Here is a 144,179-nt window from a genome sequence, read left to right on the forward strand (position 1 = left end):
GGTGGCAGTCGTGCAAACTGAAATAACTGATAACAGGCAGATGCAAGGTTGTGGACGGCTACACCTGCGACACCACAGAGAGCGTGTGTCGTATTGCAAGGTCAGCCTTAAAGTCTACACCGCGAGCCTCCATGAATTAATGAAAGGTTTCCCATCCAGTATTGTACATTCCTGCAGCTTTTGAAGGCAGCAGTACACGTGCTGATAAAGCTACTGTGCAGCCAGATGTGGCGTGCCAGAGTCTTGAGCAATGACAGAAGTCTGGTCCACAACAACCACACACAGCTCTGCAAGCGTCAGACCAGGCATTACCCGAGCATATTAATTCTGTGTGGCCTAACCCTTCTTCTTCCTTTGTTGTTTGGTTCTGAGCGGTTTATCGTTCAATCTTCATATACTTTGAAACGCATGACCAAAACATGAGAAATGTCACATATGAACACCAGAACATCCCTACCTCCCCCATACAGCTGGGGGAGGTACAGAGGCACAGAGAAGCTCATGTTTGCCTTTAATCTTGAACTGTCAACTTTATTTTCGAAATGCAAACTTAAAAAAACAAACAAAAAAAAACAACTTCCTAGTACTCTGTCATAGTTCAATGCATGTCAGTCAGACATATGTGTGATGCATTTCTACATTTATTAATAGCATACTTATATGCTATGTTGTGCGAAAGGCAGTGCTGTGCCTGTACACCACAGCAGGACTGTGAAGTATGCACAATGACAGTTGTAGGGATGGGTTAGCATTAAGTCACTGATTTTGATATTTAGTTTGTCTTTATATCCTGTGTACCAATGCAAACATGTTTGATGCAACAGTGTCAAATGCACCAAAAAGGAAATAAAAAAAAAACAAACAAAAAAAAAACATAATTTTACTAAAAATAGTAGAATATCATTTTTTTAAATTAAAATGCATTTTTATTAGTAATTACACGAGTGGATAGCAGTGGACAAAAGAACAGAATGATGCGTCGGCTACTTGTGTAGACGTGAAAGAGAAATGTCCAACAGCTCATTCACAGAAAAGTGGGCTGATTCATCCTGACAGTCTGAAACAGAGCCAGTATTGTTCGGAAGAAAGTTTAGTCATGTGCAAGTGAATGCAATCTAAGCAGATTATAGTTTGAAAGGTTGTTCCCCAGCTCAAGAGGTCAAACATGCACACCAAAATGATGAAACTGCACAAAGATCCACTGATTGACTATCGGGTCTTTTCGGTATTTATAGAACTCCCACAAAATAACCTCAGCACATTTCTAAAGTAAAGTTGTGTGTGCGGTAAGATTACCTAGATAGACTTAAAAAGTAAAGGTCAAAACATTTTATATATGAAAGATCATCAGTCTCCATCTTCACCTGTGTGTGTTCCTGATTAGTGAGTTAAAATTAGGCAAGGATGTGGTGACAGTCAACATGGAGCTGGAACCCTTCACAACTGTGAATGTCATTGTGGATTCATCCCCTATCCCACAGAGTTACAGGCACACGGGGAAGATGTAGCAGAATGAGCAAATCAAGGCGATGACCTCAAATGTCAAAGAGCATAGAGTCTGCTCTAGTAAGTTTGTAGGAGGACGGTTGAGAAGTGGGCCGATGATATCAAACAGTGTTCAAGTGAGATAAGATAAGCAGAGAAACTGAAATGAATCACAGAATCACTTCCTGACAGCAAATAGCACACACACACACACAAAAATTCTAGTGAAGTGACAGCCAATCGTTGGCTGCAAAGAAGCAGACCTTGTTACTGCACTGTGCTCATAATACTCACCTGCCCACGTGTGTGTTCACGTCTCTGCTACACCAGTGCAAAATTAATCAAACTCACAAAATGCCCCAGACAGTAGAGCAATAAGGTTTACAGCGTGTTGCACTGTACAATCTATTGTTAAAGGATCAGTGCATGTCACCAACTTTCAAGCAGCCGGCAATTCAGGTGGCAGAAGTCAGAAGTGTTTTCTCAGTGTGGTCAAACTCTAAAAAGACCATTACTTATAAATCACCTGCATGTCTAATACACAATTACCTCAAATAATCGACTGACCTTTTCTTCAACCATGGCCTACATATTCACATTAAAGCCCTGACCCGCTCTCTTAGAGTATCTAAATAGGAGTGTACACTGCTGCCTAAATTTGAGAGCAGAAATCCAGACAAATTAAATCCTGTCAGACTAGTAAAACCTCGGAAACACAGGGGGAGGAAAGCTCTCAGTCTGCTGTGTGTGTAAACATGTCGCTGTATATGCTGCTGTATATTGAGGAGAGGGAGAGATGGCAGCTTGCCACAGTAAACTCGCTGACCGGGCCCCCCCCCCCCCCCCCCGCCCCCGCCCCCAGATCTACGAGCAGGGCTGAGGCCAACTTTGGGATGAGAGCCAGCAGCAGCAGCACAGTGAGGCTCGGGCTCAGCTCGGCCCGGCCAACTGGAACACAGTTGCTATGTAGATTTCTGGGATCTTTCACAGTGTATCAGATTACAGTGAGCCCTGTCCTCTCTGTCGCCTTGCTGGAGCATCTTCTGCTCCTGCTGCCATGCCAAGGCCTTTTGTGGAGCCGTGTTTCAGTGCAAGGCAATGCCTTGGCAGTAAACAACACACGGTCATAGGTTGAAAGAGGGCACCCACTGGACAACACATGCAGCTTTTGACTGAATACAAGCTAAATGGTTTGTTTTCATCATTCCCTTGGAATTAAACCGATTACTTGGATGGTTAGGTGTGTGTGGTTTTGGAAACTGTGTGAAATTGCTGCCATCTACAGGACGTCCTGTACAGGCATCAGTAATTATAAACAAATGTTCTTTGTATCCTTGAATACAAATACCTTTTTAGATAACATATGATCCTTTTTTTAAAAACGGTGTTGCCATTTTGTTTATCTGTCAGACACGAGCCAAACTGCATCTCTGTGCGTTTGCATTCATGGCGTTACATTTTCAACACATTATATAAATCATAGATTTTTGTCAAAGTATTTTTATTGAAACAAATCAATTTCAGTCCCAGTCCCTTATGGTTTTCAAAAAGCGTGCTTTGGGTTTTAGCAACAACATTTCATGACTCTTCTCCAAAGCCCTCTTTGCTTATACAGCAGCATGTGTAGACTCGGACAAAAGAAAAAAAAACAAAAAAAAAAACCTATACAACAGGTCATTTTGGCACTCATACAGTGGTACTCCTGTGCTGGCATATCATCACTCTCCATCGGAACAAAAGGCGTTTACTTTATCAACTCCTGCACAATGGATTTTGACCGTAATGTGACCAGAGAAGTAATACAGTAATCATGTCAGAACAAGATACAGTTCAAAAAAAAAAAAAAAAAAAATAATAATAATAATAATAATTTGTGGAAAGTGTCTTTCTTGTTTGTCATCGTCCAGTACTGCAACAAGTGTTGATTCTGGCAACAAAACATTCACATCAGCTCCTGCTCAGACATCATCCAGCGTCAGTTTCTACCCTGCAGCACTGTTGTGATGAGTCTCAGAGCACAGGGCGTAGTGTTTGCATTAGGAGAGAGATTCAATGTGAAACCTGACATTGCAGTGAAACACGTGAGCTCAGTCATGCAAAGGAAGGACCCTCCTCTGACTTCTCACAAGAAAACACTGAGACAGATTCCACTGGATTATAAAGTATAAAGGACAACAGAAATGATACCAGGAAGTAGAGAATACTGACATGTTTCTTTGCCAACATTTGGTACAGCGATTTGTTTCATCCAACTTGGTAAGCACTTTGGTATACGTACATGCTGGTCAGAGCCATGTCTAATTGATTAATTAATAATACACTTGGACTAGGCCTTTGCTTCGATTTTGATATCCTTGGGCAGTTTCTTTTTAAGTAAAGATACAAAGACTGCTCATTGTAACACATCCAGAAAACATGCACTCTGATGGACAAAGAGAAAAGTGTCATTTGGACAAAACCCTCAGGTAACAGCAAGATCAGGAGGAAAAAGTGCTCATTATTCATTTTCACATAAAAAGATACAAGAAATGCGTTTGCTGACTAAACCCGACTTCCGATACAGCATTTCTAATTAATTTTTAATTAGACTTCGGATAAGTTGAGTGGATCTGTCTTGATGCAACACATCTCAGAGGACAGAGTTGATCCAGGAAACTAAGTTTTGGGTCATCTTCCACTGAATATCTGACATCACATCTGAAAAGGCAAAAAGTGGTTACGTGAGCATTCCTTCTCTGAGCAGGAAGTCCACGAGGCTCCTCTCGGAACGATAATCAAGAATGGCTTCATCTTAATGGTCGTCTCAAACAGACTACCACGTGGGCTGATGAGCGGACAAAACAAAAAACTTGATCTACTTATAAACTCTGTAAACACTTGTTTCAACATAACTAAAATGTGACGTGAAGTATTGTAACTTAGTATATATCAGATCTGTAGATCCGCCTAATTTTCAAAACATTTTAAAGAGGAAATCATCGTACAATTAGAGGATCTTCCATAGTTTAATGAGGAGTCAAGCTGGCGATGGACTCTTCAGACAAGTCACATAATTCATTCTCTACAGAAGCCATCAACATCGTCATCATCAATACTGGAAAGAAAACCAATTAACTATCTAATATAGTTTTAAGTGACAGTATATGATGGACCATAACTAAGGAACACTGCTGTAACCAATGAACAAACAGCTTGTAATAGCTGAGTGAGGACACTGAAAATCTTTAGTTCTAGAGGGAAACATTCATGTCCCCAATTAAGACATCTTAACAGAGTTTGAGAAAAGAAAAGCCAAGCGCACCAACCTACGTCTGACTGTGTGCATTTAGAAGCACTTTCATTTTTAGTTAGTTTTCATTTAATCAATAGTTATATCTCCATCTCTTTAAAAAGAGAAAAACAATAAAACGCCAACAGACGGACATTCGATGGGCAAGGCAGCTTCTGGATTAAAATGCTGGATGACATTCAAGATGTGATGATAGAAAATAAGAGAGACAGCTTTTAAGTACTGATACTGAGGAGTGTAAAACAGACTCGCCCTCCTTCCTCCATTTAAGAGTCAAAAATAAATAAAAAGAAAGACATAAGTAATTTCCACAATCATGCCCATTTGCTTCAGTATATGGGGAAACCATAGTCTCATTCAATACATTTTTCTTTAATCAAAAACAAATTAGTTGCATTTAGTTTTTATCTCAGCGTCCCCCTCATCCAGTTTCAAATCCAGGACCTCTTTCAGACCTCTGTGCACACAAGTAGGGTGGGCTGTTGAGAAAAAACAAAGCCACAAAGAATCTTTCTTTCTGGATGCATTGTAACTACACAGATGGACCTGGCCACACAGCCAGACCCCCCCCACCAAAAAAACAAAAAACAAAAAAACAAAACAAAAACAAAACAAAACAAAACAAAACAATATGCGTCCTGCTTAGTCCTCACCAGAGCCTTTAGCCCCAAGTGAGGGGAATACTCCCTTCATGGCATTTTTCATGAGAAAATATTTTAGCACAAGCGGAATCCAGAGTTTTCCTTTATCTGCTTGGTTTCCAGAGATAATAGGGAAACAATGTTTAATAACTACTTTTAAAGTTGTTGTTGATCGTACTCAGCAATAAGTCTCTTTATATGTGCCAGTTTGTTGTGTAGATATTCACAGCGGTTCTTCTCTTGGCTATAGTTGGGATTAGTCTGCAAAAGACAGAAGGAGAAGAACAGTCACAGTCTGAAATTTTCTCAAATACTTTCTGTCAATGAAATCAGCATGTGAAAACGTACCTTTTTTATTTTATGATACTCTTGAAGTATCTGATTGTGGATTGTCTGAAGTGAGAAATAAGAGAGATGTGATTTACTCAAACAGTTTTTAAGTTGTTCAAAATGCTTTAACAAAAATTGCAGATTTTTTTGTGTCCTTTAAGGAATATACCTTGTATTTGTCTGTGCCTTGTTGGAGCTGTTTGAGCTCATTGTCAAGCACAGTGAACTGTCTAGTGATGCCTTCTATCCGAGCGTGCAGACCTCGGTACTCACTGTACTCAGCGTTGAAATCGTTTTTATACCTCTGACGCTGCTCTGGAGAGCTGATTACTGTGTACTTCCTAGGAGGGAAAAATATGTTACAAAAGATTTTAAGAGAGAAGTCTTAGTGTAAGAGTGTTTATATAATAGTCTATTCAGTAACCTTGGTGAGGTTTATTAAAGGGAAGCTCAATAAGAGGTGTCCACTACAAACCAATTACATTTAAATTTCTTTTTTTATGATTTCCAAGCTTTCCTACCTCAGACAACAACACATGCTCAATAACTATTTGTCCAACCCTGTGTGTAAGCTGCTGTGCACTTCAACGTAAACGTATGTTTATGTCCACAATTTCGGCAGCATTAAAAATTACATTAACATTTAGTCACTTTAATCTTTCTTCTTAATTTATTTTAGTTGACTTAAAAGGGTATAAGGAATAAAGGAATTAGGTATTAGCAGATTCTGTGCTGACAGCTATCATTGATCTTGAAGAAAAAACTACTCAGAAGTACAGTATTTGATAAGGGGCAGTAACCAATTAAAGGTTTGTAAATGTCTCTCTAAGCTATTTGATAAAGGAACAACTGACAAAATAACTACACCTGCATTGTTTTAGAACACTGGTCTCTACCTGTCCTTTTTCACATCCCCCAGTGTCTCTGCCACACATCTCTTCCTCCAGGGCCCAGCTCTGTTATGCTTTTTTATGAATTTAAGGAGAATTCAGACCTCTTTTAGCTAGTGCCAAGGCTGAAAGATATATTGAGAAATACACTTGGTAAATACTCACAATAAATAGTCTGCCACCTCAGGTGATGATGCAGGGATACTGGTATTGTTGCACATTCCATTCAGATCTAAAGGTGACAGTTAGAAAATAGCATTAATCTAAACAGCTTATATTTGCTGTATCGCTGCATAAAACCCGCTGTCATTAACTGCAAAGGCAACACTACATAGAATAGCTCTGAAGATGCTGTCTGCCACTTGGATTCACAGGTGTCTATTTGAGGTTACTGAAGGCATAAAGCTGAACAGCAGGGGTCTCTGTTTAATCAGTGACACACACTGGTCACATGACACATCACCTACTCACAGAGATGACTAACTGGTGCCCATCCACATATGAAGTACTAGGCTTATTCAGAATTCTCTTATCTGATGCAAGCACTGTGAAACTGAATGTAGGAAATAAGACCTTTTGTGCAGAAGAAAAAGATGATCTCAGTGTGTGCTGCAGTCACCTGTGCTTTTGTGTGGAATACTGCTGCTTTCGAGGTTTCCTGTGCTAATCTCACAGGCTTTATTAGGCTCAGACACACGCTCCTCGTGACTCTTCCTCCCCTTCTCCTTTTCTCTTGCTCTCTCCTTATCTTTACTTTTCTCCTTATCTTTATGTTTTTTTGACTTTTTTCTGGACTTGTTAAAGGATGAAGTACTCTTGTCCCGAGCTCCCTCCACGAATGTTTGTCCAGGAGATGACGTGGTTACGCTAGACACACTAAGTATCGTTGATCCCGAGAAAAGGGAAGGAGGTTGGCTGAGCCGCTCAGACACTGCTATTTCTTGAGAGTCACAATCTCTCCCATTGTGGCTAGAGTCATTGCTGACGTCCGACAGTGCTTCGAAAGGACGAGGGATATCAAGCACTGGAAGCTGCTGGGAGCTTGATGTCATGCCACTGTCTGACATAGAACCTGCTACTCCTGCCTGGGTTGTTCCTGCCTCTCCTCTTCCGTTGGAGGAGCTGAGCTTGCCATTAACTGGGGCTGTTGCAGCCTTGCTGGTGAGGTGTGATATCCTGGGCTTTTTGTTGGTGAGAGGGTCAATGAAGTCAGAAGCAGGTCGTTTCTGGCAAAACAGAAAGTGTCTTTTTAGTTGAAGACCTCAAAATAAAATTTAACATGAATCGATTCACCACAGAATAAAATTAAAACTACTATCCAACTACTATTAGTGCAAACAAAAAATAATATGGTCTGCGGACGTCAAGGGGGTGTTCAGGGGTGAGAACCTAGTATAAGCAGATAGATGGAGAAAGCTACAAACAAATATAACAGTAAAAAAATTAGACACACTGAGGTTATCCTGGCTGTTACATTTTCACAATACCAGGTATTACCTTACAGACAAGCCCTGTTTGACCCAGACTGCACTAATATCTTTGGGAGTGGCTGACAAAATCACTTAGTGCTACTGTCCCAAAAGGAAGGCTTTACTTTCTGAAACAACAGCAAGAAGCAGACTAAAAGTTTCTTCATACATTTTTCACAATAAGCCGTCACTGGTTTATAGTTTCCTTCAGATCAACAGTCCCCTTCAGAAGAAGTAAGTACAGAGAAAGTCAGCTGTAAGAATTTTCTTTTTTGCCCAAACAGAAGTTGAAGAGGAAGGGATCTGCCCTTTTGTTTTTGCACTTCATCATTCAAAATAACTGGAAATTAAGTGCTAACTGGGACAGGTCATTTTAAAATTTTCCATCTTAGTGAAAACATGGTCTCACCCTGTTTGCTATGCACCTCCACCCAATTATTTATACATAGCTTTGCCTGTTGTTTTTTTTATATCACTAAGCCTAAAAAGAGTCTGCTACTGTTTGCTTGTTTGTGTACTGTGTTAACTTAGGGTGGGAGTGGAAAAAAGGGGCATAGAGTAGGTGTCTAAAGTGAGAAGAACCTTAGAGGAGGAACCTCTTAATATAGCAGAAGAGCTATATTAAGAGCAAAGAGCTCCTCCCTCTTCCTAATGGAAGTGTAAACAATAGGTAAACTAACCTGACCTATAAACAGAAGGGCAAGAAATATTACGTTACCAATCTTATCTCAATGTTATCTCTTAAGCTTTTTTTAAATAGCACATAATTATTAGTATATACCACCAGTCAACTGGAATAATTTCAGAGAACATATACAGAAACTCAATTTTACTGAGAGACAGGGAGGAAATTACACGTCAGATTTGAGGGAAACAGGAAAAAACAAAAAACAAAAAAAACAAACAAACAAAAAAATAAAAAAAAACACCCTGGGAAATACCAGAAACCACCAGACAGCAGGGACAATTCATTAAGCAGGCGGTAGGGTTTGGTAATGTTATAGATAAGTTTGAAAAACTGGATACACATCAATAGATCATCTAGAATGACTGAAGGTAAGCAGGTTCTGGTTAAAGATTAGTTGTGCAAAGTGTTTTACAATATCACACCAAATTCAAAAGAAAACATTATACAAATGAATAAAATTAACCAGCGGATCACAAAAGTTACAGGGTTCTTATACATGTAACCAGAAAATACCAGAAAAATGTATATAATGTGCTGTAAATGTTTGCAGTTCTGACCTATCATCACTAACCAACCATATGATCCATGACACATTAAGGTAGTAAATCTGAAGTGTGTGGAAGTGAGATACAGGTAGAAGGATAAACAAGAAGCTCACCTGAGATGGAGAGCTGCTGGCTGGCTCTTTAGGTGGGCTCGCTGGTGCAGGCGCAGAATTGTTCGGAGCCTGGCACTGTTTTCTAAAACGGCACACACACACACACACACACACACACACACACACACACACACACACACACACACACACACACACACACACACACACACACACACACACACACACACACACACACACACACACACACACACACACACACACACACACAGAGAAAGAGAGAGAGAAAAAGCTTCATATAATTTTTGCAGCATTTAATCTTACAAACCAGCATGTCTCTACTCTGCTAATGTCACAACATTATTTCCATCAGCACCGACATACCAATAAAAGAGACTTTAGTTATCCGATTGTTCTTCCTATGCAAGTAAAACTTGTTTGACCAGGCACAAACTCATCCCAGACTATAGAACGTATGGAATCTGCTTTTGGCAGTGATGAATACAAATTCTCAGATATTTTTCTAAAGCAAAAAGGTCCCAATTATACAGCTGCCATTTCTTTAGTGATAAGCTAATTCAACCAATGTATGAGGAATTAAAAAAATAAATAAATTATAACAGTCTCTTTGTGAAGCTGAGTAACTATGACAACTGATTAAAGGAGGAGCTACTTGACATTAACTGTAACACACACAAAACAAAACTCAATTTCTATTATTAAATCTGTACAAAGCTTCATTTGTCAGTTTAATAATGTTCAGAGTGTTTGGAACATTTAATGTAAAATTCTGTGCTGACAGTGCTGCATGTCAACTGCGACAAGACAACAGACAGTGGCATGACAGCGAGAGAAAGGGAGGGAGAAAAAAAAATAAGGTACTGCAGCTCTGTTTGGGTATAAATGTTGGGCATGTATGGAATATGCACAATACAATATTGAATAAATCAGTGACATACTTCATTTGTCTTCTTGCCACTATATCCCAGAGAACATCCACAAGAGGCTGAATAACTGTATTATGTACTGTACTTTGACCCGTCCACTTGATCACATTAGCCAAGAGCCAATCCAAGTGTGAACAGAGCTTTAAATTTATTATGATACACAATACTCTGACCCCAGTATGTACTAGATTAGTTTGTCATGCAGCAGAATTATCAAAACAAAAGAGCTGCGTCAATATTCAGCTATTCAACCAAGGTTAACAGCACAACACCAACACAACCAAACATAACGACAATTCTAAGTATAACAGCAAAAGTTGTGGTTTTAATTTCTTGAACATAACATAAATTAACTAGCAGTTAAGAAAATTATGGAAGCAAAGTTTTAGTCCCTTGCTTGAAAATACAGTTCTAGCTCTATTTTAAAAGATCATCAATGCAAGTAAATACAGCCGCAAACATGACACTTAAGTCTGAAATGTATAGGAGCACTTTGCATGCACAGATGCTGCTATAGCTGATGACATTATCAGTAGGGGGCAGTTGGGTACACCAAGTCTTGTCAATGCCCCACCCTGCTTCAAACAGGGTATGTGTGTTTGTGTCTCTAGTGTAGGATAGACAGGCATGAGCTACAAGTGAGACTGTAGGCTGACCAATACGTCTGAACCTTGGACCTCTGCCACCTCACACACAGATCAGCGTGTGCTGGAACACTGTTGCATCATGTGCGTTCCAGTCATGTTGGTGCACTACTCCAGCGTGACTGACTGCACTAGCTCAAATCTCTGGAGAACCTGGGGAGGGGGAGTTAGTATTAGGTGGGAGGCTACGATTCATAGTTAGCTGATAAACTCACAGAGCTCAAAGTACAGTAAAAACACAGGCACACACAAACAAGCTCCAGATATGTGCAGATGTACATGCACATAGAAAATCTACTGAAACGACCACAAAAACTAAAAAAAAAAAAAAAAAAAAAAAATTGTGTACACTCTGGCTAAAATGGTTCCTCAAGAAACTGAAATAACTCTACTGCTAAAACTCCTTGATGCAAATTCTTTGCCTCGAAGCAAAGAACAACTCTGTACAGAGCATTTATTTTTAACAGAACTAGCCTGCCTCAAAAACAGTACGTGAAGCTTTATGACCTCAGTAGAACGCAACCACAGAGTGAACCCAACACATGGTAAGGGACGCTACCATTTCACATAAAAAAAGGTGTACTCTCAGGAATAACTTTCATAACTTCGTCGTTTTTGTTCAAGCGCAACAAAGAAACACAGTAACAGTTTGATCTTGTCCAAAGTTTTGCATGGGCAGCTTTGCAAAATTGGACCCATTCAAGACTCTGGTCCGAGTTGCTCCAACATTCCTGTCCACTTGTTTTCGTCTCCTACAAATGACATAAAGCCTCCAAGTAGACAGTAAAGGCTGACGTTATGATAGAGCTGTAGTTAGGTTGAAACTTGTAGGCCTGAAAGTAAAGTTGCACAACTCAAACGCGTTATTTATGTATTCTTAGAAGTGGCAGTACTAGTAGTAGTTTAGTTTAGTAGTTAAATTGCATTTTAGAAAATAATTTAACACTCAGGATGTAATATGGCCTTAAATGCAACAGATGGGTTTAGTTTTGCCATAATATTTTCGTCTGCAATTTAAGCAATATAATATTGATTTTTATAACATGAAAAACAGTTGTTCATTTTAAGAGACTTTCCCCCCCCCTTTCTTTTTTTATATTTGCTGCTGCTTTTACATTAAAGTAATTTCTATCTTATCAGATTACTCAGTTAATCGATGAAACAATAAACAGAATACTCACTAAAATAATCAATAGCTGCAGCCCCAGTGTACGTAGATGCAAAAATTCGATCTACCCTAAAGCTACAAAAGCTAGAAAAAAATTCAAACCCAGCACAAAATGTACATTTCTATGTTACATGCTTATTGCATCATATTGCATTCTCACACCCAAGTGCGTCTTTTCTTCTGGTTACTCAATGTTAGCATTAGCTTAGAGTGGGTTTGCACCACAGGTACATTAGAGCTTATCACTAAGAATAGGAGCTATTCTTGAGCTCACCACATAAACACAAAGTGGACACTAAGCACTGCTGTCTGGCTGCTTAGTTCTATAGCTGGGTGGGAAAACTTGCTTTTCTGTAATGTCCAAGGTCCTGTATTAAAAAGGGGCTTTACAGCAAATGTGCACATCTATACTTAGAATTACATCATTCATGATAGTGGGGAAAATGCACAGACTGCAACCCTACATACCCTTATATATCCTAATCATGTATATGTGATTCTTCTACATTGGAACATTTGTCTACTATGAAAGATAGCTCTACAGTTCCTACATACCAGAGCTATCATACCAAAGTCACACCACAAAGTCAACACAAACAACAAAATAAGGGGCTTTACAGTGTCACAAATCCTCAGTCCATAACACACTGAATTAAAGTTTGAAAAGGCCTATCCATTTAAAGTAAGTATAGTTAAAGTATGTCACACATTCCTTTCCTAGGTTACATAAAAATAATCTCTTATTTTAGAAATGCAATGTACTTATACAATATCCGCTATTGTTACTCACAAGCTGAGGGACTTAGTTCTGTTCCATCTGAAAAAATGACATGGGCCAGTAGGCTGATATCAAAATGGCTAAACAAAAAATGTATATTACACCAATTTAAGTATGTAAAAGTATGTTTGTAAATTTACATGCTTTTACCTGCAAAATGATGTCAGTGTGTAACTTACATATGCAAGGTGGCGTGTGGGTTTCAAGTGAGAGCTCAAATCTTCAACTTACCTAAACAGGATTCTCTTGAGAAGCTGCTGGTCTCCCTCTGTGTAGCCTGGCCAATCCTTCTGAATTTCCTTATACAAAAAGTCCTTCAGTGTGAAGGTGTTGTCTCTCCCATTAAGGTCTGCCACCTAGGTAATGAAAAAGGTGAGTCTACTAGCTTCTGCAGTTGCAGATGATCAAGAGGGATAATTTGCCTCTGACTTACTGAATGTATACATAATATGTAAAGAGAGGGAGAGCGAGTGTATGTGTGTGACTAACCTGTTGCAGATGGCTGTCCAGGGAGTCTTTGTCTAACTGTGAGAGGCCATCTTTCTGCAACCTCAGGATCAGCTCAGGCTTCTTGTAAGGCTTGAGGGCCAGCAGATGTGTGAGGCGATCTCGGATTGGCCTATGCTGAGTTGTGGCTTTCTTTAGTGTACTGCTAGAGATGATGACGGGTCGAGAAGTCCTCCGTAATGGGGCAACGTCTGACAGGCCAGGTGCCGGTTTCCGAATCTGAACCTTCTTACCTAAGGAGTTAATAAAAGTGACTTAATGGATAAGGAAGAAACACTGCCTGCCAAAAAAAGTCATCATCTGGATTTAACTAAGCAAATGGGTAAGAGCCTCCCATTGGATAATTACTGCATGAATGATTGTTTTTCGCCTGGCAACAAGTTATTTAACCCTAACTCTTGCAGTGAGTAGCTTCTCATTTCTTAAACATGTCGGAAGACTCATCCCGTGGTAGTGGAAAAGATGTTAATCTGTTTCAGAAGGCTCTAATTATTGGCAGGAATCAAACAAAAAAAAACAGCTAAGGGGATTGATGAATCTACTAAAACTGGGTTTAGAACTTTCTAATAGAGGAACATCAGGTGGTCTGATGAGTTCAGATTTACCCTGTTCCAGAGTGATGGGCACATCAGGGTAAAAAGAGAGGCAGGTAAAGTGATGCACCCATCATGCCTAGTGCCTACCGTACAAGCCTGTGGGGGCAGTGCTATGATCTGGGGTTGCTGCAGTTGGTCAGGTCTAGCTTCAGCAAATTTATGTGCCCAAAAAATGAGGTCAGCTGACTACCTGAATATACTGAACGACCAGGTTATTCCATCAATGGATTTTTTCTTCCCTGAAGGCACTGGCATATTCCAAGATGACAATACCAGGATTCACCGGCATCAAATTGTGAAAGAGAGGTTCAGGGAGCATGATCATTTTCACACATGGATTGGCCACCACAGAGTCCAAACCTTAACCTTATTGAGAATCTTTGGGATTGCTTGACTTTTTTTGAACAAATAGATTTACTGTAGATTTTTAATGGAATCTATGTTAAAATAAAATAAATTAAATATTGGCATCACAGCAATGACACCGAAATGTATGTTCTATTTGATATTTGTACTTTCACTTATTTTACCAGCTTTTTAGGGCTGCATTTAGTGTGCCGTTTGAGCACTTTTTCAGAAAAAAATTCAGAAACAAAAACATCTCTAACTGGGATTCTATTTTTATAATCTAAGTATAATACAAAAAGTGGAAAAACCAGTGAGAAGAGACAATAACAATTTTTATAGTATTTCTTATTTAGTTCATTTATGAGTTCTAATTTCAATGTATGAGCATTTTAATTATTGGAAGAGTTTTTAAACTGTCCCACAACCTCCAACTAAAACAAAAAGCATGGGCAGAATGGATGGATAACAGCAAGGACTTGCTTGTTTTCTTAATAAAAGAAAACACTATAGCCCCGCCATTAAATGCATTCATTTCTATCAACATGTTTTAACTCAGAGGCTGTTAATGGCTGTGAGAGCTTGCAGGTGACTAGGCAAAAGATGAATCCACATACACTAAAACTCATCTTCCATTGATGATATCGAATTCAGATAAATCTTGTGTTGCCTCTTACTGTGAGGTAAATGTACTGCTCTTTCTACAGTTCACAAGGACTAAACATTTTCTGACTCACTGCTAAACATTAAATGGGTTTACAATGGATTTCTTTCTTTGCAGGCAATGAGGCAGATGCTGTGGTTTCCTACTGCAACTATATCCCGATGTGTCTACAGTGCAAGTGAGAGACCAAAACAAAAAGTCATGAAGTTGATGTGATATGCCTAGAAAGATTTCTGCCTCTTTGTGTTTATAGTACACTCACGGGGTTAGGGAAGAAGAGAATCTGTGTGTATCTGAGTGACCATTAAAGAACCAACCAACATAAAACTAAATACAGTCCTAGTTAGAAATGAGGCATGCTGGCAGTGTGCTGGATCTCTGCCATTTAGGCGCAGACCCTAAACAAACTGCCTGATCCAATGTGAACCCACTCGCCAGCAAAGAAAAGAAAGACCAGACAAACACATGGTCCATTTGGATTTTTTCAGGGTACAAAAACTTCCACTCTGTGACTGAGAGCCCTACTGATCCACAGTATTCACGTGTTGGTATGAAAGGTCCTCACCTACGTATCTTCCTCCAGGCTTGATGACGATGGCACTCCTACTGCGAGTCTCCTCCTCAACCTGGGCCATGCTTTCCCTGGCCTTTTGGAAGGAGTCATCTGTGGCACATACTGTAATCTTGTCCTGGATCCCACCCAAACAATCCAGCTGAATGCTCCCTTCACTGCCAAAACAAAAAAGAGGCATTGAGCTGCTACTAAGTTTGAAGGTGCTGCATGATTAACTTGGCAGTCATTTGAAACTGACAGTAAACAAACTAATATTTTATATTTTAGAGGATTGCTGCATTGCTGCTTTACACTAATTACTAACACTACAAGTTAATTCTCAGCATGAACCATGAAATATATATAAATATTTCCAATCCATTCACTCTTTACTCCTATCCAGATAAGATCTATTTAACACCATGAGTGCACAACTATTATTTTTTCAATTTTCATTCAACTGTGAGTTCCCACAGCACAACTCACTGCTGCATCAAATCCTATTTCTTCCTGAGTTTACAGCTTTCTTTGATTCCCCTCCATTTTAATGAAGATTGCCAGAAAATAAGGTGTGGTGTAGTCAGTCAAGGCTAAGCACTGTCATTGGGATCCAGTGAGAGATGCAGATAAACTCTACCTGACCCACTTGTTAAAAATATTTTCGCAGTAATAGGGTCAGAAAATTAAGTAGCAGAGAGAAGATTCTTGTTCCTTATTCTCTTTCCTTCCTTCTGCCTCAACGCAGACATCTGGTCCTATTCATATGATTCAGTCACCATTTACTGCATGTTGGGCTATAGAAAATTTGCTAAATGGTGTTAATGGGCTTGAGACATGGAAGGGCCTCGACCCAGATCAGAGCTTGTGTGGTTGCAGCTGCTACAAAAAGTACTTACAGTAGAAGCAAGTGCTACAAATTTAAAGTTAAAATGTATTTAAAGTACAGTAATATTTTAATATATACATACTTAAAAAAAAAATCCAAACATTTCTCAAATACTAAATCCATGCACAAATTCTATTTTTAACAACTCAATTCTTGCAACTTGTATAATCAAAAATCATTCTTTAGTTAATTAGTAAATTAATTTTAGAAAAATGTAGCAGGAATAATGGACAAACAACAACAAAAACTAAAAAAATAAAACTTGGTTTTGATTGAATTTTGACTGAACTTGACTTTTAACTTGCTGGTATGACCTTTTCAAATTAGTTTTTTTTTTTTTAAATATATAGGACAAATACCTATTACCAGTACTATACAGTGGCAAAAAAAAGTATGTGAACCTTTTGAAATTTCATGGTTTTCTGCATTCATTTTGTTATAAAATGTGATCTGATCTTCATCTAAGTCAAGGGTATACAAATATAATGTGCCTAAAATAATAACAAAACAAATTCTGATCTTTTATATTTTCATTGAGGTTTTTATAGTTTTTCTCATAGTGCATTATCATACCTGGAAGAAAATTATTTTAGGGGTGTGAGGAGCTTTGACTAAAGCCCCTCAGACATTTAGAAGAATACACTTATGTGAGTCATGCTTCACCAAAAGAGCTTTTAGAGGATCTACAATCAAGAATTGTTAATTTACTAAAAGCTGGAAAGCATTACAAAGTGATGTCAAAGACTTTAGAAATTCACCAGTCTACAGTTACAAACAATCTCCAAATGAAGACACTTTGGGACTGTGGCTACTCTACCAAGAAGTGGGCGGCCAGTCAAAATTACCCCAGAAGCTCAACAAAAACTCATCAATGAGGTAAATAAACAACCCTGAGAGACAGCCAAAGATTTGAAGGCATCACTGGAACTGGCTAACATCTGTGTTCATGAGTCTACAGTAGGTAAAACATTGAGCAGCAGGCTGTCTATGGCAGAAGACCACAAAGGAAGCTCCTGCTTACTAACAAGAACATTGCTGAGCGCCTGAAGTTTGCCAAAGAGCACATTGACACGCTACAGCAGTATTGGAAAAATGCTTTTTGGACTAACGTTAAACTAATGTTAAACTATTTGGAAAAAACTGCACTACAGCTGGCATAAAAAAGGCACAGCATATCATCATGATATGGGCCTGCTTTGCTGCATCAGGGCCTGGCCAGCTTGCAGTGTTTGAGGGGGAAGATGAATTCCTTCTTCAGGATAATGTGAGAATGTCTGGATGTCAGCTAAAACTTAGCTGAAAAGTTGCAGAAGTTGAGTGATGCTACAGGACAATGACCCAAAACAAGTCCATAACAGAATGGCTTCAGGAAAAACAAATTCAAATTAAACAAAATTTAAGTTATGGTTGTCCTTAATAAAGACATGAAAGGACAGCATTTTTTGTGGTAATATTTTAAGCACGTTATATTTGTTAGTACTCTTGACTTAGATGGGGATCAGATCAAATTTGTGACAAATTAATGCAGAAAACCATGAAATTTCAAAGGGTTCACATACTTTTTCTTGCAACTGTGTGTACTGTACATAAAACTCAGAGTCCTTGTTGTGTTCATCAACAGTGCCTGTTAAGCATCTGCTGAGAATCTGGATGATTCACCTGTGATCCCAACTATGTTGAACAAGCAGACTGTCTGCCTGGAAACACTCCAAGGTTAACTGAAGTCCAAAGACCGTTGATTATTAACACACACACACCACTGAAATGCTTGTGCATGACTGATATAAATTTGATATTACTGTTAGTGATTGTGTTGCTGAATAAGAAGAGTTAGTTGTACGCTTCATTAATAAGAAAAGAATGAAAGTGAGATTCAGTGTTTGCTTTCACCTGGTGATGTACTGCTGGATGCAGTCGAAGCTGCCCTGGGGGTTATCTTTGCCCACATTTGACAAGTAGAAAGTAAACGTTTGCAGGTCACTGGAATTTTCTGACCACGGTATTGAAATTTTCTGTAGAAAACATAAAAAGAACAACACGAATATATAAACACTACATGAAATATCCCTGTTCTAAACCATTTCCTTTCAAAACAACACTACCTCTGCAGAAATTCCAAAGCACAAAAATCTGGATAGTTACATTTAAGACTGTTTCTCGAAGGTTGTCATAATCGTGTTTCTTTTTACACTTTTATGTTTATTATTAACATACTTTAGGTAGTTTCCAGCCATACACAGATAGTGCACTGCATTCCACAACCCTGTAAATGGAAACACATTTTGTTCTGCCTGATGTATTGACCCCAATAAACAAATACAAGTACACCTCTGACTATGTAAAGCCTGACTATGTAAAGCTATGAATCAGCTGGGTGCATTTTCTTGCTAACATCAACACCGAAACCCTCATAAATACAGCTATTATTGCCTTTCCTGTCCCTCAGAGCACTCAAGAGTGTTTCTAATTGTGTTTTGAATGTGTAAGTGGAGCAACCACATTGTTAAATTACTGTACAGTCTCTGGTCGTCAAAGGTTACACACATCCTCATCCACTCCCATAATTATCTTCCTCCCACACTACAGGTGTTGCCTTTATACAATGGATAAAGTTTAGTTAAATCACTGTCAACTAGCTGCTAACCAAAGCAAACCCCTAAATATCAGCAAGCTACTGGACACTGGAGGAAATCATCTGCATTTTAAAAATATTGTACTACTACAGTTAGGTATTGGGTAAAAACATTTAAATGAAGCATATGTATAATCTACTTAGAAATGTGAAATAGGGAGCATAGAAAGTAACTGGTAACACTGAAAACTTGCCTCCTTTGAATCTCCTTATTCCAATTTTAAACGGGCTTTAACACCCCATCATTAGAATATGAATTCAATACTTTAATAATTTGACAGGTGTTGAAGAGCAAAACACATTTTTTTTAGGACACAGTTTTAAGCCAGGCAAAGGGTTCAGTTTCAGGATGATGTGGCAGTCTTACCTCCACTCTGCTATTGTGGAAGTGTCATAGCTAGGGACTGTACATAATACAGAGCCAAGCTTCTTGATCAGTGCAGTGACTGACATGAGCTCAGGCTTTTGGAGGCTTAGCTCTGTTTACCAAATGTTTTAACACATGTACGGGCTGCAGGTGGTAACATATAAATATGTTTTTTGTGGGGGACGCCACTGCAAATCACAGTGTGCATATTTATTTGACACAGGTTTTAGGCTGAATGCCCTTCTTTCCACAGCCCTCTCCAATTTCCACCAGCCCGAGTGCACCAAGCCCACTGGTTTGTGTTGTGCACTGCTAAACCTAAGGTCAATGGGCAAACACTATCAACTGTTCCACTGCTAACTATAAATAAGTATGTCCCTTTAAAATGGCTTTTATTTGCCCTTTTGGAAAATCTGTGTTCTAATATCCATAATGCTCCACTTACATACTGCATCAAATACTGAGAATTTGGTGCTACTTCATCTAATAAAGATGAATCATTAACCGATAAATCTGAAAATATAACTTTGTTATTGTCCTATGCTACAAAGTGCACTGGACACTATAGTATAACCTAAGAACACTCATGTGGTGAGCTGATTTTTCTTAATGCAACAAGAGAAACATTACTGAATGTTCTTGTCCTTTATTTTTACTGTTGCCAGCAGGCATGACACCTAAACAGTTCTGTTCACCACATTAGCTACCAACACGGCTAATAACAGGAAAACAGTTGATAGCCCAGTTACAACAATGCTATTAATACATACACTTTCATTTCTGCTTTAAAAGTAGCTTAAATGAGAAAAAGCAATGATTTTGTGTTTTTCCCCTCACAATCATTTAGCATCTTCCAAGATAGTGAGAGTTCAGAGTGAGAGATCTAAATGTACAGCAGGAACAACTTTAAACTTGAACATAGTCATGTCATGTTTATGTGAAAACACAGGGGAAAAGATGAGGTAGGTTGAGTGCCTAAATCCAGAGATGATTAAGAAGCAGAGGAACTGACTGAAAGGCAAGACAGAGAGCCGTGACTCAGTTCATTCATTGACTCACATTGCAGAGGATTAAAGAGTGAGAAAAAAAGATTCCTCCACACCAAATGTCTCAAGCTCCAGTTAGTGAGTGTTGAAACCACGATGTGCATACGTCCACTTAGTCATCCATGGAAGAAAACAATTTCTAGCTTTCATCATAAGATGAAAGCTGATACTTACTGCTGTTAGTGGAGCCTTTATACAGTTGTCTTTATTGTGAATCTGGTCTATACAACGTTGGCCTTGAGCACATTGAGTGGGGTATACATGTGAATTATGGGCACACCAATTATTGCGATATGACACGTGCAATTTTGGTATGTAAAATGTTATATTTATAAAATGGACCCAGGTCCATTTATGCATGGATCTGCTCACTATTATATTCAGAGACTGAGGAGGAACTTGCTTGAAATATGGAAAAATATAAACAAACTATAAGTTAGTAACAATACTTTGGTCAAGGTGTAACACCAAGTACCAATTCTGTACCAAGTGTTCAACTCTAAAACACAAAATAATATATAATATTGCTCTCTGCTCTTAGAAACTAGAAATTACTAAAAAGCCCAATTTTAAAATTTATTTAAGTGGCAAATTAAAACCTTTCATGTTTAACCATGCCATTACCACAGAACCAAGACAAAATAGCAAGGGTAAAATAAGATCACACATTAAAGAGCATAGAGAGATTACTTAATCGCTAAAGTGTAGGGGGACAACGAAACACGCCATCTCTAGTAAAAATAAAAGTATGTAATGAAAAATATAAAAGTAAAAACTGGCCCCATGTGGACTTTCCTGGTATCTGGGACCAAGATGTCAGCAGTAGCTCAGTTGGTAGAGCAGTCATCTACGAGGCTAGTCATCTAGCCTGTTTCCTCCTGGCTTTTTGTCGAGGTGTCCTTGGACAATGCACCGAAACCATGTAGTAGCGCCAATATGTACCGTCTGGCAGCAGTCTAACCACAATTCCCCCAATCAGTAAACTACCCAATTGCTTCCTGAGCATCAGTGAGCCTTGGACAACCATGACCCTGTCACTGGTTCACTGGTTGTCCTTTCACTTTTGGTACGTACTGACCAATACACACCCCACAAGACCTGACATTTTGAAGGCACTATAAATCAATCACCTATAGTAGCCATCACAATTTGTTCCTTGTCAAAGTTGAACATGATTATTTGCTTGCTGCCTAACATATCCCACCCTCATAACTTGTCGGAATAAGATAATCAATGTTACTGTTTTCACCTGGTTTACATGGCATAACATGTTGTAGTTGATTTGTGTATTTTCCATGAGGATTTTAGTTAGGCTGTCAACCACCCCCTCCTTGTTCTCCCTGCAGCCAGACTCATCTTTTTATTCTGCATAGCAAACAATGGCTCTTTTCAGGTTGGGGTCACTGAGGAGGATCAACCCCCACGCACTTCATCTAGTACTCTCTAAAGAGACAGAATCCTGAGACAGCACATCAACATCAAAGATTTTGTATCAGTATTATTTTGTTTGGTCCTAAAAACCTCAGAGACATGTCTAATCATATTCTTACCCTAGGTGACATAACGTTGTCCTTAATTAACACTGATGAATCTCTGAGTTATCTTTGACCAGGATATCCCCTTTGCATCATACGTAACATAAATCTCTAGAATTGTCTTCTTTGTTAGCTTCTCTCCATTAGCTCCCTGTAAAATCCAGAACTGAATTTAAAATTCTTCTCCTCACATATAATAGCATTTAATAATCAAGCTTTATCTCATCTTAAAAGACCTCATAGTTCCATATTTCCCCAAGCAGGACACTTTGTTCTCAGAGTGCAGAACTACTTATGGTTCCTAGAGTTTCCAAATGTAGAATGGGAGGCAGAGCCTTTAGCTATCAAGCTCCTCTCCTGTTGAACCAGCTCCCAGTTCAGGTTTGGGAGGCAGACACCCTCTCTACATTTAAGACTAGACTTACTTACTTTTTTATATAGCCCATAGTTAGAGATGGCTCAGGTGATTCTGAACCATTTCTTAGTTATGCTGCTTTAGATTAGTCTGCTTTGGGACCTCTACTTACACACAGAGTTACTCTTCTATCCTTTCCTTTCATCTGTCCATTCAAATGCTACCACTGCATGTCATTAACTTTGTGTCTTCTCTTTCCTGTAGTTGTGCTTCATCCTCTCTGTCTCCCTCTCTCTGTTCTCTTCTGCAGGCATCATCGGCCCTGGAGCTGTATATCTTCCGAATGCAGTTACTGGCCCTACCAACATGCCCAGTGTTTCTGCTACTTGTTGTCATTTTTTGTTGCTGGCTGTTCTTTTCTCTCTCCCCTTTCCACTCACCCCAACTGGTCAACACAGATGCCCACACACCCTGAGCCTGGTTCTGCTGGAGGTTCCTTCCTCTAAAGAGAGTTTTTCCCTTTCCACTGTTGGCTAGTGCTTGCTCAAGTGGGGTTGTTGGGTTTTCACCTTGAGATGACTTCTGTTGTGATTTGGTGCCATACAAATAAAACTGAATTGAACTATTCAAATTTTTTGCCTCCTATCACCTCATGTAGACATGTAGTCTTTACTGGTGAACATACTGCAAAGACAACAGCTAAAAATCAGGTGACCATTGACATGGTGCTCGCTTCTGCATGAGAGGAAAAAACTAACACTGTTGTATCTTCAATTCCAAAAATGTGGAAAAAACAACAAAATGTTCACACCACTGTAAATCAGCTGGTTAAATTATGTAGCTAGCAGTAAAAGGTTTTTGTTTTCACTGCTAGACTAAAAAACAAGAGGAAGCCTAACTACTAACTAAATCTATCTCACAAAAGCCCAATTTATCACGTTCATAAGGGTTGAGTACAGATTGACTGCAACATTCAGTCATGTACACTCAAAGAATGCAAGTCAAAGAAAAACAATAATTCAAAGACTGACAAGGTGGATGTAGGCAAGATTAAGAGAGAGAACAACAAGTAGGCTACATCTCCATACATTCATTGCCACAGTCCAACTATGCAGCATTAATGAGCAAAAAGCATGTGCCTGCTCACTAATATATAAACTGTGCAAAATAAATGCTTCAAAGTGATATCAGCCAAAACAAATCGTGCAGAAGACCCAACATCAGAGGTTGAATACAGACTTTGTGTTGTTTATGGCATGAGATTTCTTCATACAAGTTTAATGGACATGCACATTTTCTTAGGCCACTAAAAATCTGGACCAAAGCTTGTGAGGAAACAAACGTTTTTAGCCCTTGAATTTATCCAGATGAATGAAATATAAGTCAATGAAGAAGAACTCTTAAAGTGACAGCCAGACCATCTGCTCTGTAACTTGGCAAATTTCACACTGACTAGCATTCTGATCACAACATTAACAGTTTTTCCCTCCAGAGTGAGCCTATTGCCTCTATAAGATGCATTACTTTACCGTTGCAACAGCCTGAAAATATGACATGATCAACATCAGGTTTACCATCTGAATTGTTAAGCTGAAAAACATGACTACACAACCATATGCATGTAGAGTGCCTATAAAAAGTATTCAACCCCCTTAGAAATATTTGCGTTTTGTTTTTTTGTTTTTTTAAACAACATTGATTACAACAAGGTTCCCCGTCAACATACTGTAAAAAAGACAATTACATGTCAAAGTGAAAAATAGACAAAACAATGCTCCAAGCAACTAAAAGGTTATTGAACAGCCTAAGAGCAGCATCTAAGATCTTTTTGACATGTACCACAACAGCTACACAGAACCGTAACATGGGGCTTCACCCAGATTTCTTCTGTGTGCTGCTGCAGAGTGGTCCACAGCGCCCAGTCTGCAAAACAGCGACAGTAACAATGCAAATAAAAAGGCATGGACACTGGTTGTTGCGGATGGTGCACCCTCCGCCTCAGAAGAGTTTGTATGGTTTATTTGCTAGGTTCTCCACAATCTCGTTTCACTTTGACATGAAGGAGTAATTTTATGTTGATCAGTCTTTTAAAGAAAAAAAGCCAAATCAAACCAGGAGTTGAACAACTAACCCTTGGTTCATAGACATCTGTTCTACCAACTCATCAACTGTCGTGTATGGGGATCAAACCTTCAGGCTTGGCATTGTTAGCAACAAGGCATAACAAAAAAAAAAAAAAAAGAAAATACACAGACCTCAGACCTGATCAACAACCTAATGAACATTAAATTTGATAGGCTTCTGTCTGAAGTACATTTATGAAAGCTTAGAGTGCATTCAGTGGATTACCTGACCAATACGTCTAGCTAAAATAAGTTTCAGTGCATCCAGAAAGTATTCATGCGTGCATAATATTTTCCACATTTGGTATGTTATAGCTCTATTCCAAAATTGATTAAATTCATTATTTTCCTCAAAATTCTACAAACAATACCCCACAATAACAATGTGAAAGAAATGTGTGTAATGCCTTAGCAAATGTACTTACACAAAAAAAACAAACAAAAAACAAACAAAAAGTTTCTCCCATTCTTTTTTGTAGTATCTCTCAAGCTCCACCAGGTTGGATGGAGAGGGACTTCACACTGTCAGTATGGGGTATAGTTTGCAGAATTTTGAGTAAAATAATCAATTTAATCCATGTTGGAATAAGGTTGTAACATAAAAAATGTGGATAAAGTGCTTGTGACAAATAAAAAGATTCAAATACAAACCTACTGGATGGGAAACAGAACCGAGAGTTTATTGTTCAGAAGACTGGGCATGCTCACACGTGCAAATTTTGTGTTTTTCCCACGCAGGGAGTGGTTGCTTATGCAGAGAATGCTTAGGAGTATTGGGAACTTTATTGCCTTCATGTAGGAAATAAAATGCTCATGTAGGAGTACTGGTGCCCATGTGTGAGTTTTGTCATGATCTAAAACAACAGGTACTAGTTGCGGAAAGATTCACAGTTGCTTGGATTCTAGCATATAAAATTATTCACCACACGTTTAATTAACATAATTCACAAGTCAAGATTAGCTTTAGTTTTTTCACTTCAGCTACCTTGTGCTTTTACTCCAGTAGCTTGACTATATTGCAGCAAGGAGGCAAGCAGAAGTAACTTCAGCTCTGATGTGGTGGAGAATATTAGCAGCTACAAACACCTGCAGTTTTCAGTCAGCTATCTTAGGGGAGAGAGATTTGCCTAACTGTTTTGATTACTTGCATTATGACTAGTGCTACGATCAGGTATATAGATGAGGTTAAATTCTGGTCCTACTGAATATTTGAAAAGGATGAATTGATCACATACCAGAGTTATACTATCTGAAGGAACACTCAAACAATATTTAATGAAGGTCTCAGAGGGACAGAAACATTAAGCTCAGATCTCATCCTCAACCAGTGTTCCCGCTATGTACAGAGATCTTTTCTATTGACAAAAACAAACATCTTGTATCTATAATACATCTGACATAGCAAAGGTTCCTGGGTGAGTAAAATAAAAGTTAAAAGTAGAAGGAAAAGGCAGTGAATGTAACATTACATTATTTTGTATTTATATTGCCAAGAAAGCAATCTTGCAGGGTGCAGTTAGTTTGGCACGTTTAGAAACCAAAGCAAAATAAGTCGCATATTGAGAGCCTGGGGTCTCAGTGGCAGCAGAGCATTAAGATTAAGCAATGTCACAGAGCATGATGCATAGCGTATGACCCATCATTACATTTACACCAGTGTTGGCATACATCACTTGTGTTTCTATCAGTGGCATTTGAAAAAAAATGAATGTTTAAATATCTTTTAGCAAATAACCATAATGTTTCAGCAGCACAACTGTTATAATGATAAAAACCCTGTGGAATATTAGCACTTTCTATTACTTTCATTTTTTATAGTAAAATTATACTGTGCATGTGCTGGACTGGAGGAGACAATGCGAGAAAGATGTTCTTACCCCTTGGTTTCCATTAAATCTGATCAATGGCTGTGATGACAGGACCTACAAAAGACAAACAGCAGCATTATTAAACAATTTTTATGGTAAACATATTAAAAGATTTATTGCAGGCACGTTTCCAAACAAGATTCTAGAGGTTCTTTGTGTAACAAACTACTTATGTAAGAGCTTTAAAAAGATTAATAAGAGACAATGCACTGTAGAAGTAGAAATAATTGCCTGGAAGTGTCATATTATAAAGGTATATGCCAAGTGCTCTAACGTAAATTATTAGATCAAACCAGCCATAATTTATGAAGATTCTACTTTTCTTTAAGTTGGGCTATCAAAAATAAGGCCAAATACTTTCTGAAACTGCACGCTCCCAACATAAAATCAGTTTAATGCAGACTAGGAAAAATGTATATAAAAATCTTTATTAGACAAAACAGACAGCCAAATATCCATTATTATATCATAACTATTTCCTTGTTTTAGTACTGTGTATATGCCATTTGTGAAGGCTGAGTACTACCAAGAACTATTTGCCTTCTCATTTATCAAAATCCAAAGAAGAAGTTGGAGTTATGGTTTCTATAGCAATTTACACACATACTATACATAGTTTATCAGCACATATGCATCTACAAATCTAAGGAATGCAATGCAGAGCCATTACCTTAAGTCAACGCAGACAGAATGCTTCATTGCATATTGTCTGACAGAAGGAGGGGTGGCAGGAAAAGTGTGACAGAAATGGTTGTGTATTGTGTTTGTTGTTGTCCAGTCATTAAACATTAATGATTAAAATTCTTTAGATATAGTCACAAAATATTTTGATAGTTCATCACTGGCAGATGATTATCATTAGTTGCAGCCCAGGTTTGCAGGGATTTGTTTTAAATGCAGTGGCTGTTGTTTTTGACTAATGTCTAAAAATTATTAATCCAATGTTGCTGAACAGCAAAGACTTTACATATCACCAACAGTGAATTTGCAAGTTAAAATTGACATTTTAATATAATAAATTTAAGTGTGCAGAATAATGACCTCAAATTCTGTCCATTTTGGAGACACAGGAAAGGAAGAACTGAACATGGTTTCCACTTCGCTTTTCAGCTGTTTCAGTAACAGCTCACTGTCCAAGGGTCACTCTATAAAAATAGCTTTGTCATTGAACTTCTTATAACTGTACATTTAGATCATTTTCACAATGCAAATCAACAACCACCACTTTCATTACCCTAAGAGAGAAATTCTACAGAAAGGCAAGCGAAACACCAGGATGTTTTTGCATGGTTGATTCGAATTTAGGAAGGCAGAATAAAGGGAAGGGTTAAGAGTGGTCCAATTCTGGCAAACTGGATGTGAAAGGTAACACAAAGAATCTACAGTGAGCCACAGTATGAGCACACATAAATGATGAAGCCTAAACAATCCTTCAAAAAGTCAGTCTTAACCATATCTTCAAGAAAACCTGTAACACACAGCAAAATCAGTGTAGTATGCAGCTATCTATCACAGAGTTGGCTTACTGACAATGTGACAAGTAATAAAGACTTGTTACAGACCAGTTGCATCATTTTACAGTTCCAGGCTTCCCATATGTCACTCAGGTTTAAAATACAGCTTCCAATAAATGGTGGGAGAGTTTATACATATAGCACTTATTTAGTGTGATGATAACAACAACAACAACTACTACTACTACTACTACTACTACTACTACTACTAGTGTTGCTAAACTCATAATTAGTAATACAACTAAACTCTTTGATCTGAAAGGCAGACTGGATTTTTTTTCTTGCTAGGTTAAAACTTCACACTGCTCATCCAAGTAGCTTCTCCAATCTGAGAAAAGTTGGTAGGAGACCTTAAATGTATGCGTGGTTAAACCTCTAACCTTGAGGATGTTAAACTCATTGTGTTGAATATAATTTATTGGACTGACAGGCAGAAAAGTGATTAACTTTTAGATGAATAATTGTGGCACTGCATTGAAGGTAGGAACTAAAACTTCCCGTTCATGTGAGGGCAGGCCTATTAAAGCTACAACATGCTTTACATTTCTACACTTATGCTACATCACATTTATTTACTTCAAAGTTTGCCGTCACTTACACCCAGAAAAAAGAAGGTGGTTGGCACGAAGGTACAAGCTGTGCATGCTCTTTACATAAGCCTCCACTCACCAATTTTTAGTTTTTATGGTTATCAAAAATACATATACAATATGTACAAAATGTATAAAATCTTGTACACTAAGGCAGACAGTTCTGAGTGAGCAAAGTTAGACAATTATATTTAAGCAGCACTAACTTGCTGTAGTACTGATACCAATACAAGCAGAGAATTTAAGCAGGTGATGACACTGTACCAGAAAAAACAAAAATAAAAACAAAAACACATTGACTGTTTAAAGTGACATACTGGGAGGAATTATGGGAACACATGACTTACTTACTACTATATGATGTGCATCAGAGTATACACCAGAGATTAGAGATAGCTGTATTATATTTATCAGAAATGGAAGAGACAGCTGATTCTGTGAAAGCTATTCATATTTCCTAACCTATCTGTCACAGGCAAATATATTCTAAAATCAGATAAAACTGTTTCAGCTGTTTTGACAACAGCAACAGTTTCCCTTGGTCCTGAGCTCTGAACACTCTGAGCCTATCCAAGAACACCAGCCCTTTCATGGAGCCATGCTCCCTAGCCTACCCCTGTAGTGTTTAAACACAGCACCAGTTTTAGCACTCCCACTCTGTGCCCTTCCCCCATCCCAGTACCGCTAACGTAGTGCTACCCTCAGCCTGTTCATTTGAATGGGCTGCTGACATGTCACTATTCTCTGGGACCTGAGCCCAGAATGTTCCACAGAGCTAACCTTAGGGACAGAGTACGGCTCCTGACCATGGATCGTTGTCAAGGCTGTGGATGTTCTAATATACTGCTAACCAACAGAACGACAAACAGCTGGACATAGCTTGAATCACACGATAAACCTAAACTGATGTCAATGTTGCTCAAGAGTTTCCTACAACATAGAAATTTGCCATTTTACAATTTTATTTGCTATTTAACAAATAAAATAGAATTCAAACTACACAAACATTGATCTTAACAATATTTTACTATCAAAGCTTTCTAAGGTGCGTCAGTTGTGTTAAATAGATTTACTGGGTGTAACGTTTGCCAATTAGGCCACAATCTGCATGAAACTTTACCGAAAACAAGCACAGAGCTCTCAACTAGATCATCAACAATAAATTGTGAGATCTTAAATTGCAACAATAGCATTCAGTGGCAAAAGAAGTATGGGAACCCTTTGGAATTTTATGGTTTTCTGCATTCATTTGTCATAAAATATTATCTGATCTTTATCCAAGTCAAGAGTATTAGCAAATACAATGTGCCTAAAATAATACACCAAACCTTTCTGTTAGGCAGAACTGCTTTAGCTCTATCATCTTCTTTAAACATCTCATGTGTGTGGCTCTCTTCAAGTCGTTCTGGTCAGGCTTTGATGCATCAAAGCAGGCTAAAATCATGATGTTTCCTCCACCATATTTAAGGGTTGGGACGATGTTCTCAAGATGATATGCAGTGCCTTTTTTTCAGCCAGATGTAGTGTTTTGTGGGTTGACGAAACTAAGACTGAACTATTTGTAAAGAACACAAAATATTTTGCCAATACTACTGTGCAGTGTCAAGGTGCTCTTTCGCAAACGTCAGGCTTGCAGCAATTTTCTTATTAGTAAGCAGCAGCTTCCCTTGTGGTGTCCGGCCATAGACAACCTGCTTGTTTAATGTTTTACCTACTCCAGACTCATAAACATAGATGTTAGCCAGTTCCAATGATGCCTTTAAATATTTGGCTGACACTCAGGGTTTTTTCTTTACCTCATTAATGAGTGTTTGTCCTGCTTTTGGTGTCATTTTGACTGGCTACCCACTTCTTGGTAGAGTAGCCCAATGTGAGTCCATTTGTAGATCGTTTCCTAATTTTAGACTTTCTAATTTCTAAAGTCTCTAAATCACTTTGTAACACTTCTGAGCTTTATGTAAATCAACAATTCTTGATCGTAGATCCTCTGAAAGCTCCTTTTGGTGGGGCATGGCTTCTTGTGCAGAGCAAACTCAAAAAGTTTGTGGTTTTTGTCAGTCAAAGTGGCTCTAGATTAGACATACATTTTTTTATGTTATTATTTGAGGCACATTATATTTGTTGATACCCTTGACTTAAATAAAGATCAGAAAGATTCACATACTTTTTCTTGCCACTGTATGTGTTGGAGTTTGAAAGTCCTTTGTAATTGCAAAAAATACAAGTCAAGTTGTTTATATGATAAACTGGTTGAATTTCGTTGAAATCTTAATACAGACCTCTTACGCCGAGGTTAATTTACATCCTCAAATACAGACGTGTAACTTACTACTCTGTCCCTCATGTTACACTGCCAAAGGTGTTCTTTGTTTTGCACAAAAAGCAAACAGGAATAGCCATTTTTAAATTCCCGTGGGTATAGTTTTGGCATCCAAATTGTCAGGTGTTTAGTTGCATAACTGTCACAGATTAAATGTTCCACCTGTCTAGAATTTCAGAGATGGAAAGAGCACTTTGTACTGTGCACTGCAACGATGAAATGGTACTGGGTGTCCCTACTTTTAACACTCAGTGTACGTCTTTGCTGAATTTGTTCTGTGTGTGCAGCTAGGTGTAATAGTCTAGTCCTTTAATATATATGTTACACAAGTGTGTCAGATTAAGTAACACATTTGTAAATAGGCCTATTGGAGCAACATGCAGGTGTATTTAGTATTAATTACTTGAAAGAAACGCTTTGAAGCTCTTAGTGTAGTATGCTGAGCTATATTTGATCTTATGCCTAAAAAGGCAACACAAATTTCTCTAGTCTTACAGTTTCATCTACAACACTAAACCATTTCTTTAAATAGTCTCCAGCCACAAACCTGACTCAAAACTGAACCAAATTCTCAAAACACTCTTCAACAACACTGCCCACTTCCCGTCATCAATTTAAACCTCCCTGTGATGATACTTTATTTTCTGTGCCAATATACAATTTAATATAAAATTGTGATACTGTACTGTACTTGCACTGAGAGCCATAAATTAAAAGTCCTCCATTTATGCTTCCACAGACATCTTGCAACATAGACATAAATACACATGAGGAAAGCTGGATGTGTGGCTACACAGAGAAGCGGCATTAGAAAGTTTCGCTTCTTCACATTTCTGCTAAACAACACTTGAGCATGTTATTGAAGGCATAGATTGTTATTTCCGTAAAAGCTTTGTCCAAACTGCAACATTAGACCTTTGTTTTGTCACCACTGAACAGTTTATCATTAGCTCAGCAACAGCACAAAAAAAAAAAAAAAAAGAAAAACTCAAAATTAGTCCACTGGATCAGTGAGGCATTGGTGTACACATCCTCACTAAAATGACATTTAGCATAAAACCAAAGTGAGTCCCTTTCAACTAAGCAAACAAAACTCTTCTTGGTTTTTAGTAAAAGTTCTTCAAAACTGTTTACTTCTGGTAATCTGAGGCATTTACAGAAGTGATGTGAAAGTCATGACACAGCAGACATTCATAGCAGCTTGCTAATGCTGTTTAGATAGATGTATCTGAGATTACGACAGGCTTCTAAAAAGAAATATAATTGCTCTGATCTGAACTAAACTAAACTAAACTAAACTAAACATGATCTTGGTACTGCTACTCTCAGCTCTGCTACTGCTAGAGTCTTTATATTATCTCATTAAAAGTGATTTTGTCTGTCATTTGCCTATTTTTCTGACAATGGTACATAGAAAAGAGTTCGGCAGGACAGACCTTTTTCTGCACATAATACAACAGCGTGGCTTCATAAACACAGAGTGCGTGTGCTTAACTGGCCTACATGCAATCCAAAACTTCCTGTTGAGAATGTATGGCACGTCAAGAAGAGGAGAACCAGACAAGAGGCTACTGACTGATGAGTCTTGCATCCAGCAAGAATCACAAAATATTCGATTTGCAAAACTGTATTTTTTTTTTTTTTTTTTGTGTTTGCAACTTTTATGGAAATAGGGCTTGTGCTACATATGGTATATGTTGTCTCAGATCTAAAAATCTGGTGGTTAATTTAGTTTTTCTTTGAAGCTTTCACAGGTACAGTTACAAAGGCTGTGCCAACAACAGCTGCCCATTGATTGTCATTAGAAAGCTCTGTGTGTGTGCTACGCTGTGATAAATAGTAAACAAAAAATATCTTTTTCTTGACATGAAATGGGAAATAATCAAACTATTGCACACAACTTTTTGTATATATAACCAAATGTAGAATATTTGTTGACAGGCCTACTGTATGATATCCTTGTGTGTGTTCTTCTAGCTACAGTGTGCAACTTTACAACTGTACCCTTTTAAGCATCATTGTTCTCCAGTACTGGTCAAAAACCACATGAACAAAACTTTTTGCAGACTAATGGCTAATGAACCATGACCTATGCAGTGACTGATGTCTTGAAAAAGACAGGGCAGGTCAATGAGTCTGCTCTCTGTGCAGTGACATCAGGATGACATGGTCACAGGACAGAAGCACACCATGACATTTAGAGTCATATTTGACCTGAAGTGGTTATGGTCATCTCTTGCAGCAGGCCGTGATCTGCTAAAACCAGGGGAGTCAGCATTCCTTAAATAACCATAGCACTGGCACAAGCTGACCAGCGTCATGCAACAAAACCCCCACAGAGTCTCGATTACTTCCCATACCATTCACATAGGGGTTGAAGCAGGGTAGGCTGAAGCCAAGCACAAAACTGATGTGGTGTAGACCAACATATTATAAATTATTATTTAAAATGAGGAATGTTTTCATATAATGGAAACGGCAGGAGTTTAGAATGATGCATCTATGAAAACAATTACAGTAATTAAAAATGTTTATCTGGTGAAGAAACCAAAGTGTAAGCAGAGTGGATGGAAGCACTGTGCTTATCATGAAATCAGTCACCTTACACTTAAGACAAGGTGAAAAGCTTATTCAACAATAGCCAAGCTATCCTGCATGTAGAAACTCAAGAGCAAACAACAGAAACAGAAAAGTTCTACAGAAAACATCAAAATGATTTCACACTTTGGAGCAACTCAATTCGTCCTTCTGGCATAGTCACATCATAATTGGGCATGTATGTTTAGTTGGGCTGCAAACGTTCTTTAGCTGTGACTGGCATCACAGTCATAACATACAACAACCAAGTATCATGTCTGTCACCAAACCATCAACTTTATTTTAACATTTTGTTGCGGAAAAAAAAAAGAACCGGATTAAAAAACTGCAACTCCAATCACAAGATGGGTGTCACTATTGTGATGCATGTTTCAAAGAATGTAAACTTCATACTCTTGCTTAGATCCACCAATCCATTAGCTCACTACATGACAAAACAACGTGACTCTGGCCAACAAAGGTTTTAACATTCAAACTGGAGGACTCATCTGAAACCAGTTTAATATTGTTACTTCATACGCAAGTTGAATCAATATTTTTTTATATACTGTGTTTTCAATTACTGTAACAATTATCATGCAGACACGTACTGCACATATAATTAGAAACCTTTATCTGTACTCTCCATAACCTTCCTCTTGATGACACTCTAGTATTACTTACTCATTTCCTTGCTTAGGTCACAGCCAGTAAAAAAACAAAAAAAGTGAGTCTCTGGCCTGCCAGCCCGACAGCAGGAGCTCCAGTTCGCTATGTCCTCAGATGTACCAACAGGCAAACCAGCTGACAGCAACATCTTATACAGGAAACTGTCAATATACCAAAGTATTGCTACTTAGTAACTGCTGTTGCACAATGGACTTGCAATAAGGTGTATACATGTAATTGTACATAAGATGTCATATTATAATGGGTTTGTGGACAATTAGCAAGCAGTATCTACAGTTTATCTAACTTGCTGTGCTGTGTAAAACACTGATCTGGAACAGTGTGGATTTGACATGAAGTGTACAATGGTGCACAAAAAAAAAAAAAAAAAAAAAAAAAAAAATTAAAAACAAACTAACAAACAAAACAGCAAGCCTTGTCCAATTAACACGTCACAACTTTTACATTGGAAGGTATGTGTAATTCTGTAGCTCTCTTCCTCTTCCTTTACGAGTTCCCAGCTCAACCCTGCTGTTGGGTGACTGCCAGCGTTGAATTATGAGGAAACTGTAGGGCCTCAGCTCCCGTTCAAGAAAGCTGAATCTCATTTTAACTAAAATAAAGCTTGTGTGTGATAAAGAGACAATTTCTTGACCTAATATGCAAAAAGGTAAAAATACTAAACGCAAGAAAATCTAATAAGAAGCCTGTATTAGTGTCAATTCAACATGTAAATAATGTGATAAACATCTGACCACTTTTATCTTATCGTAAACTAACCAAGATGTATAGAATTTCACATTCGCACAAATGTGACCTGTCATTTTTGAGACTTTATATATTTGCATTGCTCTCTGTCCATATTGTTGGTCTTCAGTTGTTGCCTCTGAATTTCAATACACTCCTTTTAAATATGCATGGCTCAGAGTATTTTTGTCTGTGCAGCTGACTAAGGGTGCTAGAGCTACTGTGTGTACCCTATCATGATGTTATGCATACAAACATATACTAGTTGGCTTATTCAGACAAGTGGTACACCTGTATGTCTATGTGCAATTACTGTGTGAGATGGGTGGTTTAATGTAAAAGACAGCCTCTCATGTAAAAGCCAAAAACTGTTCCTTAAATTCATGTGGCCCATCCTTGGACCCCCCTACAGGTCTGAACCATCATAACAAACCAAGCACCTTGGATCTTATCAAACTATGACTAAGGGTTTTAACTCAAACAACAACAAGGAAAATAAAGAACCTCATCTTACCTGACATTTGCCCAGACAACTGATGGACTGCTGTTGGGAATTTCACACTACCATGACCCTTTACACGTGAAATATCCAATGCAAAGCCACATAGGACAGACAGGGCACAACTTTTAATATAGGCCAAATGTGGGGTAACAGTGAAAAAGTAACATTTTTTAACATTTAAATTCAGTAGTATGCACACGACTACCTGTCTCAATGTTGTTGTCCTGGCTTATCAGCTGCAGTGCTGTACACAGCCACTGAAGCTAAAGATAAGGCCCTTTCCTTCTGGCCTGCCAGGTTTTCCCTGTCAAATATTTATAGAAGCTGAAACGTTAGATGGCCATCACCAGAATTCAAGCTCTCTAAACAAGAAGGCAAACAGCAAGCAGGGGCAGCAGCAGAGCTATTTCAGAGATCAGACGCTGAATTTCACCTTTTATTTAAGAGTCAGTACTGACAGGAAAATGTGTTAAATCTGTCTTAATAGCTTTGACGCATTTCCAAAGCTGTAAAGTGAACATGAGCCTTTAGTGGCAGTGAGGGGGTTGGGAAAAGTGATGGCCATATTTCGCATGAATACTGGGGACTTTTCCAAATCATTCATCGTGTTGTCATTAGCTTATCAATCGAGGCAACGCTTTCCTTGAGTTAACAAGCGGAAAAATACATATACTTAGCTTATTAATCCAACGTTAGCTGTTACCTTTGTGTGTTGGCAGTTGACGGCTAGTTAGCTAGCAAGGTTCGCAAAGGTTTTTTGACAGCCTAAACTTTCTGGAAACATCTGTACACAAAACAGAAGTTGCTTCGTGCTTTCATTTAAAAGTGTTACGTGTAATTATGGACATTCAGGATGGGTAAGCCATCAACAACACCAAGGTAAAAACCGATGCGCCAACTAAAACAAACACCCTTATACAATGAAATAAGTCCTGGGGCTCAGTAACCAGTAGCACCGAGCATGTTAAAGGACCGAGTGGTGTTCAACAGTCTGGGTGTAGCTACCAAACGATGAGCAGCTAGCCAACATTCAGCACCAGTCAGCCCGGTCAGTCGAGAGCTGGTGGCCGCTTGACTAGATACTTATCAAGCCAAACTAACCAGCCTCAACTAACCTGCCGCGGCGTGAGGGCAGCAGCAGACGGAGCGGAGACCGACCTCCTCTCTGCCTGTCACAACCGCCCGAGCAGATTTCAAACGCAAGCCGAGATGTCACGACACCGAAAAGCCACATTTACCTTGCTGCTCTGATAGCCTTCGAAAGCTCTCAGTGCGCTGTCAGTGAGTTTAACGTGAAAGACGGAGACATTGCTACCGTTGCTCACTCTTCCACAGGACAGCCCGTAGCACTGCTCCTCCTTCAGCGCCGCCATCTTGCTACCGTTCCCACCACGCGCACGGACGCACTGTGTGGCACAGCGAGAACTCCCGTCGCTTTTCAATGAATATTCAACGAGCGCTCACTGATGAGGAAGTCACCGAGCGATGGAGCCCCACACAACCACGTCTCATTAAAAAAGAATGATCACAACATGGATCTGTTTAGCTGGGCACTCTGTAACATTCAGCACAGGCTTTTAGGAAATGTACAAATATATTTAAATGCATACAAATCTGAAAAGTCATCGTTCATTATCGTATGCTGATTAAATTCTACATCGCAGGTTTTAAAAGGTAACAGAATATACATCCCTCACAGGAGTTAGAAATTAACACTGCACATCAGTAATGCGTAGGAAGAGGGAAATGATAGGTCATCTGATTGCGTCAGCGAAACGTCAGTGTCTCACAAAAAAACAACCAAAAAAAAAAAAAAAAACCCCAACAGCTTGGGAATATCCAGAAACTTGGGAAGGTCCAGCTGTAAACAAATCAAACAAGAGAAATGTATGTGCTGAATATTTAAGACACATTTATAATATTTAAGATTGCTTTAAGTCAGTCGCCAGACAAACGACAGGGCAGGTCAATGAGTCCAACAATGGTTGGATTTTTAAAGGAAGACACTGTACGTCTGTCTATTATAAGTAATGTTTTTTATCAAATCTCATAGCACATTTAATGAGGCATAAATGCCGGGAGTACACAGAAATAACCAGCGGGCCATGGGAACTACATCAAATCAATCCAAATTAACCTGGTAAAAACTGAATGATTGTTTGCAAAGCATATTGTGTGAGATATAAAAAAAAAAGACAAAGAAACAGTGGTTTTATAACGTACATTTTATTGTGATGAATATAAAATTAACATGTGCAGGGAATGCCAACAAGGAACTTTTATGATAACTTCTAATGGAACATTTGGCTCAGTAGGACTACCAGCTACTCAGAAGAAGCCACAGATTCAGTAGTGACTTTTTTTAGTGTATGTAAAAAAGCAAAGATCAAAACTGGATTTATAAATAAATACCTAAAACTACACAGGCAAAAGGGTCTAAATAGACATCACTGTACGTGCAGAGTCATCCTTCAATATTTGGTCTTAATCATCAAAATCTAGGTATAATTAACGGAGATCACATAATAAAAATACATTCCTTCAGCCGTATTCAAAGCCACATCACTGAGAAGCTCAATGTACCATTCTCTCTCCTTCTTTAGGAGGCAATACCTGCACCTCCATTGCCATAAAATGAATTAAAGTAAGAAATGCTGAACAGAAAGCTAAGTGTATCTGTTTTAGCTGATGATAATGTGTACATGGGTACAAGAAATCAGAGACAGCCTCAGCACTGAACTGTACTCCAATACAGCAGTTATGTATATCTATATACCACCTTTGCATGTTTCGTGTTGCAGACACTGTGTGATGCAGGTGTTGATTTAATTCCACTGTAGTTTTTGAGACCATCATTTGTTGTGTATCATTTAACTACATTATGTTATCAGGTATTTCTACATCACCTCTGTATGTTAATGAAATGGATACAATGCCTGTCGATAGAACACAAAAATTATCCTATATGTTCACAGACCTGTCTCAACACGCAACTAGAGAAACAATGTCAACAAAAACATGCACTGTATTGTAAAGGCATATAGAGTATCTTTTCATTGTGAAAAGCTCAAATAACAGAGCATCTGCATTACACTGTACCATAACTGAAATAAAGTGAAATCACATGTTCTCTCTTGAATAGGAAGTGATTATTTTACTTTACAATCTGATGCTTAAAAATACAGCATACCATAGGACCATATCAGAACAGCTATTCTAATGGGAAAAATATTTTTAAATGCCTCCTATCTGAATCAAGTGTAAATTATTCATAATTACTAAAATAATTGATTTCCAACATCAACAGAAGACAAAAAAAACAATGGCAGCAAAAGAAAACGTCATCTGGCAATGTGACAGTTATGCCTACACATTTATAAGAATGGAAATATATTTTTCATCTGCAAATATTGACATTTTATTATTTGTCACCGATACTTCTCAAACATAGCAGAGAAACGAGAGTGACAGTGAAGAGGCAACTGACCGACTGACATTTCCACCCACCTCTGACCAGAGGTCAGGAGGTACTGCCAGATGTGCCAGAGTGTCTAGGCTCTCATATTGCAGGGGTTGGTCAGGTCATAACAACAGGCTTGGTTCAATTTCTAGCAGCTATCACAACAGATAATGCTACACCGCCAATGGCTACTGCAGTGGCACCGAAAAGCCATTTCCAGCTAAGACCCTGAGGACATAAAGGAACAAACGAGTAGAGAAGACGTTAAAACAGTAGGTAAACAGAGTCATAAAGAGTAGAGAATACATGTTAACATAGAAGGTCACAACATAATGAAACAGGGAAAGGCTCAGAAGATTTTATCTGATTTAATATATTCCTTACTGATTCAATCTGTTTATTAGCTGATTATTTTCTTGAGGATAACATATGTATAATATTAAAATAACTAATGACAGTCATGAGTCATGAGTAATGATGGCCAGAGATGAATTATTATGTTAAATACAAATGTTATCTGAGGAAATTAAGGTCTCACCCATGAAGACTTGGCCTGGTGCTTCTGTGCGATGCCGCTGCTGCTAGTGGGGTTACCCAGCATCTTCTTATACATGGCCTGCTCAGCTCCTCTCTGTTCAGAGTGCTTCTTCACCAGCTTGGAGAGCTCTGCGTGGATAGTCTAGACAGGAGATAACATAAACAAGTTCTGCAAGCTCCAGTCCAACACCCAAATCCTGCCCTACTCTATCAACTGAGTCACCCTGATCTGTGGGAAATAAAGTCCTGTATACAATCCAAACCTTAGTTCCTTGTAAATCGGAATGTGTCAAGACGACAATACATTACATTAATAGAAACTAGTCATAACAGAGTGGTAGGAAAAAAAAAAAAATTTCACGGTTTGTTAAAAAACAACTTTTTTGTTGCAAACATTGTGAACAGGTGTACTATAGAGTAAACATATAAGTAAACACTAGAATAAATGTTTCTGCCGTTCTGTGTTGTCAGAACGGCAGTAATGACAGGTTTGCATCCCAAAATCTGATTGCCATTTAGCTGGCATGTCCACACAATTATTCCAGGATATGGGTTCAGTCATTGTTCATATCTGAGTCACTTCACTTCTCTTAAAACTGGTTAGTGACTAAGCAAACCACTGCTTTCAGAGACAGCCAAAATGTTTATGCTTGAGAAATGCACTTCAAACTGATGGAGTGTTATTACATAGAGTTCACAGCAATGCTGACTTGAAAGACATTTTATATTCGAATTATCTTTAAAGATGTGCAAGTAGTAGAGTCAGTGTGAGACCCTGCAAGTCTGTACCCTGAGGATTTCTGTCTATTGCTGAATTAGCTGGTACATCTACAATACACTGTTTGAGCAGGACTAGTTGGGACTTCTATTGTGCAATTGTTTAGCCACTAAAATGACATAAATGACACAACACTGACTTGTCCCCAGGGCAGGCAGGACAGGGTAGGCCAAACAAACATTTAACATCTAATCTAACATCTGTGTGTCTAAACACTGTGCTAAGGTGGTCTGAGGGCGTCTATACTGGAACTGTTACGTCTGTATGTCATGTTAGAAAGTAAACAGTTTCAGTTAGTTTAGTTTTTAATGCTCAGGTCCCCCCCCCCCCCCCCCCCCCCCCAATTTTCCCTATGGCACCCAATACACCGATGCACACACACACTGTAGATATGTCCTGTCTTTTTGTCTTATGTACTGTTTTCAGTTGTTAATAAAAAAAATAATGGCAGTAATAAAAAAAGAAGTAAACAAACCACAGTCAAAAAATGTCTTATCTATTTAACTTGAAGATAGAGGGCGTAAATAACTGACATCAGTGTAAGAAAACTGTTTACAGCACGTCTGTCAATTCTTGCAGAAAAGACACATCGCGTCATCTTGTCACTGCATGACGCCTGTGCCTCTTTAAGACCGCCTCATTGATTATAATGGAAGCGTTCTTGTATTGTCTCTCAAGTACACCCACTGTACTTGCTGTTAGAACATGGGGTTATTTAGGGAGTCTTCATTATTATAGTGCTAAGAGGAGACTCAATTTTAACATTAAAATAACAAATCCGGCACCAAATAAGAAATGGGATGACACACAGACATCGTTGCAAACTACACAATAATCACAGTTATGAAATGACACAACTCTGCATACCAATTGCAATATGCACATTTGTCCTTCAGATATGCAAAAGATTCCCAATTACACACAGGTCCATTAACTCAGCAATCCACTTAATATAATGTAATTATTAAAATGTAACACTAAATGATATTTATACTTCATGTGTTGGATAGAAAGCAGTGGCCAGGCCATGTGCTGTTTGACAGATTGGTGTAGGACTGAAGTGGGGGATTCTGGGCATTAGTACCATGCTGCAGAATCTCACAGCTGATCCAAGATGCCCACGCACTGAGCTGAGTTCTGTCAAATGGCCTTGTGTAAAGAACCACATATACTCGACTGTATAAGCAAGAAGAGTAGCTGGGCATTAGATATGCCTGGGTTGCAAGGCAAACCTATTTACAGCAGCAACATGAAACAGATCCTCTGAAATGATGAATCAGCAGTCCACCGACCTTGCACTACAAACTAAGTGATGTGATATTTTACTTTATGCCACCATCTACTGGCCATAAGGCAAAACTGCCATTCTCCATACAAAAAGCTGTGTTCTATCAGACATTAATATGAAAAGTCCAAAAGTACCTTGTTACTTGGTTCCAACTTCAGAGCCTTCCTCAAAGTTTGAATGGCTTCTGTGTATTTGCCTTGCAAGGCCAATACCTTAAGCAAGAACACATAATTGTTGAGAAAAGAATGTACCAGAGACTGACATAGAGAAAGTGAAATAACAAGAGCAACCTGTACCTTGCCCATGCGGAAAAGTGCTTTAATGTTGTCTGGCTGGTGCGACAGTGCTGCGACACAAGATTTAAGAGCAGCATCATAGTGGTCCAGTTTGAGCTGAGAAGCAGCCATGTTGTTTAAACACTTCACTTTAACGTCCAACAGCTCATTCTCCTCCTCTGGACTAATGTCAACTGCATTCAAACACACAACATATATTAAAAGACAAAAGGCAGTAAGAGGTTCACAGATTGACAGAAGTTTAAACTTTAATTATTATACTGACAATCGGGTCATTATAAAAAATGATTTAACATTAGGTAAATCTAGGGGATTTTCCTCGCCTAGGATAATTTCAGGAAGACCACCATTGAGATTTTATTCTACTATACTGACAGATGCGGACATCCCCATGTAGTGTTTTCCTATTTCCAGTTATTGTCTTGTAACTTGCAGTCACTAGTCACTAGACCTGAAACCCCCATATCGAACATGGATTTTGCTTAAAAAAGAGGATCTTTGGTGCAAAGTTACATTCAGCATTAATTGTCTTAGTGTTACCACACTATTAGTGTGTTTCAGCAGGATATTAGGGAGAAGTTTATACTGTGACAACAAGTGCTGACTCTTAATTTGCCAGTATGATGCAGTTGGTTAATAATGTTGTTAGTTATTATTATTTGGTGTTATCTGAAACCATCAATAAACAAGGTAAGTTTTGGTTAACGGTCTGGAAACTGATTTAGAAAATAATTAGAAACCAGCTTAGTATAGTCTACTATGCAAATGATGATAAATATTTATCAATTATGTAATTTAGAATTATCTTTAAAAAATAGCACATTATACATGTTTTTTTGTGCCAGGTCCTGACTTCCTGGTCTATATCTCACCTTTTGAACTTGATTCTGTTATCTGCAGGGCGATGCTATATGAGTTGACAGCAAAGGCATAGTCCCCATGCTGATAATGGATATTCCCCCTTTCTCTCTTGCGGCTTGCCAAGGAAATCTTTTCTGCAGGGGGCAGCAACTCCAGGTCTGGTGCATCAGTAGCTTCTAGCAGTATGACTTCTAGAGACAGCTTGGCATTGGGGGGGACCTCAGGTTCAAGACTGGCAAGAAGTGTGAACAAGTTCAGAAGTTTAAAGATAGAGATAGAAAATAGAAGAGACTTCAAAAAATATTATTTAAATTTCTTCATGAATTAAAAGTCAAATTCTAATCAAGTAAAGATGCTTTTTTGGTACACTAAAAACTGGTTAGATTACAACATACCTCCCACGAGTCCCATAAGCATATTTAGCATCAGTGTGGATAAGAGCCTTTTCTCCCATTTCCATGAGCATAACCGAGAGATCTAGAGCCTGAAAAAAGGAAACTCTCAATACAACAAGATACTGACATGCAACAAAACAATATCTTGTAGTCAGCATTAAGCATGTTATGCATTAGCTATAAAAAAAACAGTAAAAACTATCTACATGTTATGTACACCTTTAAAAGAGAAACATTTCTTATAACAGAGCTTTTACCTGGATAACATCACCATCTCCCAGAGTGAATGAGAGGTCAGACTGCTCCTCTACAAGTGTCCCGTCCATCAGGTAAGTTTTAAGATGAATCTTGACATTTTTTCCTTTCTGTGGCCGACTGTCTCGCCCTTCCCCAGCCTCTAGAACTTTTTTCTGCAGTTGTTCATTACCTTGCAACAGACACAATCCTATTAATTTTAGGCTGTTACGACACCAACCTTCATAGTGTACCGTATCTTGAAGTGAGAGGTGATATATATGTGATAGATATATTTGAAGCACAGTTACACAGGATATATTCCCATCATCAATATTTGCTTCAAACCTTCTGCATCACCATGTAACCTGCTACAATGTTGTCATCATGCTTTTAATGCATACCTAAAACATCCAGCCACTCATCCACCTGACATTTTGGCTCTGGATCAGTGTCTGAACTTTTCTTTTCGGTCCCATCTGTGTTCTTCCCCTTTCCACCACCGGCATCTTCCAGAGGAGGGGGATCGTCGTCAATATCTTCTTTATCTAAAACCTCGAAATCCTCCCCGCTGTCCAGCAGCGAGGTTCGTCCACTCTTCTTCAGTGATGGTGCTTCTCCTTGGGTGTCAGACACGTCCATAGTCTCCCAGTTTTCAGTAAGTAGTGAGTAAAACACTGAGGGGAAAAAAATCAATTTAAAAGAATATTGTAAACAATCTCTCCGTGTGCTTTAACAGGTTGTCCTAACAAACTGAGTGTTGCTTAAAATACAATTCACTGTTTAAAGATCTCATTAATATAGCGTTAGCTAATCTACATTAGCTTATTTTACCTTGTCAACACTTTAATTAAAGCGACTCTCATCCAGAATTGCGTCGATTATTATTAGCAACTAATAGCATGAATGCAGCTACAACTCACCTGTTCACTAACGTTGCAGCAACGACTATGTTAGCCACGCGTTTCCAGAAGTTTCTGACAAGTTTACCTGCTGCTGCCTCTTCGAGCGGTTAGCAGGCTAATGTTAATGCTAACAGACGTTAGCCGACAGCGTGCTAGCATTAGCTGTAATCTCGCTAGCTATCTAGCTTACTTAGCTAATATTGACCGCTACCTGCCTTATGGTGTCTTGCAACGAACCGCTGCTTGTATAGATTTTACGCAGAGTGATTTAGTTAGCATGCCACATGTAACAAACATGTCTATTTTCTTACCTTTAATTTCAAGGCTCCAAACACGGGCTTGTTTTGGTCCTGTGCAACCTCCCCCCCAGGTTACAGTGGTGAAGTCTGTTTGCTGTTGGAGAGCAAAAGCGAAGGCGACCCGTGTGTGTTGCTGAATGCACAACGTCAAACTGACTTCGTTTCTGTCTCCACCTCATCACAACAAACTGCTTCCTGTTAACCTTGAGCTCCTGACCTGCACATCTGATGGATCATTTCATGCATATTAGTGTTTGACCTCACAGGGACTGAGGTTTTAGGTTTTATTAAGGAAAATTAGTCCACTCCTTACCTTCTGTATAAAGTGAATCTACATAAAGTGTCTTGCAAAAGTTGTCACTTTGCACACACAAACATAAATGCATTTAATTGGGATTTTATGTGATAGACCAATACAAAGTGGTACATAATTGTGCAGTGAAAGGAAAATGATAAATCAACATTTTTGCAAGGTATTGTATAACGAAAAATGCCTGATTGAGAATATATCCATCTCATATCAGTTGTTGCTTGTATCAAGAATGGAAAGGAAGAGGAGTACAGAGGACTGATAAAATCCTTCAGTAACTGGAGTCACAAAAACTGCATCCTACTGAAAACCTCTAAAACCAAGATGGTAGTGGATTTTCGAAAGTCTAAACCCCTATCTCCTCCAGTCAGCATTTGTGGAGCTGACATTGAAGTGGTGCCAGCTTACAAATATCTAGGTGTGCACCTGGACAGTAAGTTGGACTGGTTACTTCACACAGATGTGCAATATAAAAAAGGCTAGAGACGTCTTTTCCTCCTAAGGCGGCTTAGGTTTTTAGACATCTGCAGGAAGATGCTACAAACGTTTTACCAAACTACAAGAACATGTGAGCTGCTAGGGAGGCAACAAAACAGAATGATGCAAGGCGGCTGGACAAACTGGTGAAAAAGGCTTGTTTGGTGACTGGAATGAGGTTGGACTCACTGGAGGATGTGGTGAAGAAACGCATTCTATGACAAACCATGTTTATCATAGATTTGTTAGAACTTAAACAGACATGCTGAAGTTAAATAATTGTAAAGGACTATGGTGTTAACTCATAGTCTCTATGTATTTGCCACCTGTCACCATAAATATCACAGATGTTTGTTATTTTATAGAGCAGCAGTAATTTATTTATCATACATTAACTGACAACTTTATTACGTATACCAGCACAATGTAATGCAATCTAATACAGCAGTTATACCATGAATTCTACTTTTGCAAAATTACGTCTCAGTTTTTGTTTAAACTGCCAGAAAGGCGATAATTCTACAAAATCTTTATCTCTGCGGTCATACTGAAGTAAATAATATTAAGAGGCCCGTGTAATGTTTTTGCCCAATTATTTAAGTGTATATGGCCAATAGTAACATAACAATTTGTCTAATATTCCTAAACAATTATTCTTTCCCACAGTATGCAGTATTGTCTTGAGTGTGTTGCATGAGATGGTGGTTGAAAGCTAAGTTAGAACTCGGAGGAAGAGATTCAAACAACAAGGAAAAATCAAATGACATTTATTATTGATGCATTGTTTCTTTTTTCATAAGCAAATTATCTGTTTTTCTTTCAGTCTAAAGAAACTTTACAATATAAAGAAACATACAAAGAACATCTTTATTACCTACACAAGACACCTAAGTCCCTAAGACAAGATTCTGAACTACCCTACCATGAAATACAAAGCAAACCCAAGAGACAGACTGCTTCATATTGAATACTGCCTTGTCATCAGAAAGGACCATGAACGGTACAGGAGAATCATTTATATCCCCTTCCCTTGAATCCCCACCCCTCCCCAACTCAACATAACCACCCCACCCAACCAGCAAATCTTCCTAATGGTACAGTATTATACATCACAATAGAAGTACAGAGATGGCCAACAATCGATATACACAGAGGACTGAGAGAGGATCGGTGAGAGAGCTTCAATCTATACAATGCTATTACTGGAGCGAATAGCAAAGGACACAGTTTTTAACCATAACTATTACTTTTTGATTTATTCTTAATTTAAAACGAGGTTCTCTTAAGTATTTTTCCTTTTTAAAAGTTTTCTTAAATCGATAAAAATCCTTCATATTAAAAACTGCAATATGAGGTCACATATTTTTTTGTGAAAAGATGCCCTTTGGAAAAATTATTCAAACGCTGATTATTCACAGCCAATAGCGACATTCAACTGAAACATTAGGAGACAAGGGCAGAGTGAGGACGCCACAGCTCATTTGCTTCTCTCTGTCCTGTCCTCTCTCTGTCCTATCCTCCCCACCATACAAGTCTTTAGCTTACAGTCTGCATTTATTGTTACTGCATTCTATACATTTTAATGGAAATTTAGCCACATGAGCCAAATAGTCGGCGCATCCTTTCTCTATGAAAAACATGGACAGTTTTATTTATAATTTACTTTCAGCTGTATTCATTGGTAGTGACTGACATATCAAAACATGTCAATGATATCAAAATGCATTATACAGTATTTACAAAAAAAGGAAATTAAAGGGGAAACAGGAGAGGATCGGGGACTGGAGGAAAGAAGGGAGGTGTGTATCACTACATTGAAGGAACACTGCAGAGAGTGTTCCCCAGGCCACTGAGAGCCCAAATCCTGGAGATGTCCCTGTTGAACTATGGGTACAATCTATACTCATATCAGAAAATTGATAAGTACATTACCATCACCCATAGAGGCTACAATGGTTGTTTTTGTTGGTTTGAACACAGCCATAACATAAGTGCTGCAGTGATGTCATGAGAGATAATTTAGAGTTAATCAGGTTAAGAGTACATAACATACAGAAAGAAACAAATTAAATATGTAACTATGCTTTTCTTTGTGTGCAGATTCTATGGGCTTTTTTTTTCCTCAGTTGAATATAATTAAAAAATAAAAACAATCCAGAGACAACAATCCACAATAAAGGAAATATATCCATTGCAAATGTATTGTATTATTGCCCCTTGTCTGTTACCCCCTAGGTGCATCACTGTGCTCCAGTCATCAGAGCTGCTACAGCTGCCCAGTTCTCTGGATCCATTATCCTGTACATAAGTGATGATCGCTGAGGGAACAGTTCGATGGGAGCTCAGAAGAGAGAGTTATTTAGCCCATCATTTCTGGGTTAAGAAAGTGGATCATTCAGGATCTGCAAGTTCAACCCAAGCTCAAAACAAGAAAGCAGGCTTCGTGAGTGTATCTGAGGTCCCACAGTGTCCCCAGTCCAAATGGAAATGCTGGTGAGAGACCAAAATGAGTCCCTGGAGTCCACAGTGAAGTTAAAATCAAATAAACTGATGAAAGAGAGGGAACCACTTTTTAGGATTCACAGACACCTTGTAAATAACAAATAATAAAACAACCACAGTACAAGCTAAATATGTTGTATATACAGACAAGACCAAATCCATAGTAGAGATGAGAGGGCCCACAGCCATTTTTAACAGTAAAACAGAATGAAAAGGGATGCTAATTAAAAAACAAACAAAAAAAAACAAACATAGCTAGTCATGTGATAATTCAGGTGCATCAGCAGACACACACTGTACCAAAACCAACGCTCTGAGAAGGCCTCTGTTTTTATTTATGGATAGCTTTAGCTGAGAAACTAACACCTCAGGGAACGGTAATCAATCATTCTAATCACGAAGCAAACATTTAGGAGGCGAACACACAAGCCACAAATTCAGAAGACGTTTTAAGAAGAGGTATGTTTAGTAAAACCGACTGTGACAAAAAAAACTAAACTAAAATTAAACAAACAACAGATATCCTAAAATCATGTAAACAGAAAATCATTGTGCATTTTTTGAGCGTGTGCTTATTCTGCCGTTGTCGATGTTGCTGCTGAAATAAAATGTGCCCTTTACAGGAAATCATAACTACATTAGTAGAGTATCAGATGTGAAAATTATAACAATAATATTAGCATCAACAACAACAAAAAAAACAAAAAACAAACATTTAATGAAAACCATTCTTGTCCAATAATAACATCAGTTCTTTTTTTTTTTTTTTCTTTCATTCCTGTCACAGAAGCAGAGTGTTTGAATGAGTCAGTCAACCAATGGCTGTCCCCGCAAGTTATGATCAGCACGATAAAATGGAGTAGTGGTAGATGCAGAGGGGCATCTTGATTGGGCTCAAATGCCACCCATCAGGGCAGGTTTTGGGAGACACAAGCGTGGAGCAGGTTGGGGCTCTCACTGTCCTATGACCCTTGATGGGGCCCGGCAGGCTAGGAGAAGCACAAAGGAGACCCTTCCTGTTGATGGGAGGCCATTTCATGTTCTCATACCCATTTGACAAGCTTTGGGATGGGAGCCTTGAGTGGACTGCTGCTTTCCAGGGGCATTCCCAGGGGCTGTGTGGCACAGCACACCGTCCACGAGGAAGGGGAGGTAGGGAGAGAGGAGGGTAATGCATTGGGACCAATGCAACAGGGAGATTGGGGAAAGGGATGAAAAGGAAATCTAATTAAATAAAAGATAAAATAAAATAAAATAAAAAAAATCACACACTCATCGTCATGTTGGGTGAATACTGTAAAGAGAGAAAAAAGAGAGGGGGAGAGAAAAGATAAGCCAATAATATATTAAACTGATTTTACTACTCAGTTCAAGATGAAGCAAAACACCTAACTGCACTGTAAATGCCACGTCCACAATACATAACTAGAAAAACCTTTCTAACTGATTTTCAGTCAGTGTCAGAGAGCCAGCAGCAGGCAGAGCGGAGTCTAGCCCAAGGAGAAAGTGTTAGGGAGTTTCAGATTACAGTGAAGATACTGTAGCAACATGTACTGACAATTTCACATTAGTCACTATATGAAGTTCTCTTCACATCCCAGAAATAGCAGACTGTCATCCATGCTTGTGTTTGTGAGCATGCTGTCTTTTTGTGTTTGAGTTAGTTAAAGCTGGGAACACAGAGCACATCCAGTATAAACTGATAATAAGCTTATTTTAGCCATGTGGGTTTAATTTCAAAACCGTGGACATTTTGTGGCAGTGTGTGCAAAATTATCTGGTTAAAAAATAGCTAAACATGGCCTGATATGTGGCAATGTCTAGCAATGTTGTGTGGTAAGTGGTGAGAAATAATATATAATACTTATACAATAAATCCTTTGTTTAAATTTTACAGTAAAATATCTCTGTAATGATATTTGGCATTTCAGAAGTTAAAGAAAACAGTTTGATCAGGTTACTGGGGGGAGATGTGTACACATGTGACTGTGCAGAAAGAAGTAATTCAATATTTTATGTGTAAATAACATATATCACAGTGGGATAGCATCTTTTAATGCACTGTCTCCTTTTGTACTCACACTTTCACTTTGGAATGGGTTTAAAAAGTTGCCTGCCATCTCGCCGTCGTCCCGTGGAGTACCAGGGGGATTGTTCATGCCTGCCATGTTGTTAGGAGAATTCTACAGCACAGAGGAAACAAAACAATATGAATATACAGAAACAAACAATCCAACAGTGAGATAGATGGAAAAATAGTCAACCTTACCTTTGGCAACCCATCCATGTCAGCAGAACCTTTAATCACAAAATGGAAAAAAGAGAAACCTGAATCATTACAAGCCAAGAGTTAGCTGATGCTCAGCATCCTGCTACTAATTTAACATCAGTTCAGGATATCCAGTGCAAGTAGAAAAAGCCTGTCCTCTCGCAGGTAATAGCCTTTAATTAAGCTATTTGTTTCAGATACAGATGAGCACCAACTCCACGGGCTTCACTGATCACGTCTCACCCATCTACATGATCAATTGGCTTGCTCACTGCCTCACTAATCTGTTTCAGCTTTGATCAATACTAGCAGGAGGGAGAACACTTCCTTTACCAGCCATAAGGGGGCAGAGTCCTACTTCTAAATGTTCATATGAAGTCATGTGTTTTGTTGGATATACTCAGGCGCTTATTAAGGGCACTTGCTTCATCCAATGCAAACTGTCTTCAGCTGCTCACCTAGCGATCCATTCATATGATGCTGCTCCATAGCACCCATTCCACCCATCGGTCCGTCAGGACCCGGTCCCATTGGGAACTTAAGGAGAACAACACGAAAATGAACAGGTTCACAAGGTTAATTTTTCATGCCTGTAAAGGATGGCAGGAGAATGGATGATCCATTATGATTTTGATATTACTGAATACATCTTAGATTAAAAGAAGAAAGACTGACACTAATTACTGTAATTTAAAAATAAACAATGTTACTCACATTAGGTCTATTTCCACCTGGGCCGATAGGGTTCATCATTGTGTAAATGTTTTCACTTGAGTTTGTTGAATCTGGGAAGAAAAAAATAGTTTGATGTCCAGACTACTGTAAAACAGTCTGTTCCTCTTGGCCTATTACACACACACACGTAGATCTCTGGGATTTACATCTGTACACAGCTGAAAATGTCAAAAATAACATGGATTTGGGGCATGGAGTGGGGTAATGAATGGCAAGTAGCCAGCTGCTCCAGTCAAGAGTGACTGGAGTGGTAGTGTCTTTCTCTGTATTTGACACTATTTCAGGACAATTCATCGAGTTTCAGCCCAGACAGGAGAAAGAGCATTTACATGTCACTTTAGTGCCAGTGCACTATGACAGTCAGTCTATCTGCCTGTTAATCAAGCGCCACACTACTCCCTGCAATGCAAAATAAAAGAAAGTCACTGTCTCCTAGTCCTACAAATAGGAGGTTTAGACCTAGTTATTTTATGGAAAGCCTGGCAACTTAGCAACAACAAGCACATGCTGTGTCGTTCCTCATGTGTCTGTCTGTCCTGAAAAGATTTCGAAGGATGAGGTGACCTTGATCTAACATGGCAGGCACAAAGTTGTGAGAGGAAAACTAAGAAAAGCAGGTAAAAAAATAAGAACAAATAACACTGAGAAAGAGAAGGATACTGCATCTGCAAAGTGGAGGAGATACAGTATCTTGTCTGTTAGTGTCCCTGACTCTAGCTTGTGTTGTCGTGACTGGAGGAGGGGGGCAATACTGAGTGGGCTGTGTGCATTTGTGTGAAAGGTTTGTGCGGATGTGAGTGTGCATGCACACATTTTTGGCGACTGCAGTGGAAATATGTTTTCCCTCCCAGTGTACGTGTGAGCAGAGGTGTTTTGTGCAAAAGGTTGCCCCGGCAACGTATCACAATAGAGGTATGTATATAAATAATAAATAGTGGACACAAAAAGAATCTCTCCACAGGCCAACAGAAAACAGAACATTACAGGATATCAACCCTCAGAGTTTGCTCTCAGCTTCTTCTCCACAGAGCGATCGGATTGGGTCAAAGCTGAGATGATTTGACTAGTTTCCTTTGGTAAACATATTACTGTGTGGACTGAGAAAACTTGACGAGCAACACCACAATGTGTTTAAAGTGGAAAATAGATATCCAACCAAAATGTTCATGTATGTCAAAAAGAATGATCGAGTATAAGGAATAGTTTGCCATTTTTCAGTGTTTTCCACTGACAAAAACATTTCTAAAGGCTAAATTCCTTAAGCACTTAGAGCCCCATCTTTGCCTGTTTCCCAAAGAGAGATGAATGTCTGACAGAGAACAGATCTGATGTTTCTTAGACGAAGCCCTCCTTCGTTTCACACTGGATTAAAGTAGAAATCAGATGGGAAACTGAAGTGTATAACTCACCTCCGGGGCTAGGCATGATGGGAGTTCCTGGTGGGCCGCCTCCCCCTGGAGGGCCCTAAGGGGTAAAGAAACAAGAGAAGAAGAGAAATGAGTGCTGAGTGCATCTAGGCAGCAGCGTGCCTGTTAGATATCACTGCATGACAGGTAATTTATGGCCCGTGGTCGAACACGAGTCCATGACGGGACACTTACCACATAGTTGCCTGGGGATGAAGATGAATAAGCTATCTGTGGAGAGAATAGAGCAGAGGTGAAACAAAACATGAGACACACTTATTGTAAACACACTCAGTCGTGTAGGCGATAAAGATGCGAGAGAACGTGACTCACTGAGTTAGTGTTGGGGTTCGGCCATGGACCTCGTCCACCAGGACCCCTGGAAATGCAAACAGAGCGAGCAATGAGAAACAGAACAACAAAATTACAAACATATTATTTTCAATGAACGGATTAATGTACATTATTAATTAATACATTTAATGTATATTTTAAATGTTACTCTACTTTAACTGTCTGACACACATGCACACTTTGTTGAGTTATTAAACCAGGAAGAGTATTGGAAAATAATTTTGCCTTTTGATGAATTACAATTTAATCTTTCACCCACCAACCAGTTATATATTATATATGTAATAATATATATTTATTTTAAGACAAAAGAGTCCCACATGGCAGAAACATGAGCAACAACATTGACAACAAAGGCAAAAACAACAGACGTTTACTGCAACTCTCAGATTTTACAGATTAATTTTGCAATATCACCAGATCTAAGTAGCTGACCTGGTGAAGAACACATTATCATAACTAATACTACAAAAATAAAACCACTGTTTCAAAATAAGCAGAGGATTCCTGGAAATTAGTCTCTCATCTGAAACTTTTTTTCACTTTACTAACATGTTCATGCCCGGCATCCCTGGCCCCATGGAGTTTGGAGGAGGTCTCATCCCTCCACCGTAGTTCTACACAAAGAGAGAAACACACAGTCAGCACAGCTAAAGGTTTAATTCTTAATGAAGGTCAGAGATGATTACTGCTCCCACTAACTGGTTTTTAATTATGTGTGTGCATGGGCTATGTGTGAACTGTGTGTGTTTGTGTACGTCTGTAAGAGTTGTGTATCTCTATGTATGTGTCTCTATGTGTCCACGCTCCCCTCTGTGCATTTGCATGCATGTTTTCATGGCTAATCAGCAGGCGGGTTTGGCTGGCACTATATGCTTGTAATGGAGTATGTATGTGTGTGACTTAGAGAAATAGAGAGAGCGAGAGAGAGAGAGAGAGACGGGGAGAGAGTAGGGGCCCAGGCCAGAGAGCTGCTCCACTCAGAGGAAGAGTTTTGTTCAGCAGACGATTACACTTGTCGAGCAGATGCCACACCAGCTGCTGGTGCGCTCACTGCCAAAGTCACAGAGCCAGGGTGGCACAGACAGGGGCCGAGGGGCACAGGGAGAGTGTGTGTATGTCTTTTTGTGTGGTGATGTTGGAGCGGGAGGTGGCTTGGTGCAAAATGAAGCAGCTGTCTGGTAATGGTAATTCAAAAGGACACTGAAGTTTAAGCATCTTGTGTATTACACTGAATCACATCAACAAAAATTAAGTCGATAAAAGGAAACCAGCAGTGCCAAAATTGGCACAATTTTTTGGCCAAAATGTGCTGGTGGCGGCTGGCTCAGAGCAGTCTGAGTACCTCCTACTGTTTGTCTCCCTAGGTGGGAGTCGGCAAGTAGGAATTAACACGTAGAACTGGCGTTGGCTGTGGGGGAGTCAGCTCTGAGCCAAGCAAATCATCAGAGCGCTTCTTACATTTAAAGTTACAAGACTTGCAGAACTATTATCTGCATGCACTTTGGTATTAAAGCTATTTTTATTGGTAGCTCTAAATGAAGTGTAACCAAACGTTGGGTTAGTTCATGAACTGACACTCTAAGCACCAAATCTGGCTGCGTGGCAGCTGCCGAGTGGGAGTGTAGTGGGTTGGTGGTGATGGAGGACAACATTCACTGTCATGAGTTGCTTATTAACACAGCCTTTTGATATATTATGTTTGGCTGAGTAATATAAATGGTGTCTACCTGTGGGCCCATGCCTCCCATGCCTCTTGGGGGATTCATTCTCATTGGACCTCCCATGTTTGGATGTCCTGTGGTGACACAGTAAAGTGTTAGCATGGCAGCACAAAAAGCACTGTTGCTGATGCTCAATGTAAAGTTATTACTAAACTACTAGCATCTCTGAAATAACACCACATTTAGCCTTACCTTGAGGTCTGGTGGGGTCCAAACTGTTTGGCAGGAGAGGCTGTGACCCGGGGATGCTCCCAGGAGGTTGATTTGGCATACGAAGGGAGGGTCTGGGGCCACCTGGGTACCGTGGAGACATGAATGGCTGCAGGAGAGACACAGAAAGGATGAACATTACTTTATTTCAGCACGATCACATGTGGAGTACTTGCTGTAATTTATGACAGATATGCTTCAAAACATCACAGATTTTGCAGGTTTGCTTGTGACCTTGTTTATATCAAATCAATTTTTAACTCTTTAAGCTATGAACACAAAAATCTAATGCAACCGTGCACTGGCGGCCAGTTTGGACCAGGAGGTAGGGCACATGTATACCAATCGGGGGATTGGGGTGGTTCGATTCCCAGCTCCTCCTGTTCTAAGGCAAGATGCTGAACCCCAAGGTTAGCTGCAAGGCAGTTCTACCGTTGGTGCGAGAGTGTGTGTGTGAATTGGTGAATGAGAAGCAGTGTGAAAACGCTTTGAGAGCCAGTTAGGTAGAAAAGTGCTATATGACTATTTACCACTTTAGTTTCAACTCAATTAGCATGAAATGTAGCACTTACATTATGAGGGCCTATGAATTCTTTAAAAGAAATCGCAATGTCAGGATTTCCCCTAAAGATATTTAGATATTGTATTCTACAACAACTCATGAGCATTAGAAAGATAAACTCATTAGGTTATAGTGACAATATTTTACAAAGGTTTGTAAAATTAATACAGCAGTAAAGGTCATTAGTATAGATGAAACAAACAATGCATGAATAATAAAATACACAAACCACCATAGAGTATCGTCATTATCAGCTCAGTGAATGTCACCATCAGCTTCAGTTTTAATAACTTCATATCACTAAACATTTTTATTTGCTTGTTTTAAGATGTGAAACTTGTCTTTTTACTCCTCTCTTTTGTTAAGAGGCTGTCCTTTCTGCCCTTTTCTTATTAAATGTAGTATCTGTAATCTGTATTCAGTAGAACGTCAATAATACTAATATTAATATTATTATTATTATTATCACAATCTACAAGTATCAATATATCTACAATAAAAAAAGGAATTTCCTTCAACTGAGAGTCGAACTGTTTATCTGGATAAATGACTTATATCTGTAAGCAGTACAACAAGACACAAATAGCTCAGAGAAGTAGTCTCTCTCTATCTAACTGGTCCACATTAGATGTGTTAACTTTGAACAACAGCAGGGGGAGCAGTTGTGCCAAAGAATGATTCATTGTTTTTGCGTTATTATGTCCTTAGAAGGAGGGGCCTGTCTTTAAGTTTTGAAAAGTAAGACCTGAGGTGATAAAATCCATTAGGATAAAGGTAAAGGAGGATAGATAAGCGAAGGAGCAAGAGAACAATCGCTGGATGGAAACTGTGGGAGAGAGAGAGGTGGAGCAGAAAATGGCAGGAAACATGGCATAGTTGGGTTGGAGGATGGAGCGGCAATGTTCTACACCTCGAAGCTTTTTCTGTTTTCATTTTTTTCTCCACGTCTGCAAAAATGCACGAAAATAGTGTGAGCCTTCAAAGAAACTGAATACACTGTTTCCGCAGTGAGGGGACAACAACGGGCTGTGCACAACTAGTGAATAATGTAAAGCACCGTAGACAGATGGTTTTCAGAATTGCCTATGAGAGTATACTGCTGCAACCACAAACACCCACATACAGTGAGCCATATTTCAGATGATAAGAATTAATTCCAAAATCAATCCAACTATTTTAATATCAAGGGGAAACATGCTGATTTGAATACCGATTGAGTAAGAGCTGTTTGTTTTGGTTACAGAGCATGAACAGCAGAATAATGTTCATATCGTCATCTTCACGCAGAGATAAGCACAACACAAATACAACAGGAGACTAGCTTTCAACGGTAATTATAATGTGTGTGTGTGTGTGTGTGTGTGTGTGTGTGTGGTGCAAGCAGAGGACAAGTTATATAATACCAATACCAGCACCTTGAGGCAAAAACTGTCTTACTACTGTTTTCTTTTTAAACCCTCTTCCCTACTCCTCTCCTCTCCTCTCCTCTCCTCTCCTCTCCTCTCCTCTCCTCTCCTCTCCTCTCCTCGTGTTGTGGGTTTGTGTACAAAGAGCTGCATCGTGTCAGGCTGTCCTGCAATATTAATGGTCTATTGATGGACTATGGGATGGTGAGTGCTGGGCTGAGGGAGAGATGAGGCCCTCCAGATGCACCTCCGCTCCTTACAGCTGGGCCAACACAGCTAAATTATTCATCCAACCCACCATCGTAGATGCTGCCTGTCCTGTCTGTTAGCACAACACGAGGGCTGTGTGCTGTTTGTACACTTTTGCTGTGTGACGGAGGGAGTGAGGAGAGTGAGAGAGTGTGAGAAAGAGTGGGAAAGAGAAGGAACCACAACCCAACAGTTGACGGGAAAAAAACGACTGAGTAAACGCTTCTAACTCACCTGTCCGTGAGGTCCCATCATGGGATTACTGGGGTTGTGTGGAGGAGGCTGCGTGTGAGGGGAAGGCTGAGATCCTGGTGGACCCTGGTGAAAAAAAGGAAACATAGAAAGATCTCAATACAGTGCTATAATAACGTATTTGGTGATATTGAAGGCTGCTTGGGAAAAATGATTAAACTCTGAGAGAGCACTGGAATTTTAATTGAAAGGACGATGTGAGCTGGTTCAGCCGAATTCCAAAAACATTGTCTTACTTTCCTCTAGTGTTATTAGTGAATAGAAAGCGAATGGGATTTTCTTTTCTTTTTTTAGGAACAGCTTTCATAGCGACCATTTCTTCGGTAAAATGTAATACAAGTAGATGTAAGAATATTTTTTGGGGAAATTGGGAAACGATTTGAAGTTGAATTGGTGATGAAATATTCTCACCAATAGTTCTCATTTTGTGCATGTCATGTTATGCATTTGGAAATATTTCTGACATTATTACAGGAAAGAATGAGTCACTGACTGTAATGTTAAAATGCTTGAAAATAGTCTTGCCAATCCCACTGAGAATCAATACCAGACTGCAATATAGAAAAAAAAAAGAAACACAGCACTTACACATGGTAACAGACAGCTAAGATAACTGATTAATGTGACATGGAGGAGAGACGTACACCTAAATAAGTGGCTGCTAAGAAAGACACAAGATTTATCCTAGGAGCTGTTGGAGCAAAACCAGAGCTATAGGGCCAGTCCTGACATGTTGCAAGAAACCAGACTCAAATGAGATCACAATGCTTCTCTGTGTCTGCCGAGTGTGAGTGAGTGGATAATAATGAGTAAAGTTTAGTTACCAAGACTTGGAAGGAGGCTGAGGTAACTGGTTAAGGTTAGAGTACAGATGATGTGAAGTTAACCAGGGTGAAGTCATATTTATCAATATTCTTTAGTGCAGCTTTAATTTAATAATTTCATTAAAAGAAAAATACAGCATGTGTAATTATAGTACAAGTATCATTTTGGTTCCATCAACAAGGAATCGAGTGCTAAGATTTGTCGCTGACATGAGCAGAGGGCCGCATTGATTTTCATTTGCGGGAACTGTTAATTGCCAGGTTGAGGTCAGATCAATTCAGGGGCTGAATGTTAACCAATGTTAAATTATAACCATGTTGTTTTGCCAATGGATTGTTCAAAGTACAGTATTTCCAAATGCGGACAAAATGGCCACAAAATTGCCACAATTTAGATTTTTTAGGAGAGGGGAATCTGGGAACACCAGCTCACGCTACGTAGAACTGCCAAATATTCAACCCCATCAAACATCATTATGGCAAAACAAAATTAATAAATAAATAACAGCCTCAAGTGGAAAATAACTCTAGATATTCTGTAACTTAAATCCACTCTGGATAGAAGGCGCAGTCCCTCAAATGAGAAACTGTTGAGCTCTTTAAGATCTAGCACAGTATAAAGTGTCCATCCCTAACAGCTGGTATATAAACTGCAGTTTCAGTTTGGATTTGTAGAGCGAATGACTCAATATTTCAGGACACCCACTGTGGTAAATACGTTCAACTGAATACAGTATCAGAGGACTGCGTGAACTTTGACCTCTGTCTCTTTCTACAGTTACCTCATGTGACTCAAACAGCAGTCGCTCCAGCAGAGATCTGTTACTACCTGAACATTAATACTGAGGACCACCCACTGCCAGACCAGGCTTATCTACTAGTCTGCCAGAGCCTCCGTCAAGCACACTGCTATCAGGTAGCATTAGAGGACACGTGTGTGAGTTGCGCAACGGAGCAGTGATGAGTGTGAATATGTGACATCTACCTCTTTTATCATAGGCGAAGAAAGGATGTTTTCTCAGGTGTGGAGTGTAGCTGGTTTGAATTAGTTTGCATGTGCAATATGTGTATTGAAAGAGGCCACTGAGGGCTGCAGATGGGTGCTACTTCAACAGGTATGTATCTACCATCATGGATTAGGGGATTACCAGAGTAAAACATTACCTGACACACACATATGTCTACACTCTGGTAGACAGGTTTGCATAATTTTGCTCATGTTGAACTTGATGTATGCACACATACGTACAAACTAAATGGCAATTCCTCTTTCTACAATATAGTAATATATACAATATATATTTACATTAAGATATTTGTACATCTATTCACCGAAGTACTAAACATGCAAAAAAAAAAAAAAAGCTACAATCACAAGCCATTCTTGCTCTTTTTTAGATGAAATTACAGCATCTTTAACATTTTTCTCTTGGTGTAAGTTTGAAAGAAAAGTCAGATAGTCCTGGTGAAAACTGGTGCAAGTGATGTGCTGCACTCAGCATATTTATCATTGTGTCCTCGTGCAGGATAGATCAGTGTGCGCTGCTGTTGGCAATAGCGTTTTTTGATACAAGCACAGGGGTACGAAAGTGATTTTGAAATTCTACACATAGCTGTTTGAAACAATTGGATCAATTATCATCATTATTGTCAATTTGTTGATGTAATTTTCTGTTGATTAACACCGACTCACTAATCATTTCAGCACGAACACACAACAGCACACATTAACAGTCTAGACTTGTGCACTTCTTCACCTGTGTGCATCAGTTTTCATACAGACGGCAGCTGCACAGATACCTGCATCTCTCATCCTCCACACAAACACTCACACACATACGCTCTTCCAATCCCCTCGCTTTCCCCACCCTTTCCCACTGCACCGCCCTCCCTGTGTGAGTGCTCTGTTGGCTTGGCTGGATGGTGGAGCGCCGACAGAGCTGAGCACCGGGAACCTGTAGGCGCTGCTACAGTGGGAAAATAAACATGCCTGACTGACAGCTTGAAACAAGTGCATTCCCACAGGCAGAGATACGGCGCTGCCAGGCTTGCCTTACAAGAGCACACATTCTGGCAGAAGAGATGAGCTTTTACTTACACGTAAAAAACAATACTGCTCATAAGCAAAAACACTTATTCACTGACTTGCTACCCTTTTCTAAAAAGCCCAAGTGTTGAGCTCAGCAGCAGCAGCAGCAGCAGCAGCAACAAGACTCTCTAGACAGGTGCTTCTTATTGTTACAAGACATGGCAGTTGACTCTTTTTGCTGTTCTGATTGTATCCGGCTCACTGTCACGAGAACGGCTCATCTAAGAAGCAGCGTTCACTGGAGCCACGCACATTAACCAGCCACACAACATGTAGCTGGTCAATAATCTATTTAACAGTCAGGAAATGTTTATTTCGTTGTACATACAATGCTCTCTGATGGTGTTGGCACAGTTATGCCGTTTGTACCCGTGCCACTGTGGTTGTTCTGCCACTCCGCGTGTGTGTATGTTTTGGGTTGTTAACACCAGCTGTACTGGCTCGCTCTGTCTCTCAGCAGGTTCACACTGGGGCTAATGCTGCACTAGCTCTGTCTGACCTCAGAGGTTGTTGTTGCCGAGCCAGTCTGTGTGTGTGTGTGTGTGTCTAACAAGGCACCCCCATGGGTCTGGCTGCACTGACCCAGCTGCAACAGTCTACGCAGACTTAGGAGGACACTGCATTCACTTTCTGGAGCCTCACCCCAACTGTAATGGTAACTACAACATGCCTTACCACAATTTAACTAAAACCCAAGTCTTAACCCAAGAATGTATCAGTGTAACTTGTCAGAGTTGAATTAAAGGTAGCTCTGTGAACAGATTCTTCCCTGCAATGTAGGCAATACACAATCTGTCACACACACACTGTGCTCCTCTCTTATTCTTCTATATAATGTGCCATAATGGGGCATAGCTACTCTGGCTGGGCCTCCCTGGGCCTTCCTGCTATTACATCTGAATGGGCCAGCATATGGCCTTTATGGCCACACTGTTTTCTCTACAGGTCCCTGCAGAGAGAGGGAGAGAGAGAGAACATTTCAACTGTCACAGAGGTGTATGCAGGGTGTACGTGTGTGTTTGCGTGATGTTGTTTGTGTATTAGTGTGGGTGAGGGGAAGAAGGAGGGGGACGGGGGAGCGTTAAATGAAGCAATTAATAAAATCATTTTCTACCCGGCTAAGGAGATAACAGCTTGGCACAGTACCACAAACCCATCAACACAAGCCCCTCGCCTCCCCACCACTCATTTCAGCTTAAGGAAGACCCACACTGCTGCCCCTGATGGACCACTAACACAAACAGAGAGAGAGAGAGAGAGAGAGAGAGAGAGAGAGAGAGATAGGAATAAAAAGAACGAGATGGAAGAGTACCAGTCATCTGAGTTTTCCTCTGATGTTTACAGCTGCTAACACTAGAGGGCAGTGTGTAACTGCTGTCAAACTACTGGACACACACACACACACACACACACACACACACACACAAACAGAGAGCGAGAACACAAAGCAGCCTGCATCACTGAACACAACAAACAAAGCCAGGAGGAACAGCACCACACACACACACACACACACACACACACACACACACACACACATTCATTGTCATTCCTTAGTAACATTCCACGGAGAGCGGCGGAGGCAGCAGTAGGTCTCCTGCTAGCTCATGGTATATAGCATGGCAACATGTCAGCTCAGAGATGGGAATATGCTATCAGGGGTGTTTTCTCTGTGTGGACGGCTGCGAAATGCTGACACGAATTTAAACATCTCGGGAAGACACCAAATGATTTATATAGCCTACGTCTGTGATCCCCTTACCTCAGAGGAAGGTTCGGAGCTCACAGCTGAAGTTTCATCCACATACAGGGGACCGTGTGTGTGACTGTTCAGAGAGAGTTCCCACATGAGCCAATAAATAAAACAGAGCGTTTTGAAAAGGTGCTGCTGATAGACTTAAGGTATGGCCCAGGCTACATTCAAATCACTCCTTAACAGTAGTGTTATCAGCGTGTTTGAACTGAGTGACAGAGGCTCCAGGCAGATAATGGACAGAGAAAACATTTCCGTCTCATTTTAAAGTGTCTGTCATTCAAGGAGAACTATTAGGTGACAATGAGGGACAAAGACGATTCCTCTCCTCGATGGCTTCAGTTCAGGCAGCAGTGAAATGTTTTGCCTGCATGCTCTCATCTTGGTCCTTAAGTTTCTGCGTCTTTAAATCTTCTATTCATGTTGCAGGTAGAAATTAAAATGTTTAACAGCTTTTTTTTGGCTATTTTCTTTTTAATATTAAAATCATTTCATCATTTATTATAAATCTTGGCGTCTTTTGTGCAGTGGTCATAAAAGTCAACATACGTCTCTTGTTGTTGGATTTCTGCTACTTGGGCAGCTACCTTGTAATTAACTGTCTGTCCTTCGCTTAACCTGGAACTGAAACCGAGGTCTAAATCCTCCACTGAAGTACCAAAACTGACTGTGAGCTAACACCAGGATATGACATTTGACCCTTACAGGTAATAAATAATACCTTAGCCATCATTCCTCAAACATCTCAGCCTGATTTTCAGCCTCCTGTTCATTCCTAAAGGACTTCACCTTATTTATCTGCGTCTTTGTAATAGCACTGACCCAAATGAACCCTGAGATCAGTCTCACCTTTGATAAATAAATGACTCAGAGCAGATGTCTCCCTAATTCAACATTTGCCTGCCACGTGTCGGCTTTGAATAGGTTCTTAAATTGCCTTTGATGCCCGGGTTGCTTGTTCTTAAATGCGTAATCATACCTGATCCTCTTGTTGTGCATTTTGGTGTTGTCCCTGAAGAGCTGAATTTACCTGCAGTAAAACACGCAGCCCTTGACTTTGGATCCCTTTTTTTGACAAGAGGACTCATTCCAGTTTAGCAGAAAGAGGCGGCCCGACCCTAACTGGTTTACAGGCTTAATGGGGCGTATTAAGTTTTTTGAGTGCCTGGCATACCACGTGTAGATCAGAGAATAAGGTCAACAAAGAGGGATTTTTGGGGCATTATTTGACAGATGGACCTTATAAATCTCCAAAGGACACATTTTATCTAATTTGCTTTTCCCTGGACAAAGGCCTAAGCCTTATTTATGGTACTTTCTTCCAGATTCTGTCTCCTTTTCCTCATTATTCAGTCCTGTTGTCTATACATCTGCTGTTTTACTGTATAGAAGAACTTTGCATCTTCCTGGTACAGTATGTCATTTCTGTCTAATCAGCAGATGGGACCAATCAACTGTCCACTATTGTCATCAGCTGTCATTTTTGTGATCGGACAATAAAAACACATTTGTCTTTCCTCACGTCTCAGTGTCCTGTCCTCTCCTCCAGTCTCTTTCTTTTCCTTATCCTCTCTGTCATTAACTCAGTCTCTCCTCACAGCCTCTCCTGCCTCTCTCACTCCCTCCCTGTCATCTCCCCCCTTTGCTTGTCCTCCCCAGAGGGCCATGATGCAGCAGCTATGGACTTTCGCTGAGTGGAGGAGGATTATATACCAAATGTGTACAGTATAGACACCATAGCGGATGCCCTCCACCTCCATTTTGCTCCTATGTCCCTATTTTGCCCCTCATCCCTCTCTCCCAGGACTGTAGCCAATAACAGTGTTGGGGTCACCTATGTTAATTACTTTGCTAGTACTACTGGGAAAAAATCTGCAACACACACACACACACACACACACACACACACACACACACACACACACACACACACACACACACACACACAGACACACCCAAAACACATGTGAACAGCTCACACTCAACAGAGCTGGTGAGGCATGCGTCACTGGAGCCGTGTGTGTGAGAGCAAAAATAAATAAATAAATAAAAAGTTTAAAGACAAGAGAAATGGAGAGAGTGAAGAAATGTTATGGAGAAGGATGCTAGACATAAAGGGGGGATGTGGTGAGAGAAAGCTGAACCAGAGTTTAGATGAGAAATGACTAAAGCATGCAGAAAATCCATTCACAACTTTACAGAAAAAACATTGTTCGCTTTACTAAAAATGTCCAGGTTTGACTCTACCACTCTCTAAACTAAGAACATGGAAATTTCACACTATCAATCGACCAACTAGTGAGATAAGAATATGAGTGAAGTCTCAAAAAACGTGTAGGAGGGATTTCTAAAATAAAAAAGACTCCTTCCCCTGAATGAATAAATGAAGTGCAGGAAAGTCAGTAGCCTGCATTTTCACTGTGGACCGCAACCATTAGTTCACCAGGGAGTGAATGTCATGTACCTAGGAGAGCAGAGTGTGAGATTTTAGCTCTTGCTTAAGTTCAAAAATGCCAAATGATCATGCCATGGGACATTAAAATATGCTACAACACGTCAGCTTCATTTAGAGAATTCTGACGTTGAGTCTGAATTGGTGCAGAACACGTTTTGTTCATTTTTTTTTTTTTGTTTTGTTGTTGTTGTTGTTTGCACTATGCATGCTCTGCGTTCAGGCTTTTATTTTTTTGTGTTCTTCACCTTTTGCTTGCTCTGCTTCTCAGATTAGCTGAGCTAAGCAGAAGAGAAGAGAAGAGAAGAGAAGAGAAGAGAAGAGAAGAGAAGAGAAGAGAAGAGAAGAGAAGAGGAGAGAAGAGAAGAGAAGAGAAGCCATCTCTCCCATTTTTCTTCTCCTTGTCTCCCTTTTTTGAACCCTGCCTGTCTATCTATCTGTCTGTCTGCCATGCGTACAGGATCTATTTATGGAAAGCAATGTCACTCACGCAACACCACCAGATAGCTTTCTCCCTGCCCAGCTCACTGCTCATACATCATTAACATTCTCCACGACCCCAGCACGTACATAGACACACGAGCACAGCACATGACATGCTGCCAATCAACCAGCGAGACAACACGGCAAATGGCTGTACAGTTCCGAACCGCATGCACATACATTACACATCGATCATACTAAACCTCCAATGCAAGCAAACATGCAAAATGGTTCATAATATGTAGAGCATCCTGGCACAATAACAAAATATACAGATTTAACAACCTGTCTTTTTTTTTTTTTTGAATTAATAGTTGACTTGGCGTAGATGAAAATTGTTCACATATTCACACATTGATTGCTGGTTTTCTTGAGAAAAGCAGCAAAAGGAGCAAAAACCTCTCATATTTGTGATGTGGAACTAATAAATGTTCGCTGCTTTCGCCTGAAAATTTGTAAGCAATTCATTTTCTGTTGATAAATTAATCATTTCAGCACGAACAATTACAGCTCTTATTCAACACTAAGGATAGCAATATTTTTCACGTAACGTTTAAATGGTAGCATTTTGGGAAAAGTGCTTATTTGCTTTCTTGCTGCAAGTTAGATGGAAAGATTAACAACACTCTTGTGCATCTACTGTATGGGCAAAATGAAGCTACAGCCGGCAGCGGGTTAGCATAGCTAAATGTAAAAATGTGCACAAATCACAAGTGGTGCTTTCCATTTGTGTTTTGTGGAGATGAAACAAATTAGACGCAGCATGGAGAGAGGTGCTTCTCAGGACAACGCTAGACTTTTCCCCCCATTTTGAGTGTTTGTGCTAAGCTAAGCTAACTGGCGGTTGTATTGGCATACAAGTGTGAGAATGGAGTCAATCTCCTCATCTGAAGACACAGTCTCATTCAAAATACATTGCATCTGTCACATCCATTAAAAAGGCAAAGAGTGTTTTATTCCTTTTCTGATATAAAATAAAATTCCAAATTCAGGATTGGTAATGGTATGAAGTGTCAAATAAATATTTCCAGGTAGCTTTCAAGTTCAGCTGCTTTTTAACTTTTCCACAACAATAGTGATACTAAGAATTAGACTTTTATATGTACTTAAAGTAGTACGATAGTTTAAAGTGAATGTTATTTTTCAGTTCTCTTTTCACATTCTGCAACGCTTTGAACACTTGGGGTGAGGATATTTTAAAACCTCGATTTTTAAAAGTGTTACTAGTTTAATGTGTGTCAAAGTGTCGGATCAGGCTTGTGTGTGTGTTTGCAAATGAAGGAGAAAGGAGAGAGTGATGGAAACACAACGACAGAGTGTGTGTGACCTCGTCAGCCTCTTAGACACAGAGCACTGATGACAGGAGGAATTAGTGAAGCAACACAAACCCCAGAAAACTGTCTCCTCTCCTCTCCTCTTCCTTAATAACCAATACTAGCACACCATTTTACATTTGAGTATGAGAAACAACTCTTCAGTGCGTCTACAGCATCAAGCAGAGCACCAGGAGTTAACAACCCAAGCTTGGCCATATGGGATGGAGGCAGAGAGACAGAGAAGGGAACATCTGGACAGGGATTAGGACAGCTAAAGGGGCTAAAAAAGGAGGAGGAGACAGAAGGACAGGCTTAGCGATGGATATGGGATGGGTGGAGAGGGTGCCAGGGGTGTGTGATGGGTGAAGGTGGGAGTGGGGTGAAGTTAGAAAGTTCCTTTTCTTACTTGAAAGAAGCCCGGGGGCATAGGTCCTCCTGGCATGCCATCGTTGGGTGGCATGTTGCCCATCACTGGGCTGGGGGCAGCGGCCGCACTCTGGAAAAAAAAAGGAAAACAACCAAAAAAATGATTTTGCTGGAGTCACAGGACAAAACAGCAATCAGCAAGGTGTTACAAGAATCCCGTGTTTGCTGAAAATAATGAACGAGCGATATGCTGTTCGGAAAATATTTGCCACAAAACTTTCAAGCCTGATTACACTCACTGAATTCTTCTGAACACAAATGGAGCAATTACCCACAACTGATAAGATATCATTATTTGGTTGGAGAGATACATTATTTGATGAAGGAAACAAAACTATCTTGTCAGGATGCGGCGTTGGGAGGAACATTACGGCTTCGGCTTTCAGTGAACTAGCTTGTCCAATACACTGACCACAACAGACAGCGAGCTCGTTCACTCTTTCAGAACCAGCTGGAAACATCTCTCCACTTTCTTTTTTTTTTTTGCCCACTTAATACAACACGCCTAAACATACAATTTCCTTTTGACTTCAGATCACACAGTTTCAAATCATGAACAGGACTTCCTGCACTTCTCCGTGCTATAAACACTTCATATTGATGCATAACATCGAAAACGTAAATCACTATTATGATGTTTGATTTATATATCTTCTTTTATTCCTGCATTCAACCCCCCTGTGTGAATATGTGCTCCTCCTCTGGCAGTATTTCCTTCATCTTCACTCTCAATTATAATAATTTTCAACAATGGGGAGAAGACAGACGAGACACTCTGCTGCTCTGGTTTTCTTTTGAGGCAGTGAGACTGACAGTCAATGTTTGGTCATAGCTGCTCTGTCGGAGCTCAACATTCACACGTGGTCAGATTGGTATGAGAAGGTATCAGGAAAGTTACAGTGAGGCCAGTTGCTGCAGGATGTGGAGGGATTGTAAAGACTCGAGCAGCCCTCCTCCGTAGTGACACACCGTCCTCTAGAGGAAAAATAACACTGTTGATTGGATGTTCAAACACTTAGAGCAACCTGCCTTAAAACTGTTATATTACGACACCACACACTATAGTTTGTGTCCCATCTTATGCAACAGTCAACGTTGGTTTCTTTTCTACACGGCAACGGTGTTTCCATCAGCCTATCTGAGTAGTTTGGTTGCCTGAGTGTAACCAATCTTAACCATAAAGTGATGAAATCCTTTTGGTGATTATGCTAAATGACTCATTGCACAATCACAGAGGAACTATGCGATATGGTGTTAATATCTCTGTTTCATGAAATTTATTCTCAGCTGAACAATCCCAGACTCAAACACACGCCCACGCAGCGTCCTCCTCCCATCCCTCCACCACTGCAACTAGAGCTTCACTCCCTCGCTCAGCTGACCAGCATGGCCCAGACACTAACAGGCCCCGGGGCCATGAGGCAGGACAAACAAACACACACACACACACACACACACACACACACACACACACACACACACACACACACACACACACACACACACACACACACACACACACACTAGTAAGAGGGTGTGAATGTGGGGATCTGAACACAACATAAGAGACTCGCGAAGTGTGGACACGGACGTCCACAGGAGTTAGACGCAAGCAGGAAGTGGAGAGTTAGACGAAGAGACAGAGCGAGAGGGAGACATTTAAACAGAATGAGCTGGCAAACAAAGAGATGGAGAGAGAGAGAGAGAGAGAGAGAGAGAGAGAGAGAGAGAGAGAGATTTCAAAGTGTAATGAGAGGTCAGTTAACAACCGTCTGCCGTGTGTATCTGTGTGTCAGTTCCTCTGAGCCTAAACAGTGTACGACCACGCCACAGAAGACGTCAAGACAAAACTAACCCAGAAACCTGCAGGGAAAGTGTGTTTTCTGAGTGTGAACTGTGCAGTAAGTGCAGAGAAACAAATGTTCTCCCAGTCTTTTAGTTGTCATGGGTTTGAACTGTGCGTGAAATTAGTTTGATGAATGAAGCAACTTTGCATCATCGTGAGTAAAAACACAGAGGCATGTAAACCACTTTACATGACCTTAACTGGACCCCATAATACGTATCATTTGTGAGCTGTTATCCAACAATGGGGCAGCCAAAAAACAATAGGCTTAACGCTTCATGCATGCACACAAATGCAAACACATACACAAGCAGAGTTAACCGGCTCTGGTGTATTGGAGAGCATTAAGGAATCAGCAGAGAGAACGCGAGGGAGAAAAAGAGAAAAGGAGTATGGAAATGAAAATGAGAAAAAAAAAAAGAAGAGAGAAGACGAGAGATGGCAGGATGAACGGCAGGGCACCTCGAAGAGAGAGGGAAGAGTGAATGGGAAGTGGGGCTGGTGTGTGTGTGTGTGTGTGTGTGTGTGGATAGAGAGTGTGTGTGGATAGAGAGTGTGTGTGTGTGCTGCCTCAGTCAGCCAACGAGGCTCCACAGTACTCAGGTGAAGCAGCAGCAAAAGGCCCCTTCTCCTAGTTGCCATGACAACCCCGACCTCAGCTTCTGCTCTCCAGTGCCCATTAAAACCCTCAGGCCGTCAATCATCAGCATGGCCAGGGAGCAGAGAGAGGGAGAGCGACAGAGAGTGAGAGAGAAGTAGTGAGAGAAAGAGAAGAAAATGAGAACAGGAAAGAGAAAAAAAAAGAAAGAGAGATGGAGTTTAAAGGAGCCTGTGGCTTTTGATAGCTGCCCTGTTTGCCACTACTATCTCCTTCTTTTTGTCTCCCTGCACACAAAGCTGATCCACAATGCATGCACAATGTTAACTCATCACACTCCTCTCTCTCTCTCTCTCTCCCTCTCTCTCTTACCGCCTTTGTAAAACATGACTAAAAATTAGGAGCATCAGTTCACTCATTTTAAACCTATTTGTAATATATCTTCACCTCCACATTGGAAAAAAAAAGTGTTTTTCAAAAGTTGCTGCTGAAAGGCGATGTGTCTAAAGGAACAGTAGATATTTTGGGAACTACACTGACTTTGTTTTGGCAGCAGTTAGATGAGAAGATTGATTCCACTCTCATGTCTTATGGTAAGGATGAAGCTACAGTCAGAAAGACTAAAAATGAGGAAATGGCCGGGCTCTGTTCAAACGTGACAACATCTACCTTCCAGTACAGAACAAAACGACGAGTCAATAGGCGTAAAATATTTACGTGTGGGACTACTTCTTGGCTAGAAGTAATGTTTTCACTTCCGATTTAGTGCAGATTAAAGAGATTAGTGAGTTTTAGAGGTACAGTTTCTGCTAAACTAAGCCAGCCAATGGTTAACAAGGATCTTCTTGTCTAACTGCCATTTCTTAATAGTCTTGATCTAAAATCTCATTTTCCAAAATAAGAGAGACTGTTATCTTCTATCTTCTTTATATAAACAGGTGTCATGTATGCTCAGGGCAAAGACTAAATAATTAGATGACAGTGAATTCCATTGGTTTGATTCAGTGATGATACATTAAAGTATTTCAAGATAAGTTGAGCTAATCTCACACGTCACCATTCTGCAAATTCAAAGTGTCTAAACAGTGAAATCCCTCCCTCGTAGTCATCATCTGTAATATTAATTTGATCAATTCCAAACAGCTCTCCTTTGGCCTCTGTTTGTGATCGTGTTTAGCGGCACAGTGGAGGCTGGATGGACACAGGCAGTGAGTGAGCGGTTCTATCTGTCTGGTGATCAGACCTCAGCTTCCAGGGGGTAATGGATCTGCTGTTATCTCGGTCCAGACAAGCAGACCAACACACTGCTACCTGCTGACCACAACAACACTGATACAGACCTGTTAGTGGGTGTGTGAGTGTGTCTTTGAAAATGTGTACACATGCGTGTGTGTGTGTTCGTGTGTGTGTGTGTGGAAGCATTTTTTCAGATCGTAAAGACTCAGTCTGACCTACCAGGCCAGGTGCAACTCCCTCACTGTCTCCGTATCTCAAACATACACAGAAACACATAAAAATGCTTTAAGTCCACACTGGCACCCCAAGGCTCTGAACAAAAGTTCACACATGCAGACACACACACACACACACACACACACACAGAGTTCAGTCCAACTCTTCTATGAGCTTACATTATTCACACAAGGGCTCTCTGTGTCTCTCTCTCTTACTCTTCTGTTCCCTCTTTCGTTTTTTTTTTTTTTTTGTCTGCCCCACAGTTACACAAAAAAGCACATACTGTGAATACTGCTGAAAACGCAGATGGATTATATGGGCGTTAATGTAAAGAACTTGTCCTTGGTGCGTGAGCGCAGCAAGAAAGGGTGAGGTTTAATCAGATAAAAACGACTGATACTTCAGTTAAAACTGACATCTGTGCAGGGATATGTATGTACGTGTTCATGCATGAATGCTCCAATACTCCATTGTGTGTCTATATATGTAGCTACTGTGGCTTGAGGAGTGATTTGCAGAAAGACTGCAGGTCTCATTTGGCCCTCTACGTCTCTGTAATTTCCTTAACCAAACCAGGAATTCCTTTCCACACAACTCCTGGCTGTCACCATCACCCTCTCCTCCCATCTCCCACATTTGCCCTTCTGTCACAGCCCTCTTTCTCCTCCTCTCTCCTTGGCTTCAAGTGCTGCAATAACTCTGTCAGTGAAGTCAACTCTATAAAGATTAGTGGCGAGGCAGGAGTGTGTAAGCGGGACTGCCAGCCGACAGACGGGTCTAATCGATGGAAGACGGAGAGCTACTGGACGGCTCTGCCAGAAACCCGACTCCCAACCCTGCGACATGGAAATGCCCTTGATGGCTGGTGCCACTCCCTGTGCAAGTATCCTTTAGTATACACACAACAGGTATGCAGAAAAATATGAGCAGACACACACACACACACACACACACCCTGAGCATGCATAGGAATGTACTGTATATACCATACACACTCAAACACACACATGTGCCGTTTTGTGCCCGTAGCTCTGGCATCTGCTATGTCAATCAGGTGAATTAATTACCGGTAAACAAATCTGTTTGGGATCCCCCCACAGAACACACAAACAAGCACACACATGCACGTAATCCTCCTCCTCTCCCAGAAGCATCTCCTCCCAGCATCAGGACCCCAGGAGCCTGGAGCTGCCTCTCAGCTACCAAGGCGCTGCTCCAAGGCAGAAGCCCAGTGGGAAGGCACTGTGGCTGGGGGCCGTCGCCTGGCTCTCCCCCTGCTGCCCTGGAGCACCTGACTTAAATCCCGCTGCTGCCACTCAGGCTAACCAATCAACCTATGGCAATTCACACACGCTACCTGCCAGCAAAGACAACACACTCCATAGTGCAGATGGCAAAACACACACATTTCTGTGCACATGCAGAACAGACGCCTGCTTTGAGATGAAACAAACAAATGCAGAGACACACACAGTTCTGCTCATCAGCTCCTGCCTCCTGAAAGCACGTTATTGATGCGGCGGTTCTCTGTGGGATGCATGGCAGCTGACAGAATGGAGGAGCCGCAAAGCAAAACAGGTAAAACACCCCAAAATGAATAAAGAAAAGCAACCAAGGTTAAGATAATTAACAGTCGGATTCATCTTTAAATCATAATTCCATTTCTTTTCTTTCTTTAGATCATTGTTGTGACTATACTCTTTAAACCTTAGGAAGGGTTTAGCTCAGTCCTACTTGAAGCTTTATTGCTAACTTACAAGGTAAACGAAAGAGACGTAAACATGCATAAACTGAGTAAAACTTGTATCGATGTAAAGTAATTTAGTAGCTGGCCTCCTGACACACAAACATGCACACACAGGCATAAACACATGCACACACACACACACCCCCCACACACACACCCAAAAGCCTTTATTGGCAGTGTCGGTAGTTAATGACCAAAGGTCGGCGACGGCCTGCTGCTCGCCCTGGTGACCCTTTCTAACACAGGTCCCCCCTGCTGGCACTGCTCTTTAATTACACACAAACACACACACACACTGGGTGCACGTACACACACTGATGTGCACCCCACACCCCCTCTGCCCATGGCCTTTCACTCCCTCATTAGGCAGTTGGTGTTGGGTGGAAAGCCACAAGAGAACCAGAGGACAGGGTGTCATGATGACGCTCGTTCACACAAACACACACACATACGAGCACACTTTGAATTAAAGAGGCAGACTTCTACATGCACTCAAAGCTATATGCCTAATTGAAGATTATTAATGCTGCTAATTAGGGAATAATAGAATGCTTGGAGCTTGGATACAAAACCTAATGTGGAAAATACAGTAGGAGAGTGAAAGGTGTATAAGAGATGAGGGGAAGAGACAGGAGAGAGATAGGGAAAATGATTTTATCATGCTCTATCTCCCTCCTGTCGTCCAAAATAACTGGCCGGTGTCACGCTACCACAGCTCTCATTCACTGAGTCCAGAAGTGGGTTCTGTATCCAGCTGGGCTTCAGTCACCGCTTCGCTCTGCAGGTCAGAGAGGGCTGCAGATCAGGACGGAGCAGGTGGAACATCCTCTGAAAGGCCACTTCACAGGTGATGGCACACACAGACATGTAAAGGCACCCTCAAACACTGTCTGAACCACTGTAAATGATCATGCACGTTGAATTTGTGGGTGTATTCATTGTTGTAAGACAAATGTAAATCCATTTTTAGCGGTTTTAAAGTGTCCGGTTCTCATGTCAGCACCTCAGAATCACAGAGCGCGTTCGCCTTCCATCATCAACCCTTCTACACAAACATTTAACAATAATACAGATAGAAATCCATTTTGATAGAGGCACAGACAACTTCTGCTGCCTCTGTCGACCAGAATGCAATGCAGCCAAAAGACATGTCACATTTTGCCAACCAGGCGAGATGCTCACTATTTTCAGCTACAAAACCTCAACCCCCGCCACCGCTTTCATTGTCACTTTCACTCTTTCCACCCACACTTAAAAAAAAAAAAAAAAAAAAAAAAAAGAACAGGTTCACAGCCGCTGTCTGGAATAAAATTCTAGGTAAAAACTGGCACCACAAAAGTTATGTAAATAAAATATAATAATAATAATCAGCACCAGGAAGGCACTAAACATATAAGAAATAACAGTGTGCAAACACAATAATATATACTGTATATATATGTATATATGTATATACATTGACATTTAAAGAGCAATACCAACTTACATATCTATAATTTACATCACATCATCTAGTGGCATTTACATATCTGCAAATATTTACTTGCTGTGGATCTATGTTAATGTTAGCACATCCTACGGACTCTTCACATGAAACTGCAGCTGCCACCACATTTCTAATAAAGTTTTCCTTGCTTTATTCTGTATGTTTGAATATTTGCTTGATTTCTGTCCTCTATACGCTCTGCAATTACAACTTAACACATTAAACAACGTGTTTTTAAAGATTGTGAAAGAATGAAAGCGTAAGAAAACCAGGGAGAAGCAGAACCTGACAAATAAATTGAATAAGACCTGAGGAAGATGTTTGATTTTTAAAATGGAAATTAGAGTAGGCCCAGGGACACGATAATATGCCGAATGCTTGTTTTCACTCATCTTGGCAAAACCTTAGGAAATAATGATAATAAAAGAATCTGTGATTAAAAAACAGTTAGAAAAAAGAAATCCTTTTTATTCTCATTTCTAAAATGGTAATGGTGAGAATCAACACTGCTGGGGAGGTTTCCCAGTCCACCAAAACATATCTTAAGATTCTTTTCATTAGATAAGCCTGGCGTGGAAATAAGCGGCACCTTCAGTCATTTGAGCGAGGCCAGCCCAGTGACGCAGTGTGGTCCAAAGACCGTTGAGCAAAAGAACCTTGCTTAACTTTTTGCCAGGCTACCATGTTACTGTACATCATCTTGCACAAATGCTGCGTTGACCTAATACATGTGTAAGAAAAACACATTCCTACACATCCCTAATACACAATCTCTCAAAACACAATCTAAAAAATGCAGTAGGAGCAGTGACTAGTCAAATAAGAACTAAAGAGAGATAAACCTGCCAATTATTTATACTAACCTATTAGTTACATATCAAAGCTGTTAAGGATTTTTTTTTTTAAGTCCTAAAAAACACATGCATCCATACAAACGCAAAGATCCTGTCCATTAATTTTACTGCAGTTAAACTAACCTAGAGACTCGCTTTCACACTTGCTACTGTTGGAATCTGTTTCAGCTCAAACTTTGCCAAGATTTAATAATATAACATAACACTTTATCAGCCAGACCTCCTACGGGACTATTAAAAATGAAAAGAGTCTCTGGCAACCTTGTTAGCAATAGCTACCTCCTCCTTATTCTTTGGCATTCTTTCATATTCTCCCGCTCAGTCCTTTTTTTCTTTCTCTCTCTCTCTTTTCTCCATGTTTTGCTCACACAACTGTATTTTATTTTTGCAGAGCTGAGAAGGTGCAAGATGAAAAGGAGAGGGAAATGGTGGTGCCATATACTGTAAACATAAGACATAAAGAGAGAAAGAGCAGCTGAGGAATTACAGTGGGGCTCTACATATTCCATAGTGCCTAAAGTTAAACAGCGAACCTCAAAGCTGTAGTTAAACGTCTTGAAACTGTTCAATAATTACTATATATTATCCTGCATGATGCAGTAATAGTGAAAATGAACCAAGTAAACACCTAAAAGAAAGAACAGCTCAGGAGTGAATTTCATTGTCATCATTTGACATCCAGTCCAAATTCTCACCCGTCCACTCTGAGCTGAGTCTGTGAGCCTGACACTTATGTTTAGCAACCAACAGAAACAGACCAGACATTTAAAACCATCCCTCACTAGTCTGATCCATTCTCCCCAGTTATATCTTCGAGTATGTGTGTGTGTGTGTTTGTGTGTGTGTCAGACCAGGCAGGAAGAGGTTTTCCCATAGGAGTAGTCCTCCTGAGCTCCAGACATTAGGGGGTTGGGCGTGTAAGACGCATAGAAATATACATACAGACAGACACACGCTACCAATTTTCATTTTGTACACCAAAGGCACCCCTGTGTGGACCCACTCCAGCCCAAAACTCACACCTGATGAGATCTGATTCAGATATTTGGACAAAAATAGAAGTTCACATGAAGACAAGACAGTGATTCTTATGTGCGTCATTTCTACTCATACCAAAAAACTCAACACACAAAAAAAAAAAACTCGCCAGGAGGCTACAGCAGTCACACATTTTAACATGAATATTCAGAAAATGTTGCTAACAGTCTTTGTCCCATGTCCATCTGATATTTTTTGTATTCCAATTAAAAGAACTGTCCCACACCAAAGCTTTTCAGTCTTGTAGTGATAAATCCTGCTCAATTAATCAACCTACACAAAGTCCGTTGGAGTGAGCACTTGTAGATGTATGTATTTGTAACAGCAGACAAATAGAAACATCAAGTATCATCTGTCTTCTCAAAACAGTGTTTCGGATTTCCACTAAGGCTGCTGTCAAGTTTAGCCTGTTCAGCTGTCCTGGACCTGGGGTTGAGTCTGTAAACCCAATGGCCTTGAGGACCCAGCAGCCTAACACCACCTAACCCTGTCTGCTGCCAGACAGGAGGAGGAGGAGGTGAGACAGCAAACCACATTCCCAAGACAATGGACAGTCTGTGGGACTTGCTGAAACTCTGAGGGCCCTGGGGCACCTTGAGGATAGAGGGAAAAAATCGAGGGAGAATAGTGAGTAAAAGAGAGATAGATGTTAAGAAAAGAGGTCAAAAAAAGAAGGAAAAGAAGGTAAATAAAGGAGAGAAAAATTGAAAAGAGAGAGTGGCCAAATAAGGGAGGAGGTATGAGAGAAAGGGAGTGCAGGGAACTGATAAGGAGAAAATGGGATTGGAGGTGGTGAGGCTGCTTTGGTGAGGGAAAGCACAAGGCCGAGAGAGAGAGGAAAAAAGAGCAACACCGTCTTTGCTCTTACTTTAGTTTACCTCTGAGCACTTTCAGTTCAGTCAGTACATGTGTTTCAAGTGTGAACTCACAGTGGCAAGAAAAAGTATGTGAACCTATTAAAATATTGTATATATATGTAATAATGTGAATCGATCTTCATCTAAGTCAAAAGTACTACTAAATATAATGTGCCTAATCTTTCATGCCTCTACTGAGAACAATTTACAGGTTTAGCAACAGTTCACACCCCAATCACTGCAAGCTGGCCAGGCCCTGCTGCAGCTAAGCAGGCCCAAATCATGATGGTTCCTCCACCACACTTCACGATGGAATGATGTTTTCATGATGATATGCAGTGACCTTTTTACACCAGATGTAGTGCTGTGTGTTCTTTCCAAATAGTTAAATATAGTTTCATCAGTCACTACTGTGCAGTGTTAATGTGCTCTTTGGCAAACTTCAGGAGTACAGCAATTTTCTTTTTAGTAAGCAGCAGCTTCCTTTGTGGTGTTCTGCCATAGACACCCTGCCAGTTTGGTGTTTTACCTACTGTAGACAGTAGGCAAACACATGAACACAGATGTTAGCCAGCTCCAATGATGCCTTCAAATCTTTGGCTATCTCTCTGGGTTGTTTCTTTACCTCATTAATGAGTGTTTGTTGTGTTCTTAGGGTCATTTTGACTGGCCGTCCACTTCTTGGTAAATAAATAAATAAATAAATGTAATAATGTGAGATATGGAGATCCTGCAAAAACAACTACAGAAGTCAAATTATAAAAAATGGATAAAGCAATTCAACATACAAGTAGTTAACATCAAAACCTATTCTGTAGGTACAGTTTGATTCCTGTCAACCCTTAAATATGATTTTACCTTTACCTGAACTCCAATCATATGACGTGCTTAACAAATTTTTGTTTCAGTTTTACCAACATCACCTGAAGGCAGCATTAGGTAGTAACATATAGCAGAAAGAGACTGAGAGATGGAGAATCACCCATGAGATGGCCATCTTGGCAGCCATACCTGCTTGCTTCCTCCCTCCCCCCTGTTTGTCCTGAGAGACATACTGGGTGACCTCCTGACCTCTGGGCCACCAGTCGAAAGATCCCAGAGTTCAGCAGAGTCTGACAAACAATGAGATCTGACATTAATGTGCTCTATTTGCATACTTGCTTCCAGGAACTATTTTAGTTGCCAGGCAGCATGCTTCATAGCTTGCCATAGCTTGTTGTCAGAGACAGCGGCGTTGGGGAGGTGCTCTTTCAGCGCTGATTTAAACTTCCATCTCAGTGACACCAGCCTTTTCATCCTCTACACGAGACAAGACAGAGAGCGTGGAGCAGCCAGTTCCCATCTGGCTATTCAGAGGTCAAAGAGCCAACGCTTCTCCGGTCGGCTCCACACTGTCATTAGGACAGAGGCTGACAAATATTTACTCTGGAGAGGAGAAGATGAAGAAGGGGAAGAGCAGGTAAAGATTTCCAGAGAGCACCTCACTTTCTCTTTACACAAGCACACATGTAGGCAGGCGAACTCTCACCAGCATCGCCATCAATAAATAAATAGAGGATGACAGAAATATCCCCAGCATAGTCTCAGCCAGCATAGCACAGCACTGGCACGCACAGAGAGAACCAGAGAGGGGACGACAGGCACACACACACACACACACACATCCACACACATAGACTCAGATGTGAAGATAAAGGCTGGGAGAGATAGCAACACAGAGAAGAGAACAAGAAGGAGGGAAACAGAGCGAATAAAAGAGAAGCACCGAGAAACACAGAGAGAAAGAGGAGATTTCAAAAGAAGAGGAAGAAGATGCCGCTGTTCTTTGTGTTTGGTCCAGGTCTCCAGTCAGTACAAAGGATTAATAGGCGAGGTGAAACATGCTTACTGTTCACTCCTGTTTGCAGGCAGAAGGAGGAGGAGGACGACGAGGAGTAGGAGGGGGGTTATTTTCTCTCACACACGGATCGCCCCACGTCCCTCTTTTCCCCCCCGCGCCACCCAAGTCAGACACCAGACCGGGCTGTTCAGGCACTGCAACACACACACACACACACACACACACACACACACACACACGAACCCTCCCCATCCCCGAGCCTCTGCTCCGTCACTCTGTCTCAACTTCTGGTTCTCATTTAGAAACAAGCTCCTCTCATTCACTGCTCTCCCTTTCTTCTCTTCCATGCAAGTTGTGGTCACACACACACACACACACACACAAACAGCATGCAGCACCCAAGATCATATTCATGGAGACACATGCTCCCCCTCTTCAATGATTAGTCTAAATATGGCAGTGATCACAGAACGGCAGGAAGACCCAGCACACACGGAGCTACACACACATGTACACACACACACGTGCACCATCCTCTCTCTCTTTCTCGCTCTTTTCCAAAACACACACACACACACACACACACACACACACACACACACACACACACACACACACTTTTCATTTGCTGTTTCCTCTCCCAGCAGTGCTGGCAGGCTGCCAGGCTCCACATAAACATGGTGCATTGCATTTTACAGTCTTTCTGCAGGTATAGTAATGCAAACACAGGAAAATATCTGAGCCACATCAGCGGCCCGCTCGCGCGCCCTCAGTCGGAACCGAGGCTTCCCTAATTCTGATGCTTTCGCCATCGAGTCACACCAGCTAAGGATGACGAAGTCAGCGGCTGTTGTGTGTCCTTTCAGTGCAAATTAGGGAAGAGAAGCAGATTATTTTTCATTATTCATAAGTTGGGAATTGATAAAATATGTTAATAGCTTCCACTTACAAGTTGGCTTGTTAGCATTTCCAGACAGTCGTGTAGCCTCTCAGGCAAAATGTTTTATCTTTATATTGTTTTTCATTATTGGGTTTGTTTGGGTGAGCCCATTGAAAAATGAAGGATCTGACTTGTTATTCATCACTGAATTGAAACCTGGATTCCTTTTCATTCTTTATTTATTATTTATTTGTGTTTCATTCTTTCATTTATTTCTGTCCTAGATTCTGTCTTGTTCTTCCTTTACTATAGGTTTTTAAAAAGTTTGCTGTCACTTTCTCCTTTACCTGTCTTTGTCTTTGACGCAGAGAGCTATCCATCCACAGATGCGTTTCACAGAAACAGCTATAAATCTGTCAGGAACATGCATTTTAAACAAAAAACACATTGGCATAAACAAGTCAAGAGTCACACAGTGACAAGACAAGCGCTGATTCAGATTTGGGTTTTCTACTGTCTGTGATTTATAAGGATTTTCTTTACCAGAATACCAGAATTTAAGGCCACTAAGTTAACTGTCTTCTTTGCAAAGCTACAGGTTTTCATTTCAACCAAACCAAACATCAGGTGATTTCAATAATTAACACAACCTCAACTGGAAAGACAATCTGGGTAAGTGACGTCAGTGAAACTCTGCACACTCTCTATGTTTTTAAACTTCAAATGCGGTTCTTTGTCTGTGGTATTCATTCGTTCATCATTTGCTCCTGTGATCCTCAAAAAAAAAAAAAAACGTGAATTCTTCCAATACAGAACAAGAAGTCCTACCTTCTGTTTATCTCTACTCCAGCAGAGGCAAATAAAGAAATTCAGACAGTTATTGTTTTTAAAAAACAAGATACATTTTTAATATAATATCTGCTTTGGCTACTGAATAAGATGCAACATGATAGAAATCTGGTGATATATCAGATAAACATCATATCCTTTTAACCAATATAGCTGAAAATCGAATCACACTCCAATCAGCCTCAGCTATACTTGTAAACTGGGTTAGGTGCTAATTAGCAAACACTGTAAACTAAGATTGTGAACATGATAACATTACACCAGCTAAACACCAGCATGTTAGCATTGTCACTGGTGCACGTTAGTCTACTTATATTAACATTTCACTGACTGCAACCTCACAGAGGTGCGAGTGCAAACAGCTGCAGACTCTTGTTTGGACACGTTTTCTTCCATACAGTGAGAGTAAATCAAGAAACAAATCACTTTGCTCACACTGTGTCCTATTAATAGACCAATAATATATGCACACATGTCATGACCCCATACCCAAAACCTAAGCTTTTACTCTAGTTCAATATGACCATGTGAAGCTGAGGATGTTTAGTACAGTATGTGACAGTTTAGGATTTATTAACATGGTAAAATCAGTCTGAAGAAAAGACTCACATGGACGATAAAGTAAGACTCACTGGCTAAAAGCACATAGACACATGCATACACATGCATACACATGCATGTATACAACGCTCACATTTTACACACAGCCTGGACCTGCAGCTTGATTAAACATCCCTGAGAAGATCATTTACACACATGCTTCCACACTCTTTAACACAACTGGCCTCCTCATCCCTCCCACCTCTCCTCTATGCCCTCTTTCCCACCCCCTCCTCCCCTTTCTTATTCTGCTTTCTCCCTCTTTATATCAACCTGCACATGAACAGCCTGCACAACCCCACAAGAAATGGGGTCGTTTGCCTCCGTTATCTCCTTTTCTCTAAATGGCTCCCCCCTTACGCCCCCTTTTCTCTTTCTACCCTTGCTTAACTTAGTGCTGCTTCTCTCTTTCTCTCTCTCTCTCTCCACTTCCCCCTCCCCCAACAGCCCTCAGCCAATACCGTCTGGGTGTCAGGCAGCTCAGAGAAGCTGTTGTCATGGTGACGGGGCTCCTGTCTGTGCTCTGTCCCTCAGGCATCCCAGATCCAGAAAGCAGCATCGTGTTTACGTGAGAGAGGAGAGGAGAGGAGAGGAGAGGAGAGGAGAGGAGAGGAGAGGAGAGGAGAGGAGTGGAGAGGAGAGTGGGGGGAGGGGGAGAAGAGAGGAAAACAGTGTTGAGGATAGACATGAGGGAGAAAGAGGAAGAGATAGAGAGAGAGAGAGAGAGGGAGGGAGAGAAAACTGCCCCACTTTAACCAGCTTTTGTTGTGTCTTTGGGTTTGAAGGCCTTGCATGCAAATGTGTATTTGTGTGTATCTGTGTGTATGTGTTGGTGTGTCACATGGCCCCGTAGACACCAGGCATCTCACACCCCTATTCCTGGCACCTCCACCCAATCTCTGACCTTTCCTGGACTCCAGCACACACACACACACACACACACACAAAATGCAGCTCTTTGTAAACACACACACACACACACACACACACACACACACACACACACACAAGATCATGTAACAAGCCCAAAACACTTGCACCTGGTGTGGCCTAAAATAAGGTCCCCAGGCAGCCATGTTGCAGGGTGGCGTGACGATGACAGCAGCTCGGAGGGTCTGTGTTAACCGCTGTGCAACTGAACACACACACACACACACACACACACACACACACACACACACACACACACACACACACACACACACATACTGTACAGATACACAGTCTAGATCATTTACCTCCAGGGGGCATCTGTTGCTGATTGGTTGATGCCGTTGTCTGTGCCCTGCCCATGACATCCGCAGTATGGGGGTTTGAATTTATACATTTTAATGCTGTACAATGTGTGTATATACACAACTACTCCAATAAAGCAGGTGTTGGGCAGCGCCCCAGACCCTCCCTACTGGATAATGAACCATGGCGGCTCCTGTATCTCCATCAGTTGTGGCCTAATGCTCTGTAGTGTACACACTTGAGTTTTTTTTTTCTATTGCACTGAACAATCCTGCACGTTAATTGCAAGGTAAACAACTGAAGAGGAGCATCACCCCTACAGGAGACCTTTTCTTCTTCTCTACTCTCCTCCCTCCCTCCTGTTCCTTCCTCTCGTCTTTTCTGAGGCAAGGCTGGTTAAGCCCCCCTTCAGAATCAGAATCTGGACAAGCACCAGTTGGAAGCTAATCCGGCTTGCCGACTGGACCCCTCCTCCGAAACGGCACAGCGGGGGTGGACTGATGAAAGGAAGGCTGATATGAGGGACATGAAAGGTATTGTAGAGGCAAACAGAACTGCAGACACAGCCGGCCTCAGACCCCCGTGCTGCGTTTAGCACTGTACAAGCCGTTTAAGACATAAAAACAACACAACTTCGTCTGAGTCGCTTCGTTATTCAGGCTCAAGGCTGGCGTCCAACGTTATTCTATGTGGATTTTTCTACGTTTCTGTGCCACTTGATGCAAAGGTTAAGGCACTTAATGTCTAAACTGTGTTCACACTGTGTTCCAGCAACTATTAACATCCTGTTTGTTCAAGGGCAAACCTCTTGACTGGAATATTACATTTTGTTCACAGTCAATGAAGTACCACAACTAAATCACCTTCTATTGGAGGAAAAATCCTATATGAGGGAAAAGCCTTGAGGCTATCCTTTATTATTTTTTAGCACAACTGCCCCAACAATGAAATAAGTAGTATAAATAGTTCATTTTCAATTTAAAAGGCTCCAAAATGGATCCAGCTGGTTTGTGGAGTGTGTGTGTGCAGTTTGACTGAGACCAAAACTGGTGGGATTCTACATGTGTTTAAAAAAAACCCTCTAAACAGGCTGCACTGACTGTCCAGCTGCCAAAATCTGATGAAAAAATGTTCATGTTCACATTTATTTCTCTCAGGTTCGCCTTTTCAGACTAGATGGAGGCCCCAGCTGATTGGTGGAAGACACACATGTACACATTTTCAAGTCCAAAAAAATAAAAATAAGTTTCAACTTGACCAATAATCAAAGATAAAGTAGTAAAGAACAGTGTTTCGTAAGACGCAGATACAGATACAACACTTCAAAGTTATTATTGCTCAGTGGATTAATGAATACTATTATTACAATTTACACGGGTCTTCTTTTATTAGACCACCACTAATTTGGAAAGCCTAATTTAATAGTATTTAATAATGCTGTGATGTGTTATTTGCTCCAGATAAACAAACACAGGAAGCAGCGTTCACCTCTGACTTCATGTGTCAAAGCCCCACTACTGAAAGCGAACCAACGTCCTTGTGTGAACCCCTGCTGTTAATTGCCACATTATGCTCACGCTTCATGTTCAAATTTCGAGAGATTAAAAATAGCAGTAAAAAACAAACACAAATGACCTGTAGCCGACAGAGACAGAATGTGGCGCGATGCTCGCTGAACTGATAAATTTGGCGAGGCCTCAGTCTGGGCGTTAACTGTGGATGAAAGCCGCATGAGTTTGAATGACTTTGACAAGATGGAGTAAAATGAGATTTTGATGTTTTCAGAAGAAAGAAAAGAAAAATCAAACCAAGGACGTTTTTGTATTTTGTCTTTGAAACACAGAACAGACTAATTGTCTGTTAATATCTGAAGAGTATCTATTCATAGACTAAGACAGGCACATGAACAGAGGACAACTTGATGACAGATGGAAAGAAATTAGAGGCAAAGGAGCATTAATATTCCATCTCTTAATAACAACCAAAGCCCTTCCCCCACCTCTGGCACCGCACAGTCACACCCACCCAACACACACACACAAACACACACACACACACACAGACGTGTACATGTGTATGTCCACACAAACTGTTCTGTCCTGGAGAGCATTTCATCTCAGCCCGACACTAACAGGAAAAATTCTCCAAATTCAACCACTCCCATCCTCCTCCCTCTTCCGGCTCTCCTTTCCTTCTCTCCTTTTCTGCTCCCCCTGATCCCCAGCCCCCCTACAACCTGGTCTCCTTACCCCTCCTCTCCCGTCAACTCTCCCACCCACCCAGCCACCCAGTCCTGCTGCCCTCCAGCACTGCAGCCTCACAGAAAAGTAGAGAGCAATCCCTTGGTGGGTCAGTCAGATTAAACTGACACTGTAATCCGCTATGCTTTCACCTCCTTGTCCTCAGCCGAAAAGAGAGAGAGAGAGAGAGAGAGGGAGGGATGGATGGAGAGCAAAAGAGAAGGAGTGGTGGATGATGGAGTAAAGCAGCAGAAGGATGGAGAGAGAAAGAGATGGGAAGAAAATGTAAGATAGCAAAGGAGGAGAGACCGAGGGAGGGCAGAGAGAGAAAAGGGGGGAGGGAGGCCTAGGGGAAGTAGCTAAATGACAAAAAGGGCATGGAGGGAGAAAAACAAGGAACAGAGAAAAAGAGAGAGAGAAAACAGAGTTAGAGAGAGAGTTAGAGAGAGAGAGAGAGAGGCAGTATAGGGCTGAATTGGAAGGAGTATGAAAAGGAGGAAGTGAATAATGAATCTCATAAAGCAAAGATATTAAGGACGAATGAGAGTCAAATAAACTGTGTTACGAGAGGGAGCGATGAAGGACAGTGTGGTAATCCTGGTGGCGAATAAAACGAACCAAACAGGAAACTATGTCGAAGTACGCCCTGGTATTCATGTAATGATGAAATTTGTTTTGTGCGCAATTCGTAGGAAACGACACAGTCCCCTCATGGCCAATCAGTTCCCAGTCCTCCGAACATCTCGATCTGACCAAATGTTTCCCCTGACCTCCCCCCCCCAGGCCAACCAGTTTAATAATGAAAAAGCTGGAAGTCTGTGGTGAAATGTGCCATCGCCTCAAGTTTTGTGCAAATCTAATAAGCAGCGTTGCTGACAACAAACACGAAGGACAGAAATTAGTGAATGAATGAGCTCTGTCGCAGAGGAAGCTCCTGTGCAAAAAGCTTCTGCATTGTCTGGTCATTCACGGCACCTACAAATGGAGCCTGCAGGCTCAGTAGTAGCATAGCTAAATCACCCATAAATATAAGTGTATGTTATTGATCTCTGCTCTCTTGCAAACCTCTCCGTTATGTTAATGTTCTCCTGCTCTTTACAACTTGTTTGATATTAATGCCATGCTAGCATTGCAATGTAGTATCCATACATGTTAAACTTGCTTGAAACAGAGCATTAATGCATTAATAATGTATACTGTTTACAGCAATCACATATTGTAGTGCTACAGAGTGCTGTTTAGAGCTACAGATGCGAACAAGCAGGGCCACACAGTCACCAATATCACCATTACTCTACTTCTGACTTCTACTACTTCTGGTTTCTAAAAGAGTCAACAGTCGAAATTCACAAGACCACAGAAGGTCTCTTCACAAGTAGCTATAAACATCAGTTGTGCCGTATCAAACATTTGAACTCATACTGCTGTTTTGGGAATTTACACCTTCCTGGAAGAGCTCTTGGTTAAGATAATAGTTCACTCTACCCTTCAACCACCACATGCAACGCTGTTCTTTTCTCAAACTACTTTGCGCTGGATTAAACTGTGAACATTGTGGTGTACGGCGTGTGCAGAATCAAAACAACAAGAGAAAACAAGGCTGCACACATGCCAAAAGTAATTTGAAACGCTGAGCATCTCAATGAGCTTCTCAGCCTTGTTAATTACGTTTTATTGCAATTACGACCTTAATGTAAATCAGACGAACAAGTCAATTTGTGTACACGACAGTTTCAATGTAAGTATTGCCATTCTCCTGTTATGGCGACGTTAGTAGTGTATTTATATCCATAACTATGGATGTCTCTCAAGTGAATTTAAGAGCCTTGAGTATAAAGGATAAATGCTAAATGAGTCCAGGCTTCAGTCTCAATGTAGGAAACTAATTTGAAAGCATCAAAATAAATGACTAATATGTCTGCAAAAATTAGTGAATCTGAAAACTTTTCAAGTCCTTATGAACCAAATATAGCCGAGTAAAAAGGATTAATGTAGTACTGGAAAAAGTGATTCAGATCCTACTTGAGTTGTGGTAATGTAAACGTCCATCCAAATATCAACATCAGCACTGATATTAAATTAACCCAACAACCTCTGAGTCATGTGAAGCTCAGCTCCTCTTTACACATATTTAACATTATCATCTGTGTGTGTATGTAGGAGCATGTCCACTGGGTATACGGGAAGAGTGTTAAAGTGTGGAAAAGAAATAGAGTTAACAGGTATTCCCTCCCCCCAACCCCCCCCCAGCTCACAGGGGTAGGAGGTGGGACGGGGTGATGATAGAGGGAGAGACCAAGGGAGTAAAAGAGGGAGAGGCAGAAAGGGGGAGGATATCCTGCAAGGGTAGACTGTGATATATGAGCAGACCACTTCAAACAAGCAGGGGGAGGGGGACTCCTTCTCCAATAAAACCAGGGGAGGTAGAAGAAGGAGAAGAAAGGAGTCGGAGAGACAGACTGAGATTTAAAGAAAGAAGTACAGTAGAAAAGGGGAAAGTCGGGGGGAAGTTGGTTTGTAAAGGCGGCTGATGAGTGGATGGGTTTTGCTCCCCCTATAGCAGCACAATAAACTATACAGTGGAAAAGGCTGCTAGAAAGTGCCCGTGGTACAGCTACTTATGGATGGAAATCTGTAGAGGGGCATCTCTAAGTAGGAGAAAGGAGCTCAAATACATAATGTTGCAGCTATTGTTTGATCAAACAGAGGTTTATGTAAAAATGGAAAACTTGACCACACTTCACAAACATTAAGATTGATTGGTCATTTTGTTTCCTATTAGAAAAATCACACAGCTTCTGTCTGATGTGACAAGTCAAGTAGAAAAAACTTTGGATTCTAGTCACTTGAGCATTTGTCAGTAAATAACATATAATTACAGCTGAACATTTCATCCTAACTTTTATCCACATTATCCAAATGAGAAGTTTACCTACATTTTACTAAATACATCTACATCGCCTTGGTTCCTGCTGCAGACTGATGCTGACCACTATGATATTTGTATGTTTGTATTTTATTTAACAAAATAAAACTCAGCTCCAACAGATTTTCAGCAAATAGTCTCATACAGAGACTGAAAATAGATGCTGAAACCCTTCTTGAAACTCAAAGAAAGACTGAAACACTTACTCAAGTACAAACACACACGTGGACACACAAGAAGTGATTGATGATTTCAGGAAGGGGCTTTTAGGCAGGGGAAGTCCAGTCTGGGTCAGGCTTCATCTACACACTGAGGCTCGGGCACCATCTGCATGTACTCACAAGTCACACACACACACACACACACACACACACACACACACACACACACACACACACACACACACACACACACACACATACACACACACACACACACACTCCCTAAAGTGGGAGCTAGAAGGGGAGGCACAGAGTCAAGGCGAGCAAAGCGAGTCACGCACAGTGTGCACACTACAGTTTTTAGTCCTATGCTCCATGTGCCATTGTGGGCCAGCATGGGGCTGTTTTTGACAGTAGCCATTACAACAAATAATTGAACAGCAAATGAAGACAAATGATATGATTGCAGTACACGTCCCAGCAGTCAATCTGCTATCTAGGTGGTTCCCATTCAAAGCCATTGATCAGCTTTACAACCTAAGTAGCTGGCCAGGAAACTAAATGGTGACGATCAATGCTATTTAACAGATTATTGACTGCTGACTGGTTGCTTGAGATCAAAATAGAGAGGGGGATGAAGAAATAAGCAAATAGAGGAATAGAATGAAAACACATGAAATTGGAATTGGTTCCTTTGCTTCAGTGATGATAAATGGGAAAGAAAAACACTGAGACAGCAGAGCGCGAGGAGAAGGAGAGAGGTTGCATTTTTTTGTGCGAGCGGCTGAATGTGCATGATCACGTGCGTTTAATGAAGAAAGCGAGAAAGAAAGACAGAAAAGGCGCAAGAAGGAAGCTGAGCTTGCGTACAGCCAGTGTTATCTAAAGGCAACCTCTATACAGTATGTACAGTGCTCATTCTCCTCACACAACCCGTGAAGGCTGCACACCTGAGCGTTGGCAGTGCTGTAGAAAAAATAAATAAATAAAAAAATCAGCTCAACAAGGAGGAACCTCAGCAGAATCAGCCGGTACTTTCTGCTCCTCTTTGTTCAGCCGATCCTTGATGGAGCTTTCAAGTGGCGCACAAGCTGGCACGAAACAACAGCCACATGCACCGCAATTAACATCCTTTTGACTGCGCACTCCTTCACGTGCATGTCTACTGTCTGTGTTTACAATGCACGAACCTGACTTGAGCCACCCGTCAGCTCATCAGAGTGCGTTTGGCTGTTCACCTGAGCGCCGTGCGACTTCATTAGGTAATGAAAACGAGAATCAGGAACAAGTTGCGAAAGATTGACTCCAATCCGAGCAGACACAGAGAATGTCATGGAGTGAGTGGGGGGGGTTGGGAGGTTAGGGGAGGGACCTGCACTGATTTATGTGTGCGTAAACTTGTGTGAGGATGGGGTAGGGTTTTGGGGGTGTTTAACAACCTCCAACAGTCCCAAACCACTGTGGTGTTTAATACACACAGTAGAGTGTTACCATGGTGACTGGGCCTAGCTATGCTGCTTGACTCATGAGGATGCACGTTTATGTGCGCACACACGTTGTGTTCATGTGTGTGTGTGTGTTGTGTGATGCCACTTGAAAACGTACCAGTTGCATGTGGATTTTGTTGAGCCTCAGATTTATTTCAGCTTTATTTGTGATTGTTGTCCCAGCTCTTTATCACTGTCTACATTTACTGAAATTGACTTTAAAACAAAATACTGTGTGTGCGTTTAAAAAAAAAGAAAAAAGAAAGAAAAAATAGTGGCCAAGCTTCAGTGAATCACTGTGTGCAACAGTGAACACAGACTTAAATATGGCCATAGTAGATATGTGCCTGTGAGTGTGTATGTGACTATGCATGTGTGTCTCCCTGCTTGCGTCTGTGTGTGCGTCTGCCTCTGTGTGTGTGTGTGTGTGTGTGTGTGTGTGTGTGTGTGTGTGTGTGTGTGTGTGTGTGTGTGTGTGTGTGCGCACACTCCCCTTGCCTTTTCTCAGTTCAGCAGAACCTCATTAATTCAGCAGGAATGGAAATCATTTCTGCACAGAGTGCACAGGAGACAGAAAGAGATGGAGAGGAAGACGCGTGGAAGGGTTGGGGGTGGTGGTGGTGGTGGTGGTGGTGGTGGGACCACAATGAATGCTCAGATTTCTTCATTTTTCTTTACTGAAAATCAGTCACTTTCAAAAAAATAATATTTTCATGTTCGTGATAAATAGCACAGTGACTTTACAGTTTTAGTCACAAAGGGAATTCTGCACTCATTCGAATACTATTTAATCATAATTGTATTAGTGTGTGATTTTGTTATTTGGTTGACAACTCTTGGAAAAAAACAAAAATGTCTAATCTCAGCTTTGGTTTTGTTTAGATTAAAGTCTCCTAAGGTTTATACAGTGCATCCTTAAACACAAACAGACTGGACAAACAACCAAATATAGCAAATGTCCAGATGGATACATTAATAAAAAGGTAATCTTCCTTATGTAGCAGCAGATCAGAGCAGAGCCTCCTCCATCCCTCCCTGTCTCCCTCACTCCCCTCCTCCTGCTATCTCTCCATCCTGCAGTCAGCCACCAGACAATATGGAGCAGGCAGTAATCTGGCCATGCACTGAAGAGATTACAGCATCCAGCAGAACAGTGGAGCACAGAAGAGAGCAGAAGAGTATAGTGTATCCAACCAGACTGAACAGGTCCGACTGTTCAGAGGAAACCTCTCTCTCTTCTCTCTCACAGAGCAGCGGCTGGTCGCACACACTCCTTCAGTGAAAGCTGACCTTTTCAGAGTGCAACAGAGTGCAGTGTGGTGTAGTGGATCGCTCTATTCCAAATGTCACTTTTTACCAAGAAGATCTGATGTGATAAAAACAGATCAGACAGCATGGACGGGACACATAAGAGGACTAACGCGTGTACTGTATGTGAGAATCTGCGCACGCGCGGCACAACTTTTTATGCATGCGCACATACATGTATGAACACAGACTGAAGCCAGAGTAAGTCTGAACATGAAGTCAATAACTAAACAGATGTGCTGTCCTATTTATCCACTGAACGTAATCATGAGAGATATAAATAACTGATCTCAAGGCTTACATCCAGTTATTACAGTTATATGATGACCTGTTGGATTCTTCTGCCCTCTTGACAGAATTAACCCTGAATTGCAGCAAGGATGACCTCTGACCCAGTGCTGGGCTTTTACAGTAGCTGCAATGTAGCTCACTCAGGGCAAAAACCTCAGTCACATACACAGACACATTCATATTTAAACACACAACTCTATTTTCTTTACAAACTGATAATAATAATAACAAGAAGATAAATAGTACTAAAGATGTTCACCAGGATTTTTGTCCTTAAAACTCAATTAGAAACAATTCCTCATTAGACAATGAATTGCCTTTCACCTGTATGTTAATAATGCAGTTTAGGTAAACAGTGATACAACCTTTGTCCCATTCATGTCATTGTCTAAGCAGCTTCTCAAACAGCGTGAGTTGAGAACAGTGAGCTTGAGGTGATATGGACGTTTAGGCAAGGAAAGAATAGCAAATAATTTTTATACCTTATCTACATAATAATTTCTGGAGTCAACTAGACTTCAGAATTTATTATGCTAAGCGTACTTTAGCGTAGCGGTGCAAAGTTTGGCCTAATAGTGTCAGTATCAGTTACAGCACTGTGTAAATGTGTTGGGTTGAGGAAGTACTGAAAACATAACTCATCAAACCTTCCAAACAACTTTAAGGTGGAAGTTACTAGTATTGGTAATGCTCAAGGGAGCTGGACAAACATAAGGACAGCTCATAGTTTGATGGGTATTGTCATACAATATCTTTACATTGAATCATTTTTGTCAACCTCTCTGCAGACACCTTCTTGAACATGCTTTTAGGTGTTAAGGCACGGGGCCATAAGAAAAGCTAAATTAGGAAAGGTAGAAAAATACGGGTGGTAATGACTGATAGAAAGGGGAGATGAGGAGATGATGAAGGTGGTGAAGCAAAGAAATATGCCAAACAAAATAAAGGTATAGCATTTAGAAGATGGGTAAAGATTTTCTGTGATGGAGCGAGAAACAGATGAAGGTGCAGTAATACAAGAGGGAAGGTTCTGACAGTGTAATGGTCGAGAGAGAGGGGAGAGCTGAAGGAGCCAGGTGTGGCAGCAGCCACAGAGGTAATCAGTGGGCCAATGGGGAGTCATTCCACTCAGAGTGAACGGGCTGCCGAAGTACCTGGAATAAAAATAATCATTACACTGCATTAAAGTCACTGTCTGTAAATATACCCTGGGCAGCAGTAAAGCGTGCACGCCGTGGCCCCCGCCATTAGGACACCTTAACGCACACACATGTGAATATGTAAATAGAAACGCATGCAAATCAGATAAAATGCAAATATTTCCGTGGATGTGAATACGTCTCTCTGCACAAACAGTGCGAGAATCAGTGACTCCCCTGCTGATTCTGTGCATTTATACCATCATTACAAAGACAGGCTTTTAACAGAAACAAACTGTTCCCCAAATATAACTCAACCAGCTCAAAGCACATTCATTATCCCCCCTATAACTTATAAGTGTTATTTTAGCAGTGGAAACCACAACAGAGGCTTGAATTGGATCTCTCTCACACATTTATTCTGCCTCCCAGTATTTCTGCCTTTAGAAAATGGGGATTAAGTCTGCATTTAGGAGAATTTAAATTGCAAATAAGGCTTTGTAATTGTTTTATTCTTTAATCCTAGCAGGGAGGGCTTCAGTGTAATGCAAAGTTGAGACAGGCGAAACATCTCAGGCATTCATCTGAGGAAGGACTGTGTTTGTTTCCCCACTCAGTTCAATGAGACTTAATAAGCAGGGTGTCCAATCAGAACCCCCCCCCCCCCCACACACAAACCCACACATGCAAACATGCACACACGCTTCCACCCATGGGCTCATTGATAGCGCGACCAGTTTATTTTGGTTGTGAGTTTGGGTGCCCAGCTGGTACTTGAGACTGGTGGACTGGCAGAGCTGTGTAGCAGACAGCAGATGCACAAACACAAACACACACACACACACACACACACACACACACACACACACACTCACATACAGAGAGACACACATGTTGTGCCAGGGACACACTGTGCCAGGCTGCAACGTGTGCCAGCTACAAGGCCACAAAGAGAGGCAGAGGCAAAGGAGAAGGAGCAGGACAGAATACGTGTGTGTGTGTGTGTGTGTGTGTGAAGGAGAGACTGAGAGGAAACCTAGTGATGAAGGAGAAAAGAGTGAGTGGCTTTTGAGGAGATATCTGAAAATCTAATATTTGCCCCCCACACGTTAATAGATTAAAGTTTATCTTGATATGTGGGGTTGCCTTCACTTGTTACACGTTCAAATCAGTGAGTGACTCCACTATGGAACTGTTTTTTGCCCCGAGTTTCCCTCGGTGGACGGTTAATGTTCACTTGTGGACCTGTAAAACTGTAAGCAATCAGGCTTGACCTAAAAATCTAACTTTTTCCATATTATATACACTGCAGCAGCTGAAGTGTGAGTTAATTTAATGTGGGAACTTGGCGTAAAAGGAGGAAATAGCTTTTCAACTCCCAGAGTTAACCAACAGGAGTGTATGTTTAAAGATAGATTTCCCACCCCGAGACCCTCCTGACAATCCTTGTAACTATCGTCACTATTTTAGACCTAATGAGGAACGGCAGTAATGGAGTGCGGCTCCAAGCTTTACTCTGTGAGGAAATAACATGGAGCTGTAGACGAGCAGCGTTACTTAACTCAAGAAAAAATAAAGTCCTTGAAATTCACTTAGTAAAATACTAAATCCACATAACTAACTCATGTTGTTACAACAATTTACCAGGTTGTTCTGCCCTCTCCTCCCAGCGTTAGGACAGAAAGTTATAAAAACACAAAGACAGCACAGGTTACCCAGCGAAAGTTCAAACTAAGCAGAAGCAAACACAACAGAAGCACCATAATTGCCGTAATTCATGCCATTTTCTACAGGACAGGGTCTTTTTACACAATGCTTAAATGGATAAATGGAAGTGGTTTGGGAATCACCAGTGTTGGGGAACTTCAAAGATATGTGTGTGTGTGTGTGTGTGTGTGTGTGTGTGTGTGTGTGTGTGTGTGTGTGTGTGTGTGTGTGTGTGTGTGTGTGTGTATGCGTGCGCGTGTGTGTGTGTGTGTGTGTGTGTGTGTAAATGTCTGAGCACAGTCAAGCTTGGCAGGAGAAAACACCGCAGACAAGATGCCACAGACACAAACACCTCCGGCATGGAAGGTCGCCCTTGAACTTCCAGCCCCCTGACAAATTGCTCACTTCAATTCTCCACAGTAAACTGGTTACAGTCGAGGCAAACAAGTGATGAATGTTGCTTTTTTTAATTACTGAACCATCATTTATTTCCTGAAAATGACTAAAGTGAAACAGAATTGGCAGCATTCAGTGTAGTTTCACTGGGAGAGATAAACAAATGCCCAGAGGAGTTGCCACTATTTCCCAGAATGTAGTATTCATTTAAAGCATTCGTTTAAATTTTATGGATGATGATGTTGCAACTAAGAGGGCATTCATGGGTAACTGGGTTAGGGAAATTAAATGGGACTGATGGAAATCTGCATGCAAGGAAGGAAAGTAAACGCTGCAGGGTTTGGCTTCTACACTAACTTTGCTGAGGCTGATTTGTGGCATTTGCGCTGCTCTGGCTGGAAGGATGCAATGCATAGCCAGTACCAAAACTCAGATAAACTAGAAAAAATGCAGACTTCAAAAAGAGTCACCCGTGTCCTCAGACAGCGCTTTCTTCCTGCACACTCACACATCTCCCTCCCTCCTTTCTGCAACTCCTCCTTGCCTTCAGTCTCGCCTTCTCTTCCACCCTCGTTCACGTCTTTCTGTCTCTGTCCCCGGTTTATTGTATCCATCTGTCCGTCTCTGTCAAACACAGATCCAGGAGCGCATGCTTGCAGATTCAAGATCAAAGGCTAAAACCACAGCACAGTTTAAGCTTGCCCAGAATGAACCTGCAAGGAAGGGAATCATAAACAATATTTGATCTCCTGCTTCTGTCTCTTCCAGACCTCCAGTCGAACACACACACACACAGCTTGAGGGCAGCACTTTCAGGCTTTGTTGCTTCCCTCAGATAGGGAAAGGTATACACAGACAGAGAAGCCGACTGGCCTTTTTCATTTAGACGGTAAACAACAGCACACAAAGACGGCGTCCTCATGCTCAACGGTCGTCTGCCTGCAGCCTGCACTCCACACACTGTTTGATATTAAAAGATGACACAGGCGCAAACGGAGGAGGTGGTGGAGGGGGGGCGAGAGATAGAGAGACAGATAGACGGACAGAAATGGAGACACAACGTTGTGACATGCCATTTGTGTGTAGGCTAAATTTAACCAAAGTGGCCACGAGAATCTGTATGAAGAAGATATTGTTGTGCCAACGCCGACTCCATTCCTCTGCTCTGTGTTTTATTCTCTCCTCATCCCTCCATCCATACCTACTCTGCCTATATTATGGATGTTATTATTATTCCTGCATGTCGTCATGTCGCCCCCGCTTCTCTCCTTCCCCCGAGCAAGAAAGCGGGCACTGCTGGCACCCAGCCAGATTACCCAATCAATCTCCTCTGAGAGAGGGGGAGGGCGGCGGGAGGAGTGGTGGAGGCAGGGAGGAAGGCAAAAGGAGAGAGGGGGAGGAATAAGAAAGAGAGCGTGGAACAGACAGGAAGGGAAAGAAAGAGCAGCATGGGGAGGTGGAGGATGGCAGTGGTGGGGGGTGTTGGTGGTGAAAAAGACCTGAGAGGAACTGAGCTGAAAAACAGAGTAAATTCTGAGTAAATTCTGTCTTTGAAAAACAGGCCAGAGACAAAGACAGCTGTGAAAGGGACAGAAGGGTTTCAGCAAATGTGTGGAGTTAAAATTAGGTGAGTGAGCACCTGGTGCAGCAACATAGAGGGTTGTGGCGATGGAAGACACACACAAAATCACACACAGAGACTAGACAAAGGCTTGGCCATCAGCAGTTGTTTACAGAGTGCATCTCCTCCCCTTGTGCCACCTGTTACTGTGGTCCAGCCTAACAAATGTTTAACCCTCTCAAAGAATCTGCAGGCAACAGGCCACAGTGCACCACCGTCTATCTACAACGTGTGCACTGCATCAAAACATTTGTTTTCATATTTTTATGTAGATTAATTGATTTAAAGTTCACTTTGTCGATAAGTGGATGCTCAGAATAACAACTTTTTAACATTTAGTGCTTGTCATCTTTCAAGAACCAATTGTGATGGATATTTTTCTTCCTTTGACAATGACATTCACCGATATCACCAAGGTGTCGAGGTAGCCCGATGTTTGGCATTTTTATTTGACTTAGAACATAAGTGATTTGTCAGTGGACTAATCTGTTAATCATTAACTAGTTCAAATACTTTATTTTGGATATAGTGCAACTTCCTAAAGGAAATATCAGATGTCTGCATTTGACTCCTCCATCTCAAACATCATCGTGACAGTTCCCATCAGTAAGCCAAGAGCTGAGTGGAGTCAGTGAAGCACTGCGATGTGAATGACGCACTCGTGGCACTAAATCTGTGACACTCCGCAGGCAGTGAACCCGGATTGGCATGAATCGCAGATGTTCAGGGTTGCGACCTGTGGCTGGGGAAAAGCTAAATATCTGCAACAAGAAGGCCGAGTGTACTTCCTGAAAGACTGTTTGTCTGTGATTGCGAGTGTGTGTGCGGCGGAGAGAAGCGGAGACTCGTTCCTCTGGCTTCTTTAATGTCTGCTCGCTTGTCAATATGTTTGCTTTCTTCATCACAAAGCTCCGGTCCTGTACTCCTTCATATTAGTTACTAAAGACATGCCACGTTCTTATAATCAGATACGTTTTACTTAACAAAGTGCTTTTTTAAGGAACATCTGAATTCCAGCAGAAAAGAAGACCATAAGATGTGGATCTCTTTTAGGAAATAAACATGATTAAAAGGCACTGTGAGGGAGAGAGACAGAAACAAAACTTCAACAATTAGGACGACAAAAGAGACCACTTAAATTGCTTTACAGAGGTACAAGACTTCAGGCTGTTCCGGTTCTTTATGATACAGTATCATCTCACTTACTTTGAGAGTGAGCGTTCATTTGCATACGAGTGTGGGTGTGCGATATGCACACAAGCGTGCCTGCATGTGTGCGAGTGTCTACGTGAGAGCTCGAGTGTCTGTGATAACAGATTCACCATCCAGGGGTGAAGCCAAGCACTGATCCAGCTAGTCAGGGGCCTCCAGTTCTGGGAGTGTGGCCAGGGCTCCAATCCCACCACATTCCCCTGGATTAGCTGTCAACCAGTCCCCAGATCTGAGGATTAGCACATTATATTCCATTATCTTTCCCAAACTGGAGAGTCCACAAAGTCTACATCATTGCTGTCAATGGGGGCCAGTAGGACAGGGCTGAGTAAGAGGTGCCTTCAAATTGGGCCAAATTGAGCCAAACTGAGCTAAGCCAAACCAATCTGTAACTAAGACTCTACTGTGGTTTGATGTTGCCTAGCAACCAAATGAGTTTGAGGAAAGAAACAAGCAAACTGTATTTAAATATCAATATTACAGCACAGAGCAGAGATTTTCTCATTGCTCTCCACGACAAACTGACAGCGTAGCTACTGGAGAGGACCATCAATTACAAAAAGAAATCAAATCTAAATAAAAACAAACCAGTTCTGGTTTATCTTTCTAACATTCCTCCTTCACTATTCCCGCTGAGTGACACATGGAGCAGTGCGTCACTCAGCGGAGTGTGCGACTCCTGGGAGCCGTGTTGTTTTTCACTCTGTGATCTGGGGCGACTCCGGGGAATGAGGGAGCCGTTATCAGCGAGGGGCCGTGATAGAGACTTGATCAGGCCGTCGGTCTGTGGGGACCAAGGAGCCAGAGTTAATCAGAAACAGACAGACCCCTTATCACCCTGGGGATTCACACGCCTCGACCCTGACACTCTCTCTCTCCCTGTCACAATGACACACACACACACACACACACACACACACACAGAGTAGCCGCCACAAAAGCACATTCACACAGCGTTTTATTGTTGCGCACACACACACACACACACTTTACATTTTACAGTTGGATGTTGCTTTGGGTTAAATCTAAAGTTCTACAGACCAAATCAAAGAACGTCCAATTTACTCCCTTGCAATAAAATAGCATCACTAAAAAGCACGGGCTCCTGGGTCAGTCATTACAGGCTCCTGGTGTGCCACAAAACACTGTTCAGGAACACCATAACTTTTTTTATATTCAAGGGGTGAACTCAAAGTTTCCAAACAGAGCAAATAGGAGTCTGAATTGTCAGGATTTGAATAAAAAGACATCTAGAAAATTTCCATTTATTAAAACAACTAAATCATGTAGTTTTGGATTTTGAATTATTCACTCAGCACAAATCAAGACATAAGAATATGTAACGTAATAAATAAACTAAACATACTCAAGGAATAAAAGGCTAACAATTAGTCCTCAATTAAGTTTTTCTCCAATGCTTCAACAACAAATCATCCTTCTCAGTCTGACAGCTCAAACACTTTGACCTCATGAACTTGAGCCAGGTCAAAGGTCAAAGAACACTGACTGACCCCTTGAACTACAACAAACGTATGCATTTGTCTGTTAAAATAAGCTCTTGCGACCCCACAGCCTTCCAGTTACTGCTATAATTTGGAAGCTAAGTCTACTCTTACTGTACTTCCTGTGCAGCATCTGACCCTGACTCTCAGCTGACTGACTTGAGTAGCCACAGATTCGTGAAACACATGACATGTGTCTTTATACAGCAACAGAAAAGCAGCAGTTCAGCCATATATTGGCCAGGGCTGTCAAACCAGATATGTTAAAGAGCTGACATGCAGGTATCCAGCTGGCCTACCTCTGAGAAAAGGTGTAGGAAATTATATGGCATTTAGATTAATTAGACACAGTTGTCAGATTTAATTAACTACTAGGTTTAATTAACCATGTAATTAATCTTATGGTGGTCCAACACATGCGCGCGCACACACACACACACACACACACACACACGCACACAGGCGCGGAGACACACACATCAATCCGTGCCTACACATACATGCATAGGACATGCACAACAAATGTAATCTGTTCAGCTGACAAGAGCGCACACTTTTGCTGTCAAACCTCATAAGAGAGTTCAACCGAATGGGCGACTGGCTACAGGCTAAAACAGCCTAAATGAAATGCGTATGGTAAGAATAGTACCTCTAATCCATTTCAGGTTTCACTTCAGCCCAGGTGGAATGATAATCTAGTAGCTGGAGCAGTCTATCCAGTCGCCATCCCAACGCCCACGTAATCCTTATTCAAATACGACTTAAGCAACATAACACAAATATTTAATGTGGGGAAAAGCAGGACATTCAAGATACAGCACTGGAAAACCATATGAAATCCCAATCTGACAGAAAGTGAGGAGGTCATTTGCAATAATGAGAGCGGGACCAACAAAGACTCTCAATCCACTCACATCAACCAGCTCTTTAGAATCGTCTGTTTGTTCGATCGGTTAGTGATCGACTACCCGGGCTCTTCAGAAGACGAGAGGGTCAAGGGGGCTGTAGTCCCTGACCTTTCATCACCCAATCCAGCCCCTGCAGCCACTACCAGCAAAGCCTGCCCAGCTCTAAATGTGTCCTATGTGTATATGCATTGTGTGTGAATGTGTGTGTTAATGGTGAGCCAGCTGCTTTATGTGCTCTGACCTTTACTGCACACGTTGAGTGGACCAATAAATAGCCAGGCAGTGCTGTGACCTTTCCCCCCAGACTGACAGTTTCGCTAAGACCTGAGGGGTCAGGGGTCAGTGCTTGAGGAAGTGCCTCCAGCAGATGAACTACAATGTCATGCTGTTTAGGCAGATGTTAGAAACCTGATATCTAATCAAGGTGGAGCAGCATGGCAGCAGAATGGCAAGAAGAGTCTATTAGACCTAAAAATTCAAAGGTAGGCGTCTAAAGGCCTTCGCATAAAATATAGAAGTGAACATCCTAGATGCTGCATTTTTAAAAGCTTGCTTTTTCAGACGTCTGGCTCAGAGTGTGTCCCATCCCAAACGGAGGCTTCCAGCAGACAGACCAGAAACGCAGACAGCAAGAAGCAGAGACATGTCAAAACAAGAACCAGCAGCATTATCAGAGTCAGGAGTGAGAAGAAGAGTTCCTTCCCTTTCACGCATGCTCCACCTTTGCTTACGCGTGCTCACAAGCATGTGTCAATGTGTGCTTCGGTGTGGTGGTTGAAGTGTATGTTTTCGCCCCCACTCCCTCCCCCCGCGTACACAAGCCGAGGGTTAGTTAAGTTCACTCACATAGTCATGGAAAGCCTTGGCCTCGCTGGAATGTTCGCATGTCTCCCTCCGGTCCGGGGCAGCGCAGTACAGATCCCAGAATACACTGTGCACACAGGACGAGAGAGCAGCAGCAGTTAGACACTTCACACCATCATCCAAACACAAAATAAGTTCCTGGTTTAGTTTAGTGTGTGTGTTTCTGTTTCTGGATATAGTTGGAAATCTCTACTGGAGACAAATTTATGTATGCTGCTCTGCTTTTTTTTATTTTTATTATTCATTAGTTTATATGTATTAAATCACACATACTGTATGACAACAGATTAATGGTGTTTTAACATATGCAGCCATGCAAAACCTGCAAAGTAACCTGCAGTATCCTCTTTGGACACCACAGTCCTACACGCCACCCTGAATCCTGCAGCTCAGCAGCTCAACAGAGCCTTTATCTTAGAACGACCAGCCACCAGATATTCCTCAGTCTGCCCTGCCGACCTGCAGGATATTGACCAATCAACTGTGATTATGTTACTTACTGCCCAATCGGCTGCACTCATATTAGTTAATTAGACCAATCCAACTCCTCCAGGGCAGCAGGGCCACCAGGTCCCACTCCAAATGGCCCGTTAATTACTGCACTGTTATTAAGTACCTGGTAAGCCAGACCACATTAAGAGGTTCTCCTTGTTCAAGATACTGCTTCTAATGGACGATGCATAAAAAACTGACTGCTGGACTCACTAAAGGGAAGTTCTTGCTGTCATTTAAGGGTGCAAATAAACTGTTACATGCATTCTTTGTGCTGATGTTAGGAACAGCCGTGGCACTTGATGTGACAGACTGCGAAATGGAGCAGAAAATATTAGCTGATCACCCAGAACTGTCAGAGAGTAGCTCAGTAGCACCCTTTCACGTGTTGGTAATTTTCCATCGAAGAAGACGATTAATTTTCACGGTGTAGGTTATTATGTCATAAATATGGTTATTATAAAATAATGCTGATCACTCATCTACACTTTCCCTTATGTTCTTTTGACTGAAAACAAGAGGGGACCAATAGGTGTCCTAAAAATACAATAAAAACAATAAATCTCAACCCTTAAGCACACAGTACCAACCTCACAAAGCATATGAACTAAAATAGAAATGTGTTATTAAAGTATTTAAAGATTAAAAGACAGAGGCGGTGCCCTGAAGCTTGCAGCGAGCACTGAGGTCCCCTCTAGACACAGAGGACGCTGAAGGAACAGAAAGGGACTGCGCAAAAACGGCAGCAGTGGAAACATATGGTGTATGTGTGTCGTGCTGCCCTTCTGTCACTTGACAATAAAGTCAGTGTACATTATCATATCTATCGCTTGGTGTTAAAGAGATTGCTGCTCTGTCAGAGACGAACCACAGCGAGAAGGCGCGACCATCGCAAATCCAATCAGCTCTCAGGGAAATGAAATGAGAAGCACGTTACGGTTTGTTACCGAAAAGACACAACCAGGTACAGGCACGTAAGTAGGGGCAAGGTGATCTAACATCTCCTGCCCTGTGAAGTCTGAAATATATTGCGATTTGAAGAGCTGACACGGCTCTGTCTGAGACACGCAGGGAAATTTCATTCCCTGGCTCTCTGCATAATCTGAAGCAGGATCACTGGTGGATGAGTCTAAACGTAGAGACCTAGATTGCCATTATTCTGCTGGGCTGTTGACATGCATCAAAAGGCAGAAAAGGATGCAAAAAGGGATTAAAGGTGTGTGGGATCAGCCTTAAAAATGTGTCAAATGTCCTTATTAAGCGCAGGGGGGGTCATGGTGCATTCAGGAAAACAGGAAAACATCCACTTTGGCCAACATCAATATTTGGCCATTGTTAACTTTGGTTTGACAGTCCCACCCACAAACAGAGGGAAAGCCTGTGCCATAGTTGTTGTCGCTTCCTTTTCAGAGACACTAATCTTTAGAAATGATCTAGGAAGTCAACATTCACAGTTAATTAGCGCCGGCAATCTGCAAGAAATCTTATACCCTGCATACGCTTGTAACAGTAAATTTTCTATCCAATTATCTAATCATTTCAATCTAATCATCTCATCATGGGAAGCTCTTTATGGCATTGTGGGTAGCAACTGGTGGTGTCTGAGCCAAGAAACTCTGTGTAGAGGAAAACCTCAACTGGCCTTACTTTAAAGAGTCAAAGAAGAGATGGCAGCTTGTGGTCATGCAAACTTTTTTTTTCATAATTCAAATGAGAAACAAGGCTAAAAAGTGTGAACTGGTGCTGTCAGCGCACACACAAACACACTTTGTATCCAGAACAGAGGAGGAAGGGATTAGCGTCCACCCGTCCAGAAGAAGACAATTACTAAAATTAAATGCCATCACGATGATTATTTGCAATTAACTGTGGTCTGACAAAGCCAGTGGTTACAATGTGCTTTCTCGTTATAATAAGAAGAGTACACAAAGACACAGGAAAACAGACACATGGCTGGTGGTGGCAAGTCTACATGGTAATCTGTGTGTGTGTGTCATTGACGAGCCAGTGCGTAAGAAGAGAGAAGAAATGGAAATTATGACGGAGATGGAGGCAGATGGAGATAAGAATGCAGACAGACCACAAGTGAAAGCACCACCATGCAAAAAAATAAAGTTACCCAAGGCTAACTGTGCTGTCTCCTCCTCTTATCAGAACATGCTCTTCTTAGCGGGACAAAAATGCTGCAATCAAAACACCTTTTTTTTTTTTTATTACCTTAACTCGAGTAGCAGCTATTCTCCTAGTAGCAGTGAAGCATTCAAGCAAGCATGGGAAAACAACATGACTGTGCCATGTAAATCAGGAAGACTCCCTTTGGACTGTGGCTAATAAATACAGCAACTGTCATTGCAAGAAGACTAATGGCTTAAGATGAAACTAAAAAAAGTTGTATAGGTGCTGTTGGATGTTGAACTCTGCATGGGTTGTGAATCCAGTTATTATTATCAGTAGTTGTAGAAATGTTGTATTTATGAATGGTGGTGAAGCCAAGCCCTAAAGGTAATTCACACTTCCGGTTTACCCTCTGACAGACATGTACCCAAACTACAGATATGTACATGTTTCTAATCTTACTATAACTGGAGATGTGTATGTGGGCATGTTCCACAAAATGTGCACTACAGCAAGAGGAATAGCTCCTTTGTTTGTTGTATGACTGAACATTAAAAACAGACAAACACTAAATAGCATAGGTTATAAACGCAATATATATATGTTTGATAAATGCATGCGAGAGTCTGGTTTACTTTTCTGACACACGATGGGACAAACTTTTGGTGTGGACAACCTTTTGGTCTGCACTCAGACTGACTCTCTGTCATTTACATCAGTATCAGGAAGTACAAATTTGCTTTTAATTGTTCTACACTGACCCACTTCAAATGGTTTGGAGGCCGTGACTGGGGAAGGTATCTGTCAATTTGCATATTTCTACTATATTAGATTTGGTTTGTATTTGAAATGCTGAAAGAATAAGAAGAACAAAAAACACTGTGCACTTGCATTATGGTACGATGACCAACCCAACAGCAAGCACCCTGAATTATATACAGTGTATATGGTGGCTCATTTTTATACAGCTGACTGTCTTAGTGTTAAAATTGGATTATATTCAGATGGAACTGTTAGTGATGGAGACTTTCTAGCCATTTTGCTACCACTGTACTTCTTTTCACCAAGTGAGAAATGTCATAGCTGTCAAAAAGCCCCAATGCCTGTGACTCTGAATTACAATTAGGAGGCTAATGTGAATGTGTTTTCCATCTTGGCTGCTTATATTTACAATGTGAATAATATGATGTGGAGAAAGAAAGACACACTAAACGAGAAGCAAGAAAAGAGAAGGAGAAAGGGGGAGGAAGATTGTCTGATACCTGTTTATAAAGAGCAGTCCAGACGTTTAGGACTGTTTTCTCTGCCCCTCGCAAAGAAGAATTTCAGCTAGAGGCTATCACACAGAGGATCCCTCTACATACTGCTGTTGTGCTGATGTTTGTGTGCATGTGTGTACGTTTTGCGGGGTTGTGTGTTGAGGATTCAGGGGCCATCCAGTGAAAACTGGTTAAAGCAATCGATTTTGGGATGAGGAGGAGACAACTAGCAGCGTCCAATAGAGAGGGAGCTAATGACACAATCAACACCTGCAGCCCTCACTGAGCCTTTTCTTTATCCTGCCATCCATAACAACAGATGTGGATGAGTGACCCCAACCACCAGCCTCCCTGTTTCTACCCCAGTATCCCTCCCCCTCCTTTTCTTACTGTGGTCTTGTTCTGAAGCCCCCCCACCCATCAACGCAGTCCTACAGGAAACAACACAGAGGCCGAGAAGGAGGGAAGAAAACCCCAGTGAGATGCTGAGGAGGGGACAACGGGGGTGGGGCGTGTTGCGGTGGAGGAGTCCGGGTCTTAGATTTGGCTGTTTAACACAAAGAGGGTGGAATGCAAAGAGTTAATCCGTTCGGGGTCTCTCTTCCGCAAACAAAGGGACAGGCCTTCAGACAAAGGTTGAGGGAGGGGGAGTGAAGGTGAGGGATGAGGGAGGTTGGTGGCTTTCCTACCATCTGGAGCTTTTGTTTTTGGGGGAGGCTTGGTGTTGGAGGGGGCTTTGCTGAGTGGCGTTGGGGTTGGACAGTGGTCTCCGCCTCTCCTTCTCCCCCTGCAGCCAAGCCCCAGACCCCACCCCCAGTGAGTCTTCATGTCCACGTGCTGAGTGGCCCAGACAGACGCCCCTCAGCTAGGTCATACTACACTGGAGCCCTGCCCTGCTCAGTCTGGCTAATCATCAGCCCACTCTATGACGGCTCTCTGGCACGCACACACACACACACACGCATACACACACGTCATCTCCCACACTCTGCTGAAATATATCAATACAGTCAGAACACACACTAGAAGCGAGCACGCGGTTTCACTCTCTATTTCCCACTACCACACAAACACGCACACTCACACGCTGCCAGTCTCTCTGAGCCCGGGCAGAGGTGGGAGCAAACTTATGCTGCACTGTATGTTTGTGCATGTCATTCTGTCAGTATTACTAGTAGCTGTCCAATTGAGAGCTGTCAGGTTGAGAGAAGCCAGGCTCTTTAAGGACCATTATGAACCATGTCAACAGGCTGCACATTTACAACACACTGTGGGGCCAGAGAGGATGAATGAATGAAGCCGCATGTCCAGGCTTATTGCACTGGGCTGACTGGGGGGCTTTGGGGATGAGCAGGATAGCATGAATGACAAACAAAGCGGGCCCTGTCAAACCTCTTATCCTGGCTCACTTTGCCTCTCGTGCTGCCTTGCTGAGGATTCAGACACTCAACCTCTCTGCCTCTCTGTCTGCTTGATTCTTTGTCTGCATCCCTTGCAGCTGTCCAGTTTCCACCTTACTGCCCGTCTACACAGCTCTTCGTCTTCAAGCTGGATTTTCTAGCTTTCAGTCTCACAACTAAAGAGGGAGAATCCTACATTTGAGTGTTTCTATTATCTCTAATTCCGACAAGGAGAAAAACATTGTATGTGTCAGGCCGTAATCCCACGGACCTCTATTTATTTAGCATTTTCAGATCTGACAGATTTGTGTAAAGAAGCTGAAAGGACAACCCACATCAGAGCCTAGCTCTTTTAACTGGAGCATCAGGTTAAACAAAGTCTTACAACCTTTACGACAGAGCAAAGACTTTCATACTCAGAAACTTCAGGAGGGAGTGGTGAAGCTGAAGGGTATAAGAGATGCGAGACAAACATGAGGTGAATGAGACAGGTGCATGCTGGGCTTCTTAAAAGAAAACTAGTTTATTGTAGTTTCACCCACTCAGCAAACAGCAGCTAGAGCAGAAGAGCTCAGAGAGGCAATTAAGTTACTTTAAAACCATCAAGACATTGTCCTTATCAGACTTCACATTTTAGATTTAGTGTGATTTACATTTGTAATTTGCCAAAATATGAAAAACTCACCAAATCAGTGGCATCATTATACTTCCTATTTACAACCCCAATAGTTTTATGAAAAATGTATTTGTGAGGGCAAAGTTGTCATGATCCGCCTGAGGAGTGGACCATAGTGCAAGAAGATTTGTCTGTGTTTTTCACTTTGATTGGACAGTGCACACTACAGTTTAAGTAACAAAGAGCAAAGGACGTTAACTCACTTGTCAATCAGAGCGACGCCGGGAGTGCAGCACTTAAACATGTGTGAGATGATGCACGTAGCATTCCCTGCAATTACTGTCCCTCTCCACTCCTGCACATTCTTTCAGACCACCATGAATACTACGACAGCATTAATGTGAGCTGCTGAAAAAAGGTGTGTGTGTGTGTGTGTGGTCAAGAAAGAGAGTGAAAGACAGAACCAATGTATACATACCACCACCATGAGTGTAAAAATCCTGGAGGTTCCCCAAGTGTGATGTTCTTCTCCCATCGGATCTGAGGAAAAGTAGTGGGACAGAGGACGAGGGGTAGAAGACAGAGGAGGGGGATGATAAATTAGACACCGCAGCATGTTTTATGCATAATGTAATCATTTTGCTCAACTGTCCTCCCAACTTTAGACAGACAGAGTGGCAGTTAAATAGAAAAATAGGTCGACGGGCAGCGTAGTGAAGTGTAATGCGGAGTTTGTGGATAAGATACTGTGACTGGCTTGAAGCAGCAGCCCTCTCCATTGCCTTCACAAGTCAGCAGAGCTCCTGTATCTGGACACTGAGATAAGATCCAGTGAGAGATAGCAGACCCAGTGCCTGCTTCACACACTGCTACTGACATGACTCCGCACACAAAATCATGCACAGATTCAATGCATGCACATAGTGTGAGAGATGATTCACCAGAGTCTGTGACGACAGCGTGACAGCAGCAGGATTTCTCTATTTTCCCTATATATACACAGACAAACACCTCCAAGCTTTGGATTTCCATTCAAGTGTCCATTGTATAGATTTCCCCAGTGCAGTTTATAGTGATGTGCTGCATGTGGGTGTGGGCCTGTTGATTTAATGCTGCTAAAGAGCTGAGTGTTGCACTGTGCAGGAGAGCATAGAGAGGCAAAGTCCTCCTGGGGACACAAGAGTTTTGTGTGTATATGATAAATGTGAGTGTATGTATGCGCTTCTCTCTGAAGGAGGAACAGAGGCTAATTGAGGCAGGAGAGTCCAGGTGATAGCACTCTCATTAGCTGGCACTGAGAAGGGGTGTTGGTCCGTGGCGTGTCTTTCCCTTATCCGTTGAAATGTCTGTGTGTGTTTTTAATGTGTGCATGTGTGTGTGAAGACAGAAATGACGAGATGCAGAGACAGAGAGATCTCAATGCAACGCCACACTGTAAAAAGACAAAGAGAGAAAGGGGCAGGAGAATTAGCAGGAAACGAGGAAGCATTAAAGAATGAGGAAGTTTAACAGGGGGACACAGAGAAGAACAGAAGTGAATATGGGATAATGATCAAAGTATAAAAGAAAGAACACGAGGAAAAGAATAAAGCAGGGAGAGGGCAATCAGGCCTTATGTGCTTCAAGAAGAGCTCGAGAACAATGAGTGAGATTCAGCACAAACACTGGATGTTGAGTGATGTAGCCGAGTATTACAAATCACGTCTGCGAGCTCCTGAGAAATTCCTGAACACTTTAAACCCTGCTGCTAGAAAAACATGTAGCAGAAAAGGTGAAAGGTCAAGCCCCACTGTTTGCTTGGATGTGCCTGTTAATGTCAGTCTAATCAAAATCTACTGACTCTGACCATATGAGACAACTAAATAAAAAAAATAACCCGTGGTTGAAGTAAACAAAATCATTAAGCAATATACTGTTGCAGGCGCAACATTTGAGACAACTGGCGTCAAATTGGCTTAGCAGTCTTAATATGCATGCCTTGTGGATATAGACTGTGTGTGCGTGCGTATATGCCGTTTAATCCTTGTCTGTGTAGATGTTGTTTTAATTCCTGGATGAGTCTATCTTAGTGTGTGTGAATCTGTGTGTGTGTGTGCCTCGGGTTGCCTGTGACCCAGAGCTTCACCTCTTTCCAGCAGCTCACCAATAACACTCAATCTCTGGGAGAAGATTCACCCACAAGGGCTCTGAAAATCAGCGAGGCTCTCTGCAGCCTGACCACTTAATCTCTCTGTGCTCTCCCCCCTCTCTGCTTCATATTTTAGACATCCGCTCCTCGTTGTTGGCAGCTGAGCCAGCCTCCAGCAGCCCTGCCCACCCCGCTGACTGTCTGCGTGCACACTATAAGCAAAGGCAACCAATTTCTGTCTGATTGCGTCTGATTGATACATCTATGTTTCTGTGAGGGCGATTTAGGGCAGGTTTCTTTTTTTTTTCTACTTTTTCTCCTCTCAAAAATCCTATATCATCTTAACACTGGAAGACATATAACTTTTTTTAATGATTATAATGGTGATATTATCATGTTGTATTGACAGGACCAGTTCTCTCACAGCTTGCTTTAGTTCAGTCAGCTGCTCAACTGATCCCTGCTTCTGGGGGTAAATATTAGTAACAATAATCTTTATGTAAGAACTTCCGTCACAATCCAGTTGGAGAACAGGTAGGACGGAGAAGAACTTGCAAACAGCTGGTGCATCTGACTACGTCAGGTATGAAATGTTCAATAAAATAAAAACCTGTCAAGTTGCTTGTTGACTTTGAACAGACACAGCTTAGTTGCTCATTTCGGTTTCCAGGCTTTGTTTTGAACTGGCCATTAGCTTCACAGTAGTTTCACATATCGTAGGAAGATATGAGTTTGGTATCAGTGTTTGCATTTAACTTAAAGCAAAAAAAAGTTAGTTTAAAATATGTCTACATGTGATCTGAACTTCTGACATCTAGCTTACTAAACTCTCGCTCCTGGGTGTGAAGGCATCGTGTGTGTGCTACACACACCTGCGAGTTCATGTTGGTGCAACTGTGTCTCTGTGTGGCTCTACACCAAGTTCACCTGATGAAATGACAGATAAATAATGTCAGTATTAAAGTTGAACGATATGGACGTGACCTTGCTTGGCATTAAACCCCTCTCTCAGTGTTAGGGAGTGTATTAAGTGGAGTTGAATAAAGCAAGTGGGCAAGAGAGGTGTTGTACAGGAGACGGCCCCGACACGGGACCATTAGCAGGAAGGATGTCCATTAAGGAAGAGGATGCAACACATTAGAGACCTTACCTTTTCAACAGTTCAGGGACCTAATATGAGACTAATAAGTCTGGCAGACTTGAGACAAATGGTTATGTTTGGAATGGTTTCAAATACTAAGTATACTCAATTTGACTGCAGCACCCGACTTTGTTTTTTTAAATGTCAAAGAGGAAAACTAGCAACAGCCCATGCTTACATGTCAAAATGCTCTAATTATAGAGTGATTACAAATTCCAGCTAATAAGGTTACATTAAGCAGCCCAGCAATGCCATGTTTACATTGTCCTGAATTACTAAACAGTCAAAAGATCATTGCAGTTATATAAAAGTAGGTTTTGGCTTATTAAAGTATTGTAGTAGTAGTTTATTGTCACAGATCTTACTACAGGTCAGTCGAAAGCCCTGGCCTGTAGTGAGATGACTCAACAGCTGAACCCAGCACAACCTATAATGTGAATTCCATTCTTGGTCATACAATAGAAGGGGAATCACTCTCATCCTTTATGAACAGGAAGGCAAAATGAAAGAACTTCTTACCTCTGACAGGAAGGTCTGTGCTGATTTCTGTGCGCCGACATGCAGCAAATACTCATACACATATAAAGCTAACCTGGAAAAAACAATGGAAGAGAGGAAAGAGAGAAGTCAGCGTTGAGTATCACATCTTTTACACTCCATTTGCTTCTCAAACATCCTCATTTAACTCTGGCAAGACGTGCTCATTCGAAAGATTATTTCAAAATTAATAAACAAGCTCGCTTGCTTTTTCTTCATCAATAAAAACATGGCTCTTGTTTTATTCCAAGTAGCTCATCAACGAAAGTCCAACAAATGTGCACGACTGGCAGAAAATCATTACTGTGTCATTTTAGATGGAGCTTGGATAAACAAGATTTTACAGTATGAAGATTATATACACTGTGGAGGGGTTGTAAATGTGTGATGTAAAGCTCCGCAGCTCTGAGCTAAAGAGCCTCAGTGGCATTCAGCCATATCCCTGTGGTTTTAGGAACTCTGCTGTTGAGGCACGAAGGCTGAAAACAAAACAGTGTAGACACAAATGTGGATGAAGTTGGACTCTCAAATGTCGCCACATAGTTTTCTGATTCCTCTTATCGCACGCGGCTATTTGTGCATCAGATGCAGAATTGGAAATGGCAAAACATTAAACTGTGATTCATTTGTCATTCATTATAAAATAGTCCCCAGAAAAACATATGGAAACATATTCCTAAAATATCAGCTTACAGGATTGTTACTGATAAGATGTAACACAAACAACAGATACAGAGGCAGCCGTCGCCCAATAGAGTCGGCTCACATGCCAACAAGTGCAGTATTCATACTTACTATAACCTAAAATAAACCCAAAAACAGCTCAAATAGAGGTTAGCAGAAGGCTGACGAGTTGGACGTTGACTCTCAGTGGGATTGGCTCGATGAGCAAGTCTTTCACAAAACAGGAAATCATTTGATTCAGTAAATATATGTCTTATTAATTTAGGTAATAAGCCATTTACTGTGTTTCTTGATATTTATCCATTCTCCCAAAAATGGCTGAACACAGGGAGCAACGGTGGTGAGAGAAATATGGTGACTGTGCTCTATGTCATGGAAAGAGCAGAGAACACAAGAAGTAACATGTTAATTAGTGAACTTAAGACGTGCAAGTGGGTACATGCTGTTACATTTAACAGATCCACACTTGATTCCAGTCTTTATGCTAAGCTAAGCTAACCATCTTCCAGCGATAGCCACTTTACTCTCAGACGGAGTCTGATGGAACAAATGTCAACACAAATGTCAACACAACACAAAAGGCAAGAAAGTTCACGAAGGACTCTCCTTTTGTTATGAATCTTTTTTATTAAAACCATCTCCATTTCAGAAAGACCAGATCATTACAGTCGTTCTCTTAAAAACTGACTCATCCTTGTTGCCATGCCCAGCTCCTTTCTAACTTTTCCAACACTGATTCCTGGCAGACAAGAAGGGGTCGGTGCTGCTGTAGCCGACTTCAGAAAGCTTAAACTATACAGGGTACAACACTGTCTTCTGCTGTATCCGCAACAAAATCCTAAACATCTCCGACACTGATCCTGCACACCTGCTCGAGTGGAAACCTCAATCTGACAAAAGCAAACTTTGTCCTCGGGACGGACCCCAGAACCTGCGATCATCTGCGTGCAACCGTTTCCAGGGATGAAACAAAGAAGACAGGAGCTGCTGTGCTTTTGTGTACAAAGGGCGACTGTGTTCACGCTGATCACATGCATCAAGGCCAAAGCAGACACAGAGTTAGTAATATTTGGGTTGATGGCGGATGATACTGAATGAATCAATAATGAGCAGGGCCGGGGTTGAACAACCTTCTTTATCTCCTCTAAGATACCACTGAAGTTCCTGCAATGTCTTAACAACCGTCTGCAAAAGGAAAAAGATCAGCTACAGCTGGTCCGAACCCATTTCAACTGGCATTAGACACTAGATGCTATCATCTCTTGTATTTCCCACTCTTACATCAGATACAACTGTATCAACACTGACTTCAGATGTGCTGTGTAAACACAATATTTAAAGAAAAGATTTATTGGTCAACTGAGTTTTTCTTTTGTGTGGAGTGTGTTTGTCTGTGTTGTATGTGTGTGTTACAGGAGTGCGGTCTGTGTGTAAGGTGTCACTACTACAGAGGCATGAGTAGGAGCAAACTGCTTGTTGTAAAGGTTTAATATTGATCTCAAATGGAGGGACTGTCCTTGGTATCGTGGAATGAAACTGATCAGTGCTGTGCAGGAGTGTGTCCGTCGTTTTTTACATAGGTGTCCTCTTAAAATTTGTGTTAATAAAATAGCTACGTTCACTTCAGAGGCTTTTATTTGCACCTACTGAGCACACTGGTACGACTTTAGAATTAGTAATGAAGTAAAAAAGAAAAGCTAGCTAAAGATTTTATGGTAGAAATGTGCACTGTAAAAAGGTAAATAGTACAAAATCACATTTAGTTCTTTAACAGATGCCACTTTATGGTTGACACATGTCTGTTACCGCCTTGTCTTTGATTGTCTTTCAATTTTAGTGTGATTTTAATGAGAATATTACATGTATTTGTATAATTACAAAAACAGAAATTAGGATGGGGAAAACCATTGAGTTGTAGGAGGAACTGCAACAACGTAAGGAAGGCATCCTCCTGCCTGCGTAGCAAAACACAGGACACAACAAGTTACATACATACACTTTGCTGCTGCTCACTGAGCTCGTGGTGATAATTGAAGCTGACTCAGATGAGCGTATAAACAAGTTCTTTCAGATCTCTCATCGGGATTTTGGCAGCTCGCCAATCGGAAGACACTGTTTACATTTATTTTAGTGGGAAAATCCAGATAAAACAGTGAAATGTAAGGTGTTCACGATCGAATCCTCACCCTTGTTTTGGGTGTTTTGTCATTTTTTGTCACAGTCTAAGGTTCATTTACATTTCTCATGTTCTGGATGACGGGCCATTGGTGTAAAATGGGAAAAAATAAATAAAAACTTGAACTCCCTTTCACAGTGTGAAATACCCAGCGGCAGGCGTCAGCTCCTATACTCCCCATCCGCACTGTACAACACTGAACAGAGATTCCCATGAGCACTGCGGCAATGAAATTTTCATGGCAGGTGACTGGTGTGATCTGAGGGGGCTCTGTGCACTAGCGATGGGCACCTGCCCCAGCTGCAATGCATTATTTAAAAACACTCATTCAATCCAGGCTTCAGGGGACACCTTTTGTTACTCTGTCAGGAGCAAAGTCGGCTGAGGAGGAGACTTTTCTGCGAGCTGATAGAGCAGAGCCCAAGGAAGGCCGGGCAGATAAAGGAGACACGAGGGGGGTTCTGGTGTCCAGGAGAGCTGTGTTGGAGGGAAACTGAAGGTCGAGGCCTCAACTTTTTTGTCTGTGGATACTGTAAACCTGAATTCCTTCCATGTGAACCCTGCGCTAGTTACACATGTCACTCAGGAATAAAAGATGAGATGCTTACATGACAAACCACAACCACGTGCAGTCGTCACCGCGTCTCACGTTTCCTCCACTATACGTTTCACTCTCTCCTTCCCTGGCCGAAGACATCTACAAGTGCAATTTAACAATACTGCTAATGAAAATGACCCAATGAGACATAGGTGCTCGATCTGAGCGGGAGGAGGGATGTTTGACCTTTGCTTTTACTGCTGAATGGATGTTGATGCTCATGATATAGAGCTGGAACGGGATTTTAGAGAATGCATCTGTTGTCTGTTTCTCTCTCTCTTCAGCTGGAAAATCATTTGCAACAGTTGTTTTTTCACAATAAAGCAGCTTGGTTGGGCTCTAGCTGAAATACTATTTCTGGTCTCTCCTTCCCCGCCTCTAACCTCATGTGGTCTATCTAGTACTTTGCTCCATGTCCACACATCAAGGAAATCTCTCCTACTGCCTCGTCCCCAGGAAACACACCTGACATTTAGCCCCAGGCTGCCCCATCGAGCCTTCCCTTTCCTTCGCTTACCTCCAGAGACAAGGGCATCTCAGCTGAGTTTAGCCAGCTGAAACACAGACAGTTAGCAAATTAACTTTCATGTCTTTGTTTCAATTATTCAGCAGTGAGAGCGGGGGCAGGGTGAGGTAAGGTATGCATGGAGGAAATGATGAGGGAAGACTAAGCGGGGCCTGCGACTGCATCTGCTTTTGTATATTATCCACAGCTTCAGAAAAGAATAAAGATATACGACATCCATAATTTATAGATCCAGTGGTCGTCCTGAATGTAACACAAAGCGTAGCTGGATAAAAACACATAACACCGTTTCCTAAGTATTAAAAAGGAACAGTCATCTTATAAAAGCACTATAGATCTGACAGCGTAGTGGTGAATGGGTGGAAATGTACTGATGTACGACTTGAAGGTGAACGAGAGCCCGAGTGTCTGTTCGAGACACCTGTGATACTGCGAAGCTGTTCCGCTAAAGCTTATTCCCACTGCACACGCTGTTTATATTTGCTTGGCTTTGTTATGGCAGCTCCTTTGTCAAAACAAATCAGTGTCAATAAGCGTGTAAACACGTGTGGCTTTAGCCATGGGTTAATCCACACAGTCACACACACACACACACACACGCACGCTTACAGTAGACTCCTCTCCCTTTCTAGCAGCAGCCAGCTTGACTCTGCGATGTTACCTATTGACAGACTCACCTGTAAATGTCCTCTAACCTCATAACTGCCCCACAGCTTTTCAGCAAAGTTTGATTTCCACTCACAACTCTGGTTTCAGTGCACGAGGCGGAGAAGAGAGTTTTATAATCGTTTGTGATAAGGGATCATATTGGCATAGCTGACATAGTTTTGTTATTGCCAGAGCCTCCTCCCACAGCAGTTAATAAGGACAATAAAACGAATGATGGAAAATTTGTCCAAAACTTTACAAAGACACACTTGTTTTCTATGTCAGACAAAAGTTTTATTTACCTGATGTCTGTTCAGACACACACTTTTCTCTGTGGGACAATAAAAGACTTGCACACTTCTCCTGCGTGTGCTCTGTTGCCAAACTTCAGGCACATAGCCTCAATATTTATACTGTCTCCTTTATTTCAAATGAGAAAACTAACAAATTTGTGCGGATGCACCCAAAGCAGCTGACGAAAGGCGGCATTAATTGGCTGTTGACATATCTGAATGAAAGCACAGTCAGCCAAAGGGTGCCAAGGGTAAATCAAGGGTTTCTTTACTTTTAGTGCAGTGTTTCTGCCTATGTTAGTGCGCAGCTCTTTGTGCCTCCATCAAAAGGCTAAAATGCAGATGGCAGAGCCATCTGTGTAGACTCAAAACCATGCATTCAGACCTGAAGATCCCTATTAAACTGCATGTAAATACATGGGAGGAGCCAGAGGAGGAGTGGAGGATGTAAAGAACCCCGTGTTCAAAACAAACTGATTAACTTTACACTTGACGTTCTTTCCCCAAACAAATCGAGCAACACTCGAAATCACACAAAAAAATGTCTGTAAACAAACATGGGGAGCAGGCTTCTTTTGGAAAATAAGGACATGCTTTTAAAAAAAAAAAAAAAAAAAGAGATGTTTGATCACGCAATTAAATATTTTTGTGAATGGCACCTTTAATTAAGATGCTCGATTCATCACTGCACATTTCAAAAAGGTTCCAGTTACTAAATAATAAGGTGACATTAATATTGAAGCTGCTGTTTTACCCCTGTTCAAATTAAATTAAAGTAAAAGCCTGAAAAGAAGTGTGGAGAGTAATTAATTTCTTTGGTCACAAGGGCACCGCTTCTTTCCTTTTTCTTTATCGTGACTGTTAGCAAGTTGCTTTTTTTTTTACAAAATGTCTGATCACAATAATGCTTCTCAAGGATGTGCAAAGAAAACGCTTCACTCCCCCCCTCGTGCCGGCTACCTGTGATCTCAAGACGAGACCAGGCGGCTGAATTGCACTTGTGTGGCGAGGCCTTGGCTGTGTGGAGGAATCCACGCTAGTGTGAAATGTATGTGGGACTGTGGGGTTTATCTTGTATATCTCAACAAACTAGTTGGATTCAAACCTTGGATTCAAGGCTTTTAAGACATTTTTTAAAAACACGACACACACGGATTCGTGCACAGTATCACACTTGAGCTTGTATGTTGGAGGGTATTGTGTAGTAAACCTGAGAAGTGTTCAGGTGGCTGATACCTGAAGCACTAGAAACACTAGATGACGTGTTTTGTTGTCTTGTTGTTGTTGTTTTTGCCTCACAGTACAACAGGTTACACGCGTCATGATGGCACCAAACAAGTATCAAGCCCAACCTGATATAAGCTAGGTATTTGAGTCAGGGCTGGTTGGAATAGTAAGAGCTAATAAAAAACACTTTCCCAGCAGAAAACACAGAAGTTGTAGCACATTGAAGCCACAGCTGTTACAAGTTTGTTTTTTTTAATCGCTCTTTTCTTGGGGTTAATCGAGACAACGCCGTAAAATGAAGTGCAGATACAGTTTTATTTTTGTCTTTTACAAAACTTTAAGAGTGAGATTAAGCTTCAGTTTCAACCTGCAGGAACTGGTTGTCACTCAAAATGAAACCAGATTACTGACAAAACCAAATAAGCGTCATGGTAAAAGTTAAAAGTTCATTCTTTAGGCCACGACTTTGTGAAACTCAAACATTTTAGGAATTTAGTGAGACAACAATGACAAACAATGCTCATGTCAGAAAAAGGCACTACAGGAACTACATAAGGAAGCAGTTCATAATAAATCTAAATATTTTCATGGATGAACTTCCCCTACTGCAACTTCTTCCTTGTTGAACCTAATTGTTGGACACAACTAACATGCTCACACCCTCAGATTGTCTGCTCTCAAATGTACAAGGTAAACACTGCCAAGTACAAATGACATTTTCTCTAGTACCTCAACCGGTCTTCTACAACAAGTTTTGTGTAGCTAATGTAACTGCAGTAGTCTGTAGTGCGATTTAGCCAGAACAGAATAAAACTATTACCTGAATAATGGTATTCTTTGGAATAATAGTATATTTAATTAGAGTTGATATACACTAATGTTGGTATTTTTATTTTTCTGTTAACCACAACTGATTCTAAACTTAGTTTTCAGAGACAAAGAACAAGAAAGCGACAGTAAAATTTAAATTATAGCTTATTTTATTAAGTAAATAAATGACTTTATAATCGATTCTCTAAGCGACTGTGCAGCTGTGATGACTGAGCCTGCTTTAATCACATACAAGTCCATCCGGGGTGCCCTCTTTTCACTATCTGACTATGTAAAGACCCATATGAATATGTAAATATGAATATGAGCTAATTCAGTGATGCATTGAAGTAGCTGTTGTGAGCTCCACATTTACAAGGAAACATGTGTTGGCCCTGCAGGGCAGGTTAGGGTGACAAGGCAGGTGAGGGGAGAGGGCAAACGCCATCCATTATGTGTGAACATTAGCTACAGGCTGGTGACACACACACACACACACACACACACACACACACACACACACACACACACACAGATACAAACTAAACCAAACATAGACAGAAGTTTAAATAATACATTTACTGTGGAGGCTGGGAGAAACGAGGGGTGGAATTAGATGCAAACAAGCACACGTAAATGAACAAGTGGAAGACTTTTGTTATTCACAAGTAGCCTTGAATCAGAAGCATTCGTCAGCTGCGGCTCTCCAAAGACGTGCATTGTCTTATGAGTCCAATTATTAATCCTCCTCCTACAATATCATTTCAAATAAATGCTGCCTGTGGATTGGGTTCTGTTCCCAATAACACATGAAACATAATCCACACTTCCTGAACAAACAAGTGAAACTAAAAACTGTCCTAAAAACACAGCTTTTAGATTGAACCCATTGCTTCCACTGTACTGTACACACAGCAACGAGGCTGAGGCACACAAACAGGTGTAAACGCAGCCTGACGTCTGCTGATAGTTGATGTGCAATATTAAAGCATCATATGCTGGTTCAAAAGTCACCGTGCCTGCTGCTTAATAAAACCACATGGGACTGTTTTCATTCAGGATTCGTTCCTCCACCTCGACACAGACACAAACACACACGGAGATGCTTCATTTCCCAATAAGCCGATGTGAATTGGGGGTGAAATTAAAACAACCGTGGCTTTAAACGTGTACAAAGTCAAACTTGAGGGGAGCTTACGCTAAGCACACAAGCGAGCCACATCTCTAGGAAGCTTAATCAATTGAATATGACACGGCAATGCATCAAAAAATACACAAGTCTCTAAAGAAATTTTGTTTCTATTACAGATGTATGAGGTGCTGTGGTAGCAGCACAACCTCCCAGGACTTGACAGTGTTTTCAGATTACAATTGCATCCCAGCAGGGATCCCTGCTCACTCAGACTGTTTAGAGCCTAAAATAGCTAATGATGATAAAAGACTACACTGATCTAAAGTGTGGAGGGTGTGAAAGAAAAGGTCCAACACTGTGAATGGTCCCATAGTGAAATAAATATCAGGCAGCACTGGAGGAAAGAGCGGTGCAGCCTTCAGTCCAGTGGGACAGCTGCGTTTTCAAAGTTTGGCTTTTTGTCCTATCTGAAGAAAAAAAAAACGCTTGCACCCAATTCAATACAGTCACAATCCTTCTGCCAGAGCTGTGTCACTGCACAATGATTTTATTTCACAGCATTCACAGAAATAAGAAGCATTAAGAGTCGGCAAGCCCGTGTTCATCAGTGGGTCGGACAGTGCAGCGCTTTCGGGGATCTAGTGATAACTCTTAAATGTTCGTGGCACTGTCCTTTCACGTGAGTGGATGCTTAAAAGTTTACCACTGCTGAACGGGACAAAAAGTCCCCCCCCCCTACACACACACACACACACACCTCACCGCCAGGTTTGTTCGCACCCGGCTTCACGTCTCTAAAGAAAACAGCAAACATCCCGAGCACAGCTCCGTCCGCGTTTGTGTTTCTACAAAAAAGCGCAAAACGAGTCAACTCGACATCCAGCAGCTTCATCACCTCGGAAAGTTTACAAGAGAGGAGCGAGCGAGAGAGTGTCCGCGCAGGGACGAGCGCACACAACAACCACCACCCCCCAACCAACCAACCAACCTACCACCACCACCACCACCACCCCAAGGAGAGGCATGTTTCACCCGAAAAGAAGCGGAGGAAAAGGCGCAACCTGCTGCTGGAGATCCAGCAGAAGCGCCGCGGTTCAGAACAACGAATCACAAACACCTAAGAAACGCCGCCGCTGTCAAACGAGGGCGCACGAAGTTACAGTAAAGTGTGTGCGCTCCGCTCGGACGCACGGTGTCAGCGCCCGGATCCTTTGTCAAGACACAAAAGTGCAAAGACTAGGTTAAAAAAAAAAAAAAAAGGCTTTTTTTCCTCCCCAAAAGTTCCCCCCGGACGCACCTCTACGGTGGTCGCAGGGGAGGCAGAAGGCGCACGGAGGGGAGCGCGCTCCGGCGCAGCGCAGCGCGTCGAAATTACACTACCTAGTTTCGAAAGTTGGACTTCCCTCCTCTGCCCCCCTCGCCCTCACCATAAGCAGGTAAACTCTCACACACGGCGCGGAATTCACTTACTTTTCTCTCGCTTGGCTATCGGAAGGGACGACAGCTCCTTTACCTTTGGCGTACATGCTGGATTCTGTTTTAAGACTTTTGCCCCACTCAACACCTGTCAAAGAAAGCAGCCAGGAAAACGCTCCATCTCCATAGCTACCCCTTTAGTGTTTTTCCTCCCCCCCTCCCCCTTCTCCACCTCCTCCTCCTCCTCCTCCCTCCCTCCTCCACCCTCCTTCTTCTCTCTCCTCTCCCTCCCTCTCTTTCTCTTCTTTTTTTTTTTTACATCTCCAACATTGGCCACAAATCAGGCACAGTTTCTATTGGGGGGACTTGAAACCGTCCTCTGTTGGGTTTTTTTTTTTTTCCTCCTCAGCCGCTGTTCCGCAGAGCTGCTCCTCCTCCCTCTGCTGCACAGACGGTGGGGGCTCCTTAAAGGGAAACACACACTTCTTGTTTACTGACCTCAGAAACACGGGGAAAGAAGTGATGAGGGGGGGGGGGAGATGGAGATGGGGGGGACGCATGCCGGGCAAGGGCTCTGCTCTTTGGGGCGAGCTCCTTCTGGGAGCTTGGTAACAGTGGTTGTGTTTTTCTCACTATAAAGATTTTCCAGGAGTTGGACTCCAACTATTAAGGACACTGCTGCACTTTGTGGCGTTTTTGCACATACTGTTACAACAGGGGAGGAATTACAGTGTTTCCCTGCACTTGGTTACACTGTATTGTGATGCACAGAGCTACATTGTACATTCACATTGACTGGCAGGTGTTGCAACCTACTAGTGAGCTGCAAAGGAAGCCGAATAGCCAAGAGAGGGAGAAGATCGGGAGATCGAGCTGTGCCAACATAACATAACATAACATAACATAACATAACATAACATAACATAACATAACATTATCAAATCTTCTTTTCTTAGAAAAACAAGGACTTTCCTAAGTGACCCCAAACATTTGAGTGATAGCGTAACTTTCCAGATGGGGAAGAATAGAGTATTTTTAAGCTCAGGGTTAGTTTTGTCACAACCACTTTGACCACTGGAGTTTTTTTGCATTCCTTTGATTTCAGACCAGAAGTCATGTTGGTATTGGATGATCCTGCACCCCGTGAATGACATCCACTGACAACATGAAGTGCAGGTCCATTACAGCAAGGAGTAACATAAAATGGATGATGCTTGAGGTGGTGGATCGATGGGTACATCTGACATTCTTGTTGTTTGAGTCTCAGTTTTTTTTTTTTCCCACGCTGAAAATCAGTGCTATTGTCTGCAAATAGATTTTTTTATCCCTAAAACAGCCAGTGTAAGTCCACCGACCACACAGATAACAACCAACTAAACAGCTGTACATCAACCATATGTGTCCTGCATGTTTCTGTATTTGTGCTGCAGCTCAGCCTCTGATTAACCTGCATCTTAAAAAAAAAACTCCAACGGTGTATTTGCACATGCGCGTATGCACGTTTTACTTTCATTGGCACGGCCTGCAGCGTATAAGCTACACAGCTGTTTATATACTTTTATTCTTGCATTGACTTCATACGTAATCACAGTCTTCAAGCGACTTTACCTTCGAATCTAATAAATTAAAATTAAACGACAGCTAGCCAGAGCAACAACACATCAGTGCTTACTGATTCTTTGTCATTATAAAAAGTATTGACGAACAAATGAAGGACAATTACAAGGTTTTGTTTCTGCGCCAATGGTAGTAAACAATAATGTTGTAAATCCTCCAAGGTGTGTTGATTTAGATGTGTTGAGCTGCCTTGAAACAGTAAGAGAAATATTTACAGTATCTTCATTGGTGCGTGTATTAGTATGAGGAATGGGCCTTTAAATAAAGGTGGTTTTCTGAAAGCCTTATTGATTTTTATTTATGCTGGTGGGTGTTTGCATGATGATGAATGCTGTGTAAGGTCATAGTTTATGCACCTTTTTATTCATTATTATTTAACTAAAACTGAGAAGTAATCATTGTTGTATTCTGCACAGAGTCCAACCTAACACACAAACAGCTCTGATGTTTACTTCACTTAAATATGAGCAGCAAAGGACGCGTGACCTTTTGTTGCTCTTATTATTAAAAAATCAAATATGAATGCGTTGGATGTGGCTCCAGAAGCGATGAGTTAATTATGGGCGTTCTTATTTATCACATGGGAGACTTAAACAGCGTGCTCCTGTTCCAAGTTGTGCTCGTTGTTCTGCAATAAGAGCTTTTACTGTACATGTCACATCTCACACAAGGTCACAGTCTTTATGAGATCTTTAGGTGATTATTTACAATCTGTCAGGATAACAAAGGAGTGACATGAAGGATCCGTTCCTTCATATCACATTGGGAGGACTCCAGAGCTAAATCAGCGCCATTTTCTTTCCTTCTTTGCTCTTAGTATCTTTCACTCGGTCATTAACTAAACAATATAGCTGCAAAGTCAGGAGCCACTAAACCATCCTGACATTCAACACCCAGAAATGTGAGTTAAACTCTTGTTGCTTTGCTCCAGTTTGAGAAGTGCACTTCTTCCCTTCATGTTACGCAACATCTCCAGCAGAGAGGGCCCGCATTAGATGCACAGGCATCCACTACCCCTGTTTGGTCCCTGCTCCACCCTGACATAAGCCTGCACGGGAAGGAAAAACACAATAAGTTGCAGTCCAGACCAACAGAGGAATTCCCCCAGCCTCTGCTTTTGTGAGGCCAAATTATAATTACTCACAGGTTGAATAATTCAGTGCAGAGCGAATGGATGCCTTTCTCAGCCCATTTCTCAGCACCTGGCTCAGGAGGCGGCGTCAGAGTGTGAATGCATGTGTGTATAGATAATGTTTGCATGTGTGTGTGTGTGTGTGTGTGTGTGTGGTGAAGAAGCTCCCCCAGGGCAAATAAAAAAGTGAAACACACAACACCAAAACAACCAAACACAAAGCAAGCAGTGAAACCTCCACCCTTCAATCGCTGTGAGTCAGCCTTGACTTGCAGTGACCCCTTGATCCACCTCTTCTCCTTCGTTCTCAGTCCATCTTCCCGTTCCTCCACCTTGACTTGTGGAAGAGAAATGGTGCTTTTAGGTATGTTATTGAGAAGGGGTGTTTACTCTAATACCCCCTCTATGTCACGGAGTGGTTCAACAGGTTGGGTGGACGTTCGTGTGTGAGCCCAAATGAGTGGGAGACAGTGTGGAGCATACTCAAATTGCAAAACCATTAATTTCAACACTGTCTGAGGGTACGAGTGAAATGTACACAGTAAACTGCAGAGATCAAGCAGCCCCATGTATTCACTATCACAGACTAGAAGTTATCATCTCGCTCAAATCCCCGCAGGTTTTGTTTTGTTCCTATGTTTTAATGCTCAGCGTTTATATTCTAATCAGAAAAGCTACATATCTCAACAACGAATCTATTCTATCCATCTGCGCAGCACAACTTCAATAAACACTTACTGTTGCTGAAAGATTTTTGAAGCTGTGAGCCCGTGCTTACATAACTTCAGACTCCCTGTCATCCCAAATATGAACCTGTCTGTCTGTTGTTTTGTCTGTCTGCGACTCTGTCTGTCTACCTACCAGCTGTTATGTCTGTCCGCCTGCTTTCCTCTCTGTTTGTCTGTTTTGATTTGCGTCATTCCATTCGGTCACCAACTTTTGTCTGTGCCATTCCCAAGTGCCTGGCAACCTCCCCACCCCACCTCGCTCCGCTTCATCCATCTGACACCCAGCGGCTACTGTGGGCCTCTGCTGTGATGAAGAAAGACTCTTTGGTGCTCCCATAATTAGAGACAAAGAAAAAAAGAAGGCTTTGACACTCTTGATTTCGTGCCCTTCCTCTGCAGATACAGGTTGCAGCCACACATGAAAGAAATAATGATAAAATCCATCTCCTATATCTTTCAATGCAGTGTTGGAAAAATATTCAAAATCCTACTTTCATGCAAACTTTAAAAACACTATTCAACCCGTTGCATTTGACAACACCCAAGCTTTAACAGCTGAAAAGCATCTGTGTTACATTTTCCCCTTTTTTTTTGTTTAAGCTGAATGTGCCATTATTTCAGATTTACCAGCACCTAAAACCATATTGTCATTATTTAAACCTTTAACCGAGAGATTCGAGTCCTTACCAGGCATTTGAATCGACACCAGTGAATTAAAACACAAGGTAGTGAGACTATAAAATCCTGAATCATACACCATACCACTGTGCAGCAGTTTATTGTTCTATGCAACAAGATTTTACAACTCTGGAAAGTTGATTTACCAAGAATAAGTGCTTCTTTGCATTTGATTAGTTACCACAACACATTGCAATTTGACAACACTTTGCATTGTGTCAAAAGTTGAGTGAGAGAACGTTTTTAAAATGTTAAAAAGATTTCACAAAGAAAGCGAGAGACGACACAAACCTTTCTTATTAGTCTGTCAGAGTAACCTTCGTTGGAGTATCGCCTGCACAGGAGGAGCTCATACTACAAACTCTGTAGTACGAACAACCCGATGACGTCATCTCAACTGAAAATAAAATCTTCCAGATGACATAATTTGGAGGTCGAAGCAGATTTGTTAAGGCAGACAGAGGGTAGTTTATCACAGGACCGTTTGCATCAAGTACATGCAAACAAGAACAATAAGAAGCCAGTTGAAATGAGTGAAGGCTCTACATGAACTGTGTGATTGGAGGATGTCCACAGATCATTGGTTATTCAAAACTAGTTGTAGTTGGATCAGACTGTGAGGATAATGACTGTCGATTTAGGTCTTTGACAAAAGCCTTGACTTGAGAATACCCAATTCAGCTGCTCTTATCAGTGTTATTTGGGGCAGTAGTGAGCAGATTGCTGTTTGGAGCGCCAGAATCACAGGAAGAAGACGGCACATTTGAAAAACACATTAGGACGGTTCATACAAAGGTGAAATTTGTGCTTTCAAACACTGTGGTCTGCTTTTACAAGACGAAAGTCAGAGGGCCAGGACTAACGTTTTGATTTGCAAATGTACATTTAGTTGGTTTGAGAGTGAAGCACGTCTAAAACTGTTTCCGTCTATGTGTTTTTATTTTTATTATTTAGTAGAAATATACTCTTAATGTGTAGAGATGTAGAGACTTTCTTCTGTATTCCTATTCCTGTGCCTTTAAGAACAAGAAGAAGGGAAGGAAGGGGGCGAGAGAGGCTGGGGAGAAGTGTGGCGGTAGAGTTTGTGTGTGTCTGTGTGTGTGTGTGTGTGTGTGTGGTGGCGGTGGCGGTAGCGGTGGCGGGCGGGGGGGTAATAATGTTCTCCTGTGTTTTCTTTCTGTGGGAAGTGGCACAGTTCCACCGCAGAATAAACATGTACATGCACATACATGAACACGCGCCTGCCGACGGTCAGACACCCACGGGAAGGCAACACATTTTTCTAAGTGTGAGTGAGGGTCCCTATCCTCACACAGTCGGGGGAAGACAGAGTCATGTTGACAACCATATTCCACAGCTGTGATTCCATCATACACGGCAGACGTGGAAAAGGAAAGAACAGCACAGAGAGGAAGTGAGACAGGAGGGGACGGCTAGCTGGGTGAAAGATTTGCTCGACAAAATGAACAACGGTGCTGGTAAAGAGCAGTTGTGAAGAAAAGAGGACGTTCTGAAGAGACATTTTTGTGCAGTACGTGAGGGAACGAAAAGCCACAGATGGGCCGCTGCCGTGAAGATGGTGGCATCGATCTCACCAGAGGAAATTCCCCTGTCATTGATACATCCCAGCTGATACAATACAGACAAGCGCAGCTGTAATGTCACTACCAGTAGATAACCATTATTGTTGGTGGAGGTAGAATTGCTCTGGATTTTTCCAATGCTGCTTCCTGCTTAGTTTTAGATGGGAATCACTGACAACTGGGTCCAACCCAACAGAGCCACACTGAAACATGTGGTTACATCCTATGCCTGCTCACTCTCTCGTTCCATGATCCATTATCCACCACGCTCCAGCCCACCATCCTCTACTTCCCCACCACCACGATACTGTATATTAGCTTTGCCTTGAGATGGAGAGTCAAATTACCATGACAGTGCTCAGGAAGAAGACGGGTCACAGTCAACCCAGGGTGAGGGAGAAGTGAGAGTGGCAGCTAGCTGTTTCAGTAACAGGCTCTGTGGTACTTTGATCCCCTAAGCTGGACTCAGACAGCTATGGCAAACCATGGTCACACTCCGATAAGGACCAGCCTAGTGGTGGCACAGGAGCATGTGCCACCTGTGTCTTGCAGACAGCGAAAGTATTGCATCATCAGCGTGAAAGCAGTCACCATGCCAAAAACATGCCTCAGTGAAACCCGCAAAAACATGTCGTGCCAAGTCACTCCTCCTCTTTTATCCCCTCTCACCATTGAGCTGCTTCTCTCTCTGATACCACCCCTCATTTCCCTCCCCCAGCTCTGCCACATTTCCAAATTCTCTGTTCCAAAACATGCATGCCCACACTAACATGTGCATGTATTCTGCATCACAGTTTGTCTCTGCTGCATGTCTCCCACGCGCCCTCATACACCACTGCCAGCCAACACAGAGCGCTGTGACCTCCCACTGCCCCGAGGGCCTGTGTGTGTGTGTGTGTGTGTGTGTGTGTTGGTGTGTGTGCGGTAGGGGGGATGGGTTTAAGCAGACGGGTAATGGGGGTTGTCACACCAGGGAGTCAGGGATAGATGCTTGTCTGCTCCTCCGTGCCCTACAAGAGAGAACTGGTGCCATTATGAACATCATTCACTTTCTTTCTTTCTTTCATTCGCTTTCAATTGTGAAACTAAAAACACACAGGTAAGAAAACGAAACCTGCAACTTCTAAAGCCCTTAAGTATTACAGTCATCGCCCAATGAAACTGCTACTTGTGAATCAGATTCTTCTGAATCTGAAAATCAGACAGTTCAAATCACTCAATAAAAACAAACTGACAGGTTGATGGACACAGTGGAGTGAGACTAATGTGTTGTCAGCTGCGTTTTGTTCCAGCAGGAAATCGTCAGCTGCTTGAACGTTTGACTAATTTGGCTAAACTGTGCGCAATGCAAAGATGGGAGAGAGCAAGTGGACAGTAGCTGGCACAATAACTGGAGGTGTGTGTCATACGAAGGGGAGTGTTGGGGCGGGCGAGCTAGATTGTGATCCTGTCAGTGCACAGAGGAGGGGTGGAGGCGGCGGAGGGCTCAATGATAGGAATAATACCACACAGAAAGTAAACAGACATTCTTAACGTTCTGAACACCTACACCAGTAGACTGGCAGATAGAGATGGTGGGAGGGACGTGGAGAGACAGAAACAAACAGAGGAGACCAGGAGACACTTCTGTATGAAGTTTGCCTAATTTTTTAAGCTCCCAAAATAGCCACGGTGGGATGATGAATTTAGCGGTGCCTGTGTTGTCAGGAGAGTAGGATGGAGGTATTGTTCGGTTCCCTTCTCCTCCCTCCTCCCCTTTTCTCCACACTTAAACATCTCGATGGGGAGTCTGTCTCCTCCATGAACCCTGCTCCTGCCTTAAATTGGACTGTAAACATTTTGAAGTCTAAAGGCGGGCAGCGGGACAGCACACTAAAGCTTTTGTCTCAGTACACTGTGAAGAGTAAAATCAAAACCGATCCAACGCCATGGGATGCCTGGGGAATGCCACCTCAGGCGCCACACTGAGGTGGAGGCTCTGCAAGATGCTCACCAGGGCTTTTTAGGTTATATGAGGAAAGCGTCCTGGTGAGTGAGTGTGTGCGTGTGTGTGTCTCTGGAATGTAGCATCCCTCCGGCTCACTCTTTTCCCTTTTACTTCAGCTTCATTCAGAGTGGCCCAAACTAAAAACGGGTGTTTTAAGAAGTGAGGAAGGGCTTGTGTGTGTGTGTGTGTGTGACTGTTTTTGCATGCGTGCTTGCATGCTACAGTACATACGTGTGTGTTACATGGAAGAGGGGGGTAGGCCTTGCAGAAAATAGGTTGACATGACCTACATATCCGTGTGACTTCTTATTAGCATACAGTCATATTTCACATAGGCGCGCTTTTGTACACAAGCAGACACACTCACACAGCAGATAACAGTGACTTGTGTCACAGGGGCTGAAGAAAGTCATTTACATTATGTGCACAGGGTCCTTTGTTTGCCTTTAACTGTCTCAACATCAGAGCAGATGGCACTCGCACACATGCACATGCAAAATATGTACACTGTGCATGTTACATGGTAAATGGACATGATGAATGAATGTGTGAGCCGCCCTATGGACAACAATTCCCATTTTGTGAATTGCATGATACAAATCAATTGCGTTTTTTGATTTGTACAGCAGCAAACAGCACAGCAAGGTTCAACCAGTTAACTTTAATATAATGTCAGAAGAATGAACAACTCCATCTGGCTGTTTGTTGAATGTCCAGAAGTGACTTATGTGTACAGCTGTTTGACAAGAGCCCCTCATGGTAAACAATCTAACTGCTGCTTCAATCCTGGTCACAGGCAACTTTTTTTTTCTTATTTCAAATATAGGGAATGCTACAGAGATGTAAAGCCAACACTGCAGTCCAACAAAGGTTTAATCTACACTTTAAGTTTAGAGAATGGTCATGTTTTTTTTTTTTTTTTTTTTACTGTTGTTTATAGAGACTGCTAATTTACACACTAATCATTCTTAAATAACCTGTGATTTTTGTGCATGCATGTACGTTTTTGGGTCCGCTTGGTAGATATGTGGTATTTGACATTGGGGAGGGGCCTTGTGGAGCTTTCTGAGAAGCAAACTTGACATCGTTGGTCAAAATGTGAAAAGAAGTTGAAGGACTGTTGCAAGCGGAAGAAAGTATAGTCAAAACAGCATTGTTCATTTCCCAGCCACCATCCCTTAGGGTAAATGGTTCTTCCTAGTCTCATGTTAAAGTGTTTCTGAACCCTGAGTGCCATATATGTACAGCAGCAGCCTGTTTTAGCAGACTATACATTCATTAAAATGGTTTCTCGTTCTGTTTATATTAAAAATTTAACTCTTGCAGCATTTGTTTCTCACAAAAACATTTTTTTTTGTCACAGTTGTGTATATAGGTTATTTCTAGGACACAGGGTGAGCAATTACTGATGATTCTTAGAAATCATAGTGATGTTTTAACACTGCAAAATCTGTTTGGGAGCTAGTTGGAGTCACTGGATTAGCATCGAAAGTGATTCTACTTCTTTCTAGAAGAACATGGTGTGTTTCACACTTTCTCAACTTTTAATGTCGTCCTAAACTTAACAAAGTTGTTTGTTTTTTTCTGTTAAACATGAACTTTTTTTTTCTCTAAACCATGATCTCAATCACGTAGTAACAAACTTTCTTTCAAACTTTCTCGGATCGTAAACTGTTTATTTGTGTTTCGCAGGCCAATGAAAAACCATTCTGCTGTTCAGGTTGGAGAACTTCTTCATTAATCCATAAAAAAAAAAACAAATCTCTGGGCAAAAATTTCCATTTGAAGGGTTGTGACATCCCAGTGACCACGATCACCAACACTCAGCTACAGCAACAGATTAATAAATAGCTTTCACGTTTATGTTGTAGTATAAAAGGTTAATTTAAGGAAAGACTAGTGCACAAACACTGGAAACAAAACAGGAAGAAGTTAAACACAACAATTAAACAGCATTCACAGTAGTTTGAGATTGACCATCTCACCACCTTCTTGTCAGGTTTTATTCATAAACTATTTTTAACACACAATTGCAACATGACAGGAGACATTCAGACATCTCAGAGCTCAGTTTCTCTTTAACAGTTTCAGACCCCTGAGCAGAGGAGTTATACCGTCTTTGTCTCTTCTCTTAATCTTTCCCCACTGCTGTTTTTCTCTTTCTCTTACCTCTCCCTCTCATCCCTCACTTCATGTTTTTCCTCCCTCTTGTGTCTCTCTTTGCAGAGCAGCCATCCCCAGGACAACTATTAATCAGAGGCAGAAATGATAGATGTTTTGCTCGCCAGCAATGCCATCTATTTTGCCTAAGTACAAACAGTAGATGTGCTGTGCATATTTATTGCTTAAAAAACCGTGGCTCAAAAGAACACACACATTTGCACATGTACAAATGTGCTCACACACACACACACACACACACACACACACACACACACACACACACACACACACACACACACACACACACACACACACACACACACACACACAAAGCACAAATACATGCTCTCTTCCTCTGTAAACAGCCTCTGCAAGAGTGACGCAGAATCCCAGACTTAAATATAACAGATTCAGTTCTCTGCATTTTTTGCCTCTGCTTGTGTTTGAGTGTCTGGATATTACTGTGTGCCACGGCACCTTGCAGCTCCTCCAGAGCACTGATGATTAAGCAGCATAATGAACACTGTGGTCATTGTTGGCGTAGGATCTCTTTAAAAGACTTTAACTAGAGGCATTGGTGAGTCAGAGGATTGAAACACTAGTTTATAAATAGTGCGCTCCACAAGGCTTCAGCCTATTGATATGAATCATTCACTGTCTGAAGTATCATGCAAATTACCCATTTCTCAGTTTTTCTTGCACAGTGAACTAAACATTCATCTGACAGCCAAAATGAAGTGACCTTCCAAAAATGTAAAATCAATTGACCCTTTGTTTTACTCACTGAAGTCTGGAAGTTATTAATGCTCTTATCTCCCTCTAAGCAGGAAAGTAAGGAGTGTTGTCATCTTGTTGGAAAATCTGCAGCAAAACTGTAAAGTTTATAACGTCTGAATATGTGCTCCCAAGCTATGTTATAGACCATCAGGCAGAGGCCGACTGGCTGCTCCAAAACATAAAGTTAAGTTCATTATTTTGCTCAAAATTCTCCAAACAATACACCATGATGACAATGTGAAAGAAGTTTCTTTGAAACTTTGCAAATGTATTAAAAATAAATAACAAAGGAATCACATGTACATTCACAGCCTTTTGCCATGACACTCAAAACTTGGCTCTGGTGCATCCTGTTTGAGATGTTTCTATAGATTGACTTGAATCCACCTGGGGTAAATTCAGTTGACTGACATGGTTTGTAAAAGCATACACCTGTCCCACATTTAACAGTGCATGTCAGAGCACAAACCAAACCATGATGTTTAAGGAATTATCTGTAGACCTTTAAAACACCTTGGTTTCAATGAGCACAGTGGCCTCCATCATCCATAAATGGAAAAAGTTAGGAACCATCTGCACCTGGACTCTTCCTAGAGCTGGCTGCCAGGCCAAACTGAGTGATCGAGAGAGAAAAGCCTTAGTCAGGGAGGTGACCAATAACCCGATGGTCACTCTGAAAGAGCTCCAGTGTCCTCTCTGTGGAGAGAGGAGAACGTTCCACTAGAACACTCACCAATCAGGTCTGGCTGGTAGAGTGGCCAGACGGAAACCACAGTATAGTATAACATCCTCAGTAAAGGCACATGGTCGGCCGACTTTCACAAAATGCACCTTGAAGGACTCTGAGAACATGAGAAACTAAACAGTTTTTTTTTTCAGTGGACGTTATTATTTGAGGGCACATTGAAGAAAGTTTAAAAATGCAGGTGTGATAATGCACTTTTTTTCTGGAACCGTGAAAAATGAACTGGACAGACTTATTGTTTATACATTTTATAAACTCTGATGTTTACATTTGACTCAAAGTAATCATGTCATTGTTCTATAGTAAGTGAAACATGTGGTGGGATGCTGGAGGGGTGTGAATCAGTGTGTGTGTGTGTGTGTGTGTGTGTGTGTGTGTCATTTTGGCATAACTAATGAGGATTTAGTTGGAACAAAGAGGCATATCAGAGCCACAGTGCTGGCTATGATGGAGGCACAGCTACAGCTACGTAGCTACCAGACACGTATGCCAGCGATTGGCCGAGGCGACGTGGCTCTCTCCTGAAGAATGCCTCCTCACTGGCTGGCTGGATGACTAGCTGCCTGCCTGGGAATTAATTGAATAGGCCACTTCATGTACAACAATATGACACATGCTCTACGTGTCGAGCAGTGTCAATTTACTGTTTGGGTGGGGGATGGGTGGAGCAAGGGAGTAGCAGTATGAAAATGAAGGAAGATGATCTTCTGGCATAAAATGGATTAAATGTGGAGAACAAGGAATGGGCTAGGGTTGTAGTGGGAGATCATTACACTACATATTATACTATATTTCTATGTATTTAGCTCCGTTGAGCTACCATATACATTCAGTGATGGCACAAATCCGAACGCTCATGGTCGGTGTCTACATCGTTACCGCTATTTAACTAGATGCTGCTGCACAAATGTGACATCATTCCTAAGTCATATAATTTGTGTATATTCTAAATTGAAGCACAACAAAAACATATTTTTGAACTTACAGTACACCGTGGCTTAATTTTTTTAATTGCTCAGATTGATTATAAAGTAAATTTAGGTAGAAAGAGATGTATTCATAAAATTGCCAGTAAGCATAAAGCATAAGATTGATTGCTTGATTTGTCAGTGTGTTGTTGTTGCAAGCAGCTGTTGTGTAACTGCTTGTGTAACAACACGGCACTGAACAGCTACTCCAGCTACAAAAGAGACACTCAAGGAAGTAAAATAAAAGATTGTGTAAGGCTGTGCACTTGCTTTGATAGCACCGAACAAAATAAAAAAGAAACAAATAAAAGGATTTTGCCGGTGGTGGTAAAGTCAAATGAAACTGTCAGTGGTGTTTGATTTGTCATTGCACGACTGACATTATCTCCTGTTAGTACATGTTGCAAGGTGAGGTGCCACATGGAACATGGTGGAGCGCGAGGAAGACAAAACATAACGCTGCAGGAAAAATACACAGCCTTTGATTTGCAAATAAAACTATAACAAAATAAAGCGGAAACCTTTTGCAATCAATCAATCAATGACGATTGGTCAGCTCAGTACAGTGCAGGTGCTGAGTATAGACACTACACATTCAAAAGAACACAGCATGTTGTTAGAGAGGGACTTTGTGCTTCTCAAGAATACTTAGTTATTTATTTATTATTGTTATGTATTTTAGTATATTTTACAGCACTGGTATATAGAAGCCCGTCAAACTACACAGAATGAGACTCACGCAAGGAAGAAAGCTGGATTGTAACAGGCAGTGAAGCATAATGTAAGATGCTGTATGGTATCTTCCTACCTTTCAACTGCACCACATGCAACGTGTTAATAATCAACAACATTATGGTGTTCGTGAGGCTCTGTAAAGTCTCGTTAACCAGATACTGATCACCTGGTCAGTATGACTGCATGTCTGTTTGTCTGTTGTTTTATGTCTGTATGTAGTACGTCTGGACATTTGACAATTCTTCAAATCATTTCCTTTGTTTGAAAGGTAAAGCTCTATGTTGAGACATTTCTCCCCCCTCTGTGCTGTACGGCAACACATACGCCACTCAGCAGATCGATTTCATCTTCGTATGCAATCCACAATGGACGATTACGTTTAATACCAAGATAACATCAGGCTACTTTCTACCCCTTTAATGACCTACTCACCCATGAACTCATTTACATGACTGAAAATCACGCTTCTCAAAATCAGTCATGCACCATAGAACCCAAGAACAACTGGACGTCTTGGCAAAGCTTGAGGTAAGCCTGCAGTATGGAGAGTATCGATAATGAGGACACAAACCTCCACTAGACTCTGGAGCCCTGCTCACTACGCCAGGATTTGTCCAAGTAGATAAATCAGAAATAATTGCCCAGTCCCCTACATTTCCTGGCCACACTGAATGGAGATGAGGGGCCACAACACAATACAATCAGACATCAGTCACTTCTCAGCCTTCACGGGTCAGTGGCTGAAACAATAGGCAACATAATGCGATTGTTTACCATATTTTTTTGGACAAAGACGGTGATTTTTTTCAATTTCTTGTTGTCCAAATCAAGATTTCACTTTGGCCAGCTGACGATGGGAGATAATGTGGAGCTCTTTGTCCTAGTTATCAGGTTTTCTGTGGCTAATCCTGGCTCACCTGTCAGCCACTTTACACATGTGGCTGTCAAACTCCTCATGTGTAATAATGACATGTACAAAAGTTTAGAAACCGTTGAGATCTGGGTCCGCATCAATAACATGATGTCAGTCATTGGTTGCAAACAAGACTCTGGTAGCAGACATGGTGTGCCTGTTAGCACTTGGCAGATTTCCAAACTGTCAAAATTTTCCAAATGTCACAAAAGTTACAGAAAAGTCTCTCAGAAAACAAACCAGAGTAAACTAGTTTAAGTGACAGTTGCATAACAGAAGTGTTTACTTCAGAAAACAAACAAGGGTGTGTGTGTATGTGTGTGTGTGCATGCTTTTTTTTTTCTTCTTAAGTTACAGAAAGCTAAAGAAAATCAACTGCACCATTACTGCAATACAGAAAAACTGCTTTTCATGTTCCTTCTTAAGGTCCCGCGTCAGTGTTAGGTCAATAATGGCTGACCGAGGGGAACAATAAACAGACAGAGGATGGGATCAGAGAAGCAGGACAAATGGTGTATGGACAGCAGAAGGAGAGTGAATCACCTTTTACAGGGTCCTGCCTCAGTGCTCCTGGGTGATTGAACAGATCAGTTGGATTCAGCCTCACAGAGCGAACAAGACAGAAGGAGAGAGATTTTCCCGTATATTTGGATGTGATTGCCCCACCGTATGTCACCACGTAATTTATAGTGTGAACACCTGCAGGGTAAAAGGTTGGGTTTGCACATGCTGCCAAGTCAACAGTAAAACCTCGATCTATCAAAGAGCAAATGCGTTTTTTAGTCATTTGAATAAATAGGTGGGTCATTTCTGTCCTACTTGTTTCTAAATGCTAAAGACAAAGAATAGTTTGTTTGTTCTTAGACTGCTCGTCAGCTGACACAGTCATGGACATCAGCGATGGGAAAAGAGTCAATTTTAATGCTTGAAGCTGCAGTTTGCTTTGTCCTCTTACGACCAGTGTTGTCATTGTTATGAAGTTTTGGTTTTACCTAAATCCACATATTGTTCTTTTTTGTTGAGTATCTCAATTTTTAATCAGCCTACTTATTTGAAATGAAAGGTTTACCAGAAAGGCGTCCACATGTCTTACTTATTGCATCATGATAACCACCCAACAATTAAAGAAGAGCATTGAGGAGAAGCCGTGCATATTGACAATGGCTCGTGTTAGTTTTGGACATTGCTAGAGTGTTAATATTTTCGTTGTAGACTCAACAAAGGCAGGGTTTGTGAGTCTTAGTTTGGCCTAAACATTACATTCTTTCAGAGAAGACAATCTGGACAGTTATTTGTAATTATTTTATTTTCAGAATGAAAAATGATGAAACAACTATAGATCAAATATTTTATTTATGGAATCACTGGGTATTACCGTTACTGTGAAATTAATTATTCAACTTAGAAATCTAAAAATGTGTTTTTTCTCATGTATGTGTATCATTTAGTTCTGAGAGGGGAACGGTGTGTGTTCCTGATAATTAACAGGAGGTCCTTTTCAGACCTCATAGCACGTATAGATCTGCTGATCATGTCCAGATGCATCTTACACGTGTCTCCAGAGAGCAGTTGTGGAGAGATGTTGGCATCTGAAAACACAGAAGAAAAAAGAAGTAGGAAAATCAACTGATTTGAATTTTTGCTATGTTAGCCAGATGATTCATTTTGGGGTTTCATGGGCTCGATGCAGTGTTACAACAGAGCACATGAGTCATCACAAATACGAGTGATCAGACGGGTTAGCTCAGTTTAATCCAACTAAAAATTATTAAACAAATTCTAAAAATATAAATTGACCAAAACCATGTTTACTGCTTTCACCCAATAAAGAATAAATTTTAGGTTTGACTAAAACACCCATGAAAAGGAAAACAAACAACATGAAAGCAAGAAAACTGAGTCAACAACGCCACAATTACCACAGATTATGTATTTCAATAACTTTACATTCCATTAAATGACATGCTTCAACCGATTCGTTACGAAACCTTTGAAAGTTTTGGTTCATTTAGAACATCACTGACTCACTGAGTTTAAATTTACGGTAACTATATTTGGTTTATGAACTACCACAGTTCTTTATGTAAGTCTTTTATGCACTAAAAATTATTAACTCCCACCACTGACTAATTTATAACAGTTTCATGGAGGTGTTCTCTACTATACGTCACTCAGAGTCTCAAAGAAGTTCCGAATAGATTTATTTATCCAACACTGTTTAGAGTTTGGGAAGATTTTTGAAGAATATGCACATAACAAATCAGTTATGTTTTTCAATGAGATGGCCCTTTATTTACTGTATTGAAACTCTGAACTGTTTTATATGCATGCAATGAGAATTATACCTATGATTGACATCATTGGCTGCATTTACTGTGTTTTTATTGTATATATGTGTTTGTGTGCGTGTGTAAAAGGCTGTGCACTGTGTGACTTGGGTCACACTAACTGTTCTCACAGGGCGAACACATCAGCTGAGTTGATTGTAGTTATAGTTAATCACTTAACTCTCTCACTCTTTGTAAATGATCAATATAAGACCATGCTGTCATCTAAATTACCTCTGAGTTTTCTTTGAGATTGTAAATAATTCATCTTCTGTCTAGTTTGGAGATGAACTAAAAACAGAGCAACTTCATTTGTGACTACTAAGACAATTTCCAAACAGTGATTTGTTGATTTGTTACAGTTGTTAATAGAGTATGGGAGTATGCACAGATTTATCCCATTGTTCCAGCAGCGTTTTTGAACTTTAACATGACTTGTAGCAGCTGAGATGAACTATTGCTACCTCTAGCGACTCGTTAGTGCTAAGCTAATTACCAGTACTTTGGTGCAGGGGGGTTAGGATGTGAGAGGAGGAGCCAGGCTAATAAAGGATTAGACAGAGGTTGTTACCCAGTTTCCTTTTGATGGGATTATTGTGCTGAGGGCTATATGGTGGCTGGCTTTTAATGACGGTTGTTCTGGTGTCAGAACAACACCAAGTCTAAAAGTGGCTCTGCGTACTAAAGCTAAGGGAACGACAGGAAAGGAAAGGAAAGGAAAGGAAAGGAAAGGAAAGGAAAGGAAAGGAAAGGAAAGGAAAGGAAAGGAACTGTGCAGTGACACTGTGAGGTTTAGTTAATTAACTCCCATTCTGCTCGGCGGCTGCTCTCTGCTATCACCTCGCTCTGGGAGACACACAGAGCATTAAAGGGATGTTTCACTGAAAACACTGGTGAAAAAATACATTTCACTGTGCCACATATACACAGCTAGTGTGAATTGCAGACCGACCCCCCACTCGTTGAACAAAGTGCAAAAACTAAATTGGTAAAAATGTATAGCATACATGTTGTGAGAAATATTCATATCATCTGGAGTTGTCATGGTAGCTCACTTCTCATTGATATGCATACCAGCTTATAATTTCAGCTCTGGTGATTCTCAGAACAGGATGAGTCACGCCTACCCGACTTCACCCTCTATTACTCTTCCTTCTCAGAGCTTGCTTGCGACAATTTGAGAATGAATTAATCAATTTTTAAAAGACAAACAATTTACTCATATATACAGTATTGTTTACTCCCTTAATTTCTATTTTGGCATTTTACTACATCTACAATAGCATGTTCTCACATACTGCTCCACTAAAAACTGTTTATTATAGTGACAGGAGAGTTGAAACATTTGTGTCCCAAACAGACTTGAACATATAATATGGTAACATACAAAACATATATAAAAAAAAGAACATTTAGCAGAAGCTTTCATTATCCATTATCACTGTTTGTTCTAATATCCATGAAATCCCCAACTATTTACTTATAATTTTCTAAAATATTTTAGGTTTTAACGTAATTTTCTAAATCATTTCAGCTTTTTAACATAACCCTCACGGCACCTTGGCTGGTCCACAGACTCTTGTATCTCAACAGCAATATTATCATAGTTTTGAGAAAAGAAATCTAGATATCTGACTTACTACAATGTTGTACACTGTAAATTCTCATTCAGGAATTTGGCAATTTTGAATTCAGTTAACCTAAATATCTAAGTTTTATATTTTCAAACTAATTCAACTTTTGAGTTTTTATTGAAACTTATAAACATCAGTTGTTCTGACTGGAAGTCTCTTATGAATGAGTTCACCCAACTTGTTAAATTAAGTTGATAAAATCCAACCACATTACCCACAGTACACTTACAGTGTCTTAAAGCCCTTGGGTGAAACATAGTTGTTTGATTTGGTACATTTTGGCTACAGCAGCAGCCAGTTTGCTATGTTAGTTTCGATAACATGGTTCTGTTACTCAGCTTAAAGAGTTGTTTCTTCAAATTAAAACAGGAAGTTTTAGACAGAGTAGTAGAGTTAACAAAACCAAGAGTATTGTAAATATGACATCACACAAGATTTACGCTTGCGCAACAGATAGCTCAAATGAAGCTAGATGTCTATAACAACTACCTAAATAATAATATAATAAATAATAAATCTAAATCAACCAAACTATAGACATAAGTTTACACAGCATCCAATATTTAGTCAAGATAAATATTGACATCATTGGCTGCATTTACTGTGTTTTTATTGTATATATGTGTGTCCAGTCAACTAATAGCATTAGTTGACTGGACATCAAATTTTAAGGCAGCCCTTTGACTTGTTTTTTAATTGAAACAAGTTCAATTTTTACAGTTGACACTGTTGTATTTACCCCAGATGAGCTGGAAACACACTAGGTTTCGTCTGAATATAAACTCATGATAAATATGACATGGTGTTGGTTGGATTAATGTGGCACACTATTTTCTGGTGAATTCAAAAGAAAGGGATGAGGAAGCTCAGTGAGTCCCTGCATGAACCAAAGTGACTCAACAACACAACGGACATTACTTGTCAATATTTGTGCTACAGATGCACAGATGCTGCCTGAAGCTGTGTATGTATCTCTCTCTCTCCCTCTCTTTCTCTCTCGTTCTCTCTCTCTGTGCATCATTGACAGAGTCGTCCAGGGAGTAAATTTGCCCTCTTTGTTTTGTTTTGGGGGGCTTTAATTTTGCTGCTGTTGGAAAATTACCCATAATTGCAGCCTGCAAATGCTTATCCCTCGCTTTCTCCTCTCCAACTACTCTCTAGTGTACACTAGGTGTACACACCAACATACACACTCACATACGTGCACAAACAGAGGCTGCCACACTGTAGATAAAATGGTTGCTGCTGAAGGATAGACCCACATTTTCTCACTGTCACACTTGGACACATTGCCACATTGAGAAACACACACACACACACACATTAGCAGACATAGTAACACGTCCACCCCGAGGTTGATAATGAGACTGGGGAAACATGATTTATGTTTCATCGTACAATCTAATTGATTTGATTAATCACATTCTTTCTTGACTAATTAAATTACCACAACAGATTACAGAAGATTTGGCCACAAACATGCCCAGCAGCCATGTTGTTTGTTTTCAACTCTGAGCTTGAGTACATGTTTCCGCTGTGATCAATGAATTTTATGGCCTATGAATCATTCAAGATCCATTCCTAAGGCTTAGTTCGTGTTTCGCAAAACATACACATGAGAATTCCTCGATACATTTGTCCCAGTAGGGAAAAACATACCAACCACCGGTCAGCTAGTCGTCATGTATGGTGCAATGTTTTTGTGTAGATGTGGACTGCCACTTCTCACAACTTGCACTCCTCTATGGAAACATGCATGTAAAAATATAGCAAATATAAAGATTAGCTGTACTGTCTTTTCCAGAGCTGTAGGCTGCAGTGTTTGTTTTTTAATTGCTTATGTTTATCCAAAAAGTTCCACGTTTCAAGATCTTCTTTTAGCTGGAAATAAAAAAACTGTCAAAAAACAGCTACAAGATCGCTACAAAACGGACTGGGTGTAAGTCCATCACATGAGTCATCACTTTATGTCAAAGTAATTTTCACATTCATCTAATGTGTTGTAGCGTCACAGAAAGCATTATGCAACTCTTTCCTGGTTAGTACTCATCATGATGAATGTAGAAATCTTTATGTGTAAAATCGGTGGAGCTTCCCTTTAAGTTTTATTGGCACAAAGTCAGGAGGTGGGATTGTAATGGAAAGGAAATGAAAAGGAAAAAGAAAAGGAACAAATGGAAAGAAAGATAGAGCAGTAGATAAATTTAATTTCTGGATTAATTCTACGCGTCGAGTAAATCATGATTTGCTAAATGTGGCGCTGCCCCTAGTGGACACGTACGTCCATCATACATGTGTAGCAGAAACACACGTGAACGTTTCTGAATGTAACCTGCGTACATTTTCTTATGGACAGTAAGCAGAAGCATAATTCCACTTTTTTTTTCACTCACATATCATGACACTGCACCACAAAGCTGTTTTCATCAGTATCTCTGTCTTGTTTATGAAAGCCGTATTTATACTGGCTAGGATATAGCACAGGAAAGGCTAAATACAAAAAAAGAAAAACAAAAGAAAAGGCTGAGAAAAGAAAAAAGGAGAGGGAAACACAGCAAGCGCAGGACTTGTGAAGTTTAGAGGTACAGCGGGACCTTATAAAGTGGGCGAAAGAGTGTGAAGATGGAGCACACCAAAAGAGAAGGGGGGACAGGGAAGATTGGAAAGGAGCGTGAAACAAAATAGAAGACAGATTGGTGTGCAGAAAGTGGAGAGTGGGGAGATGAAGGAAAGAGAGGGGACAGAAACAAAGTGCAGAAAAGAGAAACAGAGGGAGAGAGAGACAGAAAGGGAAAGAGAAAGAAAAAGAGGAAAAGAGTAAAGAGGTCACGGGGTGGTTATGAAACCAACTCTGACCTAATCTGGCATGTTTATAACTCAGTGTTTTCCTTTTTTTTTTTTCCATGCGCTGAGATGCAGGCTGGAATTAGAGTGGGCGGTGGCTTAGGATGAGCTCAAAGAGAGGCGAGAAACAGAGACAGAGAGATGGGAGCATTTTTCTTTCCACTCTGAGACAGAAGTGTGTGCGTGTGCTGGTGGATGTTTTCACCAACAGCTTCATTCAGCTACACCTTTACAGCACCTGAGTCTGAATCACTGAAGTGCTATAATCATTAATCAGTATCTTTGGAGTATTATGCAGAGGTATAGAGACACAAAGGAGGCGAGCAAGTAGTTAATGAGCAGTTGATAAATCATATGCAATGTTGCTAAACTAAACATTCTCCCTTTAGCTCTGGGTTTGAATGCTTTTCTTAAATCTTACATGTGCGCACATCCGAGCTAAAACAGGGTGGTACGCTACAGTACTCTCTACATCAAGGCTAATCCAATTCAGAAGTCTTAGGCTGTGTTCAGACAGACAGTAGCTCTGCATGAAAAAATACACTCACATTCATTTAAATGGCAGTAATCCATTGATGTAGCAGGGGTGCCAATGCTGAGGGCTCTATAAAAAAAAAAAAAACAGAAGGTCACCTGGGAAAACAGTAGAACCTGGTTCAACTTAGGCACAAAGCAACATCCTCCAGCAAGGCACTGCAGGAGCCAATCAAACATGCATAAGTGCATAATTCCTGGTGGAAAACTTTGTAATGTGAAGGCTGTGTTTGCACGGTTCACCAGGTAATTGTTGCTATAAAAGATAAAATGATGGACACAATAGTAAAATCCTGTTTTATAATATAACTGCTTCTGTGCAGTGTTTCTGTATTTAATAAACCTTGAAGCATATTAAAGGAAAGGATCACAATTTTTCAAACACTGAAAAGGTTTTGCATGTTGCAATCATTACAACTCATTCTTGCCACAAATAGACCATTTCCCAAAGTCCTTGGAAGCCATGGGATACAAAATCCAGTCCTTGTTCTGTGTGTTATATGCGATATGTGCATCTAAAGCAAGTCTGTAATTCCTTCAGAGAACCAGGGGACACAGGTCTACTACTCATGTCTGTCTGTGTTTAAATTTCAGCGTCACTTATGTTAAAGACAAATTCAGTTTTAACCCAGAGCATATTGAATCCTAAAGTTCCCCCAAATGCAAAGAAGCATTTGCAAACACAGTGTGAAACAAGGGGTCCATTTACTATGACACCAAAATAGACCTTGTGGTTGCAGAGATATACTATATTCATTTAATGATATACTCGTTTAAGCCGTTCAGCACTAAGGTCTCCCAATTGGGGGACCTTGGGGCTACCCATTAATGGACATGTGTCAGTTTAACAACCTGGACTTTCATGCAATCTTTAATAGACTTTATTACAAGTAGTCTGTAGTACTTGTGCTACTCGACCTCAGTGCAGCTTTTGACACCATTGATCATAGTATTCTCCTTCACAGACTAGAAAATGTTGTTGGAATTAAGGGAAAGGCCCTCTCCTGGCTTAGGTCCTATTTGACTGATCGTTATCAGTATGTAGATCTAATTGGCGATTACTCCACATGCTCTCCAGTGGAGTTTGGTGTTCCACAGGGTTCAGTTTTAGGTCCACTGCTTTTTTCCCTCTACATGCTTCCTCTGGGCAACATTATCCGTAAACATGGTATTAACTTTCATTGTTATGCTGACGACACACAGTTATATGTTTCATCAAAACCAGATGAGATCAAACAGCTTAATAAAGTTGAGCAATGTGTAAAGGATGTACGAGACTGGATGCTAATTAACTTCCTTCTGCTAAATCCTCATAAGACAGAAGTACTAGTTATAGGATCATCTGCAGCTAGAAGCAAGATGTTAGACCACACCGTAACTCTAGATGGCCTTTCTGCTACATCTAGTGCAACAGTAAAAGACCTTGGTGTGATTCTAGATTCCAGTCTTTCATTTGAAGCTCATGTAGATAATATCACCAGGACAGCTTTCTTTCACCTCAGAAATATTGCCAAGATAAGGAATGTTTTGTCACTAAATGATGCAGAAAAATGAGTCCATGCTTTCATCACCTCTAGGTTGGACTACTGTAATGCCTTACTGTCTGGCTGTTCAACCAGGTGCATAAACAGGCTTCAGTTAGTTCAGAATGCAGCAGCGAGAGTCCTCACTAGAACCAGAAGATACGAGCACATCACGCCTATCTTATCTACACTTCATTGGCTCCCCATGAAATTTCGCATTGATTTTAAAATACTACTTCTGACATTTAAAGCATTAAATGGTCTTGCGCCGCAGTATCTAAGTGAACTGCTAGTGTCTTATGATCCACCACGCCTACTTCGATCAAAGGATGCTGGCTGCCTGTCAGTACCTCATATCATAAAAACTACAGCTGGGGGCAGAGCCTTTTCTTACAAAGCCCCAAAGTTATGGAATAGCCTTCCAAATAGCGTTCGAGACTCAGACACAGTCTCAGTGTTTAAGTCTAGAATGAAAACCTATTTATTTAGTCAAGCATTTTGTAAATAGATCTGGGAAGGACTCATGGACGTAGAGCATTATGGTGAACTGGTATGTTTAGATGCTGTCTTCCCAACTCTCACTGATCACTCAGGTTTGTTGATGGTGAAGTGTTCGGTTGCTCTACATCCCTGGGAGCCCTCATCTCTGTGTTTCCTTCTGGCCCACCCTTTTAGTTAGGCTGTCATAATTAGTCCTGCCGGAGTCCCTGCTGCACTATTCTACATATACATTCACCTCAAACTTTATCCGACTGTGAATACAACTAACTGCCATCTCTCTCTTTCTCTACCTCTCTATTTCCCTCTTCCTGTCTCTCTGTCGAGCTACACGTCATTCCACCCTTTGCCCTCTGGACCTGTCTGACTCGTCCTCATGCCCAACTTCTGGCTGGAGATCTCGTCGCTTGGATCCACCATCTGCTCTATGGGATGCGTTTGGAGACTGGAGTTGGTCACACACTACTGTGAAGTCGGTCTTGGCCTCGGCGGACGTCGGCAGCTGTTTCTCGGAGGTCTCGACTCAACGCTCGATAGTCCAGGACTGGAACAAATCTGCCTGCAATTAACTAACTGGACTCCACATTAACTTAAAGACATTAACTATTAAATTGGACTGCCTGCTGCCTACATAGCATGTAATCACCCATATGAGGATGGGTTCCCTGTTGAGTCTGGTTCCTCTCAAGGTTTCTTCCTGTTGCCTTCTCAGGGAGTTTGTCCTTGCCACCGTCGCCCTCGGCTTGATCATCATGACACCAGGCTGCTACAACATAACCACATACATCTATACATTTTAGATTGGCCTGTTAGAACTCAGACCAACACCATCTTGGTGTATTTAAATCTTATCTGTCAGCTTATTACACACAAGAATAATATTTCCACACAGGGAGGACTGTCACTTAGGTTGGAAGCATCTTTCAGATGGCTCTCTGGAGTAACTGGCCTGAAACGACACCCCCACAAATACAGCATTCATTGCATAAGATTATTTCAATCTGAACCTCCACAGGTCTTCTGCTGTTCTATGAAGTGCATCCATAATTTGTGATTTTGGACTATATGAATAACATTGATTTCACTTAACTCTTTCAATTAATACATAATAGATTCTTCATGCTTAAACCCGTCTCTCGTTCTCTCTCTCGCTGACTGTCTTTCTGTTTCTATAACCCTCACCTAATACTCCAGTGATGCTTTACACTGAATTATAGATTGGACATCACATTCCAGCTGACCTGCTGCCACCCCGTTTGCGTAGTGAGAACTGCTGCTTCTCCACTGGATCATCGTTCCATATGGTTTGTACAACAGAGTCTGTGATCGTCTTCTCGTCGCAACTAAACCACAGACAATGTGACACTAATGCTCATTTTATATGCTAAGCTTTGAATCCAACCTAAATGGGTGTGACTATGAAAAACTCTTTCTCAAAGTAGCTACAGTGTGACTGAAAAATATGCAAGGCTTCGGTGTTATCAAGATCTCAGGAGTTCGTCCACTGACAGTTTAATAGCAACCTGTGAAATCTGCTATGAATTTATCCTATTACAGTGACACCGTGCAGATTGTTTTGTAATAATAGGATCCACAAAATTAGGCGCGTTAATGATGATGTTGTGCTCGTTCAATCTGAGCTCGATCACACCTGTATATTTAACAGATGTCAGTAACTTTTCAGACCACGGTCATTTAAATTTGCAGGATTGGAGGATTACTCATGAAAACTAAGTAGACTGGCCAGTTCTTTTGTGCAACTTTATTTACAGGGAGATAGTTGCAAATGAATTGAGCAACCCTTAAAGCTTGTTATTTATAATATACATCACTTAGTGACTGTGTGCTGTCTTATTTAAGCTTTGCACCAGGATAATGCTAATGACTCATCACTTTTTACAAGGCGAATACATAATCAAGAATAACTCACAAACATCTGTAGCTAACATGCCACAAACGTACAGAACACTGAGCTAGAAATGCTCTTTGCACTGAAGTCATGGCTTACTTAAGTTTTACTGTATGACAGGGTTGACCAGAACAAGCATTTCTGCCATGACTGTGAAGTCATTATAACATCATGGTAAGTGGGTTATTGTAACAGTGACATATTTTGGAGAGGCACCAAATGTTCTCTTTACATGTGTCATCACAACCTCTCATCACATCATGATTATATCAGCGGAGAGATCACGCCAAGTCGGTGTAATATAAACCCTGAGTTGTCTTGTTCGAGAGCCGCAATTCATTAATGAACTTGATAGTGTGTGTGTGTGTGTGTGTGTGTGTGTGTGTGTGTGTGTGTGTGTGTGTGTGTGTGTGTGTGCACTTAAATGGCTATGTTATCTTTGTGA

General features: G+C 41.1%; 3 protein-coding genes across 5 annotated transcripts; all 3 read right to left on the reverse strand.

Annotated features, from left to right (window-relative positions):
• Positions 1–3,008: 3,008 nt before the first annotated feature.
• Positions 3,009–36,816, reverse strand: ell (elongation factor RNA polymerase II). Of its 2 annotated transcripts, none has more exons than XM_026345693.1 (12): positions 36,580–36,816; positions 26,432–26,476; positions 18,387–18,508; positions 15,623–15,786; positions 13,435–13,685; positions 13,177–13,301; positions 9,451–9,532; positions 7,255–7,861; positions 6,801–6,867; positions 5,915–6,086; positions 5,764–5,808; positions 3,009–5,676 (listed from the first exon to the last, which is right to left on the reverse strand). In XM_026345693.1, exons 1-12 carry the CDS (start codon positions 36,712–36,714, stop codon positions 5,572–5,574), a joined length of 1,920 nt encoding a protein of 639 aa, XP_026201478.1. In that variant the 5' UTR covers positions 36,715–36,816; the 3' UTR covers positions 3,009–5,571. The 2 variants fall into 2 exon arrangements, with proteins under 2 accessions (XP_026201478.1, XP_026201479.1); XM_026345694.1 differs by lacking the exon at positions 36,580–36,816 and adding an exon at positions 27,464–27,526.
• A 737-nt stretch (positions 36,817–37,553) lies between these two features.
• fkbp8 (FKBP prolyl isomerase 8) lies at positions 37,554–44,204 on the reverse strand. The gene is made up of 9 exons (XM_026346143.1): positions 44,114–44,204; positions 43,595–43,867; positions 43,214–43,383; positions 42,957–43,045; positions 42,573–42,793; positions 41,701–41,873; positions 41,539–41,616; positions 39,340–39,480; positions 37,554–39,029 (listed from the first exon to the last, which is right to left on the reverse strand). The coding sequence occupies exons 2-9, from the start codon at positions 43,830–43,832 to the stop codon at positions 38,943–38,945; spliced, it is 1,197 nt and encodes a 398-aa protein (XP_026201928.1). The 5' UTR covers positions 43,833–43,867; positions 44,114–44,204; the 3' UTR covers positions 37,554–38,942.
• Positions 44,205–45,931: 1,727 nt separating this feature from the next.
• Positions 45,932–118,549, reverse strand: ssbp4 (single stranded DNA binding protein 4). 2 transcript variants are annotated; one of them, XM_026346002.1, is made up of 17 exons: positions 118,494–118,549; positions 108,912–108,984; positions 105,602–105,663; positions 99,224–99,308; positions 66,174–66,263; positions 56,833–56,916; positions 54,364–54,490; positions 54,178–54,245; positions 53,000–53,064; positions 52,427–52,472; positions 52,289–52,324; positions 52,097–52,151; positions 50,667–50,737; positions 50,411–50,489; positions 49,953–49,981; positions 49,765–49,866; positions 45,932–48,798 (listed from the first exon to the last, which is right to left on the reverse strand). In XM_026346002.1, the coding sequence occupies exons 1-17, from the start codon at positions 118,547–118,549 to the stop codon at positions 48,727–48,729; spliced, it is 1,200 nt and encodes a 399-aa protein (XP_026201787.1). In that variant the 3' UTR covers positions 45,932–48,726. The 2 variants fall into 2 exon arrangements, with proteins under 2 accessions (XP_026201787.1, XP_026201788.1); XM_026346003.1 differs by having other exon boundaries at positions 45,932–48,977.
• Between the last annotated feature and the right edge of the window lie 25,630 nt (positions 118,550–144,179).

Source organism: Anabas testudineus, chromosome 4, assembly GCF_900324465.2.
Source record: "Anabas testudineus chromosome 4, fAnaTes1.2, whole genome shotgun sequence".
NCBI lineage: Eukaryota > Metazoa > Chordata > Actinopteri > Anabantiformes > Anabantidae > Anabas > Anabas testudineus.

Coding starts and splice junctions, on each gene's coding strand:
- fkbp8 (XM_026346143.1), bottom strand. CDS start 43,832: ATGGACGTGTCTGACACCCAAGGAGAAGCACCATCACTGAAGAAGAGT. Junction 43,384..43,594: donor TGAGTGGCTGGATGTTTTAG/GTATGCATTAAA, acceptor GTCTGTTGCAAG/GTAATGAACAACTGCAGAAA. Junction 42,794..42,956: donor GCTTATGGGACTCGTGGGAG/GTATGTTGTAAT, acceptor ACTTCTTGCCAG/TCTTGAACCTGAGGTCCCCC.
- ssbp4 (XM_026346002.1), bottom strand. CDS start 118,549: ATGTACGCCAAAGGTAAAGGAGCTGTCGTCCCTTCCGATAGCCAAGCG. Junction 105,664..108,911: donor CACAGACCTTCCTGTCAGAG/GTAAGAAGTTCT, acceptor ACTTTTCCTCAG/ATCCGATGGGAGAAGAACAT. Junction 49,867..49,952: donor ACATGGATGGGTTGCCAAAG/GTAAGGTTGACT, acceptor TCTGTGCTGTAG/AATTCTCCTAACAACATGGC.
- ell (XM_026345693.1), bottom strand. CDS start 36,714: ATGGCGGCGCTGAAGGAGGAGCAGTGCTACGGGCTGTCCTGTGGAAGA. Junction 13,302..13,434: donor TGGACAGCCATCTGCAACAG/GTTAGTCACACA, acceptor TTCATTACCTAG/GTGGCAGACCTTAATGGGAG. Junction 6,087..6,800: donor GAGGTGGCAGACTATTTATT/GTGAGTATTTAC, acceptor TTTCCCTCCTAG/GAAGTACACAGTAATCAGCT.